The sequence below is a fragment of the Ahaetulla prasina genome, chromosome 1, assembly GCF_028640845.1.
Source record: "Ahaetulla prasina isolate Xishuangbanna chromosome 1, ASM2864084v1, whole genome shotgun sequence".
Classification (NCBI taxonomy): Eukaryota; Metazoa; Chordata; class Lepidosauria; order Squamata; family Colubridae; genus Ahaetulla; species Ahaetulla prasina.
In genome coordinates, this window is record NC_080539.1 from 332,262,947 (window position 1) to 332,375,484 (window position 112,538).

The 112,538-nt window shown below is 37.2% G+C and overlaps 3 protein-coding genes across 4 annotated transcripts; 2 read left to right on the forward strand and 1 right to left on the reverse strand.

Annotated features, from left to right (window-relative positions):
* The first annotated feature begins 48,319 nt into the window (after positions 1-48,319).
* Positions 48,320-49,826, forward strand: FAM181A (family with sequence similarity 181 member A). Its single transcript, XM_058168803.1, has one exon. It carries the CDS (start codon positions 48,511-48,513, stop codon positions 49,447-49,449), a length of 939 nt encoding a protein of 312 aa, XP_058024786.1. The 5' UTR covers positions 48,320-48,510; the 3' UTR covers positions 49,450-49,826.
* A 4,313-nt stretch (positions 49,827-54,139) lies between these two features.
* ASB2 (ankyrin repeat and SOCS box containing 2) lies at positions 54,140-88,475 on the reverse strand. Of its 2 annotated transcripts, none has more exons than XM_058162619.1 (10): positions 88,175-88,475; positions 78,648-79,007; positions 70,164-70,256; positions 68,796-68,962; positions 67,714-67,869; positions 67,035-67,280; positions 64,316-64,487; positions 61,463-62,024; positions 58,256-58,409; positions 54,140-57,591 (listed from the first exon to the last, which is right to left on the reverse strand). In XM_058162619.1, exons 2-10 carry the CDS (start codon positions 78,863-78,865, stop codon positions 57,455-57,457), a joined length of 1,905 nt encoding a protein of 634 aa, XP_058018602.1. In that variant the 5' UTR covers positions 78,866-79,007; positions 88,175-88,475; the 3' UTR covers positions 54,140-57,454. The 2 variants fall into 2 exon arrangements, with proteins under 2 accessions (XP_058018602.1, XP_058018601.1); XM_058162618.1 differs by having other exon boundaries at positions 54,141-57,591; positions 78,648-78,908; positions 88,175-88,474.
* A 10,963-nt stretch (positions 88,476-99,438) lies between these two features.
* Positions 99,439-112,254, forward strand: LOC131187866 (coiled-coil domain-containing protein 42 homolog). Its single transcript, XM_058162606.1, has 6 exons — positions 99,439-99,504; positions 101,301-101,387; positions 103,814-103,990; positions 107,193-107,350; positions 110,656-110,738; positions 111,628-112,254. The coding sequence occupies exons 1-6, from the start codon at positions 99,439-99,441 to the stop codon at positions 111,834-111,836; spliced, it is 780 nt and encodes a 259-aa protein (XP_058018589.1). The 3' UTR covers positions 111,837-112,254.
* The last annotated feature ends 284 nt before the right edge of the window (positions 112,255-112,538 follow it).

Here is a 112,538-nt window from a genome sequence, read left to right on the forward strand (position 1 = left end):
CACTTGTTCCTGGAGGTTTTGTTTAGTTGTTGGGATAGTGTGATATTACTGCAGTAGTCGGTTTTGACAGGGGGAGAGAGGATATATTGGGGACAGTGAGACCAAAGAAAACTCAGCTGTAATGTTATAGAGAAGGAGGATAAAGATAGCATAGACAGGCTACGAAATGCAATTTCTCTAAACTGTATTTATCATCCAACCTCCAATCCAAAATCTTGGTTCAAAGGAAAGCCACCTTTCCAGAAAGGGAAATTTCTGGAAAGAAGGCTTTCCTTTGAATCAAGATTTCTGAGAAAATATTCCAGTAATAATTTCTATTATCTCATTTTGAATACCTGCATTCTATTTGACTGTTGCTACTTTAAATAGCCTAGAGTACAAATTAGATATAATAGTAATATATAATCTGTACACATAAAGGAAGACTGCTTCAACAGATGAAGCACCTGTCTGGGCTGGGGAGCTAGTCTGGGTAGCAGTCTAACAGGAGACTGGCTCTATAGGCTAGCCAGGAAATTTAAAAAATCAGGGAGAAGCTTATATGGCAAACCACATCAATCCTCTTATCAAACTAACAGCAGGACCATAAAGTCACTAGAAGTCGGACTCATCTTCATATTGCCGTAAATGGAGATTCTCTGAGCAAAGTGCAGTGAAATGGCTAAAATGTTCCCAGCTGCAGATAACCCAAGACATTTTTACTGCCAGAAGCAAAACAAAATATAAAGCTCTTACCTTTCATGCGTAGAACCTGACATTGGCAGGTCTCTTGACTTCCAGCACTGGCAACACAATGCCTAATATCCTCCATGACATGTGGGGGCAGCAAGTTCTCATAGACAGCTCTATCTTCCTTCATTTCCTCAATATTCTTTACCCTTCAACATCAGTCCCGCTGTATTCAATGGCTGGGCTTTTCCTAACCATTTAATTAATAAACGTAACATTACTATGACTGGTGTCCTCAATTATGTTAAATAAATGCTCCATCTCCTTACTTAAATTAAGGAGGATGCTTCTGAGTGCCCCAATTCTTTCCACCACTCCCCACCATCTTTTGCAACTGTCCTCATTTTTATTAAATGCTTACTTTAAAGGGAGATTGCTTAGATTGTGAAGTAGCTGCTTGCCTGAGAATTTTAGAAATTTACTGCTTTTCATACACAGTGGATGAGGATTGGTAGATCTAAACCAGAGGCTGTCATTAGACAGTCTTCAACCCACTTATACTACTGGTTGACAATGGAGGCAAACAAATCACGAGGAGATAGGAGCAGTGGTATTTCCAACTCAACTTGTACTAACTTGTGAAAGCCACTTGTTAAATTTTGGGGAATTTTCTGTGACTGAAAATGGAGCTAACCATACATGGTACACCAATCAATTCTGTGGCAAGTGTGTCAACGACCATGCCAATTGAACCAGGTGTTAAATATTTACCAGCATACTACTGGATTGGAGGGTTGTGAGTAAGGAGGATTACAGCTTGAATTAATTCTAAATACAGGGACAGTGTACAGCAGATTCCCACACACTTTTAGGTGAGAAATTGAACCCAAACTGGCTGAAGCAGAAATATTTTTTTCCTCTGGAGCACAAAGCAAGTTACATAAGTCGCAAATCTTTTGATTTTGTCACATATGTTTCTACTGGAAAATATTTCATATTTGATGGAAACATAGTAAAATGAAGTCATTGCAGACCCCGCATTAATCACAAATCAACCCCAATGCTTATTGTTCCTTCATTTTCTCATTACAACATCTAAAAAGATCAAACATCTCAAAACTTTATCTTGAGGAAATGAATTAGCACTTCATGGAAATAATTTCAAAAGCACAATGACTTTTAATGACAAATTTTCCCATAATATAATTCAGTTTTCTCCACCAGTTCCTTCCACAAACTTTGGACCAGTGTGCAAGTTTCATACTGCAGGCTAGAAACAGGCAGAACTCTGGGACATCCAAGGATAAGATGGTCTGTTGTGTGTATGTGTAAACTATATGCTCACCATTACTTCCCTTCTAGAGTGGATAAAATGTAGTAAATCCTGGCTCAGCTGTCTAAAGAACAACCCACTCATTGGCTTTGCTCTCAGCTGGCTCGGCCAAAAAATAGTTCATTCAGCTGCCAAGACCTAAAGAGTGAGCGAGCCAATGGTACCCTAATAAGAATTACACATTTCAGATGGCAGAGGGGGATCTTCTGAATCAAAAGAAGTAAAAACCATGTAAAGTTACTGGACACAACAAGAACAGCTGTATATAGATACTGGGCACACCCTAGATTGGCAGTTTCTGAAACTTTGGATGAAATCTGTGGGGTATTTGCCAAAGTTTTTTTCTTGTTCCCTTTTTTTAGTATTCTGAAAAGATGCTTCGTGATCATCTCTATAGCAGTTCTGTAATACTGAAAACACTGGGAGCCTTTAACAGAGCTTCCAAGAAAGCAAATAGAAATCTTCTGTTCTTCAAGTGTTACCACAGTCATACTCATTAGGAACATAGAGGCAAAGCAATTGGAGAAAATGAAAACAAACTGAATTTTTAGCCAGCAGAGTAATGAGCAAAGACAATTGCCCTGTGAGAATGAGAACTAAGGTTATGTAAATCACATTTATTTCATGGTATATATACTAGCAAATAATGAGTCACAGTTTTATGTTATTTGTTCTGCATACATTAAGCTTATGGACTCGAAAATAAGTCCCAGTATATTAATGGATTTGATCTTTACAATCTCTGTAAGAATGCAGCATCAGTCAAATTATCTCAAGTTTAAAACTGATATGAGATTGCTTTGGCTTCCCAGAACTATCTGGCAGGCTAAATCCAGAAGGAATTTATAAGGCTGATCATTTAAATCAACTTTCTTTAACATGGCGCCTTCTATCTAAATTGAAATTACATTACAATCCCAGTAGGACTGGATTTTGATAGGGCCTATTTATGAAATATATGTAAGCTGGGAAAATAGAATATATGATTATGAAATTTATTTCATCAGATACTTATTTCACTAAATTAACAAAAATTGGATTCCTCAATATTGTGGTCAAAGAATTAGAATAATTGTTTATTTGTTCTTTGTTCCAGGGCCACAATAGATAATACATAGAAAAATGCTCTCCAGATCAGATCCATAGTACCTGATGTTTACACTGACTTTTAGATTTTCCAGTCCAACTATAGTACAATCTGTACTGATGTAAATTCATTTACTAGTATCAGGTTTGACTTTGGTATGTGGGTGGTGGTGATGAAATTATGTATTATATTATGAATGAATGTGATCAGGAGAAAAGAGTGTCTCTGACACGCGATAATGAATGGATGGTGGGAATAAGATGAGAGAGTAAGGAAAAATGATATTTGAAGCAACTATATGGATTTACATTAATGAGAAGTTATATAAAGTTATGGTTTTACATTAATGGGAAGTATGAAGGATCCATGATATAATGATGTAATGGGGTTGATTGTGAATGAGAAAAGATACATGAAGGAATATGATCAGTGCAAAAGTATGAAAGGCTATTGTGTAATGTGTATATAAAGAAGAATATAGTCAAAAAGAGCAAGGACTTGTAAAATTAAAAGTAGAAGAGAAAATCAGTATGATTCTTGATAGGAATAAAATAAGTGTTTTCAAAGTGGTAATACAGATCTAAACAAGGACATCCTATCGAGTGAATTTATTACCATAAAGGTAATAAAATAAAATTGGGATGAAACTGAAGTGTGAGAATGCCAGATTAACCTAGTGTCATAGGGGTGTGTGCATGTGTGAATGTGTGCTTGTGTGGGTATTTCAAATAGGCAAGATAGCAGTCACAATATCATGATCCCTTTTGTACATACTGTTTGTATCGTTCTACACATGAGCAAAGGGACGAGGCTTTGATCACGATTCTGTGACCACCATCTCACCTGTTTTACTCTCTTATGAATTCCCCTGGCTACCATAAATTAGATAATATGCTGACTTCAGAAGAAGCCACTGCCAGCATGGAAATAGTTAATTAACTGAAATTAATATGGAGCTCAAATCAATTTCATTGTATACATGATATACAATGACAATATAAGCTATACTAATTTCTAAACAGAGTAAAAGCAATGTATGATGGAAGTAAAGCATGTTTGATAGTAGTTCAACACTACTACCTAATAAGCAGCTTAACACTAAAGATGTAATGTGATATCCCCTCGATTAACAGATTTATGGATAAATGAATATGAAGTTCAAATATGTTTGTGAAATAAGACAAAATAGACATATAGTGACAAACACAAGACTACTGAAATAATACCTCTCCGTACTCTATCTCCCTCAAATTTATTCTTTCTTTCTTTCTTTCTTTCTTTCTTTCTTTCTTTCTTTCTTTATTTCTTTCTTTATTTGATTTTTATTTATTTATTTGATTTTTATACCGCCCTTCTCCCGAAGGACTCAGGGCAGTTCACAGCCAGATAAAATAGACAATAATATAAATACAATATAAAATACTAATTAAAAAACTTATTCAATTTGGCCTAAATTAAAATAAATTTAAAATCATAAAACCCATTTAAAATTAAAAACCATAAAAAATCTAAAATCCTATGCCAGTTCTGCGCGAGTGAACAAATAGGTCTTCAGCTCACGGCGAAAGGTTCGAAGGTCAGGAATTTGGCGGAGTCCTGCGGGAAGTTCATTCCAGAGGGTGGGGGCCCCCACAGAGAAGGCCCTTCCCCTGGGGGTCGCCAGCCAACATTGCTTGGCAGACGGCACCCTGAGGAGTCCCTCTCTGTGAGAGCGCACGGGTCGATGGGAGGCAATCGGTAGCAGTAGGCGGTCCCGTAGATAACCCGGCCCTAAGCCATGGAGCACTTTAAAGGTAGTAACTAGCACCTTGAAGTGCACCCGAAAGACCACAGATAGCCAGTGCAGCCTGCGCAGGAGTGGTGTTACATGGGAGCCGTGAGCAGCTCCCTCTATCACCCGCGCAGCTGCATTCTGAACCAGCTGGAGCCTCCGGGTGCTCTTCAAAGGAAGCCCCATGTAGAGAGCATTGCAGTAGTCCAAGCGAGAGATGCAGAATAGATAATATCTGACTTAGTTATACTTTTTCTGATCCAGAGACAGAAACTGCAAGTTTTCTGTTGATTTTCTAAAGGTATTTCTGTATTTGATCAAGGCATATAATACATTGTATTATCTATGTGCAATCATTCTTGGAAGTATAAGAAACACAGCTTTACATAGCACACGTCAAAAATCACAGCATTGATTTTTCTCATTTTTCTCCCATCATTTATAGGACTTTAAAGTACAAATCTCTGAATTCTTCAGAGATGCAAGGTTCATTGAACTGCTAAGTAAGTAGAGGTAAAATAGAAATCTCAGTGTCAAAGAGCTGTGAGTCATCCTGCCTGTAGCAGTTATCTAGATCATGTTTGATTTTATTATTGAGCATTTGAGAACAACATCAAAGAACTATAAAGAGATAGCACCTATATTCAGAAAATCAGCCAGCACAACTATATTAGAAGGATGAAACTTGAAAAATGGGATCTGCTTTATATTTGTAAAGACTGTTAACTATAATTCCTCTAGACTTAAAAACAGAAAAATAAAATAAAATCCATGTGGTAGGAATCAAATGGCTTTTTTTTAAAAAAATCCCTGTGTTATAACAGTTTTGAAAATGTCTAGGATGGTGCTGGGGAAAAGTGATTTCCTTCCCATTCAACCATCTCAGGGAAAATTGACTTTTACCATTTGAATGTGGTAACCCTATGACAGAAACTTCTTTTAGCTATAAGCTCAGATCCCAACAAATTTCAGATCAATACATTTTGTACCTTGAACACTGAGGTATTGGAACTTAAATTTTATTTAATATTGATTTATTTAACAAATGTATATGGTCAACCATCTCACACATAGGTGACTCTAGGCAGCTTGCAATAACAATATAAATATAAATTTCCCCCCTCCCATCCCCATGGCAGCAGCCAATCAAATTTACCACTTGATCAACTCCATTTTCATTTCTCTAGGCCTGCTGACAAAGCCATGTTTTAGGGATTTTGGAAAAGCAACAGGGTGGGGGCCAATCACACCTCAGTGGGGAATGATGTTTCATTGTCAAGGGGCCACCATCAAGAAGGCCCTTTTTATGGTCCCAACAGATGTACATTCCTAATTGATGGGACCTTTAGGTAGTGCCCTATCAAATCCTGTTCCTGTCAATAGTGGCGTTCCCCAAGGCAGTGTTCTTGGACCAACACTCTTCATATTATACATTAATGATCTCTGTGACCATATTAAAAGTAATTGTGTACTCTTCTCTGACGATGTCAAACTATTTAACACTACCAACAATACAGCTACCCCTCAAAAAGACCTTGACTTTGTATCAGAATGGTCAAAAACTTGGCAACTCCAAATCTAAACCAGCAAAAGCTCTGGAAAAAAGAATCTAAAAGAATCTAAATACTAAATACTAAACACTAAATACATTGGAAAAAAGAATCTAAACGCTAAATACAAACTCGATGGACATTACCTTACAGATGACCCCCACCCTGTCAAACACCTTGGAGTTTTCATATCCAATGATCAATGCCAAAGCCGACTGCAGCTACATCGCAAAAAAGGCTTTAAGAGTTGTAAACCTAATCTTACATAGCTACTTCTCCAGAAACACTACACTACTTACCAGAGCTTATAAAACATTTGCTAGACCTATTCTTGAATACAGCTCGCCTGTCTGGAACCCATACCACATTTCAGACATCAATACAATTGAACATTCCAGAAATATTTTACAAGAAGAGTTCTCCACTCCTCTGAATACAACAAAATACCTTATGCCACCAGACTTGAAATTTAGGGTTTAGAAAACTTAGAACTCCACTGCCTTCGACAGGACCTGTGTTTAACTCATAGAATCATCTATTGCAATGTCCTTCCTGTTGAAGAATACTTCAGCTTCAATCACAACAATACAAGAGCAAACAATAGATTTAAACTTAATGTTAACCGCTTCAATCTTGATTGCAGAAAATATGATTTCTGTAACAGAGTTATTAATACTTGGAACACACTACCTGACACTGTGTCTCTTCTCAAAATCCCCAAAGCTTTAACCAAAAACTGTCTACTATTGACCTCACCCCATTCCTAAGAGGTCTGTAAGGGGCGTGCATAAGAGCACAAACATGCCTACTGTTCCTGTCCTATTGTTTCCCTTCATTATTGCCTTACACAATGTAAGCCGCCCTGAGTCTTCGGAGAAGGGTGGGATATAAATGTAAATAAATAAATAAAAATTATATCCAATTAATATAGTTATTACATACATGCTCATATATATGCTTATGTATTATACAGTTATTTTCATGCTTATGCTTATATATACTGTTGTGACAAATAAATAAATAAATATTCAGGATAGCCATCTTTTGTCGCTTTTGTTGCAATATATAGGAAGTCATAACCTTTAACCCTAACGCATTAATTCAGCAACTGTTTGAAATCATGATAGCCCTGAAATAATGTCTTGTACCTGAACTTAATGCCTGTTGCAGAGCCTCCGCAGTCATGTGAACAAATTCAGCCACTTGACAATTCACTTGCCTTTATGACTGACCTAGGGATGCCTCAGCAGCCTCCCTACCTATCTTTTCTGCCATCCTGCCCTGATGAGTCCCTTGGATCTACCTTCCACCCAGCTGGATCATCTGCAGGCCTTTGAGCCTGCTCCTCATCCCATTGTCCTCCCCCATTACATCTTGCTTCCTTTTTTTTAAAGATTGCCTTTGGGAAGGAGAAACAGCTGATCCTCTCTGTGATCTTCCTATGCAGTGGCTGTGTGGTTCTGCTCTGGAAGCGGGCACCATTTTGGAAGTGGTCACGATTCTTGGAAACCAAGAATTGCAGCTACTCAATTCTCCCTGCTTCACCTCCCAAAATAATGCCAATTTCAGGACAGCACTACATAGCTATTGTATAGGAAGGCCACAAGGAAGATTGATTGGTTCGCTTTCCCAAAGGTGAACTTCAAAATAAATAAATAAAGGAAACAAGGCATGATGGAGGGAGGAGGAGGGTGTGGGATCACCACAACTTATGATCGTAATGAGCAGGGTCCATTACAGTCATAAATCGAAGATTACTTGCAAGTATTACACCAAAAAAATGTGTGTTCTAAATGTTTATGTAGCTGCTTTCAGAAATGTGTCTCAGTCACAATTTATATATTATAGCAAAATTGCATAATAATAATTTAATCAATGCTGTAAACTAGTAAACTATTGCTGCTTTTGTAATATCATGTGTATTTTGTAATACATATCGTCTCAGAAATAATGTTCACTGAATAAAAAAAAGACTCTAGTAAACACTACAATCAGAATATATCATTGAACGTTTTGACAAGTACATAATAGCAACCTTATTTCACATAGTAAAAGTTGATTAGAATTAGAAGTGATTTTCAGTTTTAGTGCAGACTATTTTCACGAAAATAGTTTCCATAAAAGATGGCACAATATGCTTTGATTTGTCTAAGACCCCGTACAATATTTAAGCAGGGTCTTGGAAAACATGGTGTTCTCACTGCGCAATGTCTCAAAATGTGTGCCAACAGAAAATGTCATAAATTCTTTTGCACCAAATCTTCAAGCATCAGAATGTTTTTCATTAACACATCTCTAGAACCAGTGCAAGTGTTATAAAATTTAGTCGTACACATTTTATAAAATCTTTCCAAATGGAACTAAAGCAGGGAGAATTCAGGATGAAACCTGTTCCATTTAAAAATAGAAGCTGCAGTACCATTTTTATATTGCTGATTGGTGTAATTCTTTCTGTTACTCTAACCAGGCTATGCACTCATTAATATCAAGGAAAACGCAAGGGAGATCACTTATGTCCATTCTGGGAACATTATAGAATAGATGCATGCTTAGGATATTCAATTGGTTAGTTACATTTTAGTTCTCTTATTTGGTTTAATTGGCTTGTAGCATTAATAAACTTGGCATTTTATTTATGTCATTGTAGATTTCTTATCCCACATATTTAGTAGTAAAAATATTTCTAAACAGAATGTTGGAGTAAACATTCTTACTTCAATATAATTACCAAAATATGTCAACCCAATTCACAATCTAGTTAAGACAAATAGATTTAAGTAAATTGGTTTCTTTGCAGATGAAATATGCTACTGGCATTGCTTTTTCTAAGTAGATTGTAAAAAAGAAAATTTACTGACTTATGGAGAGACTAATAGATTTCTCTTATGAAAATTGATACTTGATTAGGGAATACAATGGTGTGATCTCCCCACATATGGATAGGACTTCTGATAAAAATATTAAAATCACCCAAGGCAAATTACCAAAACTTTTCTTTCATTTGATGGACAATTTAGGGCTGGTTAATATATGGAGACAGAAAAATGACAATACAAGAGAATACACCCACTTTTCTGAAAGACATAGATCCTTTGAAATTCTTTTGGTTTTTCAAGAAATTGTTCAATATGGTTTCTAAAGTAGAGATACTACCAATGCTACCAAAATACTACCAAATGAATTACTGTATGTAGAGCAACTTTTTGAGTTTTCTGGCATCTACATTATGAAAAGAAAAAAAATGATATTGAAATTACAGCAGGGAGATATTGTATTAAAAAACAAATACAAAAAGCATTTCAGCAATATTATTGCAGCTTGTTTAAAGGAAGTGATATCTCTGGAGAAAATAGATGAATATCTAAAGGTACAAAATTTACTGAGGATTACAAAGGAACAGAAACAGATTATGAATGGACCTATAACAATAAAGCAAAGTTTTGAATAAAAAGTATTATTATAGCTATAAAAAGTATTAATTAAGAAAGATACCTAGACTAGATGGATTATCAAGTTTTTATTACAAATGGTTTGAGGATGAACTGTTACAGTCTGTAGAAAATACTATGAATTCTATCTTCCAGACAGGAAAAATGCCAGAGACTTGGAAAGAGGCCAATGTAGCACTAACATCTAAAGTGGGACAAGATTTCACTTTAAACAAGAAACTGTAGGCTGATATCATTATTGAATACTGACTACAAGTTGTTTACAATGGTTTTAGCCGATAGCCAGAAAATAATTTTGCAATAATTTATTCATGAGGATCAATGTGGATTTTTATCTAAAAGTCAGTTCAAGGGCAACCTTACAAATGTGTTGGACGTTTTGGAATATTTGGAGTAACATGAAAAGGAAAAACAAGCCACATTTATTTTCTTTGATGTAGAGAAGGTCTTTGACAATTTGAACTGGCTTTTGACTTGAAAGATATGAACTTCGGGTAGAAGTTTATAAAATGGCTAAGATCAATTTACATTTCACAGAAAAAGCACGAAGATTGTTAATGGAGCTCTAACAAAACCATGTTGAGAGTACAAACCCAAGTTTTCCCCCAAAACACTTGTGGCACAGCACAAGAAGCTGAGAAATTGACTAGAAGATACAATATAAAGGCACTTCAAATTTATGCTGGAAATGTGAACAAGAAGACATTTTCAAGCCTGGTAGATGGGTAAAAAGTTAGCACATTTTGGATTCAGATACATGTATTTATTCTGAGGATTTTAAAGATTATTGCATAGTTGAGACCAGAGGTTTTCTATTTAGGATAGATGGACAAATAGTTGAGGAAAAGTCATGGATGTTTTTGAATAAAACAAAAAAATGAAGTTATGATTTATAGTTTTTGATGATTAGACAGGATATATTATAGACGAAGAAAGTAATGTTGTAAAGTTAGAATAAGAAGTAAATTTATAATTGTCCTGTGAAGTCCTGATGACCAATGGCATTGAGACAGCATTTCACCATAATCATTGTTTCTATTATGCCTCTGACTAGTAAGCCTTTCTGTTTTACTTAGAAAATATATGACTGTTCTATCTGTTGCCTGCAAAGAAGACCCAACTGTTTTCAAATTGTTAATAATGCCTCCAGAAGGTATTATTTATCTAAAATTGCTGGGTGATATATGCTTAAAGAAACCAGTACTGACACAACAACAGTATATTGCAATTTGATTGGCCATAGTCACCATTTCAAAGGTATATTTTCTCAGAGCCTTTGTGCTTGTATTTAAAATTAAGAAAAGAAAACACTAGGAGAGGTAGCTCTTTTATCTAACGTGCACCAAACTGTACACACTCTTTGTCTTGAGTGTATTATTATGATTATTTATTAGAATTTTGAATAGCAAGGCTCACATTTCCACTCAGAGATAAATAACTTTAGACAAACGACTCTTACTGTCTTTGCTCAATGAATTTTGGACGGTCATTGTAAGGATAAATGGGAGTTGAGAATGAGTGGAAAAATCATATGCATTCTGCTGAGCTGTTTTGAAGACAGGTAGGCTATAAACTCAAATAAAAAATAATAAAATACATCTGACTCTAAAAACTTCATGTTCTTCATGACAGTTCTAAAATCTCCCAAACTTTTGATGGATTTCATGAATGTTTTAAGTTGACAAGGCACATTTCTCAACCATTCCAGCCACTGTGAAATAGGATGTTTGGCTATATTTCAGAAAGTCAGCTCGACATTGATATTGGGCAAGGTCTTCAGCACTTCAGTAGGCATTCTACCCATTAACAGCAGATCCTCATGCCACTTGTTCATATAATGGTAAAATATGGACTACATGATACTGTTAAACAGGCTCATAGCTGACTGATTGCCACTTGATTGGCACACCCATTAATGGCTCCACTTCAGTTTGGAGAAGTATTTATTGGAATGCTACAAGGCTTGAATGAGGGAGTTGAAGTGGGTGCAATTGTTGTGAATTTGGGAAATTTTAAATAGTTGATTGGCTAGTTGTTTTGTTTCAAACAAAAAAGGGAGTAAACAATTGTAATGGCCAACAACTGAATATTTTACAAAATAAATGGATTGTTCACCTCAAAAGATCACTTTATTTGACCATCCAATATAACATGGCATCACCGAAACACTAAGTTATTTAAAGCATCCCATACAGGTAGTTATGTTGTCTATTGTGTTCTTGACCATTTGCTGTATATGTGGTTTCTATGTCACTTTCAAGGACAATAGGAACTTTTTTCAATATACTTCTTAATATTTATTAACTAACATTAGCATAAATCAATGCTTTCTTCATGATATTTTTTGGAACACATTTATGTTGTTAATTGTGTGACTTTATGCAACATTAAAATAAATTCAATGATGAGCACGCCAAAATGCTAGGAGTCTACCAGTACATTTTCAATCTTTTTTTAAACAATCTCATCCTCACCTCTCAAAATCATGCAAACCATTTGATAAAACTTCAGACTTGCCCTATTTTGCCTTTCTTTTTTTAGTATTGAATGATGTTAGCATTATAGCTTGATTTGTAATTCATTGAAAATATTCCATCAATCTGCAAAGATCATTTGCCTTTATGGGCATCATTAAAATGTTTCTGGTTAAGACTGTACCGTATTCCCTAGGACTACAAGAAATTTGTGGGAACATTCAATTCAAGCATTTTCTATCCCTTTGCAGCTCGATACATCTTGGAATATCTCCGAACTTCTTGTGCTTACAACCATACAATAGTATGCTACTTTTACTCAGTGCAACCCTTGCACTCTTTAACATCTGGCCTTTAACTCATCCTATAACAAGATGAAAGATTTAAAAGGCTTCCCATGTGGTTTATGGAGCAGGAGGATTATAAAAGTCAGCAGTTAATCATATCATTAATTGAAGCATAATCACAAATTAATGTCTAAAGAACCAGAAAAATTTTTAAGAAAATAAGAGTTTATTTCACAGAATGTGTTTGTCCTCAAATCACTGAGATAGGTTCACACATTTTAATTAAAATGGGCATTTTCCTCAGTACATATCTATTGCAAATGTTTAGCTAGGAGGAAGGACCTAGCCAGCCTTGGATGATTTCGAAAAGCTCAACAGGTTATATGCATGGAAAATATTTGGATGGAAGGCTACCAGGAAATTCCATGGTCTTAGGCTAAATTGAAAAATGGGGAAAACTTCCTGCCCTTTTCTGGACTCTTGCTAAAAAAACCCTATATGGATGATTCTATGAAGTCAATAGCTCAACTCAAAGAAGATTATCATGTCTTTCTAGGAGGATTGTAAATCTTTTAAAACTGTTGTCTGTGATCTCATTTTATACCATTTCCTGACATATGGCTTCTGCTACTACAATTCCCAGACAACATAATACCTGATTTAGCATTATAGGAATTGTAATCCTAATACATCAGAGGAATTACAGTCTGGGAAGATTGCATTTAGGATTCTCTTTTCACAAAAAAATTGCAGAGATTCCAAAAATAGACTTCATAAAGTTCATTACATATTTTATTTGAAAAGAGCATTTTAAAAAAAACCCACGACTCTGAATGACAGTTATTCCTTGATGTCAATACACATTCAGATAGTACCTATCTATCCCCAAATTCATCATTTTTGAGCTGCATGTTTAAAATTGAGTGTGAAATACTTGTAAATCGAAGCTAATAGCAAAAGAGCTCTACTTTAGAACTGCAACATTTTATGTTGTGTTGGCATTTTTGTCAGGATTTCCTACACATTTTATAGGTTTCTGAAGATAAATATTTTGTACTTGGAAAGTACCATTACATGAAAACAATTGCAAACAATCAAGTTTAAAATTTTGGTAGGTGCTTTTGTAGGGTAGCTCTTAATAATAATCATGTAATATTTCTTCTCAGTGTCCTCAAGTAAAAATGTAAACTTTTACCATAACTAAACTTCTTATGATGACAATTTGTCAAACTTGCTAATATCAGCCCCTCTGAAGCAACTGGAGAAAATGGAGAAATATTTCTCTGCATTTGTGTATCAAAAATTTGCCATTAATAAGCAAAAATGGTTTCATATATTACCATTAGTTTGTAGCTACAGTTGAATATGTCCAACTGCTTTATCTATATCTATGGCATATTTGTTTGACCTTCAGTTTTGATGTTCTAGGAGGCAAATTATTTTTATTTATTTAATTTTATTTTTATTTAATTAAACTTTTATACCGCCCTTCTCCCGAAGGACTCAGGCCTTCAGCCTTCATTTAAAACAATTAATATACACACTAAAATAACAATTAAAAAGCTTATTCAATAAAAGGCCGAAATTAAAACCATCCAATTGACCATATAAAATACCCAATAAAATTACAATTGAAAAATTTAAAATTTAAAATTTAGAGTTTAAAAATCAGGCCAGTCCCGCTTGGATAAATAAATAAGTTTTCAGTTCCCGGTGAAAGGTCCGAAGGTCAGGCAATTGGCGTAAACCGGGGAGAAGTTTGTTCCAGAGGGTAGGTGCTCCCACAGAGAAGGACCTTCCCCTGGGGGCCGCCAGCCGACACTGCTTGGCGGACGGCACCTTGAGAAGACCCTCTCTGTGAGAGCGTACGGGTCGGTGGGAGGCATGTGGAAACAGCAGGCGGTCCTGTAAGTACCCGGGCCCTAAGCCATGGAGTGCTTTGAAGGTGGTAACCAAAACCTTGAAGCGCACCCGGAAGACCACAGGTAGCCAGTGCAGACTGCGCAGGAGTGGTGTTACCCGGGAGCAACGTGGTGCTCCCTCAATCACCCGCGCAGCTGCATTCTGGACTAACTGAAGTCTCCGAGTGCACTTCAGGGGTAGCCCCATGTAGAGAGCATTGCAATAATCCAGGCGAGAAGTGACGAGAGCATGAGTGACCGTGCATAAGGCATCCCGGTCAAGAAAGGGGCGCAACTGGCAGACCAGGTGAATCTGGTAAAAAGCTCTCCTGGAGACGGCCGTCAAGTGATCTTCAAACGACAGCCGTCCATCCAGGAGAACGCCCAAGTTGTGCACCCTTTCCATTGGGGCCAGTGACTCGCCCCCAACAGTCAGCCGCGGTTGCAGCTGACTGTACCAGGATGCCGGCATCCACAGCCACTCCGTCTTGGATGGATTGAGTCTGAGTCTTTTTCTCCCCATTCATGCAGAGAATTCATGTAGAATTCATGCATAGAAATTGCAATGAAAACTTTGCTTACTTGAGACAGTAGGCTGAGGCTGACAGTCTTTTCAGATACCATATAAGATCATGCTAAATTTCTCAGGGGCATAGGAACTTCTACCTTCCCCAAATTTTTTTCACATGCAATACCTTTCATTTTACACAATTTACAAAACCTTGGAAACCTTTACAAGTCACAAGAGCCATGGTAACGCAGTGGTTAGAATGCAGAATTGCACCCTAATTCTGCCAACTGCCAGCAGTTTGATCCTGACTGGATCAAGATTGACTCAGCCTTCTATCCTTCCAAAGTCGGTAAAATGAGGATTTAGATTGTTGGGGACAATCTGCTGACTCTGTAAACCACTTAGAGAAGACTTCAAAGCACTACAAAGCGGTATATCTAAAGTCTAAGTCAGTGGTTCCCAACCTTTTTTGGCCATGCCCCACCTAAGCATCTCTAAAATCCTGATGCGCCCCCCCCCATGACATATAATTCTTACTATTCAAAAAGTGACTCCTACTCCCGTGAAGGAAGCCTAAAATGCCATTAACTTGGTTTAAACAAGGTTCCAATTGCCCCCATTAAAAAATCAAATTGCCCCCATGTGGGGGGTGGGCCCCACATTGGGAACCACTGGTCTAAGTGCTATTGCTATTGCTATTCCAATGTTCACAGAAATCCAAAGGAAGATGGCCAGATTCTTGTAATATGTCACTATCCTTGTATGAACATATGAAAGTAAGCACAAAATTCATGTGATATAGGAATGTTGAGATTTCAGCTGTTAAAAAATTACATGAGGGTGTGTGATATTTTACACTTTTGAAATTTGTAAGTATCATGATAATAAACTGCATGTCAAGAATTATTTAGTAATATCTGACTGATTTGTGGATAGAGGTGTCCATAGGGGGAGACCCAAAAAATCAAGATGGTGGCTATGACCATGCAATCAAATCCCTGCCCTTTTACATGTAATACATGCATACTGCTCATTAGAAAGAAGTGGGGCTTTGACTGTGATTGCAGTTGCCATACTGACTTTTTTGACCACTCCTGCTGACACTTCCAAAAACTGTAAAGTAGAAGGGGTCTTATATATTTGTGATAAGGCACATCATTTACTTTGTAGTTCTTAGCCCCAGAAAAATATTATATAGCTCTTGGGTTTCAAGAGGCTGTTCAACTCTGAAATACTGGGAAAGGAACATCTGTATAGGATTACTGAATAGATGGGTAAATGGTTATCATTCACTGTCAGACTTCCTCTGTTGAAAAAAAGTATGCAAATTATTGAGTCCTTCGGGAGAAGGGCGGTATAAAAATCGAATAAATAAATAAATAAATAAAATTAGACAGCATTAAAGATGAATGGCATCAATCCCACTATAAAACATCAAACTAGTTTTTAAACTAGATTATTGTTAAACTATTTTGGTTATACTATATGTGAGAAGCTTAATCCTTTTAAAACTCTGGATTTCCCCCCTCTTTGCATCCCTAATGGGGCAAATACTATTGTTAGGTCGGGCTTTACAGTGGCGAACCCTGTTTTTCCTTAGCCAAATTTTCCCACTTTTGAAAATATTCCTTTATGCAGAAATAATAATCACGAATAACCATTTCTTAATGCAGAAAAATGCTAGTAGAAAAATTAAGGGGTAAAGCACAAACAAATGTGCTTTCAGCTAGTAGTACTGCTTTATACGACACTTATTTATGTTAAAGCTAATTAGGATGTGTCTAGAGTAATAACGTAGGAAGCCTTTGAAAGACAAAATACTTAATTGAGATATATTTCCTCTTGGATAAACTTGAGTTTTCACTGCTCCTTAGGCAGGCAAAAAATTAAGTTAGGGCTATAAAATTAAATCAAGGGTGCAAATATCTAGATGACCAAAAGCTGGGGTGGGGGAGGTAACTGAATCTTTGGTGGTATCTAGTAGTCATGGAGATTGTTGCAACCCAGATCTGCTAGTCATAATAAAATATTAGATAAATAAATAAGATAAATAACCAATACTGTATTAATAACTATTTCAAAAATATAACTTCTTCAATATTGCTATATTTATTAGACAGATTGCCTTCTTTTGCATAAAGTTTTGGCTTTACAGGTTTTTGAATCAAATTATTGTGGATATTTCAGGATCACAGAACTAAAAACAAAAACCGAGACTTAAATTTAGTCCAATGTTGTTTCTTTATATTGCTGGTTATTAAAGCTAAGTTGAAAATTCTGCTTGACAAAAACATTATTGACTTCTTACCCAACAAAAGGAATTTAGTGTTGGTTATTTATAGAAGACTTAAATAATGTAATTCTCCCAAAGGCTGACTTCACAAAGATAAAGCAAGCATAACTCAGATACATCAATCTTATATGGACCTATGACTCATACGCATCAAAGTAAGTAAGTGGATTCATTGGGGTTTAGTGACCTGTCAGGACCTCTAGCTATCTTTTGTTAAAATTTAAAGCCACTGCTCCATTTTCCATCTTCCTGAAATGTCTTCTTTTTTACTTCAGATGACAAAAGAAGCTTATAGTTCACTACAAATCTCATAGAAAATGATATTAATAAAATTAAACTATAAAAATACTAATTCATATTCTTCACTTAATCAAACACTGGTGCAGAAATATGCTTCAAAAGTCAAATAAGATGCTAAAACACAGTCCTTTGAGCCTTGTCTCGGTTATTGTGAGTTTTGACCAGGCACATGTAATCAGTGAAAAACTTGTTGTAACTTGGATTTGATTTTCAATAGACTTGTACATTTACAATTGTTATTTTTATTTTTATGTATAAGTAAAAAGTTCTCAGAGACATCCAATCTTATATGCTCTAATATTATTTCCAGCTTTTCAAAATGAAATGCCCAATTTTAGTTATCCATTAAATTTGCATTAACACTATAAAATTGTCTTTATTGTTAATCAATGCTTTAAATTATTTAATCCAGACATTATTTCATAAGGCTATATTATGATTCCAAAGATTTTGGACACAACATCCTGCTTAACCTTCACCAGTTTGGGTCATCCTACTTTTCTCAAGTGCAGGAACAGACCTTATACCTCTTCCAATCCTAGCTCATCAGAAAATCCAAACTGTGATTCAAAATTAGTCCATTCTGCCCAAGTCAATTTAACCCTTTCCAAATGAATCGTTTCAAGTGCTCTGTTCTGATTTAGTTAAGAGCCACAGCTATGATTGACTGCAAGGCTTGCCATGACCCCCTCCGCTTGATCAAGCAATAAGGCATGTATTTTGTATTTTACACATATATAATCCACAAGTGCCATTTTAGTGTAGTGTTAAGGCACCAGGTTAGAAACCAAAGACTGAAAGACTGCCCCCCTTGCCCCCCCCCAAAAGAAGGTAAGGCCATGTTACTTCTGAAATATTGCGAAGGAAACTGCAGAAACATGACAAAGGTGTCACCAGTGACACACAGAAATACAAATCCTTACTGTCCATAAGAAGGTATCAATGCAAAGTAGTTGAATGTCCAAGGCAGTGAGAAAGTGTAAATGATTCTCATACCCAGAGTGGTTAATGCCTCTATATTTTTCTTTCCACTGTTTCCACAAAGGAATAGCCTATTGACATTTGGTGGCAAGTTGAAAGAGAAGTTTAAATTCCTACCCCAAGGAGGTCTGTGGAGATTCTCAGTCATCAAGGTTATGGATATCCCAAAGATGCTTTTTCAGGAGGCAATTGGACATTCTAGTTTTTTCTTTTGAAGACGTTTTGCTTCTCATCCAAGAAGCTTCTTCAGCTCTGACAGGATAGTAGGGAATGGAAGGATTTATATTCCTTGCAGACAGCTGGTCATTTGCATCTTTTTAGAGGGTCATTGAAGCACTTGAGGGTTTATCGGTGTCGACCAGGTCACCTAAGTAGTAACCAGGTCACCTGGTTCCTGTAGTCTGCAATTTTTCCTCTGGAAATCCATTCCTATTCCCACACCATTCAAAGAGTGTACATTTCAAATTGCATAGCAACATTTCTGTAGAGATTCTCAGTCATCCAGACCAGGCCAAGGAAGAGAATAACTTAACATAACATAACATAACATAACATAACATAACATAACATAACATAACATAACATAACATAACATAACATAACATAACATAACATAACATAACATAACATAACAACAGAGTTGGAAGGGACCTTGGAGGCCTTCTAGTTCAACCCCTTGCCTAGGCAGGAAACCCTACACCATCTCAGTCAGATGGTTATCCAACATTTTCTTAAAAATTTCCAGTGTTGGAAGCTTTCACAACTTCTGCAGGCAAGTCGTTCCATTTATTAATTGTTCTAACTGTCAGGAAATTTCTCCTTAGTTCTATAGGGCCGGGCTATTTACGGGACCGCCTACTGCTACCGAATACCTCTCACCGACCCATGTGCTCTCACAGAGAGGGACTCCTCAGGGTGCCGTCAGCTAGGCAGTGTCGTCTGGCGACACCCAGGGGAAGGGCCTTCTCTGTGGGGGCTCCCAGCCTCTGGAACGAACTCCCTCCAGGACTTCGTCAACTTCCGGACCTCCGGACCTTTCGTCGCGAGCTTAAAACACACTTATTCATCTGCGCGGGACTGGATTAGATTTTAAATTTACTGGTTTTAAATGGGTTTTTTAGTATTTATACTGTTTTTTAATAATTCGGCTATAGAATAAGTTTTTTAATTGTCATTTTAGTTTGTATTTATATGTATTTTAATTGCCTGTGAACCGCCCTGAGTCCTTAGGGAGATAGGTATATAAATATGAAAAATAAATAAATAAAATAAATAAATAAATAAATAAGTTGCTTCTTTCTTTGATCAGTTTCCACCCATTGCTTCTTCTTCTACCCTCTGGTGCTTTGGAGAACAGCCCGACTCCCTCTTCTTTGTGGCAACCCCTGAGATATTGGAACACAGCTATCATGTCTCCCCTAGTCCTTCTTTTTATTAAACTAGACATACCCAGTTCCTGCAACCGTTCTTCATATGTTTTAGCCTCCAGTCCTCTAATCATCTTTGTTGCTCTTCTCTGCACTCTTTCTAGATTTCACCAATCATATATCTAAAATATCATAATTAATTTAGATTGGTTTACTATTGCTACAAGGAAATACGATAATACTGTGAAATGAGGTGGACCTAGAAGTATAGCAGTCAGTTATTTTCAGTGTAAAAAAATATAAAAGCATGGCAAAGGTAGCATTTAGGGTTAGGAGTGGGAGGCACCGTTTTTCGGTGGTTCTCCTCCTTCCTTTCTAACCGGTCGCAGACGGTGTTGGCAGGGGGACAGAGATCGGCCGCGAGGCGCCTCTTATGTGGGGTGCCACAGAGGTCGGTTCTCTCGCCTCTCCTGTTCAACATCTATATGAAGCCACTGGGTGAGATCATCCGTGGTTTTGGGGTGTGGTGTCACCTGTACGCTGATGATACACAGCTGTACATTTCCACCCCTGACCACCCCAACAAAGCCGTTGAAGTGATGTCCCGGTGTCTGGAGGCCATGCGGGTCTGGATGGGGAAAAACAGGCTCCGACTCAACCCTTCCAAGACCAAGTGGCTGTGGATGCCGGCATCCTGGTATAGTCAGATGATTCCATCGCTGACTGTAGGGGGCGAGTCATTGGCCCCCACGGAGAGGGTCCGCAATCTAGGCGTCCTTCTGGATGCATGGCTGTCGTTAGAAGAGCATATGACGGCTGTCGCCAGAGGAGCTTTTTATCAGGTTCGCCTGATACGCCAGTTGCATCCCTTCTTAGACCGGGACTCCCTATGCACAGTCACTCACGCCCTCATCACTTCCCGCCTGGACTACTGCAACGCTCTCTACATGGGGCTCTTCTTGAAGAGCACCCGGAGGCTCCAACTGGTTCAGAATGCGGCCGCACGGGTGATAGAGGGAGCAACTCGAGGCTCCCATATAACACCTCTCCTGCGCAGGCTGCACTGGCTTCCGGTGGTCTTCCGGGTACAATTCAAGGTGTTGGTTACCACCTTTAAAGCGCTCCATGGCATAGGACCGGGTTATTTATGGGACTGCCTGCTGCTACCGGTGGCCTCCCATCGACCAGTGCGCTCCCATAGGGAGGGTCTCCTCAGGGTGCCGTTGGCCAGACAATGCCGGCTGGTGACCCCCAGGGGGAGGGCTTTCTCTGTGGGGGCTCCAGCCCTCTGGAACGAGCTACCTCCAGGGATACGCCAACTCCCTGACCTCCGGACCTTCCAACACGAGCTGAAGACGTTTCTGTTCCATCGCGCAGGACTGGCATAATAGTTTTAATGGGGTTTTTATTGGATTTTTACAGTTCTTAGCCAAATTGGAATTAGTCTTTTAAATTTGTTTTTAATTTTTGTATCTGTTGTTTTATCTGGCTGTACACTGCCCTGAGTCCTTCGGGAGAAGAGCAGTATAGAAATTAAAATAATTAATTAATTAATTAATTAATTAATTAATTAATTTGAAAGTTAGATCTGGTGAATACATTATACAGGAGCTAAATTGATAAACGATTGATACCATTACTTTATGAATGTATCAAATCAATCTCTCCAAACTTTTTAAGCTTTTTTAAAAATTCAGCCGCTTAATGGGCTCTTCATTTCTGTTACTGCATCTATTGTTTGGAACAACATTTCCCCAAAATTAGATTGGTCCTAAAGCTGACACCAGCTAGAGCATAGAAAAACTCAAAGAAGTAGTGCAAGATCAGAAAATGGGCAGAGACTTGGCCCATAGAATCGCCAAGAGTCGGATACGGCTAAATGGATAACTTTGTCATCATAGTCATCAGATGAGCTCTGACCTTGCTGATCTTTTGGAAGGCCTTTAAAATTTGTCTGTTCTTCCAATCATGGGGATTAGAAAGTTAGCTGAGCCTATTTCTACTTGGGCCTGGGAAAGAGTCTTCCCTAGTGCTTAGAAAGCCACAGCTAATGAAGGACATGGTCAGCCACTGAAGAAGATGGTGTGCTGAGCCAATTTAGTTTTCTGATTTTTGCACTAATGTATGGTTAGTTAATTAATAACTAACTGATTGGCAAGATAAATAATAAAAAATGTCTAAAAACAATTCCCAAAATGCCAGAGAATGAGTAAAAGGTGGCTGGACAGCATCCTACTTCAAGAGAGAAAAAGTGGTAAAAGAGGAAAAGGCCCCATGGGGTGGTGGGGGCATGACAGGTGAAAGCCCCTTATCTCATCTCTATGGGTGCAGCTATTTATCTATCAAGGTAAATAGCTCCTTTACTCCTATCAGAGTAAAGGAGTAAAGGAGCTTCCAAACCAGTCTCTAAACTTTCAGACAAAGACACATTCTAAATATCTCAATATGTTTAAATATTCTATATATTAAGCATAAGGGATATGTGTAAACAATCAATATTTAATTGGGCATTTTGGGATGCCTATATATCTGATGAAAGTACATTGCTATTCTTTATGAAAGACAAATGTACTATATCTTGTTTTGGAAGGATGTGATAAAGGACAGCGGATTTAATATTTTTAAAGCTGCTGGTTGAATCCTTGAAGTGTTGATGAAATGTTGAAGTCTTATTTTTATCTAAATGGGTCTGGATGGTATTCATCCCAGAGTTCTGAGGGCAATTCTAGGTGTGCTTGCTGGACCATTAACTGATCTGTTTAACCGGTCTCTTCTAACAGATGAAGTTCTCCAGGACTGGCAAACAGTTAATATTGTACCCACAGGAAGGGAGCTGGGAAAGAAGCTGGAAACTATAGACCAGTAAGCTTAACTTCTGTAGTAGTGAAGTTAATGAAATCACTCCTGAAAAAATAGATTAACAATCATTTGAAAGTGCACAACTTGATGGACCCATGGCTTTACTGAGGGTAGATCATGTCAAACTAATCTGACTGATTTTCTTAACTATGTCACAAATGTTTTGGATGAAGGTTTTTTTTTATTTACATTTATATACATTTACATTTATATCCCGCCCTTCTCCGAAGACTCAGGGCGGCTTACATTGTGTAAGGCAACAGTCTCATCCTATTTGTATATTTATATACAAAGTCAACTTATTGTCCGCCCAACAAATGAGGACAATCTGGGTTCTCATTTTACCTACCTTATAAAGGATGGAAGGCTGAGTCAACCTTGGGCCTGGTGGGACTCAAGCCTGCAGTAATTGCAAGCAGCTGTGTTTAATAACAGGCTATCTTACAGCCTGAGCCACCCACGGCACCACAGGTGGTGCTGTGGACATAGCCTTTCTGGATTTTAGTAAACAATTTGATAAAGTTCCTCATAAAAAGTTCATAAAAAGTTGCTTAACCATTGAGTGGTTCAGTGGATAGGAAAATGGCTCAGGGATAGACCTCAGTGTGTGATTATTAATGAGGCACTGAACGGAGATCAGTTACAAATGGTGTACTGCAAGGTTCAGGCCTCAGTCCTAGATCTTGTTCTGTTCAATGTGTTTGTAGCAGATGACTGCAAAATGAGTAAAGAGTGTGGCTAGGGTCTCCATAATGAATTGCAGCATCCAAATAGTTAACTTTTTGTATAACATTCCTGATAGGAACTACCTCTATTGCAAAGATATTTTCCATACGGAATGAGTAATAGCAGTTGGGATAGGAACTGGATTGGAAGAAAGCATAAGAACAGTTTTCTACTGTCCCTGGAGACTCATGTAAAAGGCTCATTTAATATTTAACAGCATTTGCACATCTGTACAATTTAAGCATGGCTATCCCACCATACCCAGTTGAAATAGCTGCATATATTCAGGCTATTGAAGAGAAGATTAAAAGAAGGCATTATTGTGGTTATTGTTGTTGCATTTTTATTCTGCTTTTTAATTTTTTTAGGTTGTTGTTTTCTATTCAATTGTAAAAGATCATGTGATTTTAACTTATATTGTGGGGTCCTTGGTGCCTTCTGAGCTTGGTTGTTTTCTTGCAGACGTTTCATTACCAAACTAGGTAACATCAGCAGTACCAGTAGGGAGCGACAGCCACTCATTTTACTAGTGGCTGTCAATATTGGTAAGAGTTCTTTAATTGGAGTATTGTTTACTTCTTGATTATTAGTATAGTGTTAATCTTGGTGTTAATCTCTGCTCATTTTAGGGTTTGATTATTGGTGAAAAGGTGTTTTGGTCTTTTTGTTTCCTTTTTGGCTTTTTTATTCCTTTTTGGGGTTTTTTTTTTGTCTTTTTTTAATGACATGTAGATGCCATTTATCTCTAAATGCCTGTTGATGGCTGTTTAACAATGTGCCAGGAATCCAGTAATTCTCTACCATTTTTGGACCTGGCTTGGTCTAGGATGCTCACAGCTGCCCAACTGAAACTATGTTTAAGGCTGTCCATGTGTCCTTAAATTAAGGAGTTTTCATCATGTCTTCTGACTGCTAGTTGGTTTTCATGGATAGATGCGCTCTGCCTGTTTGTTCTTCATGCTGGCTGTTATAATAGTTACACTGTATGTTGTAGATTTTTTTTCTGGGGCTGCTGTGTCTTTTAATTTACTTAGGATGTTTTGGAGGACTTTAGTTGGTCTCTGTGTTATGGTGATGCCATGTGGTTGTAATAGTCTGTTGGTGATTTCTGAGATGTTTTTGTGTCTTGAACTGTTATCCTTTTCGATACTTGTCTTGGTTGTGCTATATTGGATTGAGTGGTCAGGCAATTTTTGATAAAGTTGCATGGGTATGCATGCATGTTTCCTTTATCTGATGTTTGGGGTTGATGCAGTGTGTTTGTACTCATCTAAATAGTGTTCTTACATTGTTTCTCTTGTGAGAGGTTGGGTTGTTACTTTGATAGAGGACCACTTGGTTGGTGTAGGTTGTTTTACAATAGATTTGTATTTCTAATTTGCCATCATTGCCTCTGCTGATGAAGATATCCAGGAAAAGGTAGCATGTTGTTGTTTTCTTCTTCCCTTGTAAATTTTATTCCTTTGAAGATGTTACTGATAGTTTTGTGTATTTTCTCTAGTTAGTCCTTTTTATAACGATAAAGGTGTCATCTACTGTATGTAGCAGATCCATACTTTGGGTTGTATGCATGGAAGTGCTATAGACTCTAAATGTTACATTATGGTCTCTGCTATGAGTCATGAAAGTGGTATTGTCGTGTCCCACTCCTCCGCTGACGGCCGGGTCGGGGAAGTCTGTATCAAGCGTGCCTCTGCAGCTCTGCCAAAGTCCTATCAGAGTTCTCAAGGCAGGCAGGAGACCAGGAAGTGACTTCAGCAATCCAAGTTAGACTTTGCCTGACTCAGAGAATGCCAGAAAGCAGATCCTTTATATAGGCCATGGGGTGTGGCTCCATGACTCAGCACTTATCCAGGCCTGCCCCTCCCTTCCTTTTACTGACATCGCCTCTCAACTCTCCGGAAGCAAGGATCTCTCCAGCCTCCAGCTGTTGGCAATCCTAGCTCATGACTGGCCTCACATTCTTCAGGCTCACATGCTGTGGGGGAGGGGTTTAGTTGCTCCGTTTGCCTGGGCATGGTGCCAGGACTGGGGGCTGAAGGCACGTCAGGCCCTTCGTCTTGCTCGGCCTGTCCGGGCATGGTGCCAGGGCTGGGGCCTGGAGGCATGCCAGGACATTCTTCTGAACTATCAGCGTCCGGCAGGAGATAAGAGGGGCCCAGCTGCGGCAGGGGGAGCGGGCAAGACACAACAGGTATTCCTTTGATTTGCTGGGTATTTCAATCTTGGTGTATATGGTTAGGCCAGTAGTCGGCAACCTTAAACTCTCAAAGAGCCACAAAGGTCCTAACAGGAAGCACCCGTTCAATTCTGGAGCCAACTGGAAGTTCGGTTCCCCCATCATAGTCTCCTCCTAGCACGGCATCCTTTTTCCTCTGCCAACTGGAAGTTGGTTCCCCCACCATAGAGTCTCCTCCTAGTGTGGTGTCCTTTTTCCTCTATCTGTTCTAACTGAAAGCCCTATTTCTGTTCTAACTGAAAGCCCTGCACAATTGTGCAGCCGACCAGCAACAGGGAGCCATAGCAGAGAGATGAAAGAGCCCCAGGTTGCTGACCCCTGGGTTAGACTGTGTGTTCTGTGTAGTACTACTGTCATGGATTCTTTTATTAGTTCTGGATGTATGAATGTAAAGACTGCTGTGGCATCAAATGAGACCATGATTTCATTTTCATCTACAGTATTGTCAGATGTTTGATTTTTTTGATTTAGTGTGAAGTTGATAGAGTATTTGCTTCCCTCTGTGAGGTCTCCAAGCTTTTTTGCCAGGTTTTTTTTTAGCAATGTTGTAGGTAGGGGTCACTAGCAATGGTGGGATTCAAGTCATTTAACAACCGGTTCTCTGCTCTAATGATTTCTTCCAACAACCAGTTTACCAAACTGCTCAGAAAGTTAACAACCAGTTCTCCTGAAGTGGTACGAACTGGCTGAATCCCACCACTGGTCCCTAGTAACAATACAATTGGATGGGGAGATATGCGTGGTTGATTCGGGTTGTCCACAGGAGCATGGGAGGATGGGTCCACTGCTTTTCATCCACCAGTGTTCTTCTGAAGTGATCTGACCTTTCTTGGTGAGGTTGTTGAGAGTTCTCTTGATCTGATTGTCTGTTTTCTGTATTGGATTTCTGTTTACTAGGATGTAAGTTTCTTTGTCTTCCAGTAATTTGGCTATTTGTATATATTGTGGCCTGCCTATGATAGCCATGGTTTGGCTTTTGCCTGCTGGTAGGATGATGATAGTTTGGTCCTTCTTTAGGTTTTTGAGGTCTCTGTTTTGAGCTGGTTCTGTGATATTATTGTTTGTCTTATGCTTTCTTGGATTTCTATGGGAAGTCCTATGATGTCAAATGCTCCTTCTAAGGCTGCAAAAAATTCTAGTTGATTAGCATTGTCTGTGTTATAGTTGGGGCCTTTCTGTAGAATATTGTGATCTGCGATAGAGTACAGGTGGCTAGACATATTGACCACCCATCTGGGCTCCAGTGCCCCTTTGAATCTGGGATTTAAGTTTGAATAGTTTGGTTTTCCTTTTCCTGACAGATCTCTGGGAAGTAGTCTTGGTGGCCTATAAACCTTTGGACAAGTACATTCTGGAAGCAGCACTTTTGAAGCATCCAATTTTGATTGATAAGCCCTTCTCTTGTAATTACAAGAAGTAGCAACAAAACAAAAAAATGTCAGTTTGTACATGGGAGTTTGTATGCAAACATTCATCTCTATCCTAAACCATTGCAGTTGGCCAGAGTGGAAGGAGAAAAGAGGAGTATAAAGTAATACAATTTAAGAATAGTGTAGCATCCGATACACTATTTATATTGGGAGGCTCTCAAATATAGCAGGGAATACTGATGTTCATTGTTTCAGTAATTCAGTTTAATTATTTCCACCACTCTGCATCCCAGATCAGTTTTCTTTGAACCATTTGACCATCATCATATTGATCTATCCTTCCTTCCTCCCTCCCTCTCCTCCCCTCTTCTCCCCTCCTCCCTCCCTCCCTCCCTTGGAATTAGTATTATGCTAATTGTATTTTACTAAATAAGACACAATTGTCCATTCTCAAGGTCCAGAAACACCATCCAAATTGAAGCTCTCACCATATTCATGTAAGAGAGCCGTTCCCTGAGGAAGGAATCCAGCACAAGTCCGAAACCTCCAAAGACTAAACCTCTGGTCCCAGTGACAAACAGATTGGATCTTGCAACATTATCCTGGGACACTTATATTTCCCCTCATTCATAAATTAAAGCTGCGCAAAATATAGAAACCCAACCAGACCCTGAACTATAAAAAATGGAATAAATCATCCAGCAAAATGGGTGAGAAACCTCCAGCCATTGTGCATCTCTCAATGGAGTCACTGTGTGTGAGTTGGGCAACTATATCAAATTGTTTAATAAATAAGTGAATACATATGTCCTTGGCCTAATTCTAATAGTTATCAGTTCACTTTTGTAGGCAGAATCATGTATTGTTGGATAGGGTGGGGGAAAGGGGGAGGGAGAGGGGAAGAGAGAAAAAAATAAAAAAATAGAAAGAGAGTGCAAGTATCAGAGAAAGCTAAGGGGGCAGGCTTTATTCATATCTATAACCAGCATATTACAAAGGTTCCTGGAACATTGGGTCTCCAAAAGGAAGACAATTTAAAAACTTGTCCACCTAAAAAAAACCTGCAAAGTCTCTTACTGTAGCATGAGTTAAGCATTTCCCGTTCCAGAGTGAAAGCAGCATTAAAATACTGTTAAACATGAAAGTGTTGTGTATGCACAGCAGTGGTGAAATCTGAACCGGTTTACTACCGGTTTGCTGGCCCAAATGCAAGGTGCGCATGTGCACAGTGCAAAAGGAGGCATGGGGTAAGTAGAACAGCGCGCAGGGGGGTGATCAGCTGTGGCACACAATCTTTTTTTTTTACTTTTAAAAGCATTTTTTTACAACCTATTCAGCTGGAGAGGTTGTTAAAAATGCTTTTAAAAGTAAAAAAAAAAAGGCTCTGACGATCGCGTGGCTTAGCTGGGCATGGGTGGTGGGGCCAGGGATTTTTGCTACCTGTTCTCTGAAACACCTGCCGCCATCGCTCCCAGATTGGCTGATCTGGTCCGAACCGGGAGCATTTCACCCCAATGCACACGTGCATGCCGACAACCAAGCACTGTTTTTGAAGTAGTAAGCAAAATGTACATCTTCCAAAAAGCACATTGTTGTTTTAATGCTTCAAGTAGGGTGCTTCACTTGCGCTATGTGTGAAACACAAAGACCTATTAATTTCCAAGTTCTATATGAAGAAGACGTGCTATCCTAGAATATAAGATGAAAAGTATTGTTTTCGAATAAGAAACCCTGCATAAGTAATGGTAGCATTCTCTAAAGATTTCTACAAGCCTCCTCTTTGTATGTTGTTACAGATAAAGATTGCTGAATCAGCCACCTCCATGGCTTTATAAGTGTTAGACTGCAGTTCTTGAAATTCCCAGTTAGCACAAGCACAATCTAGAGCAGGGGTCTCCAACCTTGGTTGGAGACCCCTGATCTAGAGGCTCCAAGCAGTGACTGATATGTAAGCTTGTTTATTGTTTATGTAATCTCAGCTTGGATATTTCTCTAAGGTCCCTTTCAATTTCTCTTCATTGTTCCCCATATAGCATCATATAGCATTACAATATTTTACCGTTTGTGGAATCATTTATAAGGAGTGAAAATAGGAACCTCCACTCATTTGTTTATGCTATTAATGGAATTAGCTGAATGGAAGATGGGCCCAAACAAAATCTATTTGCTAAGTGGGAGACACAAGCTAGAAGCAAAGAGAGGCCAGGAATGAATTTATCTTGCTAATGGTTTTCTAATTAATATAAATTATGTTAAGCTTCTCTATTAAATGAGCAGACTTGGAGTATTAGTAACATTTCATTTCTTAAAAAAAAATCTATTTTTCAGTTAGATCTTAATCTGCAGAGCCTTTACTAGCTTGAATAGAAGTAATGAGGGAAGAGACAATGGCCAATTAGTACCAGCTCAATCTGCTGTTCATGTACTAATTGTTGATGGGCAACTTCAGCAGCAACTTAGAAATGAAAAAATGTACTTTATAAAAAATAATGTGATTATTCTAAACTTAGACTATTTTCGATCTAAGTAACACATGGAGAATTCAGAAATGATCCTCCAAACGTAGGGCGGAAAGGGGGAAAAAACATACTTACTAGACCTAGCCTTGACAGCATCCTAATACTGCATACCATGTCTTGCATCCACAAAATGTAAATACAATACAGACATTCCTCACAATCTGGACTTTTGACTGTCAGGTGCTGTCACTTGTGAAAGTGCTAGTGCATATTCAGATAAACTTACAGAGACTCCTTCCTGGGAAAATCACTGGTGAGTGCGACATACGATGTAGGGACCAGGAAGAATGCCCTCCTTGGTTTCTATTCATTTATTTATCCATAAAACAGAACTTTTGAAAAAAGTTATACTTTTTGCTCAGTTCTTCCTGGCTAGGTCATCAGTCAGAGAACTGGCTGAAATCCATAGTTAAACAATGTGATAGAATCCTAATTAACATGGACAATTCAAATTCACATTGCATTTTCAAATGTTTTGATGCATTTTAAAAAAAACTACTAAGTGAAAACTAGTATATCAAGAAGGTTATATAGAGCAGGGGTCTCCAACCTTGGTCCCTTTAAGATTTGTAGACTTCAACTCCCAGAGTCCCTCAGCCAGCAAAGCTGGTTGAGGAACTCTGAGAGTTGAAGTCCACAAGTCTTAAAGGGACCAAGGTTGGAGACCCCTGATATAGAGTTTACTTCTTAGTCTGTTAACTTTCTACTTGAAAGGACTTTTTAAGGAAACATTCAGAGATACGGTATCTCATCCTTGGTTCCAAATAGTACCTTTCCAAATATTCAGCCTATTCCAATAGAAGAAGTGAATATGTAGGGTTAGAATATGTATTTTAGGATTGAACTGTAGAATTCTTGGTGTTCTCTGAGCTTGGTTGTTTGCTTATAGATGTTTCAGGACCCAATCGGGTAACACCAACAGTACCAACCTCATCTAGCCTTATCCACCCTACTTACTGTCCTATCTCATTTTGCAGCATTCAGATAGTGATGCATTGGCAAGTTTATTCATGATGTTGAATCTATCTTATTTTCTAATGAAGTCTTTTGCAGATTCCTCGAGCTTCATAATTAGGGCCTATATGGAGGAGCAGGGGGAAGCAGGGAGTTCATGCATCATCTCAAAAGTGGTTGTCTGTTTTTTTTTTATTTTTTTATTGGACAATAAATTGTTCTAAGGCTGTTCATCCATTTCTGGTAACATTGCTATGGTCACAAAGACTAATTGAATTCAGTTGTGCTGAGTAAGTAAGAGTCAGGCAAAAGTAAGCTGCTGTGAGGCACTTTTGACTTTGACAACACATACATTTGCAGATTTAATACAAATGAAGAAATTTAAGAGAGTCAGAGGAAAAAAATACTTTGTGCCATTAAGGGTTGTCAAGTTTTTAATGGGCAAATAGGAATATCCTAGACATTCTTTAAAGTTTTGCAATGACATATTGAAACTAGATAATTGTAAGCATCTGACTCTTGAGTTTAAATTTAAAATGCATCACACTTTCCTTACATCCCCTCCCCCAAATACTTATTATTATATTACCAAAAGTAAAAACCGATAAAGGTAGAAAGAGAAGTATTATTCCAATAATTACAAACATGATATTGAGAGAACCATAGTTTTTGCAGATGGACTCGGGTTAAAGTTCTGACATCTGCTGCTAGCAATTCCGTATAAGCAGAGAAAATAGCAAATGGATGGTAGGTGAAGAATACCACTCTCCATGTTTGACCATATCTACTCAGACCTAAGTCAAATCCACTCAAAGATTATTTCTGTCTCCCATTATTTAATGGGAGATTATAAGAGATTCTATCTAGTCTAGTGTTCTCCAAAGTAGCCCAAGGGGATTGTTTGTTTGTTTGTTTATCCAACCAATATGGCCACCCATCTCAACAAGTCATTTTGGGGGGGGGGTGAACAGAATTAAGGTTTAAAAGAATATTGAAACATTGCAAAAGTTAACAGCTGAGAAACAACAACCCAAACATGCCCATCCTGCCTTACTAGATGAGTTGGGTAGAAACAACTGAGGAATTACAGTTCCTTAAATAACTACCCTACTAACAGTCGTAGTAGTAGCCAAAATTTGTGGCAGTTTGCTAGACATTTTCCTATACCTCCTCTTTTCAGTTACTATATTTAGCAGGCATAAACTATAAAATGGTATAAATAGATATGACTTTATTTTGTAAATGAAGTACATTTGAGTGGAATCTTGCTAATCTAAACCAATGTTCCCTTTTGCAGCAGACAGACTGTGCTAAAATAAACTGGAAATCAATGAAAGTTGCTAAAAAGATGGAGTGTCAGCCCCGACAGGGAGTCCACTATATTTAACATAAACACATGCAGCAAAATCATGTTTTATTTCCTTATATAAATGACACAGTATTTTTCATGTACAAACCTGGAAAGACGTGATTGCGCAAATGTACTTCATTTACAAAATAATCATCAAGCTGAAATTAGTAAACAAATAGTCTGATAAACAGAATAGCATTTTTTCAACTGTCTTGTAAACTCTGGGAAAGTATTATTGTTCATCACACAGTCAGCTAGATGTTGAGACTGGATTTAGTATTTTTGTCTACCTATCAAATCCTTTCCAAGCATAGGCAGATGTAGATGTTTGATGGTGTTATAGGTGGCATGGCAGGATGTAAGCTGTTCCAAGTAAAGCTGCCTTTTGCAATTGACTAATGGTGAATTGTCAATGCCGATGGTGTTCAAATGGTGCTCCAGCTGTCTATCACTATTGATACTATCTTTGCTTGCTTTTGCCACAGTTGTTCTAGTTACGTTTGCAAATCTTTGTATTTTGTTATTTTCCCTAGTTCTTTTTCTTCTATTCTGCTGTCTCCAGGTTCTGCCATGTCCACTAGGGCCTCTGGTGGCTCAGACTGCTAAGACAGTCTGTTATTAACACAGCTGCTTGCAATTACTGCAGGTTCAAGTCCCACCAGGCCCAAGGTTGACTCAGCCTTCCATCCTTTATAAGATAGGTAAAATGAGGACCCAGATTGTTGGGGGCAATAAGTTGACTTTGTATATAATATACAAATGGATGAAGACTATTGCTTAACATAGTGTAAACCGCCCTGAGTCTTCGGAGAAGGGCGGGATATAAATGCAAATTAAAAAAAAAAAACTAGCCAGACTTCTTTGGTCTTTCTTATCAACAGTTGTTAAGTCTGGAGTGTTATGTGGCTGGTGCTTATCTGTTTGAATTCTAAAATCCCAAAACAATTTAGTTTCTTCATTTTCTATGACTTTCCCTATTTTATAATCCCACCAGTTCTTGCTTGCAGGCAAATGATATTTCTTGTAGATCTTCAATGCACCATTGTTGCTACGTTGTCATGCCGTTGTTTGTAGTCAGTCTGTGTGATCTTGTAGCAGCTAACCAGATGGTCCACTGTTTTTTTTTTGTTTGTTTTGTTTTTCTTGTTGCATATGCACCAAGACAAATTCCTTGTGTGTCCAATCACACTTGGCCAATAAAAAAAATTCTATTCTATTCTATTCTATTCTATTCTATTTTCAGCTTCTCTGCAGAACCAACTAATCACCATGATTTTTTCTCCACGGCCAGGAGGTGGCAATAGAAGAATTATTTCAGCCTTTTCCATTTTGACTTTTTTAATCAATGGAAAGGCACAACAGGATATGAGAGCTCTTATACACTTGGTTTAAGAGATGAACACAATTTTTTTTTTTTTTTTTTTTTTATTGAAAGAGTTTTAAAAAAAACAAAAACATTTTCCCCCTTTTTTCCCCCTCCCTCCCAAAAAAAAACAAAAACAAAACATCCCCTCCTCCCCAGGTCAATCACAAGGTAAAGTCCAATCCAAATAACCACATCCAAAGCTTTTAGTCTCCCAACCCCTCCCATTACATAAAATAACTTTCTAATTATTCAAAGGCAATCTGATATTTCTTAATCTGATATCTGTTTTGTAGATAATCAATCCATTTTTTCCATTCAATTAAATATCTTTCCTGCGTATTGTCTTTTAAAAACGCTGAGATTTTAGCCATCTCAGCCAAGTTAATAACTTTCAATATCCATTCTTCTATTGTAGGTATCTCTTCTTTCTTCCAGTATTGTCCAATCAACAGTCTTGCTGCTGTTATTAAGTTCAAAATCAGTTTAGTCTCAATCCCTGTACAATCCATTATAATTCCCAAAAGGAAAAATTGTGGCAGGAACTTTATCTTCTTCTTCAGAGATGAACACAATTTTAAAATACATTAAACACCTAAATTAGATATTGTCAGTATCTATTTATTAGTACATCTCTTTTGTTTACTTAAACATCTTCCTCCACATTTATGAAAAGATTGTCATACCACAAAAATATTTTCAACATCCCTGTTTGTAAAGATCCAATTGCAGAAGGAGGTGGTTTTTAAAGCCTTGGAGCTTACACTGATGAAGAAAGATCCTTAATAGCCTGTGAGTTATTGGTGTATGAAAAGCTGCAAATTAAAAAAAATAAGCACATTTATGGCCAGTTTCATTGCTAAGTAACTGCTATGAAAATGTCCATGGGAGAAGAAATGAACAGGTCTTCTTATGGACACTCTTCCGTCCCTTTTCCCAAGTTTTTTTAGTATAATTATTTGTATTGCCCCTTTTTATTGTATTGATTAGGAACTGAATATGATTAAATAGAAGGAAAAATGAATTATTCTCATCGACAACCATTTCACTTTCATAACTCCACCAAATTAAGAATTAAGAGTTTGAGACACATTTAAAACTAGTTTGTCCCTTAATTTATGTACTCATTAGGTGTCTGAAAAGCTATAGACAAAGTTAACGTGTATAGCTGCTTAACTACAAATTTTCTTAAAATTTCTATTATTTTAATTGTCCATTGTAAATACATACTGTATTTCTTTGTAAAACTGAATGAAGTAGAGGGAATTCTGTGACTGGATTGCATCTGAAATCCTACATTTCTGTATGTGTTTGTGTCTGATAGTCGTCATAGGGTAGAGGAAACTTCTACCATGGGAATGAATCATTTTGAATCTAGCTCCCTCAGATTCAAACGGAAGATTGCATTGAGCAATTAGTAACAATCTGAGATATATTTCAATTATTTCAATCAACTGCCAACATCAACAGATCTTAAATCCAACTTTTAACAAAGCAATGAATCCTCTTTCCCTCAGCATGTAAGTACTTGGATACTGAATCTTTTGATTTCTGAAGAATTACACAGAGTTTAATTGTCTCAAGAGGAAAGATTTTAAAAACTGCTTTTGGAGTGCCATTTTGCAATAGTAAACATTTAAAAAGGTGTTATTTGCTAGCTAATCAATTCTTTGCTTTTGAAAAATTTATTAAATTTACTGTATAAAGTAAACTCATTAAATAATGGGAGTTTTTTGGGTAGCAATTTGATAAGAGAAGCAACATTAACAGAATTAACTTATTGAGACTTAAGATTTGGGAGAACTAAAGCCAAATCTGGATTATACTATTTAAATAAAGAAACCTTTAAAAGTAAAAAAAAATACATTTAAATAAATAAGTAAATAATCTTATATTTAATCTAATTAATTAATATATATTTGAAACAGTATTTTTCCAAGCAGGTACACTATTCTCATTCATTCTTACATTTCCATGTGAATTTCTATAGTTTCATCTTATTTTTGTCCATCCATTCATGTTACCCAACAGTAAATTTCCCATCCCCGGATCCTATTCATTCTGAATAGTGCACAATTTTCCTTTAAAGCCCAAATCTTTCATTATTTTCAATCATTGGAACATAACTATCACTGACCTCCGAATTTCTAATTTTATATTCATCCACAATAAGCTATATAAAGTTCAATTTATATTTTATGACATATAGTTTACCCTTTTAATTCATAATTAAATATATACCTTCATTTCTATGCCTGTACTCATCAATTCTACTCCATAAAATCAGACCACTTTCATTCAGATATATCCTTCCTTTTTATTGTTTCACAAATCCGCAAAATATCTATTTTCTTCATTAATGTATGCTTCATTAATGTATGCTTTTTACCAGTTGTTCATTTTATATCCAGTGTACCATCCTCTATATGCCATGATTTTACCAGATCAGCCCATGATGATTGACCTCCATGACCCATTATGAACATTGTAAAGTGAAGCTTTCATATTGCACTTTTTTATTAACGTGTAAACTAAATTCTTAATTTTAATCATATTCATGTCATGCAGCATTCTCTAATAGTAAAAAATGATATTGATAAATTTACACAGGTGCCACAAGTGCAACAAAATCTGAGTTCTTCTCCAAGCATACTCACACTTCTCTATATGAATTAGGATCTCTAGTTACCATCTTGTAAGCTAATATACTATTGTCTGCCTCCAGTTCACTTAACTGGGAGGTGCATGCCTTGTAATGCTAGGATTCGGAGTACATAACCTAAACATAATAAATATTGACAAAAAAACCTCTGGTAATCTGACTAAACAAAGTGCTTGTGTAGAATCCTACTTTGCTCTTTGAGTTGGTGATCCTGTGAGATAAATAGATTATGTAGGATTAGTCAACTGGGTAATGATCTACTGTACAGTGGGTTTGAGCAAGTTTGCAGGGGAGAAAAAAGGGATTATTTTTTTTTGCCATCCCATCCCTACTTCTCATAAAATTGTTGTTTTTCTTTATTTCATTATTGATTGAGCTTACTGATCAATAGAGCAGATATTATTTTCATTCTATTTTCCATATGAATAAGATGCAATTAGAGCCAAGTATTTATAAATTAGGACACAATGAAAAGTGTTTATGGGCATCATTTTAATTACAGGTAATACATCTATATTGTACTTAAGATGTCTTTATTTAAGGACAAACTAATTTCAATAAAAGTATACCCCACCTCATTCCAAGTTTCCATTCATTGTTCCTTTGAATTTGAAGAGAACGTAAATTAGGTTTCTTTATTACCCATAGGTCTTGGATTTAGAATTAAGCATAATTTTGGAATCTTCAAATATTTTCTATATCCTTACAAGATGGTGTTGAAAAAACAAAAATAAAGGAGAAAGCTCCTCCTGGTGGCTGGAGATGCTATATTTGTTTTCTTGTATTTTACATGCTGCTTTTCTGGCATATCTGAGTTTCAGAATTAGGTTTAATGGCATTCTGTTCCATAGAATGGAGCTGTTTGAAAACTGTAAGACTAGAGAAAATAAAAGAATCCACACAAAATTACTATTTCCAGAATTCTTGGGGAAACATCGTATCATATTGGTAGGAAAACATCATTGGATTTGAATACAGATTACATGCCCGAAATTATAATGTAAACTATTTGTGTATGTTCATGTGTGTGTATTCATCTCTGTGTCTCTGAATGATTAAGAGAGAGAGAAGTTATATAAGAGAGAAAGAGTAAAAAGTCCGAAGTAGTGGGGGAATTCAGAAGCAAAAATGAATAGCTAAAGAATGGGTTTTACTACTGCAGGTTATACCAAGAACAGCCAATGTAGACTACATCAAAACAATTGCCGTTAGAGAAAAGGAAGCCTGTAAGGCAGGAAGCAACATGCAATAGAGGAGATTTGCGGCTTTGTTAGTAGTGAGACAAACAGCCTGGAAGTAGAGATAAATCCTTTCAACTCTTACATTTTTAGTTTTATATATAATGTATTCTTGCAGATAATTGGCTTAGATCATGGGTGTCAAACTCACCGCATCACATTGCTGTCATGTGACATTTCACGGTTTTCCCGTTCGTGGAGCTGGGGTGGGCATGGCCTGTATGTGACGGATCTGACACGGGCCGCCAGTTTGACACCCCTGTTTTAGATGATCTCCAAGATTCCTACCAATCCCCCAAATCAATTATTCCAAATTCTGTCAAAATTGATAACCATTCAGTTAAAAACAATGGGATGTTTACCATACTGGCTACTGAAATAAAGTCAAAACACAGCTTTAAGTGGTTTAAATTTATAGTTATTATAAATTAAAAATAAAAATAACTTGGTTTTGAATATTAATAAAACAAAGGAGATCATTGTTGATTTTAGAAAGAGCTGGCATAGTCATACTCCACTTTGTATCAAGGCTGCAGCTGTGGAATTGGTCAATAGCGTTAAGTACGTGGGGATGCAGATAACTAACAATCTGACTTGATCTCTTCATACATTATCTTTAGTGAAGCATGCAAACCAGTGTTTGCACTTCCTCTGTCAGATGAGGAGAGCACATCTTTCTCCTTCTGCCAGTTTTTAGAGACACAATTGAGAGCATTTTAATGAACTATATCACTGTTTGGTTTGGTGGTAGCCGTGCCTCTCCATAGACAGAGTGGCAAGGACAGCTGAGAAAATCATAGGAAGCTCGCTTCCCATTATTCAGGATACTGTTTATAAGCACTATGTACTTAGAGCTCGAAGCATTGTTAGAGACCCCACACACCCACTTCATGGTCTGCTTCTGTTGCTCCCCTCTGGGAGGAGGTTTCAAAGTATTTATAGCAGGACTACTAGATTCTGTAACAGCTTTGTTCCTTTGTTGTTGTTAGTTGCGAAGTCGTGTCCGACCCATCGCAACCCCATGGACAACATTCCTCCAGGCCTTCCTGTCCTCTACCATCCTCTGGAGTCCATTTAAACTCATGCCTACTGCTTCAGTGACTTATGTTCCTTATGTCTTGTAGATTCATAGGATTTTTTCCCTGCCATCTATATGTATAGATTCAAACTAGATTGTGATGTTTTTGTGTAATATATGTGTGTATATGTAGGTATATGCATAATGATTATCTTTTGAGAGCTGAATGCAATGTAATTTTATTTTAATGTATGCTGATTAGTGTACATTTAAAGTGACAATTAAGTTCTATTCTATTCTCACATATTTAAATACATTCACTTTTTATCATTGGCTACAACTTTTGCAAGAGATCTTCAGGCTCATCTAAGATTTCCAGGTCATAAGTGACCCTGCACTCAAAAGAAGTTTGATTGCTGGTGACACCAATGAGCCACGAGGTGAGTACTGATAGATTTAGAAAATTACACTAAAATGATTTATTATTTATCACCCAGTCAAACGTTTAGACTGGATTTGGCATTTTTGTCCACCTAAAGAGTCCTTCCCAAGGACCTGGAATAAACAGATATTGTTTAACATTAAAGGTGTCATCACAGGATGTAAACTGTTCAAAGTAAAGCTGCCTTTTGCAATTGATTGATGGTGATCTTGACAATGCCTAAAGTGTTCAAGTGGTGCTCCAGATGTTTTGGAATTGAACCCAAGGTGCCTATTACTATAAGTACTATTTTGCTTTCTTTTACCACAAATAATAATAATAATAATAATAATAATAATAATAATAATAATAATAATAATAATAATAATAATAATAATAATAATAATAATAATAATAATAATAATAATACATCACGCAATCCTAAACGCTTGGGAAGTGTTCAACTAATGATCTGTGATACGAAATCCAGCATAATTATCTCGTTTGCTGTATATACTGTCATTTTGTGTAAATAATAATAATAATAATAATAATACTCGGCACACTAGAAGCTGTGCCTAGGCAAGTACTTAAAAGCAATTGGTGCTGACAAGATCACCATTGGTCAGCTGCAGAAGGCCACCTTACTGGGATCTGCTTGCATAATTCGCCGATACATCACACAGTCCTAAACGCTTGGGAAGTGTTCGACTAGTGATCTGTGATCCAGCATAGTTACCTCGTTTGCTGTGTATACTGTCATTTTGTGTAAATAATAATAATAATAATTTAAACTTGTATGTCATCCAACTCTCAACTCTGGGAAACAACAATAAAAAAAATCAAAAGAGAAATATAAAAGACAGCAAACATGATGAAATTGGGGATCTCACTCTTTCCTCATCTTCATGGCTCTTCAAAACAACAGCAGAATTAGAATCATTCAGGTCTTAGGGAAAACCTGTTCCAGACAGCAGGTACTGCTACAGAAAAGGTGCCTTCTTCTGACATTGTTTAACTGAAGGAACCTGAAGCATGTCAATCCTGCAAGATCAAATTGGCCAGGCAGATACTATGAGAGACAGACCTCAAGTAATCTGGCCGTATGCCGTGTAGAGCTTTACAGGTAATAACCAGCACCTTGAATTGAACATGGAAGCAAACAGGTAACCATACAACCAATGTAGCCCAGAAAGCAGAAATGTTACATGGGCATACTGAAGCATTACCCATACTGCTTGTGCCATCTCATTCGAAATCAGCTGATGTGATCAGCTGCATGTAGAATCCATTGCAGTAGTCAGACTCAGGACTAAGCATGAATGACTTTCGTCTGAATAACAATAGTAATATATGAAAAACAACAATAATAGTAAATGACTGTTAAACAGCAGTATTCCAGAATAATTGGAAAAAAACATTAAGTACTTTATTTTCTGATTGATCAGGGATACTTGGAGAAAAGTCAGTTTTCCAACTTTTCCTTAGTCTCTGGCTAAAGGTAAAAAGGTAAAATGTTTCCCTGTTAGTCATGTCTGACTCTAGGGCTCGGTGCTCATCTCAGTTTCTTGGCCAAGGAATGGTCTCTGACTACAACAAAAAAAATTAAATTAAAAATTTAAAAAATGGAAAGAAGGAAAGTATTCAAATAAAAGAGGTTAGGTAAAGAATTTTCACAAAGGGTTACATGCTGTGATAAAATAACAGATTCGGGCTTTGCCAGATTTCATAAATGGAGGAAGATGAACATCTATCATCTGAAGACAAGATCTTACTCTTGTGCCTTCTGCTACTAGATAATTCTTTCCAATTTGATTTCTATTGGCTTTTTTAAAAATGTAGTGCATCACCTACAACTGATCTCCAGTTTGCTTTTTATAAAAATTAGCTATGTGACTTTCTCAAAATGGCAAGAGATCTGTGACAGAACTGAATCCATTACACCCAAAAATCTGAAAGCAGAATTATCTAATTTTTTGTCTCTATCTAACTTGAAAGGCAGTTATGGTTATACTATATAAAGCCTAAAATTATTTATGCTTCTTCTTATATTCCATTTTAAGGATGCCTATGATAATTTAGTTACTACTTTATCAGTCCCTCCCCCTCCATTTCCACCCCTCCTGAATTTTTGGTACTGAGAAAGATTGGTCATAATGCTTACTAATGATAAAGGGATTATCTATAGATTTCAGAGTTCTTGTTATAGATCAATATATGTAACTTATGTATTTTTAAAAATTATTGTAGTCCATTTCAGTGTTCTATTACCTTATTCTGTATAATGCTCAGAACTTACTATGCATTATACTGAAAGATGCCACCATAACTTAGTAACAATTTATTTTTTAAAGTAAGAGCCACTTACTTGCAAAATTGTATTTTTGAAATGTTCTGATTGCATTTTAAAAGTAGATTTAACACAATTCCTTCCTACATTATGGTTGCCTTGAAGTTAAATATCTTATTTTAAAAAAAAAAAAAACCTATTCTACTCACATTTTGTTAAGAATCAGATGAGTTAAAGAACAGGGTGGACAATATCTGACTGGAAACCAAGTTCTTATTATTCTCCTTTCTTTCCTTCTCTTTTACTTTTTAGATTTAACTTTTGTTAAATTTGCTTGGTCTACCATGTACATGTATATGTATATGTATATGCTGAGCCAGTTTGGTCTAGTGGTTAAGGCACCAGATAAGAAATCAGGAGACTACGAGTTCTAGTCCTACCTTAGGCATGAAAAACTGCTTTGAGCCAGTCACACTCTCCCACTCCATATCACTTCACAGAGTTATTGTTGTGGGGAAAATAAAAGGAGGAAGGCGTATTATGGATATTCACTGCCTTGAGTTATTTGTAAAAATAATAAAGGTGGGAAGTAAATAAAGTAACAGATTTTACTATTAAGTGATTGAAACTATGATTAAAAAAACAATATTGCAATATAAGCTATAATAGTTTTTTAATATTATATTTAATTTCTGATGAAAATATTGACATTCTGAATGGTAATTCATATTGACAGATTATTTTTCTATTTTTAATACAGCATAAATGTACATATTATGCACACATACGCAGACATATATATGTAAACACAAAACTGTGATTTTTAATATAAGGTAGAATATATAAATCTATTTCTTGCAGAGATTGCTAAATGTGATGAGTAATTTAATTATTTCTAAACAGTTATTCATTAACATTAAAGTCCAGAAATTATTCCTTTGATGTAAATGAATGATTGAAAGAAATGACAAATGTTTGCCACACTTTTAAAAATGCTAAATGAGTTTGGTCCTGTAATAAATAAATACATATAAATACATACACACACACATATATATGCCAGTTTTTAGAGGAATGACATGTCAGATATGAAATGACTCTACAGCTGGTCCCTGTCTGCATGCTGGGAAGGCATGTGGAGACATTTTTTCAACTGCTGTATGACTTTGACAGTCTCACAGTTAAAATGATGTATCATTCTTATGGGTTTCCTCAGTGGATGCTTCAAAGTGCACCAGACACTCCAATTGGAGTGCCCTATTGTTAATTGTTTCTTTCAAATGTACATTGAGATGAACATGGCCAAAGCAGAGAGGAACAAAGGCGTTCCAGTGGCCTCTTTGGGAAGACCCCGTGCAGCTCAACCTGAGTCTGACCTTGAAAGAGTTTCCTTTATTCAGAATATAGTGCTCTTGACTTCAGTGCCTTATTATCAATCAGCTACAGGGGAACTGGAACTCTAAAGGAAGCAATGTTGGGGGGAAAAGACCCAAAATGGCTCTCTGCAGAATTATGCATACTTTAATGGACTAGGCTGGGAGAGGGCCTTATAATTATAAGTAAATTAAATCCTAGATTTAAAAAACACATTAGGATTAGAATATGTTTAGTTTTTTTTCATTAATCTTCTCCTAATGCTCACTCAAGAACTTAATACAGAAAAATCATTTGTAATTACCAGTTTAGGGTAGCAGCTAAATGGCAGCAAGACAATTTAGCAAAATGAGTTGTTCTCCCTTTTATTTATTGCAGAATATGTGGGATTTTTTTTTGCTACTAATGCCAATTTTTAATGGTATCTCCCCCCACCCCCACACTTTGAAATGACTAGTTAAGCCTCCACTGAATGTAAAAGCAGAGCAGTCATGAATTAGAAATAAATGGAAAAACATGCATTCTAATGTCCTGGTACTATGTCTTCTATCTGTCCAAGTGTAACTCATCCTCACTGTCAATCATAAAATGGCACTAGGAATTATCCTTGCATATTTTCTTACTGCTTTGTATTCCCCCTTATATAATTACCAATTATTTTATTTAGTTGAATCTTGTGTAGGTGTTGACTTTAAGTCAGAATTGTTAGACAATCCTCACAACGGCATGTTTCCTAGCAGTGCTAAGAGCTGCAGTTCAGCAATATTTGGAATATCACAAGTCGGTGCCTAGTTGATATTTACTTTATTCCTCAATTCTCATGCACTCACATTGTACATGACCCTTGATACAGTATATATTAAAATTGAGATATTCAGTTATCAACTTTCTAATTAAGATAACTTAGAAATTCATAACATTTGCAATTACTCTAAATCTTAAATTGGTCTAATAAAGGTATTGCATCAATGGCTTTTTTTTATTATAGCCCTGATTGCTATTGGGTTTTTTAAATCATAAATTAACTGGGTTATTCTTTCAAGACAATTTCTGCTCTTCAGATATTGCAATATCTGCAGATATTTTTTTTTATTTCTATAAGATCCCTTAGGAAATATGAATTCCTGTATATAAGCCAAGTACACCCAAATGAATTCAGTTCAGAAATAGAGAAACAAGATCTTAAAATGCAAATTAAACTCTGAAATAATGACAATACAAAAGCATAGCCAAGAGATGTTGGACACAGCAATACTGAGTTCTATGTACTAATGTATTGAGTACTAATACTGAGTACTATGACACTATGTTCCTTCATGGTTTCCAAGTTGCAGGTTTTCCAAAGGAAGCTATAAAGACAATAATGAAGGTTGATTTAAATATTTATTTCATTGATCATGAGTATTTCTATAATGCTTCAAATAGCTGACTCTAGGTGGCTTATTATCTATCTTCCATGCTCTGTGAAGTTGTTTTCTGCTTTCCCATGGCTTCTGAAGTTGTATAAATATTTTGTATTTTTTTCAAGCTTTTTTTTTAAATAAACCACTTTAGGTCGGATTGAAATAATATATATTAATATTAATATTAATAAATATAAATAATATTAAAGGTAAAAAAAAAGAAAAAACTAAATTTTCTATATCCTTTTTAGTTATTCATTTTACTATGTTTATGTTTCCATTTTCTTTGTTCTGGGTATATTTCAATCATTGCTGTATTTTAAGATTTTCTATCACATAATTATTTACTTTTATATGTATAATACTTTGAAACTAATTTTATAGATTTATATTTGTAAATAGTAAATAACTTAATATAACAAAGCTTAACTAGCATATAAGAGGGAAAGCTTATATAATCTAAGGGTGGAAACTAGAAATCTGAGACTAAAACTAGCCTCAAAGAAATTAACAAAGTTCCTAGTAATTTATTGTTTCTACACACATGTACACGTGGTTATGTATTTCAGTCACTTTTTCCTAAGGGCTTGTTGTTTTTGTTTGCAATATAAACAATAAAAGAGGCTTTCCCATATTAAAAGGTTTCTTGCACCTGCCAAGGGAAAAGTGACTAACCGAGACATGTCTATTGAGGTTCTCACTGGGAGAGAGAGGACAATAAATCTATTGCTTACATTTTTTCAGCAACTAGATGAGCTTCTAGGCAAATTTGAGAAAAACTATTTTGAAGCAAGTCTGCAATAATCAGCATCTGTTTGACTGAACTACATCTTCTCTCTGTCAGTCACTGGTGGTGGAAAAATGCTGAAAAGATTGCAGAAAATTTGATTTGAAGAATGGATCTTTTCTTAATTAAAGTCCTTTAAAACCTATTAGTCTTCTTCTACCACATTTAGATTAACAATAACAACCAAAGTCTGGCTTAATTTGCAGAAAGAAATAGAGAAGTTCTTGCAATGCAATGAATGAAGCTAGTGGCAACTTATTTCCAACACAGTTTAGTGCAATCTGTATTCACTCAAGCTACCATAACTTTCAAAATTTATTCCACCAACTACTATGTAGGCAGCTGCCTGATTGCAAACATGTTCCAGTCGCATAGCTTTTACACAACTTTTAATCAGCACTAAAGAAATTATCTGTTATTTTTGTGTAATTTTCCTGAGAGTTTCATATAAAAAAGAGAGATTTATTATTACAGAGATTCTACTGCAAAGAATTTATACCCAGTAATCACTAAATCTTATATGATCCATCATCACTAGTATTATTTCAATTATCTGCAAAGGAGACTAGAAATAAATTTTAGGACTTTGATTTTTTTTTCTTATAAAACAACTGATTGAAGCAGCATTTGCAAAAATTTTATTATTTTGCTATATGTTTTTACACAAAGGAATCTGACATGAAATTTAAAACATTCAACTAAGAGCTGAAATTGTTTGAAATTATTTAGGTTGTCTCTTGATACGCACAGAAATAAAATATATTTTGGTGCCAATCTTGGATTAGCCTGTTAGCACCCAATTTGCTGGCATTTCCACATTATTTGTTGAATTATTTCAACATTATTTTGTACGTTGATTCTTAACTTACTTTAGACTATTGAAATTGTGAGCTTTTTTTATAGTAAGACTTATTATGAGGAGGAAAATATAAATCGGTGAAATACTTGTACCCATACGATTACAAGATTTTAAATATCAAAAATTATACTTACCTAAGAGTTGCTTTATTTGCTTAGTTGTTTACAAAATCTAACCTTGCAATTCAGTGTCTCATTCTTTAGAAATTAATCCCACATATATCAGTGATATTCACTTATCAGCAAATAAGGACAGGATCTTACTGCTATTATTGTTGCGGTTGTACCAGTGTTCTTCTAAAGTATCATTTCAATATTCAGTACTTTGGTTTTTTTCCTATAGAAATATGAACTGACAAGTGATTGCCTAAAACCCCTTTAAAGAACTAGAATTTAACTATATTTATGCTGTGTTTGTGCTAAAATTGGCAACCGTTGGATTTGTGTCTGCTCCAGCATTGGTTGTGGATATACTGTTGGCTTTATTCCTGAATGTCTAGCATTTCTGAAATTCACTCAGGGCAACTCTCTCTCTCTCCTTTCCTATTCTTAAAGACCTCTGTAGGGATAACCCACAGTGTGGGACTCAATGCTTTAGCATGCTATTAAGTTATTGCCACCCCTAAGGACAACTCTGCAAGGAGGATGAGGACTCACATAACTCTGAATCAATAAAGGAAGCAGCTCAATTAGCATTTCACATGCTTTTCTTCCCTCTCTTCTTACCTTCCCTGCAGTGGGCATGCTTTCCCCTTAAAGGATTGTCCTGTTTCTGCTCATTGCCAGCGTTGGCAGGGTGACAGTAGTCGAGTGTGCAAACTTGTGCTATTGTCCCCAGGCCAGGGGGAGTCATGGAGACCCACTAATATGACACAGGAAAATGTTTGCTGATGGCAATTCTATGGGCTTTGTCTAACTCTTTCTCCATCATGACGACTCGATTTAAGTCTCTAACTGTTTGACTACAGATGCAAGAGTACTATCCAACTCCATCCTTTTGTCCGGGTAGTTTGAATGGGTAATTCAGCTTTTGTGTGGCTCAATTGAGGGGGCAAACATAAAGACAAGATTCTTGAGCGCTCAAGCTTCTTTTCCATGGATATCTGCACATCTCTTTAGAGATTTGTTCTTTTCTTACCTTTTTCTGACATCACCCTCCCTTTAAGTGGGGAAAAAGGCCTGATCAAGAACAGTTTAAAAAGTAGGCTAGCCAGGTCTTCCAAACTAGCATTGTCCAGTGTTACTCAAGCATGGTTACTGCCAGTCTTCAGACAGCTTTGGAGTAGTTTAGAGAAAAGAGCCTCAACAAGCTTTCTTTACTCATCCTCAGCATATCATGTTTGATTGTGTTTAAAAAAGGGGGAGAAGGGGGTTGGAACAGAAAGAATGGTAGGAATCACAGGGAAATGATCGTATTTATTAGCTGTCTTTCTGTGGCTGTCCCCATGGTGACTATTTGTGATGGCAAAGAATGTGAGAACAGGGAGCCTAATGCCTGATTGGGATGCTTTGTATTTGGCAAAGTGGCTTCTGATTGGCCTGAGAAAGCCTCCTAACTAGAAGGGCTTGATATTCATTCAGCTTACTCAAGTGCTGCAAAACACTCACAGGGTCCGGCTGCTTCTCTAAAGGTTGGTAGTATCTAACCTATGTAACAAGATTAGCTGGTGAGCTGCTTCTTCTCTACCACAGAGTTACAGTAACACTCAATGTTTAAGAAAGAATCTTGCTTGGAAGGGTGTAATTTAACTTGGAAGGCCATGAAAATGGTGCATAGATATCTACTCAAAGGTTAAATGCTACCTGTCTAGTAAGATTAACTAGTAGGGCCACAGTTACAGTAAGTATAAGACTAAAATAAGAGAAACAGAATATAATGAGGTATATAGTAATGATTGTACATAAGATATAATTGTATTATTAAACTGTAAATTTGTAGGATAATTATAAACAAATATATATATAATACTGCAAGATCTTTGTGGCGTTCATGATCCTGCAGGAGAGAAAAGCATTTGAAACGATGTATATATTGGATTAATTATTTGAAACAAATGTCTATCTCACTTCTGCAGGTCTGCCTTTGTGCCCAGCATATTTTACTGTTAGCGTATCTATATATATAAAGTGGGGGAGAGAATGAGAGAGTAAGAGAGAAAGAATATTCAGGCATTTAAAGACAAATCCTAAACATGTTTATCTGGATCCAATGAATACGTAACAGTTTATACAATTGCATTATTAAGCTAAAAGAGTTTTGGGAGTATATGTAAAGCTGTAATTAATAGTGTTAAAACTGGGGGGTTTTTTGTGCAGAGCCAAGTATAGTATGAATACGATCATTACAGATATGTGAAAAGGAATGTGAGTTATTTCTTCAGGAATTGTCACGTGCGAAAGTAAAAATGCATTTTAGTCTTTGTTGCCCTATTTGTGCAGACATGGAGTGTCAATGAGAGGACAAAAGGTAGAGGGGGCTTTTTAATACTATGTTTAAACTGAATGCAAGCGGGTAAACAATGAAAAAAAAACTTTTTGAGGACTTTACAATATACAATATAACTTTTATAAGATGAAAAATATAATTAGCCACTTCAGTATTGTGGGAGTCTACACATCTCTGAAAATGCATTTGCATCTCTAACAATAGATATTTCTAGACAAAGTTTTTAATCAGGCATTCACGCTGCCTCATCCTTGAGTTCCACGAGAGGTTCACCCATTCCTATTTTTAATCTGTATCTTCCCAATGATTTTTCCTCTCTCTTTTTTTTCGTTACCAGAGGGGGGGGAAAATCAAGGAAGCAGCGCGATTTGGTCAACTGACACTTGGAGCGATCTTTTTGGAAGCCTCCGGGATGGCGTGAAAGCACAATCTGGGGAGAAAAGCACGCGGGTGGCTACCTACCTGCGTTACCCATCTTCCATCTGGCAAAAGCGGCCCGATGTTCCTGCCAAGGATAAACATTCCCCGTCATCCCATTTAGCCTAAGCAAACCGACCGTCGCCTCGGCTTAGGCTCTCCCCGGTTCTGAGGGAGCCAATCCTTTCATGGACGGGCCTTCCTTCTTCCTCGCCTCTTCGTATCCACGGCCGGGCTGAGCGATGGCTTCGGCAGACAGCGAGGTGAAAACCCTCCTCAACTTCGTCAACTTGGCCTCGAGCGACATCAAGGCCGCCCTGGACAAGTCGGCCCCCTGCCGCCGCTCCGTAGACCACAGGAAATACCTGCAGAAGCAGCTCAAGCGCTTTTCCCAGAAATATTCCCGCTTGCCCCGCTGCCACCACCACCACCACCACCGCCTGCAGTCGCAGTTGCCTCCCGCTCGGGAGCGGAGACCGCCTGATGGGAGGGCACGAGGCCTGAGCCCCGAGAGTTCGCTAGGCCGAGGCCACGCGGCCTCCGGGGCGGCCAAGGGAGACAAGGCCTCCAAGGCCCCAGAGCGCCTCGGTGATGAGGAGCAGCAGCAGCAGCAGCAGGCCGGGACTTCGGAGGCCGGCGCCAGGCCCGACCAAGTACCCATGAGGAAAAGACAACTCCCCGCTTCTTTTTGGGAAGAACCCCGGCCTGCTCCGGGCTCTCCCGGTGTTGTCAGTGGCGTGATCTTTCCAATGGGAATTTGCTCGTCGCTCTCTTCTTCCTCGTCGTCCTCTAAAGACCTGCCGCCTTACGAGGGAAAGAAAAATAAAATAGGCCTCGACGGCGGCGGCGGCACAGGGAAGGTTCTCGAGAGCCCCCCGCGCAGGCCAGAGGCGGAGGCCGCCCTCAAGGGACTGAGGACCTGGGGCTGCTGTCCATTTCAGTACCACGGGCCACAGGCCTCCCCCGGCGTCTACCCGCCCCCGCCCCCGCTGCCTGCCGCCCTGCCCCCCGCGGCCCCCTTCTCAGCTTTGGGTTTGTGGCGGAAAGATGCGCCTTCCCCGACGGAGGGCGAGGCCTTCTGCCAGCCAGGGCAGAAAGTGTATCGGCCTGTAGTGTGGAAGCCCATCCCCACCAAGCCAGCCGCGCCGCCCCTCATCTTTAGCGTCTTCAGTTATCTTTAGCTGTAGCAGCTCCCCTCAGCTTGCAAGGACCTCACTTCTCAATCATCAGGTTGCTCCCAGTGCTGATTTTGAAACAGTGCCTTAGGCTACTTCCAGAGCTTGAAAAAAAACAGCTGATCTGCTCTTTAATCTCAGGTCCCCCTGCTCTGGAGGTTCATCAGGGAACACAAAAAGCCAGGAAAGTGTGAAAGTGTGTTGAAATCAACCAAGTGTTGATGTATCAGGTTTCCTGCTAAGATATGTTCTCTTGGTGACCTTCAACCAATTATCTCTGAACTTGATCTACCTGGCAAAGATGTTGTGAAGACAAAGTATGCATGTGTGGAATTTAAAATATATACCCTTTGAGCTGTTTGAAAGAAGGGCAGGATAAAAAAGTGGCAGACTAATTAATAAAATTAAAAATAAACCACACTTTAGTTTGGTGGTAGACCGTCCCTGCCTGAGTTAGCAAGAAAGAATTAATAACAAATTGTGAATAATGAAATTATTCAAGGAGCAGAGGTTTGTCTTGCCTGCACTGCCAAAAAAAGGCCATGTAAGAAAATGTAGTACACACTTCTGTAAATAAGGATGCTGTTTTTTTCCTGAAATGTAAATACCAAGACTGATGCAACAAACAAAAATAAATCCCATACAATTTTTCCTTTGAGTCTCCACTGTTAAAATGTGTTTAGGTGGAAAAGTGTTATGTTTTCAGGAAGAAAGAAGAGAATTGATTTACTCTTGTGCAAATACATCCATCTATAGCCCATCTGTTGTTAATTTTGGAAGCTCTGTTAGCAAAAATGTCCTTGGTTGTTTTTAGTTGAATGATTCTATGAAATTTGGTCATTTAAAAGCAAGAAGCCTTGCACTACTCTCATCCCATGTATGCAAAGCAATCATTTATAGTAAGGCTGAAAATAATGATTTTATTATTTATATATTTTAGTGATACAGAATAAACAATATGGGGATTTTTTTATGACAAGGATACTCCTGTCAATATGAAAAAGATTTGTATGTAAAAAAACTTTCGTTTCCTTAATTTCTAAATCAAAGTGCTCTAGGGGACTGAACTCCTAGACCAGTTACAGTAAGCAGTTTTAGATGAACCAATAAAACTGCCATACAATGAACCTTTGAGAAGTAGGGAAGCAGCAGAATAAATGCTATTATGAAAGCTACTTTACACTTCAGATATTTCACTTATGATTCAGGTGCTATTACAATTCTCTTTCTTTTGAAAATAGCATTTGCATGAACTGGCAAGAGACCAATAAACTAAGCTACTAATAAATGAATTTCCAACTATACGTTACAGCTTTGTTTGAGCTGCAAATCCAATGATATGAAACAGATCTTAACCAAAAGTGGATTGGACTTGGAAATATTGGAAGTAGATGAAATACAGGTATTTTACAAAAGGGAGATTTTGTTCTTTTCAAAAGATATTTTTAAAGGAATCTATATAACTTTGTTTAAAGAAAAGCTGCATTTGAATACTAAGTTTTCATAGGCTTTAGCACAATGTCTTGTGATCTTCACTTCAGTATAAAAAGGAAATGTCCTATGGTTTGATCTAGCACTTTTTTTGGTAATTTTAATAGCCCTATTGCACAAAAGTCACAGATGTCTAATAACTTGACCTGTATTCTGTTAATTCTGTTAATTCTCAAAAGTTCCATATTAACGATAATATCTCTTATTAATAATCATGACTATCCTGTTCCAAATGGTGTCCCATGATGTAACCCTGCCCATGAAACCCTCTATCCTTCCACTGAAAGCATTTAACATAACATAACATACTAACAGAGTTGGAAGTGACCTTGGAGGTCTTCTAGTCCAACCCCCTGCCCAGGCAGGAAACTCTACACCATTTCAGACAAATGGCTATCCAACATTTTCTTAAAAATTTCCAGTGTTGGAGCATTCACAATTTCTGGAGGCAAGTTGTTCCACTTATTGATTGTTCTAACTGTCAGGAAATTTCTCCTTAGTTCTAAGTTGCATCTCTCCTTGATTAGTTTCCACCCATTGCTTCTTGTTCTACCCTCAGGTGCTTTGGAGAATAGTTTGACTCCCTCTTCTTTGTGGCAACCCCTGAGATACTGGAACACTGCTATCATGTCTCCCCTAGTCCTTCTTTTCATTAAACTAGGCATACCGAGTTCCTGCAACCGTTCTTCATATATTTTTGTCTCTAGTCCCCTAATCATCTTTGTTGCCCTTCTCTGCACTCTTTCTAGAGTCTCAATATTTTTTTACATCGTGGCGACCAAAACTGAATGCAGTATTCCAAGTGTGGCCTTACCAAGGCATTTTAAAGTGGTATTAACACTTCATGTGATCTTGATTCTATCTCTCTGTTTATGCAGCCCAGAACTGTGTTGGCTTTTTTGGCAGCTGCTGCACACTGCTGGCTCATATCTAAATGGTTATCCACTAGGACTCCAAGATCCCTCTCACAGTTACTACTATTGAGCAAGGTACCACATATACGGTACCTGTGCATTTTGGTTTTTTTGCCTAAATGTAGAACCTTACTTTTTTCACTGTTGAATTTCATTTTGTTAGTTAGCACCCAATGTTCAAGTCTGTCAAGATCCTTCTGTATCTTGAGCCTATCTTCTGGAGTATTGGCTATTCCTGCCAGCTTGGTGTCATCTGCAAATTTGATGAATTCCCCATCTATCCCCTCGTCCAAGTCATTGATGAAGATGTTGGAGAGTACTGGGCCTAAAACAGAACCTTGGGGTACTCCACTGCATACTTCTCTCCATGTGGATGTAGTTCCATTGACGACTACATGTTGAGTGCGGTTGGTCAGCCAGTTGTGAATCCATCTGGTGGTGGTGCTGTCTAACCCACATTTTTCTACTTTATCTAGTAGTAGGTTATGGTGTACTTTATCAAATGCTTTGCTGAAGTCCAAGTAAATTGTATCGACAGCATTCCTCTGGTCCACTAATTTTGTCATTAAATTGGAATTTCATTAAATTGGAATAACATTTAAGGAAAATGGCTACCATTTATACACTATCCCTGTTTTTCATATTTATTTTTCAGCATAAATTTTCAGTGTTTCTGATTATTATAATACCTTTTAAATTTCTCTTTTTTAGCAACTTGATTATGTCAGGATTAATTTCTTTAATGTGTGTTGTGTATATTATCCACACTCCAGAGTTTTTCCATTGGAACAATGCCATATGATGTTGCAATTGAAAAGTTTAGATTTATTTGTAAGAAATTTATTTTCTTACTCTTTCAAGGAACTATTTAAGAATAACTACTCTTTACTTTATTACCTTTTGGAGATTGTGGCAAACCAAATATAAATCAGAACATATACAGGTAGCAATAGCAATAGCCTTTAGACTTACATACTGCTTCTTGGTGTTTTACAGCCCTCTCTAAGTCAGGGATCTCCAACCCCACCTCGTCTGTGGACTGGCACCGGTCCATGGCATGCCAGAAACCGAGCCATGCAAACTAGTGAAGCCCCATTCACAGGATGCAGGCAGCACACGAAACCACACCCCTTCCGGTGCCCAAAAGCCCTGGAGCCCTTAGCTAAGTGGTTCACAGAGTCAGCATACTGCCCCCGACAATCTGGGTCCTAATTTTATTGACCTCAGAAGGATGGAAGGATGAGTTGGCCTTGAGCTGATGAGAATTGAACTGCCGAATTGCTGACATTTGGCACTCAGCAGAATTAGCCTGCAGTACTGCATTCTAACCACTGTTTCACCACCACTAATCCTTGCTTAGCAAGTACAATAGGGACTAGAAATCTGGCTGTACGCAAAGAGATTGCTAACTGAAATTGTGACTGCCCTTAATATCTTCAGCTTCCTTTGCTTTATAGACCTAGGAAGCTCATAAACATGGGGATTGATTGCAACATTACTTTTGTATCACTGTTGTGACCACAGTCACTGTATGAGGCAGTCACTAAGTGAGGAGTGCTGTAGTGTGCATGTGTATTTCATGAGCCCAAACCTAAAGTATAAAGAAATTAACAGGAACTCCATATACTGCGCTTACTATATAAAATAAGAACAGCTACTGTGTGGTTTTAACAAGTAATTTCATCATTAGATGGTCTCTTTGCAAGAAATTCTCCCCTACATAGATTTGTACTGTACTATTTGCAAAGAATTATACCTTCAGTGGTCTCCCTGTATAACTGCACATGTAACAAATAATATGCCTTCAAAAAAATTTAAAATGAAAACAATGGTAAAGATACTAAACTCTTACATTTTTCTGTGTGCCCTTTTTATGTAAGTAAGTGTATAGGTTTAAACAGTCTCACTTGGTCATTTGTGATAAGTGAAAATAACACTATTGGACTAGACAATAACATTTTAATTAACTGTGGGAAAAAGATCACTTTCTTTCAGGCTTTCGATGTGTGCCTATATGCTGGTAAAAACAGAACTTATAAAGGCTTACATATCAGTGTCATGTTCTGTGTTTGGTGTGGGAAATGGAAGAGATATCTCAGGACACATGTTCCATACTATGTCATTGATTGGGATTCTGGCATTTGAAGTCTGCTTAAATTTCCTACATCATCTGAAATATTATTTGGTACATCAAGCAGAGGGATGTCAGTATACACATGAACCTGTTTTTATTACAACATCCCTATTTATAGGAACTTTCCTACTCACAGTAATAGTAGAAGAATCAGCAAGCACAATGTTTTATAAAATCACTAGGGAAGGCAACCCATGTAGCACTCTATGAATGCATAACATTTATACAATATCAGATAAATATTTAATTGAACTTATGTTTATAAATTAGAATTAGAGAAACATGGTAGCAAAATATATCAGGAAATGCAGTTTCCATTGCAGGGGTCTGATAAATTATATTGCAGGCCAAATTTATCTAGACCCTCGCTCTCCTACGTGTATTTCATTTAACATACATGTAGTGTGTATACTCATTTAAGAAATGTCTTATAAGTAAAAATGCAGTGCAATTAATTTTACTCAAATTTAATGCAAACAACAACACATAAAAACACAGTGCTTTTAAAATATTGGTTCACTGATCCCTCCCACATTAATCTCCAGTTGTTTTAAAAAAACACTATTGTTAACATAACAAAAATTTCAAAAATACATTGCAATCTTGCTTAGGCACACATTTATAAAATAATAGATCAAACAGATAATGTTAATAGAACAGTCTGCAAAAATCCTAAAATGTTCTTTGTATATGATACAGAGCATAATAACAGTTCTTTCTGTCTTCAACACTATCAGGTAAAACATGGAACTATAAAGCTTATTTTTAAGTCCTAAATATTCTTAACTTTAAGATTTACAATAATATTTTGTATTTGTATAAAACAATAGAATTTGTACAGATTTGATAAAACTGGTGAATTTTTAAAAAAATCACAAGATCACTGGAGCAGTAGAAAGCTAGATATCCACCATTATACTTGTAATTTCCCTGGAGCAGGCTAGTATACAGAAAACTGAGTAGATAATTCTTATTATTTTACATACGTTAAACCAGTGTTAAGGCATTACTCAGCTAACAGATCTATGTAAACCTAGCCAAGCAGTTTTCTTGAAAATCTTTCTGTAAATGGCAAGAAATAATGAAGTGAAAGGACAATTCTCAAAGGGACATTTAGTGGATAATTTTCTCCTCATTCTGTAGCATTCATTGGAGTTAATCCTGGTTATGTGAGTGAGGAATTCAAATTGACAATTTATCTGTGTATGTCTAATGAGAAAAACTAGGAAGCCTTTTTAATGCTTCTTTTTCTCCAATATACTGAATATATGAACTTTTCCCTAAAAAGAGTGAATCAGTTAGATTTCTCAGCTTGTAGAAAATATAAAAATGTATATTTTTTTGAATTGGTGCTATCTTCAACCATGTTATATTAAAACAATTCAAAGTTTATATTTTTTTAAAAAAAGTTATTCATGGAACTGCAATATTTTGAATATTAAGCCAGTTTTATATATATATATATATATATATATATATATATATATATATATATATATATATATATCTATATATATATCTCCAAGGTGTCCTACAGTTTATTTCAGACATTTCTGCAAAGCACTCTTGAAATGCATATAATGAACTCTGCTTAAATCTCTTTGAATTAACTTAGATGCAGTATCATTAAGCTTCTTTGTTATCACACTTATAAAGCAAATATGAATTATATCAGTTGAAGTGTTTTTTATATATACTTCAGAGACCCATAAAGATGATCTGAATTAGAAAGATGAATACTTTCTCATGGAAGTGTTAAGTGTTAAGAGGATGTCAATTTAAGGTATCTACAATACAAAATCTATGAGGATAAATTTTTCTTCTAATAACTTAATGCCACTAAATTATTTCTCTAAAAGTATACAATGCCCCCAAACCAAAGTTTTATTTAAAAATTATAGTGCTGCTAAGTCATTGCTTAGGTATAGATCATTGGGCATTAAGACTATTCTAATGAAAGCCTAAATTGTTATACATAATCTAATTAAGCAATAAGATTTTCAATTCATAACCTTGTTAAACTAAATTACTTGTTCTGAAATTAACCTAGTGGCTTTGCAATGATGTAACTCACTATTATTGTTTTTCATCAATAGCAGATCAAGAATTTTCTCCTGAAGTCTTTCTGAAACAACACAGGATTTGAACCTACTCTCCCCTTCAATGCTGCTAAAATAATGTTAAATACCATGGGTTTCAGTCACATTAATCCTCATAACTAATGTATGTTCATATATCTATATAATATGATACAGATCTATACATCTGAGTTAAATGTTGTATTCTTATTTCTGGTAAATTAAATTCTTCAATATCTTTCATTTCTTGAAATCCAGTATTTGCAAAACTGCTTAACCAGGAACAAGAAAATAATGTTAAATATTTTTTTAAATAAGAATAAACGGCAAATACATGTTAAATTAGATGGGAAAACATGAAACTATGGTGACGTAGAATAGAACAGTCAAACATTGGTAAATTCAGCAAACTGAAGTAAAAATAAAATACAATCCCAAAACTAAAACGTTATGCTGATTTAATCATTATTGGACTTCTTTTAATCTTTGCATTGCATCAAGATGGTTTTGTTACATGACTATTGACAAAATATATTTGTTATCCATATGAATGAGTAAACTTGCTAATGCCTATTAACACAATGATCAGTTATGTCACCAGACACAAAATCCAGCATATTATACAGTTGGCAGCAATATTTATAATTGCTGCAACCAAAAAAGAGTTGATTGATATCACTATGAATGATTACAGTGTGATCATCTGCATAATTCATTGCATTTACCTATATGGAGAGATACAACTTTTGCTACCTCTTCCTTATATCTGGTTGTGAATAATTTAGGCCTACAATATGCATGTTTATTTTTCACTAGAATTGTGAGGTCCGTCAACCAGAATCAAGTACAAAATAACAACTTAAGAAGGCAAATTTAAAACTACTGGACACATGCCCAGATCAGGAATTTCTTTTTGGTAATAGAACTGGAGTTTGTGCTTATATTCTTTCACATCATAAAATCTCCTATTTTCTTCCAAGCTTTTAAACATTTATTTTAGTAGTTTAATTAAGGAGGAAAAAGGTTTTCTGTCACCATTATTAAACCAGGGAGAATTGGAAGTTCTTGGTGACATGCGGATCACCTGGAGATTTATTGGTAGATTACAATCTACATTTTACCCTACCTGCATTTTGTACTAAATGTTGAGATACTAAGAGTGTAAGATAGCATAATATCCCTTATACTATTTGCCGAGTGCTTTATTCTCATTTTTTCAGCCCTTTCCCATACTCTAAATGCCGTTGCATTTGTTCTGAGATTTAACTTGCAGAAATCCTTATTGTTTTTCTTCTTACAATTTTTCTGTTCCATCATATCAATCTGTTTCCATCTGGCAGCTCGCTCTATAATACATATGATTATCACTCCATGATTGTCAGGTTTACTTGAGATCACTGGCTATAATCATATTGTAAATAGTGAATTAGTCTTCTTGGCAAAGGTAAAGTCTCAATAAGTGAAAGACGGTTTTTTCCTATCACAATTCGAATTTTTATTCGACAAAGGTGTGCAAGTGGCCTTGGTGGCTCTGGAAATGGAAAAAAAATATTGTCAAGTATATAAGAAAACAAGCAAGCAAGCAAGCAAGCAGCATGTTATGCTCATACTACTTTTGGCCTAGCTCTACAAGCTAATATTTTTTCATAAAAACTTGAGTATATATTTCAAAGGTACTGTACCACAAACACACTTTAAAAAACTAGGGACTTTAAAAATAAAATAACTAACTATGAATGGTTAAAATGTATGCATAGCTCAGTAAGATAATATTCAAATCTTCACAAAATAACAGAGTTGGAAAGAACCTTGGAGGTCTCCTAGTGACCTAGTCCAACCCGCTGCTCAAGAAATGTACCTTTTCAGATGAATGGTTGTCCAAGCTCTTCTTAAAAACCTCCAAAACACCCATATCCATATTTTAATAAAATAATTTGAACAAATGATCATCAGGTGGTATCTCCTGACAATCAGACTATATATTATATAATGGTGTTCTTGTGAGTCATTGTGCTAACCTTCAACATATCTTAGAGGCTTGACTATTTTTTTCCTATATAGTAACTTTTATAAGTTGGCTGTTATTCACCTGTAAGAGTGCCACTGCATTTAGTAGTAACAGTTGCATTACAAAGTAATACTGGTGTATTCTATTATTCTTGAATAAAGAAGTGTAAGCCCATATCATAACTAACCTGCTTTAACTTTAATGTTGGACCAATCTTCATAACTGTCAATGTGTTCCTTCAACCGGGAACAAAGCTGCACGTTGCCCACATAATCCAAAAGAACATCTATAATAGGGCCTGCCCAACGACTCATCTCTGGGGCTGAAACCATTTCACAAAACTGGGGTGGGTGGGGAAGAATAAATTATATATAATCAATGCTGTAAATGATCAAAAGGCATAAGAAAATACAAGACATAACAGCATAGAACAGTTTCAAATAAAATTATTTGCAATAATTATTTCACAGAAACAAATTTTATTTTCTCAATATATGTGCTAGTAGCTACAATGAATTATATATCATATTTCATAGAAGAAAGGCTTTAAGGAGGAACTAGAGATGATGTGGAAAGTAAAGGCCAAAGTGATTCCAGTGGTTGTTGGCCCACTCAGGGCTGTGCCTCCTAAGCTAAGAGAGAGGCTCCAACAGATCCCAGGAACAACATCAGAACTCTCAGTCCAGAAGAGTGTAATGCTAAGAACAACTAAAACCCAAAAGAAACAAAACAAGAACAAATACCCCAATAATGATAAATATAAAAATACAGAGACTATATACACAGAATGGCACCAAGGGTGACAAACAAGCACTATAACCATCTCCATTTCACTGGCCACCTTAACCTCCTAACCCCCCTGTCCAAAAAGAAGCCATGTTTGTAAGACTTTCTAGAATCCTGACTGAATCATTGGCCAGATGGGCCTCAAGGACATGATAATACTAGGCTTTTCTAACATCATTGTAAGTGTGCATTAATTCTGTCTAAATCTAGGTACACACTTTCGTTTTTCTCCAAAATGTTCAAAATGATTTAGCTGAATGGATCCAGTGAAAGACATGTTTTTTGGATTGACATTCCAAATGAAAGAATTTCAGGCTACTGTATTCTGTATAATACAGTATTCTGTATATCTTTTTTTGTTTAGAAACTAATGGAATGAAATATACTTGTAACTAAATCAAGGTGAATCCAAGGAGCATTTATCTTTATTAAGTATGATACATATCTGAATTCATATTTATAGTCTGTTAATTGTTCTTGAAGGTCATTTCATTATTATTACTTGGGAAAAAATAGCATTAATCACTGATTTCTTTCATCGCAGCAGAAAAGTGGGAGATTTTCAAAAAACTCAGACGAGGAAATGCTACAACATAGATGACCATTCTGCAGGAAAAGCTGAAATCTACTGATTCATGTATAAATCAACATAGGGGCAGCAAGGTAGATGCACAAAAGGAAATGGAGAGATATTTAATGTTTAATATTTAATGTTACCATTTGGGATTGGAAAGATGTGTTTTGGATTCTTTACTGCATAAAAATCCATCTATTGTTTATTATATATGGGAAGAAAAGTTTATACTCGGCATTCAAAAATGAGATTCTGCCTGCAGTCTGGAAGCTATTCAGTACAGAATTCTGTGGGACTAGGTCAATTTTCCATGGCCATCTTGCCATAGCCAACTTACTATGGCCAACTTGCCATTGGACAATCCACATGGGATAACTTAATGAGATAAATGTTGTCCACCACTGTTTCTTCTATGTTATTTCTATTTTTGTCAATGGACAAATATCGAACAAATATCGCATTGAGTTATCTCACGTGGAATTATCCTGTGGCGAGCTGTCCTAGGACAGGGGTCTGCAAACTTGGCTCTTTTAAGACTTGTGGACTTCAACTCCCAGAGTTCCTCAGCCAGCTTTCCTCAGTCCACAAGTCTTAAAAAGCCAAGTTTGCAGACCCCTGTCCTAGGACAAAGTGTCCCATTGTAAGCTGGCGCAATGAGTTATCCCATTCCAGAATTCTGCTATCTTGTTCTGGAGCACTATAGATCATAATTAAGACATAGTCCTTATTGAGCTCTTGCAGATGGTTACAGTTCTTTTTCTACTCACCCTAAATTAATAGTAAGTAGTATTTTTTTTACTGAATTGTACATTATTTAAGCTATATGTTATATGTGTGCATAACAGCACCAAATGTAAGACTATAAAGGATCAATTTTTATTCAGTAAGACTGTTCATATACCAATATGATATGCTTTCCAACATGCCAGCATCACCCAGAGGGAAAAAAAATGTTTCCATATTAACAAAAACTTCATCCAACCAGTTTGCACTGAAAGGAAAATAAATATTTTGTAGATGAGTCAAATATTACTAGCTTAAAGGAGAACAATAATACAAGAACATGTTGTTGAAAAAATTGGTTACTTTCCATAAAATAATTGAAATGCCCTCTAGTGGCAAATAAAATAACAGTAAAAGTCACATCCTATTTACTAAATATAGCATACAAACATGTTCATTCTTTTTGTACCCAAATTTCTACCAAAATTAGACATTAGGTATCATAAGACTTAGAGGAACCCCAGAGTTCATAGAAAAACAAAAGAAACAAGACTTTTAAGATGAAAAACTATAAAACAACTACATGTCAATACAAAAATATTTTTAAACTAACAAAATGTTGGGTACCTAGCAGCAATAATTGACTGGTTTGTTTGATTTTTTTAACTGATTTTGCTTTATGTGAAATATAGACAGATTTTACTAAGTTAAGTTGATAATTTTTATTATGGAGACTATACGAAGTTAATGCACCTGCCAAATGAAAATGGAGAGCAACCCACTATTTTTTTTTTAATCATAATCTTCTGGACCATAGTATCTGGGATGATAGCAATTGCTATTTTCTCTGCTAAACAAAACCCTTTTTGTAGGAAGTGGGATATGTATAAAGCAAAATTTGGAAACACAAAATACAGAAGACCCTACAAGCCTTCCTTACACAAATGATATTCTTCCCGCTATCCTCACTCTATATGTCTGTCGGCCTGTCTGTCTGGATGTATATAGTATGTATATAGTTGCCCATCTCTCACAAAGTAACTCTTAATATTAATGTTGCAATTAATTCAGCTATCTAGCAGCTAATAAGAAATTTGATTTTTGTAGGCCAGATGGCATTGCCAAAGGCAAAGTACCCTGGATTTCTATGGGCTAGATAATAAGATGGGTTGATGTTGTTTAAACTGGAGAAACCAGAATTTAAACTTGTAGCTATTCTAAGAAAAAACTATGTTGCTTACCTCTGAACTATTTTTCCTATGTATTCCTCTAAATGTCATAGAAAAGATGAGATAATAAAAATAAATTTACCTGTACAATTTTGTTTTCATTATTCACTGCAGGATCACTATACCTTTCCCTCCTAACATCAATAGGTGGATGTGGGCCACACCCATAACAACACGTAAAGCAAGAGTTGGCATCACAGCCCATGTCCATCAAAAATTTCAGCACGGCAAGATACTTCATTGAAAACATTACAGTAGCAGGAAAAGTTGTAGGGTGAGAGGCAACGTAGGCATTAATATTAGCTCCGTAATCAAGAAGCAGTTTCATTGTCTTCAAACAGCCATGGCGGATGGAGATGAGCAATGGATTGATAAGGTCAACGTTGGGATCAGCGCCAGCCTCAAGCAGCAGCTCAGTGGCATATACATTGTTGTTGAAGACTGAAAAATAGAGGACACTGGTACGCCTATCCTCATAGAGTCGGGAACGCTCAAAAGAAAGTGTGGCATTTACATCAAAGCCAGCATCAATCAGCTCTTCCAAGACATCATCGTGGTTGCGCTCAGCTGCCAAATGTAGAGGGCTGATGCCACTACGCTTGATGCGAGTACGACTTGTTACTGGGAGTAGCATTTTCACAATCCTGGCAAAAATGAAATTGAAAGACAAATATAATCAAAGGTATTGATTATAAATAGATAAGCTTTAAGTAAGAGACCCTCATGCTCCAATGGACTGCTTTGGGCATTGTACATTCTTCCCCCCGCCTCACACACACACATCATATTTTCATACACGTTATTGACAAAACATACTCGGACTCATTCGGTGTTTATAATTATATAGTAACCTGCAAAGAATTGCACAAGACTTTAGTTACTTTAATTAGGAACATCATTTTGTTGAATAAAAGCACAGAACACAGTTCCAGCCTCATTTCCAAGTCCCTGCTTTTTAGTTTCCCAGCCCTTGTGTCCCGTACTTCCTTTTCTTAAAGAGACAGAACAGGATTTTTAAACAATTCTTCTCTGGCAGGGGTACATTACCTGTGGATATGAACTCCTGTCATCATTATGCAGCATGGTCAGTACTTAGGAATGATGGGAGAAGTAGTTTGTTGATATATGAAAAGTACAAGTAGGGTATTAGGGAAAAAAATGGATAATAATTTCTCCCTGTTCATTCTCCTTGGATTGCATGAACATGATTGTGGTGAACAGTAGATGTTTTCAGTATGTGAATTGCAAAAATCAATGTTGTTCTCTATCTGATTTACAGATATGCAGAGCTCATTAATGGAAAAGATAGGAAGATATTATGAATAGTTTTTCCTGAAACCTGGATCATTTTGATACAAGTCAGCTCCTTCATAGAACAGTATTCTGTAAATGGAAGTCTACCGCAACAGGAAGAACATTCTAGTTCAGGGGTCTCCAACCTTGGCAACTTTAAGACTTGTGGACTTCAACTCCCAGAGTTCCTCAGCCAGCTTTGCTGGCTGAGGAACTTTGGGAGTTGAGGTCCACAAGTCTTAAAGTTGCCAAAGTTGGAGACCCCTGTTCTAGTTCACCTGTTTAGATTAATAACTGGAGCTAGAGTTCTTAAATTGAGTAAACATATCAAAATATACATCTTACTGACACACATATTACAAGAGTTACACTGAGATTTAGATTTGTTCACCAAAAGATTCCATCTTAAATTCTTTCTGAAAACAAATCCATTTATTATATAAGCCTAACAACTACTGTGAGCAATTAAAACTTTCCTGTGCAATGAATCTCACTTGTAACTTGAAACTTACTTGAAAGTAAAAATGACTGAAAATAATTAAAAATATTGACCCTATGATGCTGATCTGTCCAAGACCATTCTTGTTAGAGATGCTGACTCACTAATATGACCTGAAATGGGTCTCGAATCATCACTTTACATTGTGCATGAATTTGCAAAATACAGCTAAAGCAGTATAATCACTAGGATTTTGAAAAATTAAATAATTAATTTGGAAGGGGCCAAACTGTATAACCATCTGTATAGCCTGGTTACCAAACTATATTGTGTGCTCGCGTATTGTTGTGGTTGAAGCTGAAGTAGTCATTGACAGGAAGGACATTGTAGCAGATGATTTTATGAGCTATGCTCAGCTCATACTGAAGGCGGCGTAGTTCTAAATTTTCTAAATCCAGAATTTCAAGTCTGGTGGCATAAGGTATTTTCTTGCGAGCAGAGGAGTGGAGGACTCTTCTTGTGAAATATTTCTGGATGCACTCAATTGTATAAATGTCCGATATGCAGTGTGGGTTTCAGACAGATGAGCTATATTCGAAAATTGGTCTAGCAAATGTTTTGTATGCTCTGGTTAGTAGTGTAATCTTACCGGAGAAGAAGCTATGCAAGATTAGGATTACAACTCTTAATGCCTTTTTGGCAATATTGTTACAGTGGGCTTTGGCACTTAGATCATTTGATATGAGCACTCCAAGGTCCTTGACAGAGTGAGGCTAATCTACAAGGTCATGTTCACCTAACTTGTATTTTGTGTTCTGATTCTTTTTGCCAATATAAATTTGGAGTTGCCAAATTGACTTTATTTTTTTTTATATTACTAATTCACAATAAATAACCATAATAACTCTGCAGCCACAATTTCATGCATAAAAGTGTATATATGGGATAGAGAAAGATATATCACATATATCCACAGTATAAACTTGAATGTTTCTCTCTCTCTCTTGTTATTTTGGGTATTTTAAATTGTATACGATCTATCACATCCTGATTATTTTTTTATTTAGATGATAACTGAATTTTTGATGTCAACTGCTGAGATGAAAATAACTGATTTTTTAAAATTTTAACCTACATTTTATACACAGTTAATCTTCATTTGTTTAAACTGACCAACTACTGAAAATTAAAGAAGCAACTTACTCATAATAGCCCTTTTTGGAGGCCATATGAATTGGTAAGAACCCATCCTTATTGGTTTTGTTAGCATCAGCACCTTGAGACAAGAGAAATTCCACAATCTTCTCATGTCCATTTTTAGAAGCTTCATAGAGAGCTGAAGCTTTGTCACTAGCTTGGGTATTGATATCAGCACCTGGGAATGAAAGATGTGTAAAGCAGAATCTCAAAAGATCTGGAATTATTAAGAGCACGTAGTTCTTTACCAGAAATTTCTAGTCCAAAGAAAACATAAAGATTTCCAACAACTGCTTTATGCTTGTGAAGTACTGGAAATCAAACAATAATTTGATTTAGTGCATGCAGAATAAATAAATTTACACTGTAAAATGTAATCTCCTTGTATTTCCAGCGGTTTATCTTCCTTTTTCAGCTTAGCAGAAAAGTCAGTTATGACAAGAGAGATAATATGGTTGATTCAGGGGTGAAATGCTCCTGGTTTGGACCGGATTGCCCGATCCGGTTGCAATGGCGGCGAGTGGTTCGGAGAACCGGTAGCAAAAATCCCTGCCCCTGCTGAGCTGCGCCTTCATCATAGGTTTTTTTTTTACTTTTAAAAGCATTTTTTTCTTCAGCCGAAAAAATGCTTTTAAAAGTAAAAAAAAGCCTGTGATGATCAGGCAACTCAGCTGGGATTGCCAGAGGAGTCTTTTAAAAGCTTTTTTTAATCAACCTCTTCGGCTGAAGAGGTTGTAAAAAAAAAGCTTTTAAAAGGCTCCTCTGGCAATCCCAGCTGAGTTGCCTGATCATCACAGGCTTTTAAAATCATTTTTTAACAACCTCTTTCAACAGCCCCCGCCCATGCCCACCCAATCGCCGGTCCCCACTTGCTTAATTGCTGCTTCTTTCGGGCTCGCTAAGCCTTGCTTCGGCTGCTGCAATCAATTGCATCAGCTAGCAACTGAATCTGCCTGCCTGCAATCCATCTCATCAGTGAGCAACTCAATCTGCCTGCTTCCAATTGGGTAAGTAACTGGGGAGGGAGCTTTAAAAAATAGTTAATTGGGTTTTTATAAGGAGTTTTTTTTTAGACAGCAATTTAAAGTTAAGGAAATTTTAAATTTAGCTGCTTTTATTTAAAAAACATAAATAAAATAAAATAATAAAATAAAATATTTGTGCAGCTTTCTGAGATTTGGTGTGTTTCTGCAGTGTTTCACTCTAACTACACAAACAAACAAAATCTCAGAAAGCTGTATGTGGCATTTTGTGTATGTGTGTGTGTGTCAGTTGTGTTGTGTTGTGTGTGTGTAAAGTGTGAAAGTTGGTTTTTGAGCTTTTTGTGGCTGTGTGAGGTTCCTGCTTGTTGCAGGGGCCATTTTGGGTGAAGTGCAGCTGCTTTTACATTGTGTGTGAGTCAGTTGTATTGTGGTGTGTGTGTGTAAAATGTGAAAGTTGGTTTTTGGTACCTATTGTTTTGTGTACTTTGTTTATTATTTTTATTATTTATTATTATTGGCCACTCCCACCCAGTCACCTGACCACCATGCCACACCCACCAATTAAACCATGCCCACAGAACCATTAGGGAAAATTTTTAGATTTCACCCCTGGGTCAATGGAATGGCTGGACCAAGCGAGGGGGAGATAGAGATGCAGACAAAAAATGACTGGGACACCTTTGTTCTTTGCAGATAAAATTACTTGGTTAAGACTTAATTTGGTCAACATTAGATTATATAAAGAGAAGGACTACGTTCTGGAAAATGGAAATGAACCAGTTTGGATTCATTTTAGCTTGTAGATTGAAAGGAACTCTTAGGGGTGAATGCTATTCCTTTTAATTAAGCCCTAACTTTCTAATCCCACAATTCAAAGAAATAATGGATGCTTCATTGAAATTAGGATATTACTATTTCTGACTAAAAAGGTGGTAATAAGATTTTTATTGAAAAGCATGCCCTTTGACTTGGAATACTTAAGAACAATTGGCATGTTTTAAACTCTATTTTTTAAAGTGATATAGTGTTCGGATATTATTTTAATGGATTGCACTATTTTTGATGTTTTATCTCACAAATTATTATCTTTGAATGCTTCTGTACCAATTTTTTTTTCAAAGGTGACAACAAAATACTCTAAAGAAATGGATGTCAGTCTTCTGCTTGATCTCAATGCCCTGAAATCTTTCACACATACCCCCCCACACATACACACACACACATACTTTGAGAACAAACCTCTTTCAATAGGGTGGTGATTTCATTTAAATAAACATGCCTAACATTCAGCTGCACAAATCTCTGCCAAGCAGAATTTGTTTCCCTTGCAAACAACAGAAAACTCTTGTTATATTTGGCAGACTTAACAAACCTGTAACTAGAAACACAAGTACAAAGCCCAACACTAGACTTCTTTTCAATAGGAAAAAATGAATATTCAATTTATGCAAATATTGTACATTTACAAGAGGAATAAAATTATTTTAGGATTCTCAGAGTGGCTTTAAAGCTTGGAATAATACACAGGTGTATTGATGTTTCTTGATATTTCTATTGTTGTTTCTGTTTTATTTATAAATAAAATAATAGTAAATATAAATATTTAAATGTACTCAAAACGAAACCAAGAACAAATCATAGGCTGATTAAAGAAAAGCACAAACGAAAAATGAATGAATGATGTGCAGACCACAGCCAATCCATCAATGGTTCGGTTGTGGCTTCCTGCATTTGGTACTTACCACATTTTGCCAGGTATCTCAAGGCTTCTAAGTGGCCACTCTCAGCTGCTACAAATAAAGAGCTAATTCCATAACAGTTTGCAGTTTCAACCTTGGCACCTCCTTGAATTAAAAGTTCTATTATTTCTAAATCATTTCGAGCAACAGCTTCATGAAGGGCTGTCCATCCACGATTGCAGCGATGGTTCACATCAGCATTGTACTGCAATAACATCTGCACAGCTTCAGCATTTTTGCGTTCACAGGCTGTCATGTTAGAAGAAAGAAAATCTGCATGTTGAGAGCATTTATTTCATTGATTATGACACTAGCTACAGCACCGGGGCGTGCATACAAATATACCTTCTATTTTATTTCTCTGGGGAGATTTGGAGGAAAAAATTGTTTGAAATCCATGAATTTTTTTTTTAAAGGAACAAATGTATTTTTTAGGCCCAAAATAATTTTATACCCAGAAAGGTAAGAACCACAAATGGAAATTCCAAAGGCATATTGGGGGAATATTGGAGGGGGAAAGGATGGGAATTTCTTTATTTGTCTGGCATATCCTGCTTTCAAGACAAGTTATGAACGTTCAGCACTCATTACAGGTGTGAAGGTTCCAGGGTAGAAAGCATTCCCAAATCTAAAGACACCAGTACATTCTAGCTCAAACCTCAACATGAATGAAGTTACATACCCTTATAAAGTGGGGTCTCCCTGGCTTTGTTTGCAATATCAGGTTCTGCTCCAGCCTGGAGCAATGAACGCATGCAATCAATATTCCCTCTGTTTGTTGCTAAATAGAGTGCTGTTTCTTCCTGAAGTGTACGTTGATCAATTGTCCCAGGGAAAGCTATTGAGAAAACATTGAACTACATTAAGCAAGGCATAGAGCACGTCTAGATAATATTAATAGTGAGTATTATTTAGCCTTCTCCAAAATGATGTACCCCAGCTGTATCAAACCACAAGTCTGTTCTTGGCAGCACAGTCAAGCAGATAAATAAAGTTGTAATCTAATACACCTGAATGATCAAGGCTAAAAGCTTGCCCATGGCAATTACTATTAGAACCTATATGAGATAATAAACTACATTAGTAGATAGCATGTATTGATAGTTCTTTGGGACTTAATTGGTATGTGTTGTATTGATTTGCTTTTGTAGGAAGATATGATCATTGTAGAAAAGCTTTGGAAAGCGCCTGAGTTTATCATCATCATCGTCATCACACTGCCTTACATCAGTATAAAAGAGTAAACAGACAAGATTTTCATATACTAAGTCCACCGCTTTCTTATGAAAAAGCATTACAGTTTTTTAAAATTATGAACTAAGCTGGATTTGAATCAAAGGTGCTTGCACACAAATCTTTCAATAAATGCCATGAAAACTTGGAAGAAATTATATACATACATACATGCATACATACATACGTGTGTGTATGTGTGTGTATTTATTTGTTCTGTTTTTATTCAACATTATTGTGAACTACCCAGGATTATGTTGTATAAGATAAGTAACCATATGCATTTCTAAGTAAAATAAATAAATAATGAAACTATGAAAACTTGCTTTCATTATTATTTGCAGATAAACTCATTAGGTTCAAATTTAGGGAAGCCACTTAAATAAAATTGGCATGTATAGAAACAGGTTGCATATGCAGGCTACTTTGTACCATGTACTATGTTATAATACAACCTTACAGGTTACTTTGCATCATAAAATGATTTTGTCTTTCATCCTCTCTGCAATCATCCTCTTTCCTGATACTTGCATCCATGCAGCAGTTTCAAGCAGTTCTCTTGTCCATAATAAGCAGCTTCATGGAGTGGCAACCATCCATCTTTGTTAGGCTGTGCAAGGTTTTTTCCTGCCTGTATCATGTTGTGCAGTGCTGTTTCATCTCCTTCCTTGATCACCTGGATCACAGGATCCAGCACTCTTTAAAACAAAAGGGACAACCGATCACTTTCTCTAGAATTACTAACAACCATGTTACTAACTTAACAACTGAAGTGATTCACTTAACAAACGTGGCAAAAAAAGTTGTAAAATGGGACAAAACTCATTTATTTATTATTTATTTATTTATTTTATTTGATTTTTATACCGCCCTTCTCCCGAAGGACTCAGGGCGGTGTACAGGCATAATAAAAAAACCGACAATACAATATACAGATTTAAAATACGATTTAAAAAACTTATTTAAATTAGCCCAGTGATTAAAATTTATCATACTAAAACCCCGTTTAAAATTAATAAATTTAACATTAAAATCCCGATTTAAGCCAGCCCCGCGCGGATAAAAAGATGAGTCTTGAGTTCGCGACAAAATGTCCGAAGGTCAGGTATTTGGCGTAAACCCGGGGGAAGCTCGTTCCAGAGTGTGGGAGCCCCCACAGAGAAGGCCCTTCCCCTGGGGGCCGCCAGCCGACATTGTTTGGCGGACGGCACCCTGAGAAGTCCCTCTCTGTGGGAGCGTACGGGTCGGTGGGAGGCGTATGGTAACAGCAGGCGGTCCCGTAAGTACCCAGGTCCTAAGCCATTTAACAAATTTCTCACTTAGCAACATAAATTTTAGGCTCAATTGTAATCATAGGTCAAGGACTACCTGTATACTAATCATACTGAGGCACTGTAGTTAATTTAACTAGACAATATGTATTTATTATGGTCATAGTAGGGCCATAATCAGAGAGCTGACATCTTGTGCAACATGCAGTAATATATACATTATACTTCCTTCAAGGACTATGAAAAATTGATCACTGCTAATTATTCTATATTGGAGTAAAATGCATTGTGGCAATGCAGCTAAGGAAAAAATTTGGCTAAATGGCAGTCAAAATTAATCACCAGAGAAGCCACTCATTCTTACTTTTTCTGACTCAGCTCAGTGTACCAGAAAATCCTACAAGTGACACCAAAACCAAATGGAGTTAACAATTAGACTTTCAAGAAAGAAAGGCTCAAGTAAAGGTAGAAACAGACGAGGGGGGCAAACAGTCCAAGGGAGCAAAGTTTTCTTCAGTTAGTTTTGCAAATTCTTCATGAACCACTTAATATATCATTCCAGCTGCCTAAACAAGCCTACCTCATAAAAACAACATTTTCTAACAGGAAAGGGAGAGGAAGAACTTACTCAGCCTGGGGTAAGATGAAGAAGCTGCCATCGTACCTCCGCCTGACTCCTGAACCGGATGCTGAAGTCTGGCCTCCGGACTGTGCAGCACGCCTGAAGTGATGACAGCATGAATAAAATAGTGAAAAATACTCCGAATAAGAAAAACAAATCATATCTGGTCTTGTAAAGAAGTCAGAAAATGAGACCGAAGAAGAGAGACAAAGAGAACCTGTAGACTTTCTGAGGCTTAAACAAAAGCAGATGGTCTCGGCTTTTTTAGGCCTTGTTCTCAGCTGCTCTTTCACTCCTAGATTATTTTTGGCCCTCAGAGGAAGTGTCATGGGATTTAAATGACCATATATGACTGCACTGAGATTAATCCCACTACCACACAGCGGGCTGAGAAAGGACTTGGAGGCATTTTCACTTCAGGGGGAAGAAAGGCCAGGGAGTGTTGTTCAGAAATAAAAAGAAGAAGCAAGCTCCAAGGTTGGTTCTGAGTGACAAGGTTGTGGAAAACATCTGAAAGAACTGTTTCAAAGCTTGTCTCTTCAAGCCTGAAACAGCCACATCTTTGGCAATGCTTGTGCAACCACTCTGAAAGTTGCTTCTGCTATCTGCATGTGTGTATGCAGGATTTCAGATCTGAAGACAGAAAGTGCTTCAGGGCCCAAGACTCATAAATTGGCCTGCAACTCTATAAACCCAACACAGCTTCCCCCAAGATTGTCTGACAGGTATGGGAGGCAGCCACACAATTCCAGGAAAATGTGCAGCTGCTTTAAAAAAGAATGTGTAATAGGTTTGTCTTCCACACATACATTCCAAAGCAGTTTCTCCCGTCTTATATCACTGTGTTTTTGACACTGCACGCATGTGCGGAAGGCACATGTGAGTGAATTGCTGTGTTTTTTTACGCTGCACACATGCGTGGATGGCACGTGCCCAAATTTCTGGTTGCTGGGTAAATAGGTTGTTACATTATGTGACACCCACCTCTGGGTGTGGGTGCACATGGATAGAGATCTAGAGAAGCTTTAGAAGTAGCTATGTGTGTCTTGCAAAATATGTGGTTGTTTTAATGCTTTGAAGAAGAATGCTGTGTCAGAGAACTTTGCACAGCTAACTAAACCAGACCAGGTGGAGATTGCTAGGTTGGGCCTAAATTTCATAAGCTTCCAATATCTTTTCAAGTTGGCCTGAAGATAGAATTATATCAGATGCATCTTTTCCAGTCATCAGAGGTTTCCAATGAAGGGTCAAAGCATAAAGGTAAAGGTAAAGGTTCCCCTTGCACATATGTACTAGTCGTTGCTGACTCTAGGGGGCGGTGCTCATCTCCATTTCAAAGCTGAAGAGCCAGCGCTGTCCGAATACGTCTCTGGGGTCATGTGGCCGGCATGACTCAATGCCAAAGGCGCATGGAACATTGTTACCTTCCCACCAAAGGTGGTCCCTATTTTTTCTACTTGCACTTTTACGTGCTTTTGAAACTGCTAGGTTGGCAGAAGCTGGGACAAGTAACGGGAGCTCATCCCATTACATGGCAGCACTAGGGATTCAAACCGCTGAGTTGCCAACCTTTCGATTGACAAGCTCAACATCCTAGCCCCTGAGCCACCGCATCCCTATGGGCCAAAGCATACATGGAAGCAATCTTTACATAAGTGCTTTAGCAAGTATTTTAATTGATTATTTTTTAAAAAAATTGAAAGGTAAATGCAATCAATACAGATATGCGAGATTTTGTCCCTGTGACACAAAGATTTCCATTTTCTCTTAAAACCCTTTTTAAAGGGGGAACCAAAAGAGCAATGCAACTGAATTGTGAAAGGCCATCAATTTAGGCAAGTCAGAGAAGGGGGACTCATTCATCTAAACCAAGGATGCCTGGCTCACCCGCACATTAAGTGGATGCAGCTTCATTTTTAACGCCTTTCTTGCCCCTCTTTGTTCACATCCTTCGGCATGGAGGCATACAATTTATCTAAGGCTGAGTAACCGAACTGGCCTTTGAGTGTCATCCTACAGCACAAAAAGTGATATGGGGGACAGAAAAAGAAGCTTTTCTCTGTTATGATGTCTAAACCAGGGGTCTCCAACCTTGGTTCCTTTAAGACTTGTGGACTTCAACTCCCAGAGTCCCTCAGCCTGCAAAGCTGGCTGAGGAACTCTGGGAGTTGAAGACCACAAGTCTTAAAGGAACCAAGGTTGGAGACCCCTGGTCTAAACCTTGGAATACATCTGTGTACATCTGACTTTGGGGACATTTCTTCATAACCAAACAAAAGTGTAGTTTTCTGTGCAGTTCACAACCTTTGCTCACTGGATCTGGATGTCGTAAAGCAAAGGCCACATTTTGAATTAACCCCTGCACCCTGTTTTGGCTGGCAAGAATGCTGCAGGAGACTGAGTGCTGTCATGCCCCCTGGCCTCACCCACCCAGGCACACTCATCCAGCCGGTCACTAGGGCAGAGAACCGGTTGTTAAATTATTTGAATCTCACCACTGCCTTAAGGTCAGTGGTGGGTTGCCCCCAGTTTGGACCGGTTCTATAGAACCGGTAGAAAAACCGGCGGGAAACTCCACCCACTGACCCAAACATCATCAAAACTCTTCTGCGCATGCGCGGGCACAATGCAAACTGGTAGTAAAGGTAAGTAGAACCCACCCCTGCTTAAGGTGTACCTGACAGCACTACTCACTTAACTGTAAACATGTTTCTTAACTAATCTATTCTTCATGTGTTTTAATTTAACTTGTTTTATGCTGTGGCCTATGGAAGGAACTCCTCAAGGAATTGTGTCTGACTCTGTTCTAATATATTAGAAAGTAACAAACTGCAACTTTTGCCAAAAAATAATTTAATTCAACAATTTTAATTGTAATTATGTTTTTATTTATTAATATCCTAATATTAAGCAAAAATCTAGAACACAGGAGCCTAACTTCGAACTGACAGGTGGGAAGTTCAAAAGTACAGTATTATTTCTCAGAAAGAATTTAAATACGCTTGGATAAACACTTGTCCATCATCTGACAAAAGTTTAAAAAATAAAACTGTGGGGGGGCGAGTTATTGGCCCTGACGGATAGGGTGCGCAACTTGAGTGTCCTCTTGGATGGGCGGCTGTCGTTTGACGATCATTTGGCGGCCGTCTCCAAGAGGGCCTTCCATCAAGTACGCTTGGTGCGCCAGTTGCGCCCCTTCCTTGACCGGGATGCCTTGTGCACGGTCACTCATGCCCTTGTCACTTCCCGCTTGGATTATTGCAATGCTCTCTACATGGGGCTGCCCTTGAAGTGCACCCGGAGGCTGCAGCTAGTCCAGAACGCAGCTGCGCGGGTAGTAGTGGGAGCAACCCGTTGCTCCCATGTAACACCACTCCTGCGCAGTTTGCACTGGCTCCCTGTGGTCTTTCGGGTGCGCTTTAAGATTCTGGTTACCACCTTTAAAGCGCTCCATGGCTTAGGACCCGGGTACTTACGAGACCGCCTGCTGTTACCTTTTGCCTCCCACCGACCCGTACGCTCTCACAGAGAGGGCCTTCTTAGGGTGCCGTCCGCCAAACAATGTCGGCTGGCGGCCCCCAGGGGCAGGGCCTTCTCTGTTGGAGCTCCTACGCTCTGGAACGAGCTTCCCCCTGGTTTACGTCAAGTGCCTGATCTTCGGACTTTTCGCCGTGAGCTGAAAACGCACCTATTTATTCAAGCGGGACTGGCCTAAAATTTTATTGGGGTTATTTATTTTTAATGTTTTAAACTGTTTTAAATTTGGCCACTTATAATATGTTTGTTTTAATTTCTTTTAATGTTTATACTGTGATTTTTACTTGGCTGTACACCGCCCTGAGTCCTTCGGGAGAAGGGCGGTATAAAAATTCAATAAAATAAAAATAAATAAAATAAAATAAAAAAAGTTCTAAATATTAAAAATAATAATTAAATTAAAATGAAAACCAAAAACTCAAAGGGCAGACTCAGTAGACCACTAGGTCTTTTTCTGCCATTTCAATTTTTCTAAATCCTGCCTTTATTATTTTTATAAATCACTGAAGGCAGCAAACATATCTAATATTGCTTCCTACTCCTATTTTCCCCTAATGACAACCCCATCAGGTGAGTTGGGCTGAGACAGTATGACCCGTTCAAAGTCACCCAGCCAGCTTTCAACCTAAGGCAGGAATAGAATTCATAGTCTCCTGGTGTCTAGCCAGGTGCCTTACTGTTGACTATCTTCATTGCTTGTACAAATAGAAAGACAGGAAATAATTATATTTAAAATAAGGTTAAAAATACAGGTATCTTTATGGCAAATTGTAGTTTCTAAAATATGCCTTTCAGGGCCACTAAAGTAGAGATTTTTTCTGGGGTGGAGTGGACCTATTTTACTCATGATAAGAGTTTTTACTTCAGGTGTGGAATGTTTATCTTCTTATCTGCAAAAATATCCCTCTGGGCAAGGGATTAGGGACAATTTATATCCCTTTCTTATAGAACAGGATACGTAAACCTACTTTTCTTATTGAGAAGCAGACAAGAAAAACGTAAAGATTAATAGTGCTGTATTGGCTGGTTTGTTATGACGATCCAAGACAGCTGGATAAAGGCTGCTAGAGTTGAGGCAAATATAAATTCTGTCAGAGTAAACAACTTGCGAGTGGAGTCAATATTACCTCTGGATCACCTTGGGAAACCCAACCATTCCTTTTATTTAAAGACAGAACTCTCTAGGCCACACATTTTGCTCTCAGTCTATAAACTAGCCTAATGCTTTAGGTGTGCTGGATCACATTTTACAATCAATAATCCTGCATTCATTTAATCCAGGGGTGTCAAACTTGCCCATGGGCTGGCCCCGCCCACCTCTGCTTTAGCGAAGGAGGGGAAAGTCACGATAATTCATGTGATGAGTTTGACACCTCTGATCTAATCCAACTAGGATGATATGAGGTAACCTTCTCTGCTAGCAACAGAAGATCATAAATTAGGTCTACATGTGTTTACCATTTTAAATGATATCAGTCCTTAAAACTTAGCTCATCCCAAATGCTGAGAGATCAGATTATAGACCAGGACAGATATGAGGTGCACTCTGCCCATATGTGACTATATTTCAGAACAGGCAATTTGGAAAATTATATTATCTTTGTACATTCAGTTTCTCTCTCTGTCCCTCAGCATGAGAAGCATCTTTGCTGTGAATATGAAAGACTTCTTGATAGCTGCTCTCTAAACTTAAGAAATGTTTGTCAGGAGAGGTTCCTCCATCAATTAATAGGAAAAATGCTACTCATTTGCTGTTGAATTAGATTTAAATTGATAGCTTAGGTTTTGTTTTTTTTTAAAAAAGTTGTGTTTTAGTTGTATTTGAATGCAACAACATAACTTTTTTATTTCCAGAAATCTATAGTATGATTTTTGGGGGAAAGACAAGATATGGAAGAATTATACTGAAAATGGATGATTTAAGATTAATTAAGAATGCAAAGTTGGTAAGTAAAGATTTTAAAGATAACAAAAGTATTACCCACCATATGCTGCTGATTCAGTGCTCCAGTCAGTATGACAAACAGGGCAGTAGTGGGATTCAAATCCCGGTGCTACTGGATCGCTATTGGGAGCGTATGGCACTTCTGCGCATGTGCAGTGTTTTTGATGATGTTTGGCCAGGGGAGGTGGAGCCTTCCACTGCCGCTGCTACTGGTTCGCCCGACTTGGGGTGAACCGGTAGCAACCCACTCTTGCAATAAGAGGTATATTGGGTGTTATAATTGAACAGAATCTGGAAGGTTGTAAGCCCTCATACCTGAGTGAAAAGAATAATTTAATTTTTCTTATTGAGAAGCAGACAAGAAAACGTAAAGATTAATAGTGCTGTATTGGCTGGTTTGTTATGACGATCCAAGACAGCTGGATAAAGGCTGCTAGAGTTGAGGCAAATATAAATTCTGTCAGAGTAAACAACTTGCGAGTGGAGTCAATATTACCTCTGGATCACCTTGGGAAACCCAACCATTCCTTTTATTTAAAGACAGAACTCTCTAGGCCACACATTTTGCTCTCAGTCTATAAACTAGCCTAATGCTTTAGGTGTGCTGGATCACATTTTACAATCAATAATCCTGCATTCATTTAATCCAGGGTGTCAAACTTGCCCATGGCTGGCCCGCCCACCTCTGCTTTAGCGAAGGAGGGAAAGTCACGATAATTCATGTGATGAGTTTGACACCTCTGATCTAATCCAACTAGGATGATATGAGGTAACCTTCTCTGCTAGCAACAGAAGATCATAAATTAGGTCTACATGTGTTTACCATTTTAAATGATATCAGTCCTTAAAACTTAGCTCATCCCAAATGCTGAGAGATCAGATTATAGACCAGGACAGATATGAGGTGCACTGTGCCCATATGTGACTATATTTCAGAACAGGCAATTTGGAAAATTATATTATCTTTGTACATTCAGTTTCTCTCTCTGTCCCTCAGCATGAGAAGCATCTTTGCTGTGAATATGAAAGACTTCTTGATAGCTGCTCTCTAAACTTAAGAAATGTTTGTCAGGAGAGGTTCCTCCATCAATTAATAGGAAAAATGCTACTCATTTGCTGTTGAATTAGATTTAAATTGATAGCTTAGGTTTTGTTTTTTTTTAAAAAAGTTGTGTTTTAGTTGTATTTGAATGCAACAACATAACTTTTTTATTTCCAGAAATCTATAGTATGATTTTTGGGGGAAAGACAAGATATGGAAGAATTATACTGAAAATGGATGATTTAAGATTAATTAAGAATGCAAAGTTGGTAAGTAAAGATTTTAAAGATAACAAAAGTATTACCCACCATATGCTGCTGATTCAGTGCTCCAGTCAGTATGACAAACAGGGCAGTAGTGGGATTCAAATCCCGGTGCTACTGGATCGCTATTGGGAGCATATGGCACTTCTGCGCATGTGCAGTGTTTTTGATGATGTTTGGCCAGGGGAGGTGGAGCCTTCCACTGCCGCTGCTACTGGTTCGCCCGACTTGGGGTGAACCGGTAGCAACCCACCCTTGCAATAAGAGGTATATTGGGTGTTATAATTGAACAGAATCTGGAAGGTTGTAAGCCCTCATACCTGAGTGAAAAGAATAATTTAATTTTTCTTATTACAAAGGAAATCCAGATTCAGATAGAGTGGTTATGGAAGAATCCCCAGCTTCTAATTAGGGGAGTGAGGGAGAATACTTGCATGAGAAACAGCCATGCCTTTTAAGCTGTCTTCTGGAACCTAACTCAAGGCCAAGTTACACATTATACTGAAAATCCTTTGAACATCTCTGAAAAACGTTCCAGTCAGTACAGGTAGTCCTCGACTTAGCACCACAACTGAGCCTAAAATTTCTGCTGTGAAGTGAAACTTTTTTTTAATTGAGTTTTGCCCCATTTTACAACCTTTCTTGCCACAGTTGTGAAGTGAATCACTGCAGTTGTTAAGTTAGTAACATGGTTATTAAGTGAAGCTGGCTTCCCTATTGACTTTGCTTGTCAGAAGGTTGCAAAAGGGGATCACATGACCCTGGGATACTACAACCATCATAAATAAGTTGCCAAGCGTCTGCATTTTATTCATGTGACCATGGGGATGCTACAAGGGTCATAAAGTGTGAAAAACAGATATAAGTCATTTTTTTCAGTGCCATTGTAACTTTGAACGGTCTCTAAACCAGGGGTCTCCAACCTTAGTAACTTTAAGGTTTGTGGACTTCAACTCCCAGAGTTCCTCAGCCAGGAAAGCTGGCTGAGGAACTCTGGGAGTTGAAGTTCACAAACCTTAAAGTTACTAAGGTAGGAGACCCCTGCTCTAAACGAACTGTTGTAAGCAGAGGACTACCTGTATAGAACTGGCTGGAGAAAATATTATATTTGAAATCAAAGGTGGCCCAGGAAGATGTGCCTTAAAGCAGAATAAGCAAGTGTCATGCTGATAAAGGACCAGTGGCCTCCACACCCTATCAGAAAATGACCACTTTAGAAGGAGCTTTCCTCTACCCCTTGCTGCCACCCACTCCATAACTGCTGCCTGGAGCAATCACTTTATTCTGCTTTTTTTAAAATTTATTTACATTTATATCCCGCCCTTCTCCGAAGACTCAGGGCGGCTTACATTGTATAAGGCAATAGTCTCATTCTATTTGTATATTTATATACAAAGTCAACTTATTGCCCCCCCAACAATCTGGGTCCTCATTTTACCTACCTTATAAAGGATGGAAGGCTGAGTCAACCTTGGGCCTGGTGGGACTAGAACTTGCAGTAATTGCAAGCAGCTGTGTTTAATAACAGGCTTCTTACAGCCTGAGCCACACCGCGGCCCTAATATGCTTAATATTTATTGGGGAAGTTCCACAAAGCTTCAAGAAAACCATATCAGAAAAAAGATGTAACACTGAGGTGTCGAAGGGTGCAGAAGTCTGGTCTGAATTCTCTCTCATTTGAGCTTTCTCCTTGACCTGCTTACCTTTCCCAAGGATAAAGGTAGAAGTTCTGACAGTAGGGTTCACAGGGTGGTGGTGCAGCAGTAACCGTCTTCTGTGCAGCTATTTGCTCAGCAGGGTCTTCTGTCAAACTCTGATGAATGGCCATCTCAATAAGTTCCTCCTCACTCATGCTGCTGTAGAGGCTGTATTCCTCATGTCCAATTGTGCCTGCTCTTGGTACGGTAACGTGCGTTGTCATTTTCCTTTTTCTTGTAAGTCAGAAGGGATGGTTAAAAATACCCCTGGAATGCATATAAATACAGGTCACATACCTCATCATGGGTAGATCACATGGACTCTGCTGTCACTCAAGCAATACTTCACTCCCCAGTTTCCAGGCACTGAAAAAGTGATAACAGATGAAGGCTGGCTTCACGCCTGATTTCGAACCTAAAGCTTATATGGGCATCTTGGGGAGAACATCAGCTGTGAACCCCCCCCCCAAAGTTACAATTATGATAACTCTTTGACATAAAGAAGCGGAGAAGTGATTACGTGATTTAAAACTATATCTCATCATAGTAATTATATTTAATTAGTTTAAAGACAATTTAATGTACCGTATTTTTTGGAGTATAAGACGCACCTTCCCCCCCCCAAAAAAAGAGGGTGAAAATCTGGGTTCAGAGGTTCAGAGACTTTCTTTTACTCCAAATGTAGCCCCACCCAGCTTCTCAAACGGAGGTTTCAGAAACGAAGGTTCAGAAAAGAAGTCCCAAAACAGAGTTTCAGAAAAGAAGCCCCCAAACAGAGGTTCAGAGACTTTTTTCTGAAGCTGTTTCAGTCTTTCAGAGGCAGAATTGTTTTTTTCTGAAACAGAGTTTCAGAAGTTTCAGAGGCAGAAAAAAAAAAGCAAGGCACAGAGCTCACAACCAAGGAACCTTTTGCTAAAATTCTGGGAACAGCTGATTGGGAGTATTCCGGGAGTCCAATCCACCTACCAATCAGCTTTTTTCTTATTTTCCTCCCCAAAAACTAAGGTGCATCTTATACTCCAGAAAAATACGGTAATTTAAATGCATTTAATTTCAATCCTCTTCCCATCTTTTATCGTGACCAAATGTTTTTACTTGTGGAAATGGTTTCTTCTTAAAAAAACAAGTGACATGTGATCCATCTTCATGGATCATCTTAAATACACAGTCATCTTCTTTTGGAATAAAAATGTTTTTCTCTTTTAATTCTTAAATTAAACTTCATGTTTTTTTATTGTTACTACTGTTGATAATTTTCTTATTCATTTGATTTATATCCCCTTTTCTTCCAGCTCAATGCAATATATATTACCTGCCTCTAATTTCAAGTCTAAAGCAGAGTGTTACTGGGATAATCACATGATAAAGCATCTCATTAGTCTGATCTAATAGATAGAATGTTTGATTACATTTAGGGAAACCCTGTTTCAACTCTATATTTGACCATAAAAATGCATGAAATGACCGGGTCCAATTTGTGATACCTACTTTTGTCAAAACATTTCTTGGAATAATTAAAAAGTAACGTGAATAAATATATTTGCAAAAGTTGGACTATTATTTAGTTCTTTCTCCCAGCGCCTTCATACGTCAGATTTGTTGTTGTCCAACTTGTTCAGGCATTCAGTTCATGTGATGGTTCCGTAAAACATTAACCTCCCCCCAACATCACTCAAATGATATCTTTCTTTGGCAGATCTTTTTGCATTCTCAAGCTCTTGTGTTTTGAATGCCTGAAGTGAAGTTGAGGAAAAACAGATCGAGTGTGGAGGGAAATCATTGGGTGAGACCAAACAAATGACAGTGTTGCATAGATGACTCATACAGTAAGTGCCAATTCTACTCTACATTTCTAGTACAGAAGTACCCCAATATGTCTTGGGGGAATATGGAAGTATCCTTAATGGAAGTAATGTATTCAGAACAGTTTCTTCTTCTTTCATACCAGGGGTCTCCAACCTTGGCAACTTTAAGACTTGTGGACTTCAACTCCCAGAATCCCTCAGCAAAGCTGGCTGAGGAATTCTGGGAGTTGAAGTCCACAAGTCTTAAAGTTGCCAAGGTTGGAGACCCCTGTTTCATACATATATGGTTGGCAACAACTAAAAACAGAATGCTGAGTAGGTACTCAATCTTAAATCACATAGGTTGTCCTTCTATTCGTAATGAATGTGCCTGTTGATTGTAATTGGTCTGGATTCCCAGAAGGGAGAGGGTACTTTCCAGAGGTGTAATAGATAGCTCAGTGTGTGAGACAAAGAGGATGAAGACAGCCCCTCCTTGACAGTTCTTAGAATATAAAGTAAAGGTAAAGGTTCCCCTTGCACATATGTGCTAGTTGTTTCCGATTCTAGGGGGAGGAGCTCATCTCCGTTTCAAAGCTGAAGAGCCAGTGCTGTCCGAAGACATCTCTGTGGTCATGTGGCCGGCATGACTCAATGCCAAAGGCACATGGAATGCTGTTACCTTCCCACCAAAGGTGGTCCCTATTTTCTACTTGCTTTTTTTAACATGCTTTCGAACTGCTAGGTTGGCAGAAGCTGGGACAAGTAATGGCAGCTCACCCTGTTACACGGCAGCACTAGGGATTCGAACCGCTGAACTGTCAACCTTTCGATCGACAAGCTCAGCGTCTTAGCCACTGAGCCACTGCATCTCATTAGGCTTGTGTAAATAGAGTACTTTAATTTGGTAAGATTCTGGCTATGGAATAATAAAGAAATCTGCTTGGAAGAATCACTATATGTCTTTCTTGGATTAGGGGGCCTGATCAATATGTTCTTGATCAAGAAGAAATGAGTTTTTGAGATTTAGAGCAAGTTCATTCTTCATTGAGGGCTTTCCCCATTTGCATTTAACACCAGGACAAATACGTCCTGGAAACCTCATTTATCTATGACTTCCCAGGGGGTTACCTTCATCTTATCCCCAGCCTATATCTGGTACACTTCTGAATTGTCCTTAACTGTTCCAGTGCTAAAGCAAAGTTTTCCTCACATGGCAATTTTATTGTGGGAATAATCAGATATGCATTCTCCCTACTTCTGGTACCACAGCGTTGTCCTTCAGGTCATTTCTGGTTTGGGCAAAAGGAAATCCAGGTGTTTTCAAACCAGGCTCTTCTTAACCGATACCTCTCCGAACTCATGAGTCAGCAGATCTCTGAAATAAAAACTGACTCTCCCCATTTACTTGCCTTCTCCCTCAACTCAGGCCACTGATTCTCATGCTGGAAGAAGTGGAAGTTAAAGGAGGAAAGCCAGATCTTGAAAGCTCCCACATTTCCATAGGTTTGAAGCCCAGACAGTAGAAACTGGTTCCCTTTCTTCAACTGCCTTTTTTTTCAACACTGACAGTTGTTCCCCAGGGAAAAAGGGCAAGTGAAGGGGTAATCAGGCCAAGGTGACTGGCACTACACCAGTCAACTGTTAGAGGAGTTTCTTTTGAATGTGGGTTTAGCTGTCTTGCTTCATTATTCCGATTCAGAATGGCATAGCTACTCTGTTTTCAGCTAGCTGTTAGCCAGGGTTTTGGATATATATATCCATACAAACTGAGAACACATTTTGCTAGTCTAGCTAAGTATCAGAACTTGTCTCGTGACCAGCCCTCCTCCCATTTCACATTATCGAAATGGCTGGTGGAAGTTTTTCAGCTGGCAGCATTTGATGGAAGAGAAGCAAAATAAAATCAGAAGGATCTACCTCAAATTTCTCTGAACAATGTATATGAAGATGCCAGTAGTGGCTTCAGAAGCAAGACAAAGATTGACAATGGAAGTAGCAAATATTATGCTGGTATGGTTTTCTGCAATTTCTTAGACCGGTGGGTAGTATTTTGATAGATGGGCATCTATCAAAGATAAATTTGTTAAATAAATAAATCATCAGGGTTAAAAGAAAAGGTACCAAATTAGAAGCAACATGATAGCCACATGTATTTTCTGCGCTTATTGTCCCAGTTACATACAACATAGAGACAGTTTTCCTATTCAGAGTGTTTGTGTGTATTACTAGGAAGAATAATCCCCATCTCCCTTGGACTGACCTCTGATGCGTTGCGTTATTTTCTGCATTACCATCCCTGTTTCAGTATGCAAAAAATAAATCAGGGAAGGGATTTATCTACTTTCACCATTTACTCCATTTTAAATAAATAGTCACCCCCCCCCTGCTTTTTATGAGGAGGAAACAAGGCATATGGTCAATTTTATCATCATAAATATTTCATTATAAACTTTGTAAATTAGATGGCTGTTTCTCTAAAATGTTGAAAAGGTTCTGGGGACCTGAAAGGAAACTTCTTGAAGGATGTCATCACACAAGCTTTCTTCCCAAGGCACAGCAATAGAGAGGAAGAACAACTACTGTAAACCTAGGAAAATGCACTTTGATGAAGAAATAAGTATTAAAAGATTGGCAGAATTTTTTAAAAAAATATCTAGAAGATTATTCCCATTAGATGATATTTTCAGAGGACAGAATCAGAAGGGGCCTCTGATTAGTGCTACCACAAATCAACTTTCCCTCTTTCCACTCATCGTCTCTAGGGTTGTATCATTTTTAAAAATATTCTGCTTGGGTCAGGTTGCAACTGGCATTTGCCAAGTATTTCATATGACACATAAAACAAAATAAACAGCTTGCAGCAGGTCACTGTGTGAAAAGCATCGCAAAGCAAAGCTTTCCTTTTAGTAGGTACAGTGTCGCCGCTCGCTGTTTTGTAACAATAAAACAACTATCTGGATACCCTGGAAAAGTTGTGCATTAAACAGCATAGTGGCTTTAAATGTATTCCAATCCAAACAACATGACTTGGAGACAAAGCTGAATTTGTCATAAAAACTAAACTTTGGAGGAGTGGCATAGCCCCTAGAATGCCACGGAACTAAAATTCCCAGTATCCACAGTTGATTTTGGTGGTAAAAAAGGATAATGGAAGCTGCAATTGGTGATTGTTCTGTCATATCACTATGTTACAATTTTGGCTCATCCCTTTGGGGCAATCAACTCCCATCAACTCATTAACTGCTTGTTTATGCTTTGGCCAAATATTTCTAAGCGGTTTAGACCTGAACTTTGATAAGGCCCTTCAAAAATCCTGAATCCTTTCCTCTTCCTCTATTCTCTTGTAGATTTGCTTGTATGTTGACGTGCTACTTCAGCTTCAGCTAACAGAGATGGGCTGACACTGTTCTGTAGAATTCTTTGATACAAAACAAAATCCATGCTTTCTTCAATTATGGTGAAGTCACCTAACTCTTGAGACAGCAAAGTATCACATAATAAAGAATAACAGAATAATACCTTGGAGGTCTTCTAGTTCAACACCCTATCCCAGCAGGAAACCCTGTTCTATTTCAGACAAATGGTTGTCCAATTTCTTTTAAAAACCTCCAGTGTTGGAACACCCACAACTTCTGGAGGCAAATCATTCCAGTAATTAATTGTTCTCACTGATAGGAAATTTCTCCTTAGTTCTAGATTGGTTCTTTCCTTGATTCATTTCCATTCATTGCTTCTTGTCCTGCCTTCAGGACAACAATGATACTACAACCTCAAAATTCCACAGCTGGTATAAGATTCTAATTGTGGAATGTGGCAAATATTTGGTTTCTACCACATGTAACATCACTCATATAGCCCCCAAAGTACAATTTTTAACTCATCTGTTCTTAGAGCATTTTTTTAGAAGTCTGATCAGTCATCCAAGTGCTCTTTGCCAAATTTGAGACAAAGAAGATCTGCTTAGTGAGCAAGGGATTCCATCTTTCCATTTGCCCATGAATCTGATTTTCATCCAGTGCTTTTGTGCTGGTGGTGCTATGAATACTGGCTTTAGCTGAGGTAGAGGAAACTTCCAGATCACTATATGTAATTCTGAGGTTCCCTGTGATTTCCTGGATTATTATAATTGATAGAACTAAAAGATCAACTGATTTTTTTTTTATATTAACCCATTGCATGATAAATAACATTTTTTGAAAAAAATAAAAGGAGCAAGTGCCAACTCTGGAGTTATTTGCTTTCCCATACTCAATTTACCTATCAGTAGGATCCATGTGAAGTTCTAATAATATCCAATGGCAAATATTCTATGATTGTGAAATCAAAAATTTTAGTGGAAGCAATTTTTTTCATGGAACTTTGTAACTTTACAGCTCCTCATCAGATTGGAATCCTAAACTACTGTATCTATGGTAAACTTTTCTTTTTTTTAAATCAAAAGCAGTATTAAAACAGTGGAAATAAATACATGCTTGGAGTTTAACTACAAATCAAAAGTTCTATATTATTTCCTTCTTTGGGGGTTGATTGGACCAAAACACAACTTTATAGCACTTTCTATTTCATAACAGACATAACACCTTGAAAGAAGGCAATTGGCTGTGGCATTTGGCAACCTGCTGTGAATCAATCCTATGTTTCAACAGTCTGGGTGATTAACTGAGATGCTGCAGTTCAATGTGTACAATGTTTTTGTGCCAGGAGACATATTCCACAAGTACTGTAGGTGGAGCAGCTCAGTAAAATACACCTTAGTGGCAATGTTTTAAAGGATTCTGGGCCATAGCCAATGCTTTCAGGAGCCTCGGATTGTATACCCCTGATAAGACAAGACAAGACAAGACAAGAATAGAATAGAATAGAATAGAATAGAATAGAATAGAATAGAATAGAATAGAATAGAATAGAATAGAATAGAATAGAATTTATTGGCCAAGTGTGATTGGACACACAAGGAATTTGTCTTGGTGCATATGTTCTCAGTATACATAAAGCACCTTCAAATATTACCAGATATATGTAAATGACCTGTCACTTGTTTTCCTTTTAGGTTAAGAATGAAATAATAAAGAAATTGTTACTGTGAAATAGAAGTAAGCAATCTGGGGTTCTCCAGACGTTTGATTAAATTGTAATTTTTTACAATTTCTTGCTATTAGCTAATGTGTATCATTAGGTTGACTGTTTCCATGTATTTGCCCTATATACAAGTTTCAAACAGGAATCACCTAAAGTATGAATGATGCATTGTTTGCCACATTTGTCTGGTCCCTTTGAAATCTCATTCTCTGTAGAATTCCTGCCCTTGCAGGGGAAAAAAATCAATTGTGAAATTTTGCCTTATTTTTGATTGAGTGCTGTTACCCTTTCCAGAACTCAGAAAGTCTCCTCATTTCCAGGCTTTTTCACTAATTTTTTCTAAGACTTTCTGATATTCGTAAGAAAATATTAATTAGCAATTGTTTATTTGATTTGATTTGAAAAGGTAACTGAAATGTAGTCTCCTGGCTCTTAAATAGTTTTATCCATATGAACCCAGGATTTTGACGAAGCCTGGATTGACTTTGAGGTCAGGGCCCTTAGAACTCTTGATTCAAAGGCCTAATCGTTGTTATGAATATATACTATAAACTGAGATTATCCATATGTTCAGACTCTTTTATTCTGTCAAATCAAGGATTTTGACAAATTGCAGATTGACTTTAACATATAGCAATAGCACTTAAACTTATATACTGCTTCACAGTGCTTTACAGCTCTGTCTAAATGGTTTACAGAGTCAGCATATTGCCCACAACAATTTTGGGTCCTCATTTTATCCACCTGGGACAGACGGAAGGCTGAGTCAACCTTGAGCCTGGTGAGATTTGAACTGCCAAACTGCAGGCAGCCAGCAGTCAACGGAAGTAGCCTGCAGTACTGCACTCTAACCACTGCACCACTGCGGCTCATGAGATATGAGATCATAGCCCTTGGTGCTATGATTCGATGGCCCATTCATTGCTATGAATATACACTGTGAACCTAGTTAATCAATATGCTTAGACTGTTAATTACATAGAATTCATAGTGATAATAGCTCTGTAATGTAAAAAAAAGAATGTTGTGCAATTTGTCTTGCTTTTCATATTCCTACATGTCATAGCAAACATAATGAAAGCAAAAAACAAAAACAAAGCTTGCATTAAATATTGTCCTTGACAGAAGTGTGGTTAGGTAGTTTTAGCTGTTAGATTTAATGTCTTGCAGGAAGCTCCTTCCTTAGATAATAAATAAACGTTAGATTACTTTAAAATGTGGTAAGTCAATCCTCCTATTCATTTAGCTGGTTAGATAAGTGCCTCTTAACCTTGGCTACTTTAAGATGGGTGGACTTCAACTTCTAGAATTTTCCAGCCAGATGCTGGGAATTGCTAGAGGCCGGCGTCACCCCATGCATTTAATATCCTTCCCACTTTCTCTTTTTCTGCAAAAGCTTAACTTGCAATCCTGTTTTCTTCGAAATACTCCTTTAATAACAAAGGAGCCTCTCCTGCTTACCTGAATATAAGATTCCACCTTGATATACACTGAGCAATTTCTTTATGTTATTGGAACTGTAATGGACCCAAAGAGCTACAACCATTGAATGAACTGTGTTTATTTCACTGTGCCTGCAGGTATACCAGAATGAAATGCATTGCATTTTTACCGCAAATTGGACAAGGGAGGATTGGAGATCATTCTATAAGCACAAGATTTGTGCATTTCTATCTCACTCATTTTTTTATTTAGATGTAATTTCTTTTATTGCTTTAAAATCAGCATAGTAAAATTGGCCCTCAATTCTATTTTCCTCTCTTTATTTATATTCTTTCTGAGCCAGCTTATTGTTGTTGCTGTTATAGCTTTGCTTTATACATTGCATAAAACCATACACTACTTCACTCTAAATTATAATCGGGTGGGTTTTTCATAATATATAAAAACACAGCAGAAGTTTCAAAGCACAATGTTTGGGCTTACATATACTAAATCAAAACAAATAAACCACAATTTGATTTAGTGTACTGTATGAACCAGGCTAGTGTGCAAGCTGTTGTTTATTGTCCAAGACTACCCATTGCACGAGCCATAATTTTCCAAGCATTTGATTTCCAAACACCGACATTAATTTGCAGATTTCTCAATCCAATATCTTTAGATGAACTGAATAACTTGTAGATCGAGAATTGCCAAATATATTTACAAGCTGGTTCAGCACAAAGTAGGGCAGTCCCTGATGATGAAATATTTCTGAGCAAATAAATCCCATCCATCTTCAGCTGCCTAAACAGCTGTTTATGAAGTAAAGTTGGCAAATCACTTAGTGCAACAAGTATTTACTGCTTATCACTGCATCCATTCATCCACACTACTGGTATAAAGAGCTCAAAACTATCTGAATAAAATAAATTGTAATTTCAAATGACTTTTCCTCTTGTCTGTGAAATGGATTTAGTAACTGGAAGACGTTCATATTCCCATAGTATATTTCAGAAGTAGTTCCTGGAGAAATGCATACAGATATGTACCTTGTAGAAAGTAATTTAAATTCAAAATAAGATATATTTTAAAAGTATGACATTTGTCTACCTACTGCATGTGTAAATTCTTTCTCATAGCCAATTCATTACAATTCAGCATTTGGAGAGAAGAAAAATTATGCATATTACATGCAAGATTAATCCTGGACCAAGATAATACACTTAAACCATGCATGATTACCTTGTAATTTGTAGAAAGTTGTTTACTGCAGAATTATATTTTCATGGACTATTAAATCAGAATATTCCCTTTTGGATGCATTGCTCTCCTGTCTCTCTGTGTTGATAAAATGCAGAGCAGCTTTGAACTTTCTCTTGCTTTGAAGTCTGGAGTTTATTTCTGGATCACCCCATGATCAACATTTACAAGCCAAAATGTAAGTTGTTCTGCATATCAAATTTCCTGTCTGAAGTTTGAAACAAAATGACTTGTTTCTTCTCTTTAGACTTCTTTCTGTAGCATTATAATTTGTACAACTTCACTTTGCCCAACTTCCTTTCACTAAATGACACAAAGCCAGCCCCTTTATTATATCACCATTTATTTGCTGTCCTGGACAAGTAGACCATATATGGCCATTCTGCTGATGGTGAAAGGAGGAAAAACTGCCTGTGATTCTCTTTAGCACATCTACTTCATTTATAGTCCTGGCTTTCTCTAAGATTGTTTCTCTTCTGGTACTTTTAAGACTCCAAATTCCATCAATGAGAACAAAGAGGTCAGGGATAATGGGAGGATTAAAAATTGGCTGAAAGTTTTTAAAGAGTGGAAAAGTGCTGCCTTAGTTCACTGGAGAAGATGTAGGACAGATCTCTATATCTGAATTAACAAACTGTAACTTCTATAACAACAGGTATTACTCACCATTTTTCATCATAGGGGCAAAGCACCTAGAAAATTAGAAATTTTGCATTGGAACTCTTGAACTTTTAAAGAATATTTAATTGTCTGCTTTTTAGATAAGACTTTTAATTCAACTGGATATAAAAATTGGATAGGGTTGAAGTCTCAGTTCGCATGTTGGGCTAAGCAAAATGTATTAGTTATCCACAGTTAGTTAATACATGACTAAGGCACAACCATGGTCTATAATTCACAATGTCCCAAGTAAAAAAAATAAACAAAATACAGCTTTGTTTGATGTGTAAACCAACTTTTTTTTTTAAATCACAGACTTAAAATGAAAATAGAAAGAGATTGTAGGTAAAGACTATTATCTTCTAACCAATTTCCAGGAACTCAATTGTAACAATCCTCTATAGAAGGGCTGTCAAACTCACGGCCCATGGGCCGGATGTGTCACGCACTGGCCACACCCATGCCTGGTTTAGTGAAGGGGAAAAAAGTAACAATACATCACATGACTCCACTGTGATGACACGAGTTTGACACCCCTGCTCTATAGGATTATTTTAATGAAAAGAGGGCTTTACTTTAATAAATAAATAAAATAAATCTTTAGAGGGATAATTGTGTTGATGTAACAAAACTGACACTACTGTATCCCAGCTTAAAAATTACTACTACTACTATTCTGGGTGTGTCAGAACAAGCAACAAAAAATACAATAAAATTAATAGAAAGTAAAGAAAAAATATGGCAATTATCATGATGAAATGAGAGGTCTGGGAGAGATGTTATATGTAGTATGTTCTTTTCCTGGTGCCACAATATTTTGTCATTGATTTTTCAGAAAAAGCTTGATCAAACAGTGTGACTTTCCTTTAATTAGTCAGCTTCTCTAATTCAGTTTGATAAAAAGTTCTACAAAGTCATTCTGTTTTGTTAACAGAATTCAATAACATTTGGAGTACATTAATGGTGGAAAAATAGACGCCCTTAATATTCTTTGAATTAACATCCCTTCCTGTTTGTTTTCTGAAAGCCTGGTGCAATGCAATGTCTTAGATGTTATATTTCATACTGTTACCAGAACAAAATATAGGCCATCATTTCTGAATTCAAGGCATGCATCTATCAAGGAATGCATCTGTTTGTGCTATTCTTTGAACTCTGCTGGCTGCACAGACATCATTGGTTGGACGAAGGAACTCAGAGGCATTATTTTCCTTAGATATATCAAATCCAGCTGACCATCAGTGGTGAAACTTCAGACTATGGGAAATATTTATTTGTGCTAAGGCAAGACCTTCCAAAAATGATAAAGGACATTCTTAAAATTGTACTAGACCACTGAGCATTAGAAAAATCTGGCCTCAGTTCCTGCCCCTCAAGGCTGCACAACAGACAACCATCTGAGGTGAGACAAAAGGCAAAGCAAGAAGTGACATTCAGAAACAAGCCAAAAGTTCAAATGGATGAGAATTAGGGATAATAATAAATAACAGAATTGGAAGGGACCTTGGAGGTCTTCTAGTCCAACCCCCTGCCCAGGCAGGAAACCCTACACCATTTCAGACAAATGGTTTTCCAACATTTTCTTAAAAATTTCCAGTGTTGTAGCATTTATCATTATGCAGAAACACAAGCCCTCTTATACACTTTTTCTATCCATGAATGGTCAGTGACCAGTTTGAGTCATCATTAAGATATTCTACTGAGGAGGTGAGTCCCTTCTCACTGGGACGGTAGTATATGTGCTTCTAGACCAGGGGTCTCCAACCTTGGCAACTTTAGGACTTGTGGACTTCAACTGGTCTGGACCAAGCATGAAGATGGCATTCCATTCATTTCTATGACCAAAGAGTTTAAATATTGCCCATTTTATAACTCCAGAGTGGGGGGTGATTTTCCCCTTGATCTCAAAGACTTCATCCCTTAGTCTCTGCTGCTTGAATTTACAACTTGACTAGATACAAGTCAAGAAACCAAAATAATGAGAAGGAAAATATTAAATATGTCTTTCTTTGCCAGCAGTTGAATAACTTTTGTTTTTTTAAAATAATGAAGTAGTTCTTTCATCTTTCCTGAAAATTATTGGGGTTTTAGCAATAAGCAAAGATAAGGAATTAGTAAATAAATTATAAACTTAATTATTAATCAGCTAAAATTCACCAATCAGTTGACAAATTTACTTTTAAGGTAGATGTGTTAATCTATATATTATTATTATTATTATTATTATTATTATTATTATTATTATTATTATTATTATTATTATTATTATTATTATTATTATTATTATTATTATCTGCATTTATATCCCGCCCTTCTCCAAAGACTCAGGGCGGCTTATCTATTTACAATATCCCATTATGTTTGACACTCACTCTCATGTAATTATAGGGCTGCATGCTTATTTGAGAACATGAAGTTTAGCATTATTTTATACATATGTGTGTATGTGGGATATTTTTGCGTTTGGTTATTTTTGTATATATATAATACACACACATACACATATATTAAAATGTCATTCCAATTTATATTGAGTAGAAATAGATTTTTTTTATTGATTTAGTGAGTTTATGGTTAGATTAAAGACAATCTTTAATCTTAAAGAAAAAAAATAAAAATTTGAAAAATACAAACTAAGAAAGAAAAAAAATCTATTTTGTCTGGTCGACAGTCACCGACTTATTAATGAATTCAATTGTAATACAATATATTATTATACGATATCCCAAAATGTCTGCCATACTAATACATATTGTTGCAACCATTTATCTTTTATACTGTCTATTTCAAAACAGATAAATCACACATATCCAAGAACCATTCCTTTGACACCTAGAATAATATCACACTTCCAATTTCTCTGTATAATTACTTTAGCCAAAGCCATGTTCAGCACAACTATAATATCTAATAAACAGTCATATTCAAAAGCTCATATAGAAATAGCTTTGCCTTTTGCCTGGCGGATTTGAATGGATGCCAGAGAGCAACTCAGAGTTTTACCAAACAGATTAAGAATGCCAAATAAAAACGATTAGTCTTCATTAGCATCATGGATCCTGCAGGAGAAATTCCTCCAGCATGTCCATTTAATGTTCATAATTTTATATTTAAGTGCACAGCATTTGTAAAAGTTCATTATATGTCACCTGCAGAGCTAAATCCTTAAACTTTTGTCTTTGGAGAATGTGGTACTTATACTAAAGTAAACTCTAAATCGGGGATGGGCAACTAGGCCCCTTTATGACCTCTGGACTTCAACTCCCAGAATTCCTGAGCTAGTCATGCTCAGGGGCCATAGTTGCCCACTCCTGCTCTAAATAGAACTGTGATAACGTCATCAAACCATGAACTGCCAAGAGAAAGGAATGGCAAAGAGGAAGAGAGGCTTGCAAAAATAAATAAATAAATAAATCAGAAGACAGAGAGGAACTGAAAGCAGCAAAATTAAGTGAGAAGTGCAGTTTTCAGGAAAGGTTTCTGTTTCTGGCATGAGAAAGCCCCGGTTGGTTTCTAAAACTAAAATTAACCTTCTTTTCAACTCTGCACTAATATGGAAGTCTGCTCTAAATAAGTTGAGCAATTACATCCATTAAGATCTGATATATATTTAAATAGGAGGTCCCATCCTACAATTTTAGATAGCTTATAATAAGCAAAAACATACACAAAATAGCTTGGTAAGCATGCACACACATACAAGCGAACATATATGGCCCCCAAATTACTTACTGTAATTTCTACAGTAAACTTCACCTGTTAAACCTGTTTCCAAAGGACCATTGGAAAAAACGTATCTTAACTGCGGTTTGCAACAGCAGGAAAAGGACCATCCCATAAGGCTCAGAAAGTTGTGTTTTGGGAATTGGAGATAGCTTAGCTCTATCTGTATGGAAAATACAGAGGTCTAAGGACCTAATGAAGAATTAATGCGCATAATTAGGGTTCCATTTTAAGAAAAAGTGTGATAAATAGGCTTAGAATTGGTCCTAATCTCTCTTAACCAGATAGCCAGTCACTCTGAAGGATATATATACTTTCTACTACACTCTCATAGCAAAGACATACAGTTATTATATTATATCATGCTTTCATGCATGGAGTTTTATTGTTCTGTATTGTGGTTACTGTAGCAGGAAAAAAAACCCTCCTTCATTTGCAGGATGTGAACAGCCCTTCCTCCACCATCTCTTCCTCTTCCTCGTTGCCCCTTCTTTCTCCTTCAATATCTATCTAATGTCACACAGCCTATTGGGTATTATGTTGTCTAACCCTGTTTGAATATACTTCAAAAATGCCAATATGGGAAAACTGGTATACAGAAACAGTATAGTTAGCTGAGCCTCTCAATGCCATTTTAGCTGTCTCCTGTCTTAGGCTGATAAGTCAAACCTTAGAAGAACTGACTGTTATTACACTCTTAGATTCACTTTGTGTAAATATCAAGAGAAGGTCAGGCATACAGCTTCAGAACTGAAGTAAAGTTAACGTGGAACATAGAGTTATAAATAGAACTGGATTTTAAACTAAAATAAAGGGGAGTGTATACAAATATACAGTCCCTTAGTGAATAAACATGGCTGTCTATCTGGTCTTTGCTTAGCAAATATCATTTGTTTTCAGATGTGGTTAAGAAGAATTTTTAATTAAAGCTTTGTTTCTGAATTTTAAGAAATATTTAGAAAGCTTGTCCAGTTAGCAGTAGTCAAAGCAGAGCAAGGAAAGCAATAATCATAATTATTACTAAAAGTGTGTGATTGAAGGTCTACTCATTACGGTACCAAACTGGTTTAAGAGCTAAGATTCAGTCCTGACATGATTTTGACCTGTAAAAATAGCCAGTATCTTGACATCATGCACATTTGACCTAAATGAAGAGAAATGTTTAAAGGACATTTACTACAAACTGACCATTTTTCATTTATAAAGATTAAGGAATAGTGCAGAGAAAACAGAGGTGCAAAACAACTGCAGGAACCATCATCATCATCATCATCCATTACCATCAATTTATAACTTACCTCAGTCACTATTATGTATCATAGGGCAAGATTTCAGGAGATAGTTTATAAAAAAAACATAAAGAAATGAAACTGATAAAAATATCATAAGAAAACAATGTTAGATTAAAAACACATAAATGGGCCTGGTAACAAAAATAAGAGTTGATTTGGTAAAATCAAATCAAATAAGATGTTGGGTCCATTTCTGAGGATTTAAGAGAAACGTTGATGAGAAATGTTTAAAAGAAAGAATTCCACAAGTGTGGGGCCTCCAGTAAAATGGCCCTCCCTAATGCTCACCAACCTGACCGCTTACCAATCTGACAGCATCAGCCTAATGCTCACTAACTTGAATCTCTTAGTCCTTTGTTGTGTTTTTGAAGGGGTAAATCTTTATGTGAAGTAAATCTGGTCCAACTCTGGTTTGAAGGAAAATAACTGTAAGAAAATATATCAGATCATACTAGATAAGGGCTAATTGTGATTACTAAAAACTAATACTGACTCAATGGCAGATAATGAGTCCACACACTAACTAGCAAAACTGAAGATCAAAATAAAGAACAGAAGTAATTTTAATCAGAAAAATTGTTTGTGGAATGGGGAGCTTATCTATCCCCAATGGCTGACTTAAATTCTATAAGAATTTAAGGACTTCTTAAAGCTGACTTCGTCAGCTTCCGGACCTTCGGACCTTCCGCCGCGAGCTTAAAACACACTTATTTATTTGCGCGGGACTGAGTTAGATTTTAAATTTATGGGTTTTAAATTGGGTTTTAGTTTTATATTTTTAATCATAATTTTAACTATCGGGCTTTTAGAATAAGTTTTTTAATTGTTTTTATGTTGTATTTATGTATTTATATGTTTTTTAAGTGCCTGTTAACCGCCCCGAGTCCTTCGGGAGATAGGGCGGTATATAAATATGATTAAATAAATAAAAATAAATAAATAAATAAATAAATATAAACTAACATGCATTACATTACTGTAAATGTCTCCACATGACTAACTCTAGTCCTTAAGCTTGCTAATTGCCTATAGAATTTTAAGTCCAGGCCTAAAACCAGCCCAAATATGTGTAAAAATTTTCCCAATAAAAAAAACAGAATGAAAATCTTTTAGTGGCTAAAGTCTTAAAAAAATATGGTAGGTATTTCATTTTTTACATGTAGTCCTCAACTTATGACCACAATTGAGCCAAACATTTATGTTGCTGCGTGAGACGTTTGTTAAATGATTTTTGCCCCATTTTATGACCTTTCTTGCCACAGTCGTTAAGTGAATCATTGCCATTGTTAAATTAGTAACACAGTTGTTAAGTGAACTTTGGTTTCCCCATTGACTTTGCTTGTTAGAAGGTCACAGAAACATGACCCTGGGAAACTGCAACGTTCATAAATATGAGTCAGTTGCCAAGCATGAATTTTGATCATGTGACCTTGGGGATGTTGAAATGGACGTGTGAAAAATGATCATAAGCCCCTTTTTTCCGTGCCACTTTGAATGGTCATTAAATGAACTGTTGTTACGTGGAAGAGTATCTGTATTAAGACTTAAATTAAAGTTTCAGTTTTTCCCCATGGAAAATCAGAAAGAGAATGTATCACCTTATTAGCTTTCTAAAAATATTGGACCCCGCAATTTCTAAGCCACAAAATAGGGGTTCAGCATATTCCTGTAGGCCATGGTTCAATCAGTACCGAAAAAGTAGTGAATATATGTAACTTTTTCTCCTGTTTTCTACAACTCTTGCTGCACCATAGGATGTTAGGGATACCTCATTGGAAAAAGTTCAGAGAAACCTATCTTCCCCCTTTAGATTGTCTTTTATCTTGGTCTACAACAACCCAACATTTAGCATGAACATCTGCAGATATAAACTTATTTCTGCAACCCACAGTGGCTTTATACATGTTTGAGATTTCTGATTCCTCAGGTTTAAGTACATAGGCTCTTCCCATAGATATTCTATAGAAATTTAATAAAACTAAACTAAAACTAATTCATACACAACATTTTGGCTTTGGGGATGGGCCTAGAAGTGAGGCAGTCTTGGGAGTAAAATAGAATCATAGCAGGGGTGAAATTCAAATTTATTCCCTACTGGTTCTGTGGGCGTTGCTTGGTGGGCGTGGCAGGGGAAGGATACTGCAAAATCTCCATTTCCTCCCCACTCTGGGGCCAGCCAAAGGTGGTATTTGCCGGTTCTACGAACCACTCAAAATTTCTGCTACCGGTTCTCTAGAATCTGTTAGAACCTGCTGAATTTCACTCTTGAATCATAGCCTTTCCATGGGTATTATTATGAATAACTTTCCTCTTTACCTCTTTTCCATTCCAAAATACCAGTTTCTAACACCGCATTTCAGAAACGTTTATATAAGCAATTATAAAATTTGATCTAAGTACAATCTTAATTGCCTCAATCACTTGCTAGTAAAATCATTTCAAAGGAATCAGATTTTCCAATCACCAACTTGTTTTGAAAAACTGACATTTATTTGTTTGCCCTATATCTACGCTGTGAAGTTAAAATTAGCACAAGTGTCTGGACAAAATGTCAGATGACGCTAAAATATATCTGTTGCACAACATACCATCAAATGTGTAGCATTTAAGTCAGTTAAAAATAACACCACACTTAACAAACATGGCAGGCTTCTGGATTATATCTAATGATATGATAAACAAACTACACAGCAATAACAGAAATCAACTTAAACTGGAAAGATGAACCCAACAAACAAACATATTAGAAATGTAGAAATGTAGAAAACTGACAGCAGAAGGAAACATAATGGTCCATCAAGTCTGCCATTTAAATTATTTGGGTATTTTTTGTTTTCTTTTTAATTAATTAGTTATTTCTAAATTATTATTTTTTAAATTTATTTTTATTTTATTTTTGTTGGATTATGGACATATGTTTATATTAATAAGATAAATGCTCATCTGGCTCACGTTTTTAAAACATCCTAACAACAAGTTCATACAATTTTAAATGAAGAGGGGAAAAAAATCTTCCCGTTAAGTTCGGGCAATGAAGAGGCAGGAGACGATACAAGTGACAACAACTCTTTGGTTTATTGTGATCCCAGCAAAAGCCAACAGGCAAAAACCCCTCTTTAAATAGTATTTTGGCTGAGGCATCAGCCAATCAGCAACGTGCATTTTCCCGTCCAAATTTCCCTCCTAAAATTCAAATACATTACACTTCCAAATAATACTAACAGAAGGAAAATAATAACTATGCTAAAATGAGTGGGAGAGAAGGCAGATTGAAGCTTTGAATCAGAAGCTGTTAAATAGGAGTTATCAGTTCTGTACGTTTACAGTAAATAGCTTCCAAACAGAAAAGTACATCCAGAATTTTGAACAACTGACCATTGATGCAGTAAAATATTAGGCATTTCAATATCAAAGATAGAACTTTCAATCTATTTCTGCTGATGCAGTAATAGGAAAATAACAATGTATAAATTAAATATATACAGGTTTTCATCTTCAAAAGTTAAGTGGTCCATGATCTGAGATAAGGCTTTCATAATGATAGCATCTTTAATTTGATAAATAGAACCTGTCACATAAGGAATCTTAAATCTGAGTGCCTTGCCTGAACTGGATTCCTGTGAGAAGGGCTATAAACCCGAGAGGGCCAAGGGTCCAATACTTTCCAATTGTCAAGAAATTGGAGGCAAGGAAATTGGGTGGAAGGCTATATTAGTCTAAAACTGCTTTTCTACCCGTGGATAACTTAGAGCATTTAAAATGACTGGTTTAAATATTTAAGCTGAAGCATGTTAGTCTAGGATCTGAAGAATAACCAGGAGTGGTTCACTTACTAGGAACAAAGCAAATAGTTTGGTTAGGATAATTATCTATGAAAATGGATTTAAAGGGTTATCTAAGCAAGTTTGATTTCAGCAAATGCTCACTGAACCATGCCTGAGCACCTTCTCTTTCAAAAGGGAAAATGTGTTCAAGAAAAAGGAAAATAATACAGTATAGGTTAGTGCAACATTAATTTTGAGGAGAATTCTGGGAGTTGGACTCCACCAATCTTAAAGCTGCTGAAGTTGAGAAGCACAGCTGTAAAGGGTAAGAGATGGGTGATTTCCAAACAGCTATGACAAATAAGCTTTGGGTAATAAAACTTTTGGGTACAAAACTTCTTTCAAAAGACCATTGACCAAATAATTTGTAGAGCAGTGAAGAAAGTCTAAAATGATTTGTTCCAATCATCCTGCAAATAAATAAAAATAAATAAACAGAATGTTTCATAGTCATTATATTTCACATTCAAAATGTTACGCCCCCTAACTAATATCCCTTTAGGCAAATCTTATTTTAACACCGTTGGGCAGACGAAATACTTTACAAATGCTGTAGAAAATGTTACAGAGTCTCCAGGGTTGAGTGAATGACATTCTATAACCTTTGGCTGCTGTTCTCTGTGCTTTATCCCCTGAAGAAGCTTTTTCATTCTGTTTAATGATAGAGCTCAGCCCTGGGAAACAGGGGGTACAATTTCTCAAGTTATTTCCCAAGTTACTTTAAGACAACACTGTAAGAAACTGCCTAAGATGACAGCATACTGTGTTTTGCCAAGTGCTACATGTGCAGATTGAAAACAATTTCTGTTTTTTTTATATTATTATTCATTAAATGTGATTGCCATCCATCTTGCCACAAAGCTTTGGCCCTTTGAAATATTAGTGGTGAATCTGGAACCTTCTGAAAACAACACATACCTTTTAACTATTGAGCTGTGATATTTAGAATAACAGAGTTGGAAGGGACCTTGGAGGTCTTCTAGTCCAACCCCCTGCTTAGGCAGGAAACCCTACACCACTTCAGACAAATGGTTATCTAACATCTTCTTAAAAACTTCCAATATTGGAGCATTCACAACTTCTGGAAGCAAGTTGTTCTACTGATTAATTGTTCTAAGTGTCAGGAAATTTCTCCTTAGTTCTAAGTTGCTTCTCTCCTTGGTTAGTTTCCACCCATTGCTTCTTGTTGTACTCTTAGGTGCTTCAGAGAATAGCTTGGTTCTCTCTTCTTTGTGGCAGCCCCTGAGATATTGTAGGAGATGACCAGGCTGAGCCTGAGGGAGGAATCAAATGTGTCATCAGTCATGAGTCCCTTTGCACCCATCAGAGATCTAAGTCCAGCCTACCTTGAATTCCTTATGTACCGCCAAATTGCTTTGACCATTAGTAATTCAGATTCTTGTAGGGAGCTTATGTTTGCAATAAATCTTGTTAGCCATTTGAACTGCCTGGGTCGCATGATTTCCCTGGAGCTTGACAGATATTTTCCCTAATTCTATCTAAAGATTAAGCACAAATTGGCCTGGAAGAAAGATCTTTTGGATGATCTCTTGAGTGATTTAATAGTTGGCTGTTATGATATCTACTTAAATTGTCTCCAGATTTTCCCCCCCAGAGAATAGAGAGTATATTGTCTCCTGGCATTTCAAGACTTCATCCACAAGGTGTGTTGGGGTTGTTAGGTGAGCATGGAAGCCACTGAATGCATGTAGGATTATCAGATCTGGGCTACTAAAATGATTACTAGATGGCAGCAAATGATGGATATGGAAAACTATCCAGTGGTTGCTGGGATTTTTCCAAGCCATATCCGGTATTGCTGAGCCCAGAACCCAGAATATATCACACTATTACTATATTTATAAATTTTGCAACCTTAGTTTGTTCTTCATGCTTACAATTCTCTATCTTTATTTTAAAGGACAAATGATAACAAAAAATAATGTTCACACATATATTCTGCAAACAGAAAGGAACTCGAGGAGAAAGAGTGAGTTAGAATTTTTTGGGGAAGGGGGTTATGCCTAGTTAGGGAATACAGGTAAAAATTGATTGTTTATGTGATTTACTTGCAGCCTCAATCCAAGCAGACTCTAATCATCTATGGTGCATCCTTTAGAGCAGGCATCGGCAACCCACAGCTCTGGAGCCACATGTGGCTCCTTCATCCTTCTGCTGCGGCTTCCTGTCACTCAAATTCTGTGTTACAACCACCAATGTGCAACACCCACCAGCACGCAATTTATTGAGCTTTTCAAACCCCAGTAGGCCAACCATGGATAAATAAGTTTTTTTATACATAGCATAAAGGTAAAAAACGATATATGCAGTGTTATCTTCATTTTAGATGTCAAAAGGGTTTTGTGGCTCCCAGTGTTTTCTTTTCTGTGGGAAATGGGTCCAAATGGCTCTTTGAGTGTTTAAGGTTGCTGACCCCTGCTTTAGAGAAAGCTGAATGCCAAAAAGAAGAAATAAGGTGGAAAACCTGTGTCTGTGAAATATCTAGTCGTCATCCTCACAAATATTGACGGATAGTAGCTTGTATAGCAAGATTATTTTTTTATTGTTTTTTATTTATGACAATGTTTGTGTATACTGTTGTGACAAATGAAATTTAAAAAAATTATATACTTTCTTAGAGGACGATTCTGTTGACTGATATTATTAAAGTGGCATGCTGATGCAGAATCATTTCCCAAAGAAGCTTGTCTGATACTAATTTTAGCACTAGCTACAGACTTAAAACAAGAAGGCATCAAGGCATTTAAATCACCACTGATTTATTGCATATAGAATTTGATTCTGAGTCCATAAGCTATGCTTTATTTTCACAACGGAGCCTTTGTCAAGTAACCTTTCTGATGCTAAATGTTAATGGTTTTGATTTTTAAAGTTATGACTGTATCTTGACTTTGAATGTTGTATTTCATTTCTTGTATTGTAAGCTGTCCAAGAAATGCGTTGATGGATGGCATATAATATATTAGCAGGAGTGATGGCATAGCTGTGACAGCTAAATGGATTTTCCCCCATGTTTTGAGATATTGGAATGTTGAAGATCAACATCAAAGAATAGCCTGGTCCCTCTGAGTCAAGTTGCGAATTTCTAGGGATATCTAGTTGGCCACTGTGAGAGTGATTTATTGGGTACAGCACAACTAAATATAACATAAACCCAATGACAAAGAAATGTCTAAATAGAGTATGGATGTATATATGTTTATAAGATAGGTCATTAAAGATGCTTCTCAAGCAATAGACGTGTGTGTGTTTGTGTGTGTATACTTATACATATTAACAAAACTAATAGAATAAATTACATATACATTTAATTAACAGCCCTAAAACTATGTGATAAAATAGAATAATACCTTCCTCTACCAGCCCTTTGAAACGGAGATGAGCACCGCCCCCTAGAGTCAGCAATGACTAGCACGTATGTGCGAGGGGAACCTTTACCTTTACCTTACCAGCCCTTATTCTGCATCTCTTCCTACTGTATTGATCACCAACTAATAATAATGGATGGGTGGTGGGATTGTTCCCTTAGCTCCTGCTACCTCAGGAGTTATAAAGATGCAGCTAAGTTCTTTGCTTTCATTCTTGCAGCATCATGCTACCCGTAGTACAGCTATTCAGAAAGGAATTGTACAACTACGTTGCTTAATGGTGATTGAGTTTAAACAAGGAGAATCTGTGAATTGATTTCCCCTGTAGTTAAGGTGGCTTAAGAATGAAGCAAAGAGATGTCATGGAGATGGAGGTGCCATTGTGACGCTTCGTGCTATTTCCACACACTGCTGGAGTATGTCATGATCATTGCTGTCAGTGACCCAAACCTTCTTCAGAGGTTTCAAATTTGGGATGCTAAGAAACATGTGGTAATGATGCTTTCCTCTCCCCTCCCCTCCCGTTCCCTCCCTTCCCCTCAAAAAACAGTGTGAGATATTACTTGTAAAGTTTAGATAACTTAGATACTTGGCCAACTGGATAAAAATTATAGAAACTGAATACCACCTATGAAGAGCACTAAACTAAACTAGAGATGATTGAGTTAAATCCTCTATGACAGGGTCCCCAAACCCCGGTCTATGGACCAGCATCAGGCTGTGGCATGCTAGAAACCGGGCTGCACAAACAAGTGAAGCTCTGTTTGCGGGATGCAGGCAGCATGCGGAGCCATGCCCACTCCGGTCCACAGAAAAAAACTCCCTCCATGGAACCGGTCCCTGGTGCCAAAAAGGTTGGGGGCTGCTGGTCTATGATCTTTTATATTATGTTCTTTTTCAAAACTATTTTCTTGTAAAGCAGGGGAATCGCGGCCTGTGGCCTGGATGCGTCGTGCTGGCCATGCTCATGCCCAGTTTAGCGAATGGAAAAAAAGTCGTGATACGTCACGTGACAATGCCATGACAGTGCGAGTGTGACACCCCTGTTGTAAAGTATACCAAACAAAGATTGGATCTTAGAACAAAGGAAGAATTTTTATATAAAGTTTTTATTTTTATTTCTCATAAACATATTTGAATGTACAGTCTCTTACCCATCGTTTTCCATTCATCCTTATCTTTTTACTTTTATTTTTCGTTGTTCAGGGCTGCTCTTTTACCATTTACCCTCCTTTATTTTCCCGCAACCTTTCCTCTTCTTCTCCCTTTCTCTTCCTTCTTCCATCTCTTCCTACTTTCTTTCTTCCTCCTCTCCTGTTCTAGAGCTGGTGACAATGAATGGCCTTGCTAATCAAAACTTCGCTTGCTCTGACCATACCAGAACAAAGGAAGTTTTGATTAGCAAAGCCATTCATTGTCACCAATGTGCTGGAGTTCTTCAGTTCATGGCCAGTGTAGTAGCTAGGATGCCCTGCGTGTTCAGTAGCAAAGTTGAGAAGACAACACAGTGCTTAAAAAGGCAGCAAATACGATAAACTGAGAATGTTCCTGACGCTAAAATTAACAAATGGAAGACTTTTCATGTTCTCTCTCTTACTTAGAGCTGTCAGGCACAAAGGGAAGACTTTGGTGACATGGTTTCTACACCAAGCAACATTGTCCAAATCTCTCCCATTACACAAAATATTAATCTAGGCATTTTCTGGATGTGTGGATTTTACTTTCCCAAATCCTTAGCACTAACTATTCTGGCTAGGAAATCCTGGGAATCAAAGTCCATACTTCTGGAAGGCTGACCTAGGGCTACAGCAAGGAAGCCATAGTGCTATCAGGTAATACGCCTTAGAAAGAAAAGCAAATGGCTCACCCAGGAGATAGATAGATGACAGGACCTGGGTTGCATAGCCACACTTGGATTCCATTTCTAGGTCACACAAGAATGACAGAATGTTGAGAGCTGCCTTTTACATAGAGATAACTGCTTCTAGAAGTTAATAAGAGTTGTGACAATAATTCAACTTTTACATTTTACAGGGAAGAAGACTGTGAACGTGTCACTCATGTTCCCATTCCGGTTTGTTGCTATTTTTTAAATTCCATATTATCTTGAATAAGATTCCCGGATTAAATACAGTGTGGGACTTTTGTACCTGTCAGTCCTTCAAGAAGCACAAACTATGAATACTAACCGTATCTTTATTGTAAGGTACAGCCAACAATCTTGCAAGTCTCCTTTAATTTTCATGTTCCAGAAAACTAGAGAGAGTCCCATCTGAAATGCTTCCCCTGTCCCTTTTCTTGGCCTGTGGGGCAAGTTCCTGCATGGCGGTTGTCTAATCTGCAGTTCTTCCTTCTGTCTTCCAAGGTCATTCCCACGTACCATTACAGTAGCTCTATTTCTTTTTAGGAATGTGAGAATAGAAGTTTGGTAGAAACTTCATGATGTCGGCTTACTCAGTATTACAGGTAGTCCTCATTTAACGATCCTTCTATCCAATGGTGGGATTCAACCAGTGTAACAACCGGTTCGCTGAGCGCACACTCCGATAAAGTGTTATGTCCTTATTAGCTTGAGAACAGTATTTTTATTGCATTAATGATTTTTAGCTCATCCTAGTCACCATTAGAAATGCTTGTGGGAAATTACTCATTTCTGCAGTAAAGCTTGCTCTTCTCCACCTTTTCTTTTTGGCATGTCCTTTTACCAGCATAAATTTACAATTCATTTTCTAGGCTTCCAGCGAGCTTCCACATACTAGTAGGACAACACTGCAACAGTTACGTCTCTTGAAGAAAAAGGCTAAAAATGACATTGTTACTGCTGACCTGATTGCTAAGAAGCATGACGTCAAAATGAGAATGGACAGGGTGGCCGAGTGCAGAGAGGAACTTCAACAAAAAGATCAGAATGCAAGTATTATTTTTCATCTGTGAGGAAAGTCTATCATCTCTTTTACACAAAATGTAAAACATAAAAGTGTAAACTGGGCATGCAAATGAGTATTTCTCATCTTATCCCAATTATGTGGAGGAGGCTCAAAACACCTACTTCTGCTTTTAGGCTGAGATATGAAATTGAAACAACTTTAATGGATGGCCTACATTGGGAATTTTTGTGGATGCTAATTTTCTTGGCTTTTTGTACAGTAACATATTTTTCCTTCTGTGCTTTCTCTTGAGTAGAGTCTTCCCATCTCTGTTTCTGATATTTTTCTTATGAATATTGATCTTAGGCATTACTTCCTGTTTTCCCATACATTTAAAAAAATATTTTTATATTTTATATTCAGTGAGATTGATATTCCTATGGAAAATCTTCTAAAAAGAGTGAAAGAAAAATGACCATAATAGAACATATCTGCAGAAGCCTGTTTGTCCCCCCCACCCTAACACTCTTTGCCAGGTAATTTGGTGAGAGAGATTTTAGAATAGAATTTTTTAATAGAATAGAATAGAATTTTGTATTGGCCAAGTGTGATTGGACACACAAGGAATTTGTCTTGGTGCATATGCTCTCAGTGGACATAAAAGAAAAGATAGGTTCATCAAGAATCCTAAGTTACAACACTTAATGATAGTCAAAGGGTACAAATAAGCAATCAGGAAACAATATCAATATAAATTGTAAGGATACAAGCAACAAAATTGAGTGATCAAAGGTCAACTTTTAGAAAGTTAAGCCTTCAAGAAGAACCTCAACCACCAAAGTCAAGCTGCTGACTCACAAATAGCTGCTGCTGGTCAGAACGGGGAAGATATTCAGGAAATAGATGGAGAATATGAGACAGGGAGGAGATCACCAATGCCTCTCACTTTTGCAAGGTCTCTTCCCCCTCCTTTGGGGAAAGAAGAGGAACAAAACCAACAGCATTGCTTGTCTTGGGCATGTTGGTTTTGGGGACATGCCATAATTCTTCTAAGCCCAAAGTCACTGAACTTCCTTCGTTCACTAACACCATGGCAAGAGTATCTCACAGCATGGTTTACAACAAGCTGGTTTCTCCTAACGGAAGGCTGGTGCATATAGTCATTGGGAGGGTCAGAAAGCAGCATTATTGCTCACCAAGTCTTCAGAGAATAGCTCTTGGCTATTTATTTGGTCTTTCTGCATATCACAAAGGTTTGGATTAGATGATCTATATGGCCTAATTCTATACACCTTTTTTGTAGACTTTAGTTCAGCATTCAATACCATCATTCCAGACATTCTTCTAACTAAGCTAAACCAGCTACAGGTACCGGAACAGACTTGTAAGTGGATCACAAGCTTCCTAACAAACAGGAAGCTAAGCAAGATCACATCAAATACCTGTACAATTAGAACAGGGGCCCCCCAAGGCTGTGTGCTCTCCCCACTTCTCTTCTCTCTGTATACCAATGACTGCATCTCCAATGATCCATCTGTTAAGCTACTGAAGTTCGCAGATGACACAACAGTGATTGGTCTCATTCGAGACAATGACTAATCCGCATATAGACGAGAGGTCGAATGACTAGCCTTGTGGTGCAGCCAAAACAATCTGGAACTGAACACACTCAAAACCGTAGAAATGGTGGTAGACTTTAGGAGAAACCCTTCCATACTTCCACCTCTCACAATACTAGACAACACAGTATCAACAGTAGAAACCTTCAAATTTCTAGGTTCTATCATATCGCAAGATCTAAAATGGACAGCTAACATCAAAAACATCATTAAAAAAGGACAACAAAGAATGTTCTTTCTGCGCCAACTCAGTAAGCTCAAACTGCCCAAGGAGCTGCTGATTCAGTTCTACAGAGGAATTATTGAGTCTGTCATTTGCATCTCTATAACTGTCTGGTTCGGTTCTGCAACCCAACAAGAAAAACACAGACTTCAGAGGATAATTAGAACTGCAGAAAAAATAATTACTACCAACCTGCCTTCCACCTGTATACTGCACGAATCAAGAAGAGGGCCGTGAACATATTTACAGACACCTCACATCCTGGACATAAACTGTTTCAACTCCTGCCCTCAAAACGATGCTATAGAGGACTGCACACCAGAACAACTAGACACAAGAACAGTTTTTTCCTGAAGGCCATCACTCTGCTAAACAAATAATTCCATCAACACTGTCACACTATTTACTGAATCTGCACTACTATTAATCGTCTCATAGTTCCCATCACCAATCTCTTTCCACTTATGACTGTATGACTATAACTTGTTGCTGGCAATCCTTATGATTTATATTGATATATTGACCATCAATTGTGTTGTAAATGTTGTACCTTGATGAACGTATCTTTTCTTTTATGTACACTGAGAGCATATGCACCAAGACAAATTCCTTTTGTGTCCAATCACACTTGGCCAATAAAATTCTATTCTATTCTATGATTCTTTGAAATCACTATGCCAGCTTCCCTGACTTTGGCTATGAAGTTGAAGCATGTTTCTAAAGCATCTTCAAAAACCAGGAGAGCTGTTACACAATTTAAGGATCTTCAAATGTAGGATGCTTTTTTCTAACTTTTAGGAGATACACTAAGAGGAATTTGATTAATAGTCCTGTGTCAAACAAAACAAGACTATACTCTAGCTGACAGTTCTATACTGTGGAAGCCAGATGTCCAATCTCTTTTCTAGCCCAAACCGAAATGCATGTATTGGGTCCTGCTGAGTTACCAAATGGACAGTGGTGTGCCACAATAGATGGAATAGACCAGTAGGAGCTGGGCAGTCTCTGCTCCATCTGTCATCACTGGCACTATCACTGAAGCAACATAAAGTGTTTATATGCCAACATTTATGAAGAGGAATGATATTATTTTGTCACTTCTTGTCCTGGCCTCTGTTTCATCAGAGAACAAATCTGCCATCTTTTACACATGCAGCCTCTCACATATTTGTCAATGAGTCTCAGATCTACCCTCAGTCTAGTCCCCCCCCCCACTTCAACAGAATTCGAAAAGAAATTATATAAAGGTCAGGACTTTGTTTGTCTGTCTGTCTGTTTGCCAGCATAACAACCTTCCAAGAACTGAACAAAACAGGGCCATATTTGATGCAGGGGAAACAGATCTTCTGAGTAGTAAAATTAATGCAAAATTCAGTAAACATTTTCTCTCCTTTCTTAATCAGAACAGGGCTCAGGCTCTTGGATTCCAAATTTATCTCCAAGACTGTGATCATAAAAAGGAACGTGCGCTTGCAAAACACAAGATTGAACAAACAAACAATGCACTAAAGAGGAAAGAAATACGTAGGTTGAAAAGAGAGCTTCAAAAACTGAAAGTAAGGTATGTGACAGATTGAGGAGACACTATGAATTTGAGCCTGAGATTCAGTAGTGGGATTTAAATAATTTAACAACCAGTTCTCTGCCCTAATGATTTCTTCCAACAACCAGTTCACCAAACTGCTCAGAAAGTTAACAACCGGTTCTCCCGAAGTGGTGCGAACTGGCTGAATCCCACCACTGATGAGATTATATAGTCAATGTGTATGGTTGGAGTTCCAAATCTGATGGTAATTTGCTATAGCAAGGTAAGATTATCTTGGGATCACCAGAACCATGACATGTGTAAATTATCTTTACAAATTAAAACATAAAATACAATCTAAAAAGTATTTTGATTCTGTTAAAAATAAAGCAAGCCTAAAATATTTCCCGAATAGTTCTGCATTTCGAATGAATAGATTCATGGTTTCAAGCTTGACCTTCTAGAGCAGGGATGGGGAACTATGACCCTTTTATGACTTGTGAACTTCAACTCCCAGAATTCCTGAGCCAGTATGGCTCAAGAATTCTGGGAATTGAAGTCCACAAATCATAAAAGAGCCATAGTTCCCAACCTCTGTTCTAGAGGCTTCAGGGTGATGTAGTCTATTATCTACTTCTACTTCTTTATATACTGTATGTCTGTTTTCTCATAGTGACTAGCAGTGCAGTGATGTACCATTAAGCAAAATCCGATGACTGCTATAGGCAGTAAATATTAGGCTATCATAGAAGTGGGATTGAGATATTGGAGAACCAGACAGAACTGTTTGTGCGTGTAGCATATGCTATATCTCCTCAATATGTCCTTTCACAAGTTCTGAATAAAGATTTGTCAAGGAGCTCCATAAAATGGGAAGAAACTCTTGTGATGAACGTTGCTGGGAAAACTGAGGCACTATTGCAATATTTCTAGGCAGTTTCTCGAAATGAGCCCCATAACTGGATAATTTATCCATAATGGATAAAGGTATGATATGCTAGCAGATATGTTCCACTTCTGTAAATATTAGCGTATGTATAATACACTAACATATACATCCTAAGATGTAAGAAACAGAGCATTTACATGTACTTTATTTCCTTTAGAATGAAATCACTAAAAGCTATCTGGCAAGCCATAATATTTGCATTCCGTTTTAAAAGATACTGGCTTGCTCTAGAAATAAAAGATTTAGGTGAACACTACTCCAGCTCCCCCACACTAAATATTATTTTCATTTGCCTTGGTTATGCTATTTCAAATATCACATTTAAAAATATTTTCTGATCACAAAGAAGGAACTATTTAGTTCCTATGAAATTTCCAGTATATAACAAAAATACTTGCCAGAATTGGCCAGGAATTTTTAATGAAATCTTGTTCAAAGCCCTTAGAAGCACAGCGACCAAGGATTCTGTTTAATTCTCCAATACATATACATATCCAATAGATACAGCACTACTTTCATGATAATATTTTTCTATAATAAGAAATGTAGATTAATACCTTTGGACTAGAGGTTTAAATTGAACTGATGAACGTGAAGTAAATTCAGCATAGAGAATCAGATGCTTTTCATGTACAAGATTTAGTCTTGGATATTTCCAGTTAATAGAGAACAGAAACATAACCCTAGAATGGGTTATGTTCCTGTAGGAAAGGGTGGATAAAACTGGACTAGATTAATAAATAATTGATCTATATAAACCTGCTTCAGAATGAGTTTGAAGTGATAGATTGGTTGAATTTTTACTGTACAATTTCTTAAAGTCCACTTGAATTCAGTATAGCTCTGTTTTACATAGTTGCTAGTTGAGAAGTTATTGTGGGATTCCAATCAGCATCATTTCTGCAACTCGCCAACGAGCAAGGTTCCCCCACAGCATTCCCCTTCTCCCTCTATACAACTGATAAGAAAAAAAAGACATTGCTAGTTACAGACCAACTCTTTATTACTTGCATTCAGAACTAAAGTTAAGGACAGCACAACTTATTATAGTATGTGCATACGACAATAAGAAAATTCAGCCCTTTACTGAAAATGGACTCTTTCTTTCTCCTTACACTTAAGAAGACTCAAAACAAATCTAGCACAATTTAAAAACATAAACATATTAACAATTCAGTCTTCACCCTCTGTGTGTGCTTTTCAACCTTGGCTGGTTTGCAAAACTCTCATAGAACAGTTTACATTCTCTTCATTCTGGCTCTGCCTGATTCTTCTTACTGACCCTACTGCTCCTGACCCAAATCTAGGTTGACTGCTCTTTGTCTCTGCCCGTCCCAGTTCATATCCTGGATGTTTCTCAATCTCTTGGCCGCAGTCCTCTCCCTTGTCAATATTCTGTGGGAGTCTTTTTTAATCCATTTACCTGGTCTGTCTGAAGTGTTAGTGTTCTTTGTGAAAAATGTTAGCACTCTTTTTACTTTGTTATGGTTGCATCGGGGTGAAATGTAAAATTTGTTACTACCGGTTCTGTGGGCGTGGCTTGGGGGAAATGTGACTGGGTGGACCTGGCCAACTTTTTTTTTAACTTTTAAAGGCATTTTTTCTACAACCTCTTCGGCTGAAGAGGTTGTAAAAAAATGCTTTTAAAAGCTTCTGATGATCAGGCAACTCAGCTGGGATCCCCAGAGGAGCCTTTTAAAAGCATTTTTACAACCTCTTTGGCCGAAGAAGTTGTAGAAAAATGCTTTTAAAGGGTTCTGATGATCCCAGCTGAGTTGCCTGATCACCAGAACCTTTTAAAAGCATTTCTTCTACAACCTCTTCAGCCAAAGAGGTTGTAGAAAAAATGCTTTTAAAAGGTTCTGACGATCCTAGCTGAGTCGCGCGATCATCAGAGGCTTTTTTTACTTTTAAAAGCATTTTTTCAGCCGAAGAAAAAATGCTTTTAAAAGTAAAAAAAAACGCTCTGATGATTGCATGGCTCAACTGGGTGGGTGAGGGGAGGGATTTTTGCTACCGTTTCTCCAAACCACCTGCCGCCATCGCTACCGGATTGGGTGATCCAGTCTGAATCTGGAGCATTTCATTCCTGGGTTGCATGTTAACCTTTCCACTATATCAGTGGCTTCCAACCTTTGGGCACCAAGGACCAGTTCTGTGGAAAGAGGTTTTTCCATAGACTAGAGTGGGCCTGGTTTCATGTGTTGCCTGCATTCAGTGGATGGGGCTTCGCTTGTTTGCACGTTCCAGTTTCTGGCATGCTGCGGACTGGTGCCGGTCCATGGATAGGGGCTTGGGAATCCTTACACTATATGACTGATAATATATAACTATCTCCTAGCAAGATATTTTTGATAAAAAATCAAGAAGTATCTTTGATCTCTTTCTTTAGACAGCAGGAATTACAGAAGAAGATAGCCAAATATAAAAGTTATGAACATTTTTTGAAAAAAATTGTCAACCTGTTGCCACCAGGTGAGTACCATCATTAAAACATTCCTTGAGAATGATTTGCTTGAAGTTGTACCATACCCTTAAAAAGCCACGTAACAGTTTACAAAACTGCTTTAATGCCCATTTATCATTATTTTAAATAATTATCTTCATCTCATTAATCATTCCTTAAATAATAAAGTAACAAATCAAATGACAAACCAAATGACACATTCAAAGAGGCTGCAAATAAGATTCTGAAGCCTAAAGCAGCAATTATTGACGATATCGATCAGCCTCTCCCTGCTTCACAGACGCACAAATTTTGAAATAATGAATGAAACTGATGTAAGACGATATAGAGATTTATTTGACTTGGTAATGTAGATGAAAAGGTGGGCAAAGGAAGGGCTTGGCGCTTTCCTTCAGATCCCAAACTTTCCTTTGACAGTTCGTCCTTTCGCATCACATAAAATCCTTTGCATCATACAATGTTGATTCTTACCTGGCACTGAGGCACAGTGAACTGAATGACTTATTTTTCAGAGGCATGCACACCATACAGTAGGACTGCGGTGCTATTTTATTCTTTCTTCATTTCTAAAAGGCAAAACCAACATTCCTCTTATTTATGATCAGTTTTGGCCTTTTTTATGTTCTTCAAGGACAGCAGGGCATTTTTGAAAAATAGGTTATTTTGGCCATGGAGAAATTGAATCCTCTCTAATGCATGTGAATGATTTTTATGGGCATATTCTCATATAAGCAGTCTCCCAGACTGATGCTGCACTAGAGTGCACATGTGCACATGTGTGTACAGGAATGTAGAGGACTGGCCTTTCTGCTTCACTCATGTCCTAAGCTCTAATGTAACCATTGGCTAATGTGTGTTGTCCATGAATAATATGACCCCCCCTCTTTCCTATTACAGACTTTTGGGGGTATCAGGAAGATTCTGTGATTAAAACCCTCACACAAAGGCATAAGACCCTGTCTTCTATCAATCAGAACCTGAAGAATCGTTTGCTCAGCCAAGAAGAAAACGTTGAGATAATGCATCATAAATGTGCTGCCACACAAGAAGAACATAACACCATGAGATTTGTAATGTTACCAATACTTGACTATGTGGTTTTATGATGCTTAATTATGACTATCCATTTACTTCAGAGGCCTGGTTAGCCATGCTACAGAGTCTGTTAGTTCTCTACTGATTTCTTAATATGGACTTGGTTCTGCTTTCTGAAAAGGGTAAAGCCTTAAAAACTATTATCAGTGCAAAGCACACTCACCCTGTGATTCTTGTGCTTCATTCTCTAATTATTGGTACACCTATTCTCTGAGCAGGTTCTAACTATGGTCATGCCACAAAGACAAAATATTTGATTTCAGTTTTATGAATGGGATATAAATGGATAATCTATCAGGAGACAAAAAAAGGCTACAAACTACCTTTTCAGTGTATACCATTTTATATATTTCAGAATGGCCTTATTAAAGTAAGCAAGCTATTTATTAGTTGAATATATTAATCAAAACCTGACTTTTCCTCCAAGCACTGGGATAGGTGGATGAGGGGATTTAAAGATGGACTGCATGTACAACTTAATTTTGTAGCTGGGTTTTTAATGTTTATGGTTGTAATATATTAGTTTAATAGTTATAACTATTAAAAGCATAACTATTAAAAATCTGGCACCAAAGTTAAGCTTCCAAATGTAATCTATTGTTAAATTCCCTCATCCACCTCATCGTATTATTTTTATTATTGATGTTGTTTTAATGTTGGTTGGGAGCCACTCAGAGTTTGATGAAAGACAGATGGTTCTATAAATGTTAAAT

Bases quoted from the DNA above. Each gene is read 5' to 3' on its own strand.
- FAM181A (XM_058168803.1), top strand. From the start codon at position 48,511: ATGGCTTCGGCAGACAGCGAGGTGAAAACCCTCCTCAACTTCGTCAAC.
- ASB2 (XM_058162619.1), bottom strand. From the start codon at position 78,865: ATGACAACGCACGTTACCGTACCAAGAGCAGGCACAATTGGACATGAG. The intron at 64,488-67,034 runs GTAAGTACCAAA...TTTCATTCCCAG, and splicing joins GAGATACCTGGCAAAATGTG to GTGCTGATATCAATACCCAA. The intron at 57,592-58,255 runs GTTAGTTATGAT...TTCCATTTCCAG, and splicing joins CAACATTAAAGTTAAAGCAG to AGCCACCAAGGCCACTTGCA.
- LOC131187866 (XM_058162606.1), top strand. From the start codon at position 99,439: ATGGCAGCAAATGATGGATATGGAAAACTATCCAGTGGTTGCTGGGAT. The intron at 99,505-101,300 runs GTATTGCTGAGC...TCATTCTTGCAG, and splicing joins ATTTTTCCAAGCCATATCCG to CATCATGCTACCCGTAGTAC. The intron at 107,351-110,655 runs GTATGTGACAGA...CTCTTTCTTTAG, and splicing joins CTTCAAAAACTGAAAGTAAG to ACAGCAGGAATTACAGAAGA.